This window comes from Vulpes lagopus, chromosome 5 (assembly GCF_018345385.1).
Source record: "Vulpes lagopus strain Blue_001 chromosome 5, ASM1834538v1, whole genome shotgun sequence".
Classification (NCBI taxonomy): domain Eukaryota; kingdom Metazoa; phylum Chordata; class Mammalia; order Carnivora; family Canidae; genus Vulpes; species Vulpes lagopus.
The window spans coordinates 79718780-79832440 of record NC_054828.1 but is presented as its reverse complement, the minus strand read 5'-3'; the positions used below and the strand labels follow the sequence as shown (position 1 = coordinate 79832440).

The 113661-nt window shown below is 47.9% G+C and overlaps 1 protein-coding gene across 3 annotated transcripts; it reads right to left on the bottom strand.

Annotated features, from left to right (window-relative positions):
- Positions 1–3984: 3984 nt before the first annotated feature.
- Positions 3985–95548, bottom strand: IGSF3 (immunoglobulin superfamily member 3). Of its 3 annotated transcripts, none has more exons than XM_041755833.1 (12): positions 95439–95548; positions 94080–94753; positions 44249–44626; positions 41922–42332; positions 36104–36493; positions 34663–34722; positions 31744–32145; positions 28106–28510; positions 17205–17615; positions 12721–13128; positions 8844–9311; positions 3985–7097 (listed from the first exon to the last, which is right to left on the bottom strand). In XM_041755833.1, the coding sequence occupies exons 2-12, from the start codon at positions 94120–94122 to the stop codon at positions 6847–6849; spliced, it is 3627 nt and encodes a 1208-aa protein (XP_041611767.1). In that variant the 5' UTR covers positions 94123–94753; positions 95439–95548; the 3' UTR covers positions 3985–6846. The 3 variants fall into 3 exon arrangements, with proteins under 3 accessions (XP_041611767.1, XP_041611766.1, XP_041611768.1); XM_041755832.1 differs by lacking the exon at positions 95439–95548 and adding an exon at positions 95197–95363; XM_041755834.1 differs by lacking the exons at positions 34663–34722; positions 95439–95548 and adding an exon at positions 95197–95363.
- Between the last annotated feature and the right edge of the window lie 18113 nt (positions 95549–113661).

Here is a 113661-nt window from a genome sequence, read left to right as displayed (position 1 = left end):
GAGAGAGCGCACAGGCAGGGGGAGTAGGAGAGGGAGAGCAGGCTCCACGCCAAGCAGGGAGCCCGACGCGGGGCTCGACCCCAGAACCCCAGGATCACGACCTGCCGAAGGCAGACGCTTACCCGCGCCCCGTGGCTTATCCCCGTTCCTTGCGCTCCTCCGGCACCTTCCCTGGACGTTTGGGACGTGACGGAGGCCCCCGTAGCCGGGGATGCCGCGCTCACCGCCCCCGCGAAGCTGCCCCCAGGTGCCGGGGGAACTCTCCAGGCACCGAGGGGCTGCCGAGGCTTCCTGCAGCGCTCGGAGCCCGGGCCGCAGCCGCCGCCCCGCCCCGCCCCACCTGGCCTCGGCCCCCGCCCCGCCCCGCCCCGCCCCGCCCCCCGGAGTCGGCTGCTCCTGTCAGTCACCGACCTGCGGGAGTAGAGCGAAGGCAAACCCGGCACCGGGGCAACTGCTGCAACGTGCCTGATTACCTGGTGCAGCCGGTCCCGCCGGTGTCACTGCGGTCCAGGCCACATTTTCCTTAGGCTGCCCCCCGACCCCCCCAACACTACCTTCCCCAGAGCTGGGGGTCCTAGCCTTGGGTTTCTCCCTTCTCAATTTCCTCTTTGTTTTCCTCTTCCTCCAACTCAGCTGTGGGCTGAGAAGTCGGGTCTAGTCGCTCCGCACCGTTGGGCCTCCCCCCAAAACCCCCCACCTCGGCTGCAACAGGCACCATCCTAGTGCTTAATCTTCTTTAAAAAAAAAAAAAAAGGATTTTATTTACTTATTAGAGAAAGAGCATGAGCCGCGGAAGGGGCAGAGAGAGAAGTAGACTCCCCGCCGAGCAGGGAGCCAGAATGTGGGGCTACGGACCAGGACTCGGGGATCTTGACCTGGGCCCACCTCAGACGTTTAACCCACCGAACCACCCAGGCGCCCCCTAGCCTAGTGGTGGTTAGAATTCTTGATTGGCTTGTCTGTCAAATTTGTCAAAGAACACCCAGAACCAGCTCCCCACATGCCTTCCTGTCTGTCCCCTTTCAGAGAGAAGCACATGACTTGCTCCTGCCCAGCTGTGGGAGCTAAGGGAACTCTGAAGCTCTTCCAGTGAACAGGATATCCTGCTGTCCTAACAAACACCAACCTGTCAGTTGTGAAACAGAGGGGAAATTGCCATATTGTTGCTGTCATCTCCATCATCCTCAAGCCAGGATCCCCAAACTACTCAAGACATCTGAACTACACTGTGAGGATTCATTAGTTCTTAAGTCAGCCAAAAAAATCTTAAGTTATCTAGGGGCGCCTAGAGCACCCAACTCTTGATCTCACCTCAGGTCTTGATGCAGCACTGTTGAGTTCAAGCCCTGTGTTGGGCTCCATGCTGGGTGTGGAGCCTACCAAAAAAAAAAATAATAATAAATAACCTTAAATCTTAAAGGTATCTCTATCAGTGAAATTCGGGGGACAAACGTCATGTACCATGCACGAAGTTTCCTACCTTGAAACATCCCTACCATCTGTAGATACTGGAACATGAGGCAGGTGCAGTGTATAGCACAAAATGGGAGAAAATCAAGTTTCTGCTCTGCCATGGGCTAGTAGGAACTCAGGCCAACTGAGAAAGTCAGGATAGGGTCAAACTTTTAGACACTAGAGTGCCCCTGAATATTTTTAAACTGAGAAGTGATGTAACAGCAAACATATGCTGAGCACTTACTAAGCCAGGCCTTGTATTAAGTGCATTACCCCCAATTAATTTAATCTTCTTGCTGTCCCTAAATTCACAAATGAGAAAACAGAGACTCAGAGAAGATACATGACTTGCCCAAGGACACGTAGTAAGGAGCAAAACTGGGAGTCCAACTAAAGCTACATCCAAAGCACGACTCTTACCCCGTCATACAAAACAGGATGCAACTTTCAGATAGGCAACCATGCTGTCGTTTGGACCAGCCAGCAGGAGCGGTCAACCATCTCCAGAGCAGGGCTGGGGAAAATTTTGCCCAGTCACATGGGGCTGAGAAGTATGCCTCAGGTCATGGTCTCCAGCCTTCGAGTAAAGAATGATTCATTAGGTCTTCTTTGGTTGGATGCTCTGCTGACCAAGACTAGCAGAACAGTGCCAGCTTTTTCATTAAGAGAAATGCTGTGCATCAAGCATTTTTTAAAAAAATATTTTTTAAAGTAATCTCCACACTCAACATGGGGCTGAAACCCAGAACCCCAGGATTAAGAGTGACACATGCTACCGACTGAGCCAGCCAGCTGTCCCTTCTACAAGCATTTTTAAGAGAGCTTATATGCCTAGCAGACTTCATGAATCAAAAGTGGCTTGAAAAGGTAGACCCAAGTTGGGCAATGGGCCAAAGAGGCTCTATTCATATATTGAGGACTTGCCCCCAAAAGGAGAGTGGATGTGTTTTTCATCCTCTGGCCTGTATTGAGAGCTCCAGTCTTATCTGCTTGTCACTGTAGATAATCATGAACCAGAGCTTTAGAAAGGAGGGCTCATCCAGCCTGCTCATGTGGCATAGGGTTCCTTTCTGGTATTCTGGCTCTAGTTCTTGCCAACCTTGGAACTACACCCCAGGAAACTTAAAAATCCCAGAATGAACTGAGCAAAACACGGATCCTAAACCTGCATACATGGAAACCGCCCCCTGCCTCTTGTGAAAATGTACCTTCACTTCGCTTATATAAACACTAGGGCAGATTTACACCAAAGGCATAGATGAGGAATCTTCTTCCACAACGCTCCATTTCCCTTTTTACAATGTTTCCCTGGCAGAAAGAGAGAATTTGGGAGAAAAATTAGGCAAAAGTCATATGCAAGACTTAACATGGTACCATTCTGGATAGCCAGCCAAAAGATAAACAATCACATTTCGACTCCTGGCCAAGCCAGCAGCTGCAAGAAGTTGATAAGGATGCAGCAGAGCACAGGAAAGCACGAGTTAAAGCCTTTGAAAGGTTTGATTTCTTAAAAAAAAAAAAGAAAGAAAGAAAAAGAAAAAGAAAAGCACCTCCCTCTGCTTTTTACCCGCTGCAATTTTTTGCATATTCTGTGCAATGTAAAGAATTACAGATTGGTTCTCCATAATAACGAATCACTGCCAGGGTTTCAATCATTCTATCCTTCTCTCTTTGCAGAAGCAGAACTCCTCCCAAACATCCCAGCCTTCGAGTGGTACAGAAAACGTGGACTGGTGTGCAGTGCAGGAAGGCACAGCTCCTGCTCCGTCCCGGGTCCTGGGGAATGCTTGCTGCCAATTCCAGGGTCAGGACAACTCTCTGTCCTTGGGGAAGGATGGTGTGGTCTTTGTTGTGGAGGCCCTCTGTGGCCAAGAAGGTTGTTCCCCGTTCCTGCTCTGTGTCTCCATCAGCTCCTGCCCCTTCCTATTACACCTGCCTATCCTTTTTTTTTTTTTTTAAAGATTTTATTTATTCATGAGACACAGTGAGAGAAGCAGAGACACAGGCAGAGGGAAAAGCACGCTCCCTGTGGGGAGCCCGATGCAGGACTAGGATCTCAGGATCCTATGATCCGGTCCTCAGCCAGACGCTCGACCGCTGAGCCACCCAGGCATCCCTGTCCTGTCCTGCTCCGCTAAAAAGGAAAGCTGGTTCACAAGCTCTGCATTTTGAACCTGCCTGTCGGGACTCCATGTGTGTAGGGTGTGCTCAGATCTGGAGGCAGCATGGCCTTGACAAGGCAGTTGTGTACGTTTATTATGACTCATTTTCAGCAGATGGCAGTAAAGTGTCTTGAGAAAGACTTTTTTTTCCTCAACATTTGTACAAAGGCACTCTTTAGGCTGGGGGCAGGGCAGGGTAATAAAGGCTGCAATCCTGGACCCTTGTGAGCCTCACAGGCCAATGCCAGAGGCAGAACTCCAAGCCCCCGCCCCCCGCCCCAGGGGGCACAGTTTCACAGAGGAGAAAGGCCAGTTAAGGAAGGGAAGAGAAAGAAATGCAGTGGGCTCCAGTAACTGTAAACAGCCATATTTTCAACATAATTTACTACAGGTCTCTGAAGTGTATATAAAACATTTTAGTGCAACATTTTACAAATAGTTTTCCTTTTTAAAAAACAAACAAAAACAGATCAACAGCTCTCTACATCATGCATGGGTAGTTTTCTTACCCTGTTTTTTTTTTTTTTCAACAATAAACGCAGAGAAACCATTGTTTGAAAAGAATATGAAAACCTGCTATAGAGACACCCTGATGAGCGAGGGTGTGGTCATATCCATGTCCTGGAATGGGCCTAGCACAGTGTAGTTTTTTCATTAACGCAACATTGTAGCTTGCAGATAGGTCAAGAGAACAGCTGGTGTTCTTCCTCTCCTGGTCCATGGCCTAGAGTTCAGGGAGGCCATGCGCAATGAGATCTCCCAGCAGCTGGAGGGCACCATTACCACTCATCAGACACCAATTTCCATTGAAATGGCCCAGAAGGTCCTGTGATTTTCACACAAAGCTGAAAAGATCACCCTTTGATGGATACGCATCCCTCAGCCCCAGAGAAAATACATAGGGAAGAAAAAAAAACCCAATTATTAAAATACTGGTTTTGGTTTCTTCCTTTCCAATCTCCTGCAACTGCTTCGCCTATCTAATTCCATGCATTTACCTACTTTTCTATAGCTGAGAGCCAATGCAGAGTCAATTCAAGTTGTTACACCTCCAGTTGCAGCCACCCCTCTGGAATCTTTCCTTTCATGCAGAGCAAAGTAAGCCATCTTCCCTTGTTGACTCAGGCTATACATTGGGGGCCAATTTCCCACAGAACGTCCACATGTCATAAATGAAGAAATAGGGCAAAGGACTGCCTTTTTCCCTCACTGCTGAGCCAGTGGACTCTGTACCTCCAGAGCGTTGATGCAGCATACGTAATAAATGGGAATGAGCATATCAGGCAACAGGGGGGATGAAGGTGGTGGTGCCTACAACACAGTCTCACTGGAGACTACTGGTATAGCGGGAGGAAAAGGAGGCAGGTCTACAAAAGCCTGTGGGTCACCTGGCTCTCCCTCAGCTGTGGCACAGCATACCCCCAAATGGATCAGCACCTGCATGGCTTCCCATGGGGTCCGTTCAGTCTCAGGAGAGACAATAAGCTCTCTGGTTAGACTTAGCTCCAGAATCCCTGGTGGCTTTTTTGAAACTGGGAATTCCCTTGGGATTTAAGATGCAAGTTCAAGAGGAAAGGAGGTGGTGGGCTCTCAGCCAGGCAAAATATAGGAGCGCCTGGGTGTAAACACTTCTCCCATGGAGCGAGCACAAGGAAACACCTGTAACCCACACAACCACTGTGCCCCGGGGGAGCCAAGCATGTTGCCCCATAGTGTAAAGCAGTAGGGTGACGCTGGCCTTGTTGGGCTTAATGAGCGGGCATTCGAATGAAAAGCCACCATAACAATGAACAACCAAATCACCTAAAACCATGAACAAGATCTAAGAAGGCAAAGGGCAAAAGCCCACACAGGCATGGGATGATTTTGCACTGAGACTTGGTCATTGGAATGGGTTACAACCGGGCTGTGTCTGGACCTCTCCTGGGCAGATAATTCTCATAGCAGTAAGACACAGGGGGAGGGAAATGGTGAGTTAGAAAGACATTGTTACCTTTGAGGAAAATCTGAAACCAGTTATTCCTCGTCTGGTCTCCAAGGTCAGGCTCTGGGAACCAACCTGTCCCACCACAGACCCTTGCAGGAACTTAGGTGGCAGCCCACCCCATGCCCATACGGTATATGGGGTAGCTGCTTTGGCCTTGGTGGTTCAGCTCAGCACTGTCCCCTTTGCAGGCTCACTGGCCACTTTCCCTTAAAAGTTTGGCAAAGCACCTTAAAATAGAAGCCCACCCACACACAGATCAAGCTCCAACAGAACGGATCAAGCCAACAACTAGCCTTTTTCCCCTTCCTTCACAAATCATTGGCTTTGATCAGTATGAAAGTGAGTAGCTGCTAAAAGCAGCCCTCTGCCCACTTTAGGTGGCAAACGGTGAGCTGTTTGGAGCTTTTGACTTATTCTCCAACAAAGTTGTTGTTGTTGTTGTTGTTTTGGCAAGCTTGGGATGAAGCTATTTTTTTTCCTCCCTGACCAGCTAGTCGGGCACCATCTACTCCTAATGGGGTTATGCAGGATTTCTCCTGTACATACACAATTCTTTGAAGCAAAATTCAACACTTTCATCTTGATTACAAAGTGGTTCCAACAACTCCAGCTGAAGGAAAAGATACAAATTGGGCCCGCACTACGCATCATTTTCAAGTCTCGTTAAGAAAGTAAAAAACAAAATAAAAACAAAACAAAACAAAAAAAGGTTTGGGTGGGTTCTGATCCACAGGCAGTGTTTTCAAGTGTGCAAAAACAGTAAGTCTTGGAAGAGACTCCTTTGCTCCAGAAAGTTCATCCTTCCTTTTGCCATCGGTGGTGTATTAAGAGAAGTTCATCCGTACCATTACGGATCCAAAAAGGGTAAAACCAAAGGGATCTAAAAAGAGTCCATTACAAAGAATGAGAATCCCTGTAACATCTACCAGAGAATACTATATAAATTGGGAGAGTAGATGTGGCATTTGGAGCTACTTGCTACATTACCAGAAACAAAAACAAGAAGCCTAACTCTGCAGGGTAAGGACAACTGCTCCAAGACGGCCAAGCAACCAAGACTGCCACCTAGAGGCAGTCTGTCTCTGTGACCCATCAGGGACTTTGAACCCTTTTCAAGTCTTGACAGTTTTCAGCAGCAGGGAAGGCGCTCCAGAGTTTGGGGGCCGTGTCTGCTGTGCGATCACAGAGCAAAAGGCAGGGAGAGTCTCAGCTCCTACATAGCTGAGGTCCACTGGGGTCCCCTTAGTCTATGGCTCCTGGGTGGATACTGAGCACAGGAGGCTCCAGGCAAGTGGGAGAGTAGTTGAGGTGTGGTTCCTTGATCCATAACAGGGGTACCCCATTCTTCCCATCCGAGTTCTTGCTTGAGTTCCGGCTCTTGAAGCGCACCAGCAGGATGGTGATGACGAGGATGCCGAAGATGGGGAAAGGGTAGAAGAAGACGAAGTAGAAAAGCGCGTCATTGGAGCAGATGATGGACTGCAGGGTAGAACCTGAAACAGAGGCATGACAGTGAGGGCTTTGTTCCCAGAAGACCTCACCCAGCCCACCCTGTCTTTCCCCTGATGCTGCCCAAGGGAGGGAAGAGCACCCTCCCCGATCATAGCCTCATTCTCACAGCAGTGCCGCTTCCAGTTCATAGCTGGAGACTCATGTAAAGGAAGGCCTCCATTTCCCACTGGGAGCTAGTACTGCTGCTTGGAGAGCCATGTAATAAAATGTAGTTTGTTGACTGTGGGCCCAATTGCATCTAGATGGGGAAGCTGACTCCGCTTGGGTCTGTGACTCCTGCCTGGTGACATCTGACATGTCCTTTTGCACTTGCTTCTGCTCCAAATGTCCTTCTTTGGGATGTCACATATACTCTCCCTCCCAGCTTCTGAGAGCAGTTTTACCGGAAGTGATGCTTTCTTGCTTAATGTTATCAGTTGAAATGCCATCACGGGCTATTTACAAATGTCCACAGTGTGTCTGTGGTTGCATAGAATTCAGTGATACTTATTCCTAGATATGCAAGAGAATGAAACCCACCCCCTGCCCACTCCCCATACCCAGTCGAGGTCTGCTCTGGTGTAGACCTTAGCAGGGGCCCATTTTCTCTGGAAAAATAAGGCTGCTGGGTGACCTCTGTGTTCTACAAAGCTTATTAATAAATAAGGATATCCACGGTGGGCAGATAAAATGTGGTCTGAACACCCTTGCTTGTACTTTTGGGTTATTCAGTAGATTGTTGGGGGGGGGGGGTCTGAGTAGGATATAGGCTTTTCTCTACTTTCCTCTCTACTGCATAGCTGTTGCTCACTATTCTTAAGAAAATTCAACATTCACTTATTAGATTTCCAAAATATATAAAATTGCTGATAGTCACTCACTTTTGACTTACAAAGTCTCAATTTCATATGGTTCCATCTACTAAATAGGAGGTAGTCAAAGAAAAGAAAAAGCTGACAAAACTAAAAGACTCAAATCAAAATTACCTGGTAAAATGTTTTGGCTGAAACAGAAAATAAGTTACAATTTCTAGCAGATTTTGTTATTTCTGCATTTAAGCCGATTCTACTATTACAAATGCCATCTTCAGTTTGCTTGATCCCACACTTTGACAGAAGGGCAACTAAAAGAGTGCCTTGTTAGAACAAATTATTCAGGTCAGCGATTATTTCTTCCAGTCTCTGGCCACAGAGTCCCTTGATCTGATGAGAAGTCTGAGCTTGGGACCTCTCTGGAGCAGCAGCTGGTGGGGAGCAGTGCCCTGCAGCATCACTGGTCTTCCCAGACAACCATGCAAAATCCACCTAAACCTCTAAGTCGCCCTCCAAAATGCACATATGAGCTCAGAATATGGGAGGAAACAGAGCAGTGATGTGCTCGGGCTCCTTTTTTTTTGTTTCCTTCTTAGGAGTCTAAAATACGCTAACTGGCTAAAGGGCAACTAGGTGGGATATCCTAGAGAGTGACACAGTAACACCTACCAATATACTTGGGTAATGAGATCTCACTAGCATAGAATCTGGTGGAACCTCAAATTGATTATGAAGATCAGATGGTATGTTATCACTTTAAATCCTATCCTCAAGTGTCAACGTATGAATTGGTACATCAAAGCCGAAATGCCCACGACAGGTGGGGAAAATGCTTCTTAACCCATACTCCATGTCTGATCTTATTCTTCCAGACTATTGGAACCAACAGTTGGAACCAACAGGGACATCCTTCCCCTGTAACTTGGGAAAACTCACTTGTGTCCAGGACTCGGATGCCGATGGGGGCTGACTCCTCTTCCGTCAGCCGGTACCACTCCTTCTGAGGGCTGGGCAGCCACTCCTCCACACGGCAGGAGTAGTTGCCTGTATCCCGGGGGCTCGCCTGCAGCACTGTGAGCCGGTAGAGCAAGGGGGAGAGCCTCTGAAAGCGAAGCCTGCCCTCCCAGGGGCTGCCTTCTGGGCCAAAGACTGCATCCGGGCCCACGCTCAGCAGGGCCATCCGCTCCGTTGGGTCCTCCTCTTCTTCCTCATCCCCTTCCTCCTCCTGCTCTCCCAGGCCCAGGCTGTCCCTTTCTCCTCCAGCTCTAGTCCTCAGAGAGTACCAGGCCACAGCAAAGCGGGAGTCCTGACTTGACCGAGAAACAATGCTACAGTCCAGCTGGAAAGCTGCTTTCTCGGACACTGTGGCATTGGGGACCACTGTGTCCACCTGCAGGGCAGCATCTGGGGGAGACGGGCAAAAAAGAGGAAGAAGAGGTGTTTTTCATTCCTTTGCTCCAAATAACCTGAATGTCCATCTCCCAACACATGATAGTCACATAGTAATATATGACACATACACAGTGAGAGGAGTAAGGGGGTGGGTGCTGTGTGCAGGGAGGTGTGGAAGAGGAGTTGAGAAAGAACACTGTGTACCCTACAAGTCACTGTATGCAGAAAAAAATGTATTTTATTCGGACCCATGTATCTGTTTATATGTGCATCAAATTTCTGCAGAAAGCTGGTGCCATGGTTGCTTATGGGAATCTGGGGAGGAAGGGCCATTTATTTTTACTGTAACCTCTTGCAGTAGCTGACATCTATCTGGAACTTGAGAATGTGACCTTAATTGGAAATAGGGCCTTTGCAGATGTAATGGACTCCTAATGGATTTAGGGTGGGTCCCAACCCAATGCCTGGTGTCCTGATAAGAAGACAATGGGATGCACAGAGAGAAGGACGAGTGGATACAGAGGCAGAGACTGAAGCAATGCAGCCACAAGCCAAGGGGATGCTTGGGGCCATGAGAAGCTGAAGGAGGTAAGGAAGGATTCTTCCCTAGAAGCTTTGGGGGAGCCTGGCACTGCTGACAGCTTGCTTCTAGACTTCTAGCCTCCAGAACCATCAGAGAATAAATTGTTGTTTTAAGCTACCAAGTTTGTGCTAATTTGTGATGGCAGCCCCAGGAAACTAATTCACTCCTCAGCAGCTTTTGAGCTTAAACTGTGTGTATGTGGACTGTTACCTATGCCACAGTGAATCTGAGGAGGTAAGTATTCTCCAAGGACTGAAGCCCAAGAACAGAAAACAATCCTGAAAGGGTCCCTCGCCTTGAGCACAGAACCCCCAGAAAGAGGACACAGACAGCATCCTCCCAGCTGAAATGGGAGACACAAAACAGCCAGTGAGAGGTACCCAAGCAGGTGAGTCACAGTCACAGACATCACCAGGGAGCCATAATCTGTTCCTTTGTTTTGCTGCTGCCTTTCTTTTTTTTTTCTTTTCTTTCTTTTTTTTTTTTTTTTTTTTGGCTCACTGAGGTAGGTACTAGAAAAATAATTCATTCCCTACCTCCTAAATGGCCTGTTTGGTTCTGTTTATGAAATGCTCATGAAAGATGCCAACACAACAGCAACAAAAGTAGTGATACCAAATCAGATTCTGCTTGGACGGAGACCAAACAGGAGCATCTCCCAAGTATTGTCCAGGTTTTCAATGAATTGGCTTAATGTTGTTCACAGGTGCACATAAAGCTGGAGGTCCCCCCACCTTTGTGGGGGCTTTGCCAAGGCCCCTCCACACTCCCCCATGGCCCATCTAGAATCTCAGTGTGCACTGCTGGTACAGGAAGGCTCAGGTTCTGGCTACAAGTGGCAGGAATGGCGCCTGGGCCAGGTTGCCATGGCAGAGAACATGCTGGAGGGCAAGGTGGCAGGCCACAGGATATCCTAGAGATTTATTTATTTTCATAGGCAACTCACACTCCTTGACTCATTGGCTTATCTTTCCAGAAAGCATGGCTGACTGTAACCTCAGAGCCATCAGAGAGAAATACTGCCAATCAAGGGGCAGTCTAGGGCACCTCGGCCCTGCAGAGTCTGTCACACTAGTGTCCTAAAGCTCCCAGCAGCTGGCCAACAAGATGCAATGCACTCAAAATGGCAAGATGATCAGAGACCACAAGACATTTAGTTCCTCAGAGGGGCCTCTTCCCCATCAACTCTCCCTTTGTTTTCTTCTCATCTGAATGCTTACAATCTAAAAACTTGTTTATTTGAGAGAGAGTGAGAGTGAGAGCATGAGCAGAAGGGGCAGAGGGAGAGAGAATCTCCAGCAGACGTGGCACGGAGCGCAGAGCCCGACCTGGGGCTTGATCTAGCAACCCTGAGATCATGACCTGGGCTGAAACCAAAGGTCAGCGCTTAACTGACTGCATCACCTGGGTGCCCCTGATGCTTATAATTTAAGCATTTAAATTTAAATTTCCTGGCCCCTTCCAGTGCCTTGTCTGCAGTAATGACTCAATACGAGGTTTTTTTTAATGAAACTAATGTCCACCGGCCCACGCCCCCCACCCCCCTTCCCTTTAACATATCTAATTTGGTTGCCCATGTCTGTCCTCTTCTAGAATTGACCAAACCATGTCCCTATGCAGACTTTAGCACTATTTCCTGTTTCAAGGATAAGCCATAAAAAGAGGTTTGCCTCTGCCTCTCCCCTGTACGTTACGCTGGAATGCAGCTGGCACTCCATACGTATCTGTCTGCCCCTGAGCCCCGGGGTTGGGATGTGCAAATGGGTGGGTGTTGGGGGAGGAGAGTGTTCAGCTGCCACCTCTCTACAATTTTGCCTCAGGGGGAAGACATGAAGCAGTTTCTAGCCCCAGTAAAAAGAAAAAAAACAAAAGCTCATGGGAAATGAGTAACTCAATGCAGAGGTGATTTCCCATCCAGCTTAGGCAAGACACAGAGCAGTGAGATAATGCCCCTTTCCTGTAACAAAGGGTGTATTCACTCCTGAAGCGTGTTCCATGACGCATGGGGTCACCACAGCTGGGTCCCGCCAACAAAAGAGAGCCACTCTAGTGAGATGTGGAAATGTGACAAATGCTTCCAACAGACCACACATAGGAACACTGGGATGTGCAGAAAGCAAACAAGACAAAGCGTTCCCACCAACACAGGCCACAGGTTCATTTCTGCTCCCTGTCCTCTGGGGGACTGCTGACTTTTTGCTATGACTGGGATGAATGAGGCTGTGATGCTGCAGAGGACCAGGAGCCTGGCATCCCTCTGCTTTCGTCTTGTGTTGAAATGCATGACCATAATTACACTGAGTGATTATGTGCATATACATACATTAGAAACAGCAACAAGGACAAGAGAGGCCACACAGAACAGTCATTGGTACCACTAATGTTATTAGAAAGTGAAAGACTGAATCTCATCTTTTTCTATTTAGGGCATGCTACTTCTATTTAAAGCATGCAAATCGATTCTTTTCCACTGAAAATACATATGCTTAATTTTTTGAAACCACATGGCCACTGTATCAAGACTTTTGCATATCCACCACCCTCTGAATCAGAATGCACTGTTTCAAAAGCAAATATTCTCTGTTCTGAAAGAATTGATTGAAAAATGCTATTCTGGTTAAGAAACAGAATCACTCTAGGCCAAAGCCAGATGTGCAATTTTCCATTTACTAGGGGGGAAAAATGTTGAGGCAATTCTGAGTGCAGATGCAAAATATAAGTGCTCGTATATTTAACTGCAAACACTGTATGAACACAATTTTGTGCAGCGCACAACACATGACACTTGCAGGGGGAAATACCCAAAGCAGTAGGGGCCTTGGGGACATGAACGCTCACCTGGCCGCATGACGGTAACAGCCATCTGCCCAGCTGTGTCCTCTGCCCGCTTGTACCACATGCCGCTGGGGCTGGGCAGCCACTCCTCCACCCGGCAGCTGTAGGTGCCACTGTCCTGCACCGCCACGTTCTGGATGAAGAGCCGGTACACGCCTGACGAAGGACTCTCCAAGTGCAGCCGCCCCTTCAGATTGTTCTTGGCCGCCTGCTCTCCATAGTGGAAGGTGGCCTCGCGGCTCAGGAGGGCCACGGTCTCCCTCTCCGGGTGGTTGGGCTTCCACACAAACCACTCCACCACAAGCTGGGAGGCTGTGCTGGTGCGGTTTAGCACCACGCACTCCAGCTGCACCTGCTGTGTCTCCAGGACCGACAGATTCCCCTGTGCCTGGCTGAGCTTCAGGCGGCTGTCTAGAAAGGCAAGGAAAGACATACGAGCTGCAAGGAGCGACAGGTGACGGGCGTGCACGCACAGTGTGTGCCTTCCCCATACCAAAGGGCAAAGGCACACACTCAGTTAGCAGAAACATTTCCCAGGTGTGGTGCCTGGCACGTTCAGAGCCCCTTGATCACGCATCCAAGTGCATGGACTACAAGCAGCTCACGGTAACAGCCGTCCCCCAATTTATAGCTCATCAGTTCAGGTGCATAGGAGAGGACAAGCATGAGATATAAATGACTCCACATCTAAATGACAGCAGCTGGAACACCTGGGTGGCTCAGCCAGTTGAGCGCCTGCCTTCGGCCCAGGGTGTGATCCTAGAGTCCTGGGATCAAGTCCCACATTGGGCTCCCTGCATGGAGCCTGCTTCTCCCTCTGCCTCTCCCTCTGTCTCTGCCTCTCTCTCTCTCTCTCTCTCATGAATAAATAAATAAATAAATAGGATCTTTAAAAAAATATAAAAATAAAAAAAATAAATGGCAGCAGCCCATGAGCATATGGCTAGGAGGGCCCATGAGCATATGGCTAGGAGGGGCCAGGCATGATGAGACCCGCCCCCGCCCCCCTCTCACAAATCTTGAAAATTGACAGTGTGATGGCTAGAATATGCTGGACCATCCACCACGAAAGACCTGCAGAAGCGACAGTTAAGTGTGTTCCTGAGCTGCCCTTACAAACTGCAGTTCTTACTTTGTCGGGTTCCCTCTCAAGTTGGGAACAGGACTGATCTGATCTCAGTAAAGAAAAGCCTGATACTGATGGAACCGGTGACTTGAAAACTCAGCCAGTCAGATTCTCCTCCCGAGAAAAAGTGTCACTAATGATGGCACACTCTGATGACACATCTGTAATTTCATAAAAGGTCCTGATGAGTGTATCTGGACCACGGGGATCAAAACCCTACAAAACAGTAAAAGTACAGAAGCACATGGGCAAGGATACCTCCGGAGTGACACCTGAGGAGGGGGAGGGCCATGCATGATCACTTTTTTACACCCCAAAACTGTCAGAATATTTTACCATGCAATGCAGTAAATTCTGTAATTAAAAGGTCTAAAAGAAATAAAATAACAGAGAAAAAGGGGTGCCTGGGTGGCTCAGTTAGTAAAGCCACCCCACTCTAACTAGGGTGCTATTTTAGTGAGCTAGGAACACCTCTCTGAGGAAGAATGAGATAAATGAATATCTATGGTCAACATGTTCCAGGCTCAGAGAACCTACTGGTACAGGCCAGTCAGTAAAGCCACCCACTCTTGGTTTTGGCTCAGGTCATGATCTCAGGGTCATGAGATCGAGCCCCACGTCGGGCACCCCTGCTCAGTGCAGAGTCTTGCTTATGATTCTCTCTCCCTCTGCCCCTCCTCTCATTCCCTCTGTCTCTTTCAAATAAATAAAATCTTTTATTTTATTTTAATAAAATCTTTTAAAAATTAACAGAAAAAGTATTTTAAATAACCAGTCACCCAAAACACACATATACATATACACGTGTGTACATGTGTCTGTGTACGAAGATATTAACTCTAGTTGTCTCTGGGTTGAAAGATTATTTTCTTCCTTTTTCATGTGTTTTCCAAAAGCTCTATAAGCATATGCTTTCTCATCAGGAAAAGGAGAGGAGTGGTATGTAGAGAAAAAGAACTAGAAGCAGGAGAAGAAGAAAAACAAAGAAATGAAAAAAATCTCCACTGAGAAGGAGGGCTGTGTTGTTTTAATCAGTGTCCTGTGAGTTTGCTGTTTATAGCGTTAGCATTCCCACAGAGATCTTACTACATGTGTTTTGACAAATACTCGTGCAGCCCTGTGCGTTGGCCCAGTTAGCTCACTGTGAGTTTGTAGTCTCAGATGGGGAAGTTCCCTCGATAAATTTAGGATCCACCGAGAATCTTTTAGTTTCTGTGCAAACAAGCAAAAGCAAAGGATGAATGGTGCCCAAGGGGGGAACTCGAGGTAGGCAGGGGATCCTGTGCTTCTAGCAGAGAAAGTGACCAAAACCGAAAACAGACAGGAAGAAACAGAAACCTAAAAGAACATCTGTGAGCCAAATGACAAGTGCCAGCGTTCAAAAGCCCCGAGGACTGGCCTGAGGTCTCTGGAAAAACCAAGAGGGAACAGACAGACCAGAGCTTCCCTCACAGTGTGCGCCAGCAGAAAGGGGTCACAAAGGTGTCATCGCAAGGCACTAAGAGTCCTGCACTGGGGCAGTCTTAGCAACACAGCACCCCGAGGGAAAAGAGGGGACCAGCCCCACTGCAATCAGCATGGGCCAGGCCACATCCAGGCCTCTGTACCTGGTACCACATGCTGTCTGAACCAGTATTTACTGAGGCCTCCTGGGAGACATGCTGTGCAAACACAAAGGTGAAAAATATATACACACACATTTACTTCTATACATAATATCTGATAATAAATGCATTTCCATAAATACAAATAAGCAGTTTGTAGTTACTTACATATGCAGAGGTAAATAAACAGAATGCCAGGTGGGGATGTATGCTACACAGGGGACAGGGAAGAGGGTACAGGGTAACTAGGGTGCTATTTTAGTTAAAATGAGCTAGGAACACCTCTCTGAGGAAGAATGAGATAAATGAATATCTATGGTCAACATGTTCCAGGCTCAGAGAACAGTAAGTACAAAGGTCCTGGGGTGTTCGAGGAGAGCAGCTATTCATTCCTCATTCAGTCAGTATTTATTCAGGGTACCATATCAGTGGCTGAAAATACAAAGACACAGCCCTGTCCTCAAAGTACTTAAAGTAGAGTGGAAATGAAATGCAAACACAGAATTGTTACACTTGGTGTTTTATAAGGAAAAAGGAGCCTCTGGTGATGTGGGAGAAAGCAGGGAAGGCTTCCTGGAGGTGGTGCTGAGTGAGGTCTTGGGGATGGAGAGAAGATAGGGGAGAAGCAGAAGGAGTGAGGCATTCCAGGCAGAGAGGACAACATAAATGAAGGCATGGAGATGAGACCTGAGGTGGCAACATAGCACCCGGGGCCCATCAGGAAGGACAGGCAGCCTGGTTGTTTATACTGCAGGCTAAGCAGGAATGAGGGATGGAGAGGGAGCTTAAGGCCACATTGTGGGGGGAGTTCATAGAACTAGAGCTCTTTAACAACAAAGGGGAGAGTGACATGGAAAAGATATGACCTGGGGCACCTGGGTGGCTCAGTGGCTGAGCGTCTGCCTTCAGCTCAGGGCATGATCCCGGGGTCCAGGGATCGAGTCCCACATTGGGCTCCCTGCAAGGAGTCTGCTTCTCCCTCTGCCTGTTTCTCTGCCTCTTTCTGCATGTCTCTCATGAATAAATAAAATCTTAAAAAATATGTATATATATGACCCAAACTTCTCCTGGGTTGTTCCAAGAGCAAATGTAGAATCTGGAGGGGAATTACATGGAGGGGGTTTTTCAACAAGTAGGACTGCCCTGTGGTGGATGGAACAGAATGGGGTCCTGTGGAGGTAGGAAGTGCTCCCTCCCCCCGAAACATTCCAGCAGAAGTCAGGGGCCATCCCTGGTCCGTCTGGCAGCAGAATGAGGGCTGCACCCACAGGCTCTGAGTGGGCGGGTGGTGGTGGGGGAGGGTCCACTTTGGAAACAGGAAAGGCTCCTCCCTGGGCTGAAATGGGTGATAAGGAAGAAAGGGGAAGCAGAGGAGGGAGACCAGAAAGCACCTTTCAGACGAGAACCCTGGGTATGGAGCTGGCACCAGCCCGAGATGTGGGGTGCCACCTGCAAACCCAGAAGATCCAGGTGCCGCTGGGGACCCTGCCGCACCACCTCCCGCTCAGCACGGCCACCCCTTGGGCTTCTGCCTGGTGAGAAAGATGCTGCCCCTAACAGCAAAGTCGAGGGTGCTTTCCTGAGGTTGTCCTTGGCACCAGAATGCACCGCAACCAAAGCCAGCCAAAGCCGTGCTAGGATGCCGGCCTGTGCGCCTGCCACCATCCCCAGCTCCGGCCCGGCAGAGCCCGCCACCCCCACGCGGTCTCTCTGCGTTGAGCCCGCTGGCCCAGGACGGCTCCACCCTGTGTCCTTACCTGGCTGCTTCACAGTGACTTCTGTGCGCCCTGAAACCTCCTCGGCCAGCTTGTACCACGCATAGTTGGGGCTCAGCAGCCACTCCTCCACGTGGCAGTAGTAGCTGCCGCTGTCACTGACCTCAGCTCTCTGCACGGTGAGGCTGAACAGGCCCCCGGACACATGCCTCTCGAACTGGAGCCTGGGCCGCAGGCCCTCGTCCTCGGCGTAGGTGCCAAACTCGAAGGCGGAGCTGTGGGTGGTCTTCAGGATGAGCTTGCCATCGGCGTCCGAGGGCTTATGCACGTACCAAAGCACCGCAAAGTGGGAGTTCGGGCTGGTCTGGGACTTGACGGAGCAGTTCAGCTGGATGGGCCTGTTCTCCACCAGGGTGAGGGTCCTCTTGGATTTGCTCACCTGCAGCTTTGTCACTACAGAGGAAAGGGGGCCACTTCAGCAGAATGGCCGCCACCTGCCCCCTTGGGCATATGCCAGTCCCCGACCTCCCCTGCAGCCTCCAGCCTCCAGCTCCAGGAGGACAGGCCTCCTCCGAAGCGGGGATCGATGTGAGGGAGGTGGTGTAGAGCCGGCCTCACCCCAACCTCCCTCCACCTGCCTCACCCCTCAGTCTCCCGCCTGCTCCCCTCATGTCACGTGGCCTCCAGGGGATTTTGCTAGAAAACTCAGATCTTCCCAATCATTTCCCTGCTTAGAAACTTTAATGGTTCCCAACTGCTTATGGCTTATGGAGAAAAAAAAAATTCCTTTCACACTACAAAGCCCCTCCAGGGTCTGGCTCTCACCCAGATGTCCTGGTTTATCTCCAGGACTCACCCCACAAGCCCCCCACCCCGACTCCAGCATCTCTACACCTCCTCCCTGAGCTCTGGTCGCTGTTTAGCTGACTTCTCTGCCTGGCTTCCTCCACCATCTCCCCTCTGGCCCTTCTGTGCACTCGTCCCTCCACCCTCGTCCTTCCTTCCCATCCTACTGGGCCAGAAGTCCCCTCTCAGCACTGGCATCAGCCCTCTCTACCTATCTTCCATATCTTGCAACTGTTTTTCCTTAGTCTCTCCTCCACCCTAGTCTGTGAGCACTCTGAGGGTAGAAGTCAACCTTTGCTCTTGTACTCCACAAACATTTCAAGTGTGGCCCCACCGATGCTAAGTGCTAGGGACACCCTGAATAACAACACCATCTTGCCTAGTGGAGGTTCTCATTGTTGCACCTCCGGAGCCTGGCACAGTGCCTGAGCTGTAGAAAGTGCTTGATCAATGTCTGCTGTGATACATGGGGGAGAGTATGCCAGAGAAATCTGGTAGCCCGTAGTTAGAGGATTGCTGGGGTGATCTTCCTGGGGGCAGAGAGTGGGAGGAGGCTGAGAAGAAAGTGGCGAGCAACAGGACAGAACAGAGCTAACTCCAGGGTCCTTCCCCTGGCCGCCCTGCTCCAAAATCAGAAGGGAGGGCAGACTGCAGAGTGCCACCCTACCTGCTAATTAATGACAACGCTCACCTTTAAGGAGGCAAGAAGCCAAGGTCTAAGGAAATATATCTTATGAAGGTAACCTGGGATCAAGCCCACTTCATCCTTTATTATACTTGGCACTGCTTCTCCCTCCCCACCCATCTCCCCTTACTGAAAAAGTTTAAAGAAAGGAAAAAGACACAGCTCTGAGTTCCTCCTAGGGAGCTAATAGTGAAAGCAGCTTTGCACACTCCAACTCTATGAATGAATAACTCATTAGTGAATCAGGGGACACTCTTCACCAAAGGACTGCCGACTTCACATTCTCACAGGCCTTCTCAAACCATCAAGAACACAATACGAGGGGTGCCTAGGTGGCTGTTGGTAGAGCATCTGACTCTTGGTTTCGGCTCAGGTCATGATCTCTGGGGCATGAGATCAAACCCAGCGTAGAGCCCTGGCCTTGGAGTCTGCTTAAGATTCTCTCTCTTTCTCTCCCTCTGCCCCTTCCTCAGCCCTTCACCCTCTCTAAAAAGAAGAGGAAAAAAAGAAAAAAAAAAGTAACACACCAATATGAGAGCATGAGAGCAATCCTCTGTCCCATGCCCCACCCTTCTTTTCATCTGTTGTGAACAAGCCCAGTCTCCTGCCTTCTCCCTTCTTCAAAAACACAAAGTCCTCCAGGGCACACTGGGAATCCAGGGCAGGGTTTACCAGTAAGCTTCCAAGCTCTGCAAACTAGATGCATATTAGCTTGCCAGTCGACTTTTCAGATCGGATTCCTACAATACTTGAAAACAACCAGCTCCCTTTTCATTCCTTTCCAACCCAATTCACCACATGCAAATGATATCTATATCAGCACAAATGATACCACCTGAATTATCTGGTTCTTGTCCAAAAAACTGGGTTGTTCAGTGTAGAGTAGAAAGAGCTTTAAAATGTATTATTAATTGGGGCCAGATTATTTTTGCAACTGTTACTAAGGAAACCTCAATTGCTATAGTAACTGCATATGTTAAACTGAAATCCTATGACTAAGCCTCAATTCAGTCACATGGTCTGAGTACAAGAATCCAAGGAAGAGAGATGTTTCAAAGCATTTCCATTTTTCTTTCCTTCCCATGTCAAAATATTGTGAAGTATTGAAAAGCTTAAAAGAGAGGCATTTTTGAAATTTGGTGCACGCCTGACAGGTGGGCAAGGGGTCAGCTCCTATTCTACATCTCAAGGGCAGGAAGGGCCTTCCCTTGAAGTGCAGGGGAGCCAGCAGCCCCCCCCCCCCCACCGTGCCTAATTAGGAAGATCTCAAGAGTCCTGTCCTGAAACTGCCCTGGGCGGTGGGCAGCCTGCCTGCACCATCCTCGTCTGCAGAGGAAGGGGGGGCCCAGCCCACTTAAGGACCGTAGAAATTTTCATCTGCCTGATGACAAAACCTCAAAGGAGTGTTGTGTAGGCTAAATGCAATGGTCTATGGAGAGAGTTTAGCACAGAACCCAGGAGAACATAAACGTCCAATATGTATTCACTATTTCCATTTCTTTTGGGGTCTCTGGGTTTGGCCCACGTTCATAGCTCCACATGAGATCCAGAACTGGCAAACCAAGTGGCAAACATGCTACTAAGAGTGTGGCCCCGGGACAAGCAGCAGCATCATGGGTGTCACCTGAGAACTTGCTAGAAATGTAGACTCCCAGACCCACCCCTCACAACCCGCTGACTCAGAATCTGCCTCTAACAGGATCCCTGGGTAACTCAGGTACCCCTTAAAGCCTGAGAATCCCTGGGGCCCTATGAGTGAAGTAAGATTTAGGGAGGGCAATGGCACACAGGTGAAAGGAATGCTGTCAGGGGACAGAGGCTTGGTTAATCCCCAACAGTGAGTCAGCAGGAGGAAGGGGCAGGAAGAAAGGCTGTGGAGAGAGGCCCCCCTCCTGCCAGCACAGGCTTTGGCTCCACCTGTGCTGCCCCCTGCCTCGGGATAGGGTGGGGGGCATCTCAGGCTCCCAGGCCTGTGTCCTGTTTGAGAGGAGGGCTCTTTCCTTCTGCATCTGAAGCGTTCCATTCCTAGGCCTCTCGTGGAGTGGAATCGTGTGTCCTGCATTCTGGGAGAGGCTGCTGTGTTACAACAAGGACAGGGTGGTGGACAGTGAGAGGCATCTAGAGGAATTCAGCAGCAGGGAGGAGCCGTGGCTTCATTGGCCACCTATCCATCCAGGGGACTCTGCTTTGTGGGTGTGCCTCTCACACAGAACTCCTTTCTTCCACCAGTGAAGTTCTTTAACACCCTGCTAGAGCTCTTCCAGGCTGCCTCACATTTTGATTTTTAATTTTGTTAGAAGATTGTATTTATGTATTCATGAGAGACACACAGAGAGGCAGAGGGAGAAGCAGGCTCCATGTGGGGAGCCTGATGTGGTACTCGGTCCCAGGACCCCTGGGATCACACCCTGAGCCAAAGGCAGATGCTCAACCACTGAGCTAACCAGGTGTCCCGAGGTTAATTTTTTGAAGGCCTTTTCTTTCCTACTAAATTATAAGCACCTGATGGGCAGGGACTGAGACCCAACCATTCGCCAAATTAATAAGTGGATGAATTGAAGAAATAGGTGATTGGTCTTTTCTTGGAGGTATGGGAATATATAAAGGAAAGGTATTTAATCCTGACTGTGACAGGAGGCACGGCATGTGACGTCTGAGCTCAGCCCTGAGAACCACGTGGGTAGGTGTTGCCCAGGCACGGGAGTGAGAGAAAGGGCATTCAAGAAAGAAAGGACAGGTGAGCAAGGTGGCACATTCAGAGAAACCAAGTGGTCAGGGTGGCAGTTAGAGTCAGAGGTCAGCCTCCACCACTGGACTGCCCAGAGCGTGGACCAGACCCTGCCTACTCGAGGCTCTCAGGGGGCCTGTCTGTGGCCCTCAGGCATCAGCATCACCCAGACACTTGCTGAGACCACTACATCCCAAAGAGACCTGCAGTTTGACGAGCCCCCAGCTAAGTCTGAGGGGTACTAAGCTTGAGAAGCCACAGGTGCGGTGGTGAGGTGGCTGTGGGCCACGGGAGACAGCACTTTCTGTGCGGGGGCTGAGCAAAGGCCAGAGGAAGCAGGTGAGGAGATTTGGGGCAGTGAGTGAAAGTGAGTGAGAGAGAGAGAGAGAGAGAGAGAGAGAGAGAGAGAGAGACTGTTCTTTCTTAAAGACATGTGACAGTGATCAGAAAAGTGAGGCATGGAGGGGGCCAGTGGTGGGGCAGCAGGCATCTATCAAATTGAGGGAAGCAAGTCTGCCAGGAAGGGAAAGCTACGGGGGAAGAATGAATGAAGGAGGGTGCATGTGAGTACGTGCGTCCCAACCCCTCTCAGAGAAGGAGAAAGCAAAGGTACCTGTCAGCCAAGCAGTTACTACACAGTACAGTTCCTGCATCCTAAGAGCCCCCCTCTTCTCTCTCCCCCTGGTTATGCCGTCTGAGCCCCTAGAATCCCTGCCCAACCTTACACTCAGCCTGCACTGGAGCTTCCCGGCCGCAGGCCCCTGCAGGGAGAGCGTCCTAAGCCCACCAACAGGAGCTTGTTGCTCCCAGCTTAGGGCCCGTGGTGGCTCCCCAGGACAACAATTTTCAACAGGGCAGTGATGCCCCAAAAGACATCAGGGAAATCTGTGGGCAGGTCTTTCCTTGTCACATTGATTGGGTGAAGGGTGAGGGGCAGGGGCAAATGTTTAATGGACTAAAGCCAGCGTTTGATGCCAACCAGTGTCTGGGACAGCTCCATGCAACACACCTCTGCTTCATGTCTTGCATGACTTTCAAATGACATTCATACGGGTGAAAACGCTGTCCCTGAGCCTGGAACCAACTTTCGTTTTACCATCACCACTATATATATATATATATTTTTTTTTTTTTTGCATGGTTTTAATATATGCTAGGTAAATGAAGGGAGGGAGGTTTTCCTTTATATTGTTCAGCATTGCTGCAAGAGTAACTCAGGATTTCGGAAACCCCGTCAGGGCAGCAGCACTGCTGGGGCTGACAGGCCTGACAGTCGGTTGGTCGGTCAGTTTTTCTAGGGACAGAAAAGCAGTGCACCTGCCCAGGGTAGCTGCCCCTGACCATGGATATGTTACAATACATCATTTTATTACAAACCACTTTTTTTTTAAATCATCCTTTATTCCATAATTAGTGCAGTGTAACAATTTTTAAAGATTATGTCAGTAGGAATGTTATACTGTCTAGGAATTTCATTTTAATAGCAATAGAGGGTCTCTTCTAAATTGTTATAAAAGGATTATACGATCCGAGCATGATTAGAACTCCTGATTGCTTAGAATGTTCTTATTTAATACACTTATAGATAACTTTCTATGTGCTGAGCACTATTCTAAGCACTTCATAAATATTAACTATTTGCTCCCCACCAGGTCTAGGAAATAAGTATTCTTATTCCCAATTTTATAGAAATGGGCCAAGGTCACACTGCTAATAAATAGTAGAGCCAAGGATCAAGCCCAGGCTGCTAGTCCTTGCTTTTAAGCATAGGACATAGCGCATATGATGACCCTCCGTGCTTCGGTGTATAACCAGGGGCTCCTTTGGCCCTTGCCAACATACCTGGGGCCAGACCCCTCCTTGACCCGATGCTTCAGTCATATCAAAGCATGTAAGCTGCTTCCTTCCTCCATAATGTTCTTCACACACTCTGTTCCGAGCCTGAGATGTCCCACTGCCTACCCCCAAAACAAGCTGTTTCCTTCCTAATGCCTACCGCCCGTACCCCAGGCCGGCCCTCCCACCACCCTTGTGACTCTTCCCTGTGCTCCCCTCTGCCCAGAAACTGGGACACACCTATTTCTGCAGCTGCGGCACCCAGCATGGAAACAGGCACACAGTAGGTGCTCAAACGTGCTTGCAGGAGGCAGTGGGAGGGAGGAGCGAAGAGAAAGTAGCAAAAGTTTGGAAGTGGAAACAGCTACTTAGGAGTAACCCAGACGTCCCCTGTCTGCAGACAGAGCAGTGACCCTTATGCAGGGAGTGTGAGCAGGTGCACCTGGCGTCACCATGACAACGAGGCCTGAGGAGTTGGAGGCGGGCTGGGGACTCCCCTAGGGCTCTGGCACTCCTGCTCCCTGTCTCTGAGCACCGTGCGCAAGAAGCCTTTTGCACACAGCATGCGAGGAGAACCCTAGGTTCTCCTAGAAGTAGGGGCCAGTTCCACTAGGGATGAGGCAGCCTGTCACTTACCAGACTGTGACAAGGGCAGCCACTGCTCACATGCCCTGGACCCATGCAAGTCAAAGAAAAAGCGCTCAGCTCTCCCCATCTGCCAGGTCAGCAATAAGAAATTGGAGAAAACGGATTTGGCAGCATCCAGAGGGTATTAAATATTCATCCTGACTACCCATCAGTAAAATCCCAGCAGAATACACCCACTGACAAGTCGGCTTTCTACACCGGAGGCTGTCCTCTTGGAAGCTTGTTTATTGCTTTGTCAATTTGAATGTGCAATATTTAATAGCCAGACCAAGAGAGGGTCATAAACATTTGGAAAATGAGTGCTGACATTTCCCTTATTGCTTCTGTATTTAGGGATATGTAATTGGAGGGTGTTTTTGGTGCTAGAGAAAATCAGAAGGAAGCAAAGCCCTGCTTCAAAATTAAAAGAGAAAAGAATTGATTACGAGGGAAGGATCGAATATGTTGAACTGTCTTAAAGTCTTGCCTAAATGCCCCGTGGGGGTCACACTCTATGATCAATGGGAGTCAGGCTGAGCTAAATCAACAAAATGGGAGTGATGGCATTCCTGGAAGATTTCCTTGGGGACCAGCAGATGGAACAGGAAGTAGGTAAAAAAAAAAAAAAAAAAAAGGTCGATAATAGATCCACAATCGATAATGCCATCCAGCCAGAGATTTTAATGAATCAGATACCTGTGATGTGGTCAGGCCATCAGGTGGCCCTGGCAAGGACCGATCTGGGGCATAGATCACACAGAGCCCCTTTGGAGCAGAAGACATGACCAGTGTAAGGCTGATAAATGGACCAGCATGGGAGAGCCAACAGTCCCTGGGTTTCTCTTCGATTCTTTGGAATAAGAATATTTGACAAAATATTCTTCTTTTTTTTAAGGCTTTATTTATTTATTCATGAGAATACACAGAGAGGAGAGAGAGAGAGGCAGAGACACGGGCAGAGGGAGAAGCAGGCTCCATGCAGGGAGCCCGAAGTGGGACTCGATCCTCGATCCTCGGTCTCCAGGATCACACCCTGGGCTGCAGGCAGGGCTAAACCACTGAGCCACCTGGGTTGCCCTTGACAAAGTATTCTTAAAGGAGTGGAGGGAGCAGTTGGTAGGGGATGCTCCTATGGAAAGCACCAGAGCGGGGATAAGCAGCCATGTTTTGAGGCAAGGGATGGAGGGAGAGTAGAAAGAAGAGAAGCCAGCACTGGTTTGGAGTCTAGTATCCCCAAGTTTTAGGAGCCATCTTGTGGCAGAAGCTTGAAGAAACGGGAGTTAGAGGAGGCATAAATTAAACTCCTACACCATCAGGAAACTGGGAACTCTATGACTCCCTCGTGACCCCAACTTGAAAAAAAAAAAAAAACAAATTTAACTATTTGCTTATTAGTGTCAGGAAATCAAGGATGGTAAACCAGAGACAAAAGTACCTGATACAAAAGAGGATTCCTGAGAAGAAAATAATAATAATCGTCTAGAAAATATGTAATATAATAAAATTAAGAGCTTGGATTCTGGAGCCAGACTGCCTTTCTGGATTTGAATCTTGCTTCTGCCACTTATTATGCATCACTGGATCATTTATTTGCCCTCTGTGTCAGCATCCTTGCCTATAAAATGGGTGAGACATGGTATCTCAAGAACCAAGTAAGCTATTGTGTATGCTGTGTATTCGGGATGGTGACGGACACACAAGAAGTGCTCAAGAAACATCAGCTGCTGTCGTTGTTACTGTTCTTACTTACTACTATAACCACCTGTGCTGAGACTCCTCCACGCCAGCGATCTACAAAAAGAAACTCCTACAAATGAGGCTGTTAGCTGAAGGCAGAAAGCACGATCTCTGACTATGTGGGCTTAGAGAAAGTCAAAGCCCCCCTTTTATCCAGCACCACTGCTTTAGAACACAGCACACGTGGGTTCAAATCCTGATCTCCCCTTCGCCACTTACTGTGACGTCAGCAGATCAGAACCTCTGTGGGCCTCAGTTACTTCATTTATAAAGTGGGAGAGGGTAACGGGTGAGGGCGACATGAGATCACACAGGCCAGGTGTCCGACATGGTCAGTGCTCTGGTATTTTCCACTTCTAATTTCCCCCACCAAGAACACATAGTACCAACCAGAGTGTGGGAGGGGAAAAAGTAAAAACGTAGGGGAGGCTCTTTGGGGAAGGCGAAGTGCTAACTGCATAAATATTTATTTTTTTAAAATATTTTATTTATTTATTCATAAGAGACACAGAGAGAGAGGCAAAGACACAGGCAGACGGAGAAGCAGGCTCCTCGTAGGGAGCCTGATGCAGGACTTGATCCCAGGATCCTGGGGTCACACCCTGGGCCAAAGGCAGATGCTCAACTGCTGAGCCACCCAGGCGTCCCAGTAACACCATAAATTAATCAGAATCCAACTAACTTGAACCTTTGCTGAGCTACCTCCTTAGCCTTCCCTTATGTGTTTCAGTTTTAGATTCCAAAGAGGGACAGAAACAAGCAAGTATCAGGAATTGATTCAAAAAGGCAATGTCAGGCAAGGTCCTGGGGTCAGCAGTAAGCCTGCCTTCTACAACTCCAGAACCACGTGATGGACACTGTGGCTGACGACGCTGACCTCGAGGGCCAGAGGAGACCACAAAATGCGCAATTACAATCAGAATGTCCCAGTCAGTGAGGCAGGCAAGTGTGTCCCTCGGCATTTCCACGAAAGGGGTCACACAAAATGGGGTCTCTCCTTAACCCACCATTAACCCAAAAATCCACTTAAGCAGCACAGCATCTTCTCTGAGCTTCTGTTGCCCAGGCTGAGGCTCTAATTGGCCAAGGGACCCCTTTCGATCATTTAGACAATCTGCTTGTTCCAAACTCTGGAACAGAACAGGGCTTTTATGGGGTTAGAAGAGGCCAAGGGTAAACTCAGACAATCCCACTGGGTAACCACCCTGTAAACCACATGCAACGTGATGGAACAGGCCAGGTTGGGCACTAACCACGGCTGTGAGGGGCAGAAAATTCCTCTTTGCAGGGTGTTCAAGCCATCTTTTCAAAGTGGGTGGGTCACAATGTCAGAAAAAACTTCTTTGCAAAGTCACCTCTCATCCAACCCACCCTTCACAGTGTGGGTGCCTGTGATCTCCTGTTCAGGGGCTGGATGGCGGCAGGGCAGCAGGGTCTTCAGCCTGAGCTCCACCTTCCACCAGCTTCCAACTAAGCAGGAGAGGGGGACAGCCACCGAGGAAACCATACAAGCGCATATACTTACCCCTCCCACACATTAGGAAAAGAGCCCAACGAAGGAGTGGTTGTGGAGCGTCGTGCTCCCCACCCACCTTTCCCCACAACTGGAGGATTTCCAAACTAGTGGCCTTACCATCTGCCATGAGTGAGGGACCCTGCCTCCACAGGGGAAGGGAGCTCAAAGCAGTGCAGGAGACTAGAGCCTGGGTTGGGGAGAAAGACACACAACGGTTCAAGACCAGGCTCTACCATTTACCAGCTACACAACTCTGGGTGCGTCACTTAATCTTTCTTGGGCTTGTTGTGAAATTCTCATAAAACCATCGACCCTAAGCACCTGCCACAAGGGAGATACTCAGTAAGTGCCTCTCATGTTCCCTCTTGCATTCAACATTCCTTATCTGCCAACAGGGGAAAATGGTCCCCCCTCCACTCTGTTGTTGCAAGGATTATAGGAGATGACATTAGGTAAAGAGACAGCCTAAATAAGACATGACAACTAAAAGTGGTTTTAATCCCTGATTGGATTCTGGTGTGGAAGGAAAAAAAAATAAACTATAAAGGACATTGTTGGGACAATGGGGGAAATGCTGGTAACACCCTATAATCCTGTTGAATTCCTGGGGCCTGACAGCAGTGTTGTGCTTGGACAGGAGAGTGTCCTAGTCCTAGGTACTGAGGAGGAGGAGGCCCGACCCCTGCAAGCTACCCTCAGATGGTTCAGAAACAATAACAATGACCAAACAGAGGGAGAAATCACATGCAGTAAGATGGTAACCACTGACCAGCACGACCAGGGAATGGGAAATCTTGCAGCTACCTTTGGATTTGAAATTTCTCAAGTTAAAAAGTTGGGAAATGAAGGCAGCACACACACCGCCCCCACAACCGAGGACTTGATGTGCACCTCTCCCTCCCTCCCCGCGTGCCTGGCACCCAGGGCAAGCACGCACACCCCACTCCCTACCACCCCGAGCCCCTGACCTGGCTGCAGCACCCTGATCTCCAGCAGGTTGGAGGTGCGCTCGGCCAGCCGCGTCCAGGTGTTGTTGTAGTTCCTCCGCCACAGCTCGGCTACACACTGGTACTTGCCCGCCTCCGTGTCACTGGCTCGGCTGATGCTCAGGCGTACATTGTTGCTGGACTCCGCCTTCTCGATGGCCGTGCGGGTTCGGAAGCTGGAGGACCTGTCCCCCCACTGGACCCCTCCGTCCCGGGTGAAAGTCACCAGGTCATGGAACTCAACAGTGCCCACTGGCTGGAACCGCCACGTCACGGACACAGGGACCCGGGCTGGGTAATGGGGTTTGATGATGCACTGCAGGTCAAACGAGTCACTGTAGGTCACACCTGGCGTGCGGGAGATGGCTGTGACGGCAAAGCCCATTTCTGGAGAGAGAGCAGAGAGACTGCAGCTAGGGGGGACACACCTGGCTTTCTCTGGGCAGCATGCCGCAGTGATGGGGCTGTTGGCAAAGCCGGCGGAGCAGAGCCAAAGCTCTGGGTTTCTCTTGATGCCCAGGCCAGTATGACTTTAGCTCTCGCATTAAAGCACAAGCCCAGAAGATCACAAGATGCCATATACAGAGGCCAGAGGCAATTCTCTTTGAGTAGCACTAAGTGAATCCTTCCTGATGAAACCTTCACGTCGATCTGCCTCCCATAAGTCCCCTCCCAGGGACTGAGGTCATGTAGGGAGAGCCATTCCCAGAAACCATGGGGATCCCATGCTAAAACAAGAGAAAAGATCCCCCAAGCCAACGTCATTCATTGCTGGCAAGATGGACACCACCCCCCAGCCCTGACACCTCCTCTGTCTGGTCCGCAGTGCATTGGGGCTGGAGAAGGGGGTGGCAGATGGAGGATGTGCCACGCATTCCCTGGGGCGCACAGCGTAGGCTTGCTCACCAGTCCCTTTTCCGTTTTACCTTGTGACATCCAGGAAAGATGGGCAGGGAGGGACCCACATCACATTGCCTGACCTTGAGCAGGTGGGGACCTGGGGCAAGGTGGGTTTCTGCAGTCACAGTAGGCTGTGCAGCTCGCAATACTCCTTACTGACGGGCAGCAGACTAATCCCTGATACCAACTCCTCAGTGGGGGTTATCTGAGTTCCTTCACCTTGAAATACTACTTAATATTAATACATTGGTTATAATCATAAAACTGGGAATAGTCAGTATTTACTGAGCACTGTGCATCAGTAACACCTTCTGGCATACCATCCATTTCTTATAGACGAAGAAAAACAGAGAAGTTAAATAAGTTGCCCACGATCAAGCTGCTAGTAAATAGCAGAGTCGAGGGTCTGTCTTATCAGGTGGCTTTACATAGGGAAAGTGGTTAAAGGCACAGACTCTTGAACCAGATGCCTGACTGTAACCCTTTCTAGCTGGATGACACTTCACCTCTCTCTGCCTTGATTTCCCCGTCTATAAAATGGGTCCTTGTGAGGATTAAGTGAGTTAATATTTGCAACCTGCTTGGAATAGAGTGGTACCTGGGACATGCTATATTTTGTTAAACATGTGGTTGGCTAAAGAAACAAAATACACATAAAGGAAAGTAGTTTAAATTCTGTGGTTAAAAGACTAGGCACAGAATGAATCCTTTGGCTTCATATGGGGAGGTTATGTCAGCAAATAGGTAGGCATGATTTGCTGAAAACTCTAGATCTTCAATTTGGATTTCATAAGCTATCTTTATGTATCCTTAAAAAAAACATGTTAAGACCCAGAGATCCATCCTTAAACATTCAGTGGCTGTGATGATCACTTGTGCCCCTGTGTGCAGAAGATGCTGGCATGAGGGTGGGAGAACACAGGACCTCAGGGATAGGACACACACCAGGGGTTCCTAGCCTCAACACCTGAAGGAGGGAGAGCTTCTCCAAGCAAATGACTCTGTCCAGGCTTGACAGGGCACCCAACTTACACTAACTGAATGGTCATTATAACAGCCCACCTGAAGCTGAATGATGTACCTACACGTTATCATGCCGGGGCACCTGCTAAGAGTAAAACTGCACCAATATGAAAATTCACCTGTGTCAGTCACTATTTAGACCAAAAGACAACCTGAACCCACAGCACCCTCCACTCTCCCCTGCCCCACCCGCTTGGGCCATCCTGATCCTGGCTTTGGCCATAGGAGCCCCAAGGGTAGAGGATAGGGAAGCAGAACCAAGCCCCGGCATCCCAGGTCTAAGGCCCTGGTGAGACCCTGACTGTGGAGCCACAGACATATGGTAAGAATGAAAAACCTCTGGGGATCAGCAGCTACTGTCAGATTACCTCTTGAGAAGCACTCCTGGCTAATGCTAACCACTCCTTGGACGTTCCTAACCTCAAAGGTAGGAAAAATGATGGTGACTGGTTACCCAAACATTTCCTCACAGGAGCCATTCCCACAGGTCCACAATGGTGCTGAGTACAGGCCCAGGGATTGAGCCGATCAGCAATCTCAACCACCGGACTAAGTTTCTACAGATAGAAATCTGAGCAATATGACTGCTGCACGAAGCAGGTCAATTTGAGGATTAAGCTTTCAGAAAAAGAGTGTAATTCTAACTTTGGGTGGGGAGAATAGAGCACTCTGTTGAGGGCAAACCAGCCGGGGCTGCCATCTTTCCTAAGGGTGTATCTGCAAGCACCACCAGATCTGCCTATGAGGACGGTGGGCAACATAATCCCTAGGAGTGGGACACAAAGCCACTGAGGACAACTGATGTCACAGCCGGCAGTTCTGATAAACAGGAAGACTTAACAAGACAAGAAGTAGCACACTGGCCTTTTAAAATTGAATATACTGATTGTATTAAGCAGATCAACGTTGATAGAAGCCTCTTTTAACTGCCCTGTGAGAAGCAAATCTAATTCTCTGGTCTTAGCAAGTCTCAAGGTATCTTTTAATTTCATGCTAATGAGGAAGTGGCTTTCCTAAGGAGATGCCTTACAGAGGAACAGATAAAAAGCATAGGCTTTGTAAAAAATTGAGGGCCTCCTGGCTCCCCTGGTTCAGATTGTGGGTCTGTCATTTAAAAGCTGTAGCCCTGGGCAAATGAGTTAACCGGTCTCACACTCAATCTCCTTGTAAAATCAGTGTTTAGCTCTTGGCTGGGTGAAAATTCAAAGGGATGATTAAGCTTAGGTGCTTAGGGAACATAGTAAATGCTAAATAAATGGCCGAAGAGCATTTTCTACCCTTGTCTGCCCTGTTCTGGCCTCTTAAGGAGGGCTGAGCCCCTGGGCTGCCGGGCAGGAGAGCCTGGGGGCAGGCGAGAGGGGCTCTGCCCTGGGGGGGGCCAGTTCTGGCAGTGGCCTCTGCTCCTGCTGGATGGCTGCGCTCCCCCAGCCAGAATTCTTCGAACTTCACTCCCACCACACAGACCGTAGTGAGCGCCCCCCCCGCCCCCCCCCTGACACCAGCCCCCAGGGGCCCCAAAGCGTCCCACAGGCCCCATCAACCCCCCATGAACTTCTATACAGTCCCTTTACTTAAACCCTTTGGAGGGTACCATCCATTTCCTGCCAGAACTCTGACAGGAGAAGTCGGAGTAAGGTTCTTGAAGTGGGAGTAGTCTCCTGACAGCCCCGCGGAAAGACTGTCGGACGCCTACATACCGAGAGCTGTGATGGAGATGGGGGTGCTGGCCCGGCGCTCCCCGACGACCTGCCACTCGCCGTCCACTGCCCGCACCCATTCGGTCACGTGGCATTCATACTGGCCCTCGTCTTCCTTCCTGCTGTTGAAGATGCCCAGGCTGAAAGAGTTGGGCTGCACCTGCTCCATCTGGATGCCCCCAAAGCTGCTGCGCTCCCAGTAGGCTGCGCCTGGCTGGACGGTGCCATCCCGGTCCAGCCACATGATGTTGCTACGGCGGTTCTGCCGGTCCACGAGCTGCCAGATGACGGAGAAGCGGCCCTGCGGCCTGCCTGCCGTGCGGATGCTGCAGGAGAAGTGCAGGTTCTCACCCTCAAGGATGACGCTGGCATTGCTGGCCACCTCCACGGAGATGCTGCTCTCTGGGGGAGAGGGAGAGAGGGCTACGCTGGGCCTTTCTGACTGCTTCTGCACCCTCCCTCCAGATGCAAAAGGAGGATGGGGGAAGATGTCATGTTCTGTAGGTACAGTTCACCTCGGAGGACTAAAGCCCTCTGGCACTTACTGCTGCAAGCCCTGGCTGGTTCTGGCCATTGCTACCTAGGATTTTAGCTCCAAAACCTAGGAGAGGCCCTGTGCTGGGCACCAGAAAAATGTGTGGGATGAGGGTCTAAGACCTGAGACTTAGGAATACAACACACAAACATTGTGTTGTAAGGAATACAAACACAAACACACAAACATTGTGTTGTAAGGAATACAAACACAATGGCATTACACTTAGGACATAAAACCGTTTATCAGGGAATCTGTTGAGCTGAGGTTCAAGGATTTTTCAGCTCAAGAGTTGCAGTAAATTGAGTGACTTGAGAATTCTACTTCACCTCAGTCCTCCCACTGTTCAGTGCTACAGCAGTCAAATAAAAGCAGAACATACATAATGGGCCATTTGAGCCCTTCGGGGCAATATTAGCAAGCAGAACAAAAATGATGGGAAGTATTTGGAAGATAACACATGCTTGCTTGGGTGTAGGGAATAATGGAGCAGACATCTAGTTTCACAGAGTAGAAGGGAGCAAGCACTCATCCTCTTCATTAAAGCAGAGGAACAGACCAAGGCCGGCTCTCCATCCTGCCATGCACAGTCAGCCCTGCTTCCACTTAAAACATCCTGCCACTGCTTCGACCTTAAAACATCCTGCCAATCAAAGTCTGGGATAAGGATCCACTCCCTTTGCTCTCTTGCAACTCACTCAGCTCTCTGAAGTCACTCAATCGAATTATTTCAACTCTATATGTCTTCTTCTATAAGATAGGGATGGTGCTATTTATATTGTGTAGTTTTTTAAAGATTAAAAAGTCAACAAGACATGTAAGCCACCTAACACTTAGCAGGTTTTCCAAAAAGTGTTCACTGTGATCACGATGAACTTTACTATTCCTGAGAACTTTTGTTTTTATGAACACCATGGCTGCTCGAATCTGTCTTAATTATGCATACATTATTTTGTGTAATTATCTATACTGAATTTAAAAACCCCATAAGAATCAAAGAATACAAAGCATCATAACTAATTCTGCTTCAATTTTCTGGGTACCACCTATAAGAAACATAACAATTTAAAATGAATCAATTAAATCAAATCCCAGATTAGGAGGCAAACCCAAACACTGAACAGGGGACACATATACACCCATAACCATGCATTCAAATCAATCTTTTTCCCCCCATAATTTTCCCACAGGCAGAAACAGACAAAGATGAGCACCGAGCCCCAGCAGGTAGTTCGTGCTATATGGTGAGATGTCTGGTATCCATTCTGGACTGGCTTGTTTCACATGAACAAGAGGTCTGGACAGGGTGGAGAAATGAGAATTTTCCCAGGAGGGGAACCTTCCCCAGAGCCTTACCAAGATGATTTATGGAGATGAGGAGGCTCCTGATTAGCCACCATCTATAGCACTAAGTGGATAAAAGCATGGATTCGGAGGCAGGTGGACCTGGGCTCCAGGCCCAGATATACTGCTTCCTAATTCTACAGACTTGGGGTTCTTACTTAAACTACCCACACTTCATTTCTCATATGCAGAACAGAGATGCCAAAAGTCCCTACTTCTTGGGGTCACGACACTGACTGTATTGGATAGGGTAATTATTTCTCATCATCATCATCATTAATAATTCCTCTTTAGGTTAACGACTCATCCCCAGCATTATCATTCCATGGGGTGAATTGAAAGGACAACCCAGCATCAAGGGACAAACATCCCTTCGCTTGCCTCTGGCAGAAGGATGACTTGCAGGGCGTCACTGCCATTCCCTACTATTACCCCAGTGGACTCTTCCATAAGCCCTGGCTGGTTTACAATGGGGGCTGCTGCTTGGTGCTCTGCTGCTCGAACAAGCCTGGAAGAACTGCATAGTTCGATGTGAACCTCTGGGAAGAAAAACCACACCGGTGGCCCAGGCAAAGGTAGATACAAACCCCATGCTGCGCTGCCTGTTAAGACTAGTTACAAGTGTTCCCAGGCCTGAGAAAAGGCAGCTGAGAATTTAAAACTCTCTGGATTAAGTGAAAACTAGGACAGACTAATGAGAACCTGACTGCATGTTCGCAAATGAAATTTCAAATCAGGAGGTGGATGATATAGCACAGGCCAAGCGCAGAGCAGTGGATCTGGAGTTAGAAGCAAATATTCCTAATGCAATGCACGCTCAACCTCTAATGAAACTGGCTCAGCTACCTCTCTGCACAGTGCTCTGGCTTCTTCATTCCTGGGATGGATATGATTTGGGCCTCTGCAGGGATTTGAGGGGTGGGAGCGGAGAAGGAAGTGATATATGCAGAAGCACTTGGGCTCTTGGGAGGAAAAGCGCCATTAAAATCCAAGGTATTATCACCATTACCGATGTGATCGTTGTACTTTGGTAGACTTACCCAAGTGGCCTTGGGGCAGGATCTGGTGGTGCTGAGGGACTTTAACTACCCAGTTATCTGCTGGAAAAGCAATATAGCAGGCCACAGATCATCAAACAAGTTCTTGTAAGGGGTTGGGGGAAATCTCTTAGTATAAAAGATATAGGAAGTAAACAGTGTGGCTGCCCTTCACTGGGTCCTTAGAGTGAGGAATTAGTCGCAGATTTAAAAGTAGAGAGTCTGTGGTTAAGACAAGCACAAACCAACAGGGAAACAGTCAAGAGAGTGGGCATTCAATTCAACAATTTCAACTCTACAAATACTCAGCAAGCACCTACCCTATGCAAAGCACCATGCTAGGCATTGCAAGGAAGAAGGAAAAAAAAAGAAGTCTAAGAAATGAAATAATTTCAAGATAATTAGGTGTGTGTGAGAGATTTAAAAAAAATAAACAAATACGTAAGAAAGGAATCCTGGTGACGAGGAAAGAAAAAATGGCAAGACCCATATCTACTTTTTCCTTCTCGTTTGAAGAGAATTATATTAAAAATATAAAAGTGTAAATCGAAACGTAAAGAGAATCATTACAAGGCTGAGGGAAAGAAGAGTCTGAGCAGTTGAGAAAAGGTTAAAGGTTAGTTTAAAAACTTCACTGGCTTGTTTAAAATCAGGGCACTGTAAGCTTTAAATTATCTTTTTTTTTTTTCTAAAAACAGAACTATGAGAGAATTGAGATGTTAATGAGAACATCCTGACCCTAGGGGAGAGTAAACACAGTAGGAGCAAATGCAGGTAGTACCCCAAATTCTCAGCCACAACGGTTCCCAACCCAGACAAGGCCAGCTTCCATGGAGGCAGGAGCCCACCTATCGATAGATAGCCTTAGACACCGGCTAAGCTTTAAGTGAAAGGCTACACTCCAGGAGGGCAGGAGAGGTCCCATTCACTGACTTTTGAAAATACAATTTCAATAGGGAAGAGACATTTAGGGAAATGCCTTGTAACTCAAAACCCAGGCAGCAAGTCTTTTTTTATAACATGCTTTATGATTTAAACTCCTCCCACAAAAGACCAGCCCCTCGTAAGTAAGATTTCAAGGTAGGCATCTACCCACTTCTTCTGGGACTCAATTCCCACATGGGAGCAAACAAACAGCCATCCTGGATTCCTGATGCTCCTCCAAGCTGAGCTGGCATGGCTGGCATTTACAGAGGGCTGCTAATGCTCAGCTCTGGGATGTCCCCTCCCACTTGCAAACACATCCCAATATTCTGCCTAACTGGGAGGTTGCTAAGTATGGGCAGGCGAGCTGAAGAAGGGAGAGGGATTAAGAAGGGTTTTCTCTGCCTTGCCCTTGCCCTCTGCCCACACAGCTCACCTGTCCCCTGAATTCTCTTCGGTGACGTCAAGTTACAGACGGAACCAGGGGGAGGCAAAGGAGGCAACACATCTCTCTACTTACTGATGGGGAGGACTATGATGGGGATGTTCTTGGGCCGCTTGCTCTCCTTGTCGATGAATTCCCCGGTGACCGTCTTCTCTCTCTCTGTGACTCGACAGTTGTATTTGCCGCTGTCTTCCTGGCGGAGGTGGTAGATTTTCAGCACAAAGACACTGTCACTGTCTTTGGCCACTTTTAGCTGGCCCCTGGCTTCCCGATGGGCGAATTCACTGTTGAGGACGGGCACCGCATTGGGCCCCATGCTGGCAATGAGCGAGCTGTTGAAGGCCCAAGAGACGGCAAAGTAGCGGTCAGGAATGTTCTGAGCCTCCAGGATGCATCTGAATTCCACCGGCTCCCCCACCGTGTACAGTCGCTTCTCCGTTTCCAGCCGAACAGTGAACTCCTTGTCTAAGAGAACATATGACAAAACGGATGCATTCTGGGTGAACCCGGGCCCCGGTTACCCCAACGCATCAGCAAACTCCCACCACCCAGGCCTTCTGTGTTGTGCTAACTCCGGGAAGGCACCTCCCTGCTGGTCTTGGGGGAAAAATCCAACCCGTGATCTGAGGACCAGAGACACTCCTGAAGGTCACAGAGCAAACTCAGAGGTAGCTAGGCCCACACAGTCTAAGGGGCTTGTCATCCCAGTTGAGACCGGTGGGGCTCTATTTGCAGCCTGCGATGCCCTGGATTAGACCCTCAGAGGTCAATGAGGAATATCACATATGACATCACTTACCCAGGTCTATCTAGCCTTGACCTGTACTCCCAGAACTCCATTTAAGCAACCTAACTACAAACATTTTCTGCAGATGTTGTCAGACCCAGCCCACTAAGATGTGAGAGACCAAGTTATATTGTGGCCTAAGTGCTGACCCCGCTCCTAGTATATACTCAAAAACATACATATGATTGAAATACATTGTGCACACTGGAATTAAGACACAGGGAAGACAATCTTTGAGAAAATTCTGCAGGCAATAGGAAAACAAATGTCCCTCTGCTGGTCACCACCTGTCAGAACAAATCTGGGGAAGGATGGAGAGGGAAAATATAACTTCTACTGAAAGCCCAGGACCTCAATGAACCCAAGCACTTTTTGGAGAGCTGGCCGTCTAACCAGGAATGAGTGGATGGCCAGAGAAGGGCTCATTCCCACTAACAGTGTCCCGCCTGGTGAGACAGTTACCACCTCCATGACACAGGTATCTCTGGCACAAGTGGGGGCTAAGAAGAAGGATGAAGGTTTGGAGAAAACAGAACCACAGGGCCTTGGGGAGGAGGGCTGAAGCTGGGTCCCTCCTCCTCTCAGATCTAGCTGTGCCCCTCTAAGGAGGGGACATCACATTCCAGGTATGCTGGACTTCTTGGATACTGGCTAGCTCTGACCTTGCCTGTCTTCCTTACACTGACCTTTCTAAGCCTCCACCACCATCTTTAAGACCTTTGCCCCATTTTTGTTCCCTGATCCTATGTACCCTCTGAGCAGATAAAAGCTCTCTTTCCCTGAGAAATCACAGGAATCATGAGTACACTGCTCCAACATCCCCCTCTTCCCCAACCCAAGCTTGGCTTTGTATCTCCTGTTCTTTGGGCTCTCCACCTTCTCTCCTCCTACATGGGCTAGCATCCTTCTCCAGGTACTCATCTTCTTTGGCAAATTAGCTCCTCCCTTTGTTGCCTCAAATTCCCAAGAAAGCAAACTACACTCAAGGACATCCAAGGGCTCACCTCCAATGACACGGCTGCTGCCTCAGCTTTCCCTCCCCCAAAGACCAGGCCTACAAGGCATGGCCTAAAAGAAGCAGGTTTTGTTCAGACACCCCCTGCCCAGGTGAACATACCTGTGGGGACCTGTGCCCAAACTATCTGCTGGAGAGTGGCTCTGTGGCAAGCCCAATTACTCAATATCAATGATAAGAAAGGAAAAGCATCCTGTTCACATAAATGGCACTGAAGACATGCCAAAAGGTGCCCTAGACCTCAGAACTGTCCCTTTTCTCAGAGTTAGGCTGGCTATAGCTGTGGCTTTGGACTTGTGGCAGCCAGAAGCTCTACTGCTCTCCTGGGACAATCCCCATGGCTTGGTAAAGCCTTCACATTCCCAGGTTGAAGACACAAGACTGACAGCGTACCACCTCCTCCCTGTGCAGCAATTTGTCCTTGGTGATACCCCTTCAATTAAACCTCTAGAAATTGGTTTATGCTTCTTCCCATGTACTCCCGCACTCTTCAACTCATTGAAGTCTGGCTTCTCGTCCTTCTTCCACACTTCACTGACTTAGCAAATGTCACCAGTGATCCCCCTAACACACCGCCTTCCACCACCACCAGTCACACCAAAGGCTTTTCTCAAGCAGGATTCCATTTGGACCCACTCTCCTCTTTTAGGTTCCATGACACTTCCCTTCCCACTTTTCCTCTTGCTTGACTGCCCCCTCGGTTTCTCAGTGTTTCTCACTGAGATCTGCTCCTCTGACCTCTTACTGCTGCTGTTCTCTTGTGCCTTTTCCAATTACTACCCCATGGGCTTTCCCTGGGCCCTCACCTCTCCCAGGTGGGGCATGGACAGTGCTTTGCCTACTGAGCATATCTGCAGGATTCTGCATGCAGGATGGACTCCTTAACTAAAACTTACAAAAACAGAAGAAAAGACAACCAAGGTTGCCACCAATGGGGAAGCAGAAGCTTTTAAGCAGGACTCTGCATGCTCTCAATACCCGTCTTTCCCCCTCCTTCCTTCCCCTGATTCAAGGATCACCTAGAGTGCCAGCCTCAGGGTTCCCAGTAGGTGGATTCTCATTCCATGATGGTGCTCCCCATTCTTCTGTTCCTAGCACCCACTGCCTGCTTTCCAGGCACTGCTGCTGACCCAGCAGTGGCCTTTTCTTTTCTTTTTTTTTTTTTTAAGATTTTATTTACTTATTCTTGAGAGACACATACAGAGAGGCAGAGACATAGGCAGAGGGAGAAGCAGGCTCCCTGCGGGGAGCCCAACGTGTAACTCAATCCCAGCACCCCAGGATCATGCCTTGAGCCAAAGACAGATACTGAACCAGAGAGCCACCCAGGTGCCTCCCACCCTGGCCTTAGAGCTGTCTCCTACCTGGTCTCTCCACAGCAGGATCAACCTGTTTAATCAACTTCCAGCTGGCATCCGTGGTCTCTCCCTTCTAGCACCCAGATCTCATTGTGTCACTCCTTGCTTTAAATCTCTACTTCCCCCCCTTTAAGTGTCTGCAGCAGTGATTTTCAAACATTCTTTGGAAGGGGCAGAGGAAAGGGCACTTTCTTGATACAGAATCTTTTGCTGCCCAGTACAGAAAACATTTGGTTGAGGCAAGCAGGAGAACACTGTGGCCCTCACACATCTCCCTCCAGCACCCCCTGGTGTGCACATGTGCACATGAACATGCACACATCCCATGTGTAGCCTGGCAGGCACCTCTGAGGGGCTCCTAGGATCCCAAGAAGAACAGCTTGCAAACACTGGGCCCACAGAGTCAAAGCCAAGCTCTGCACTGGAGCATATGGGGCCCTCAGACCACGTTTCCTCCTTCCTCTTGTCACTCATTTCTGGGACTCAACCTCTGCCGGCACTGGACTCCTCTCTGCTTGCCAAACATGTCACACAATGTTGTGCCTTTATGCTTGTCCCTCTGATGTCTCATCAAGCGTCAGAATCAGCCCACCATACCAAATTTGCTGGTTTTTCCTGGACTTGCCTTAACTCTCCCATTCAGGGAAAATTTCATGTTGTGGCCTCTGAGTCACTGTGTCCCAGGGCATCATAGACACAGTAGCATCACAGACCTCAGCACTCAGCCACCAGCCTTCCCCAAGTGCAGGCCCTAAGAGCTATTCATCTTTGAATCTCCAATGCCTATCACCATTCCTTCACTGAAGCAGGGACATACTAGACATTTACTGAAATGAGCTGAGAGAGGGCAAAGATGAGGCTGCAAGCATTGAACCTGAAGAACGCAGGGGCACAGAGTAAAGTCATCAGCCTTTTTTTTTTCTTTTCTTTTTTTTAATCTAGTTTTTCCTTTGCTGGCTTAGTCCAAATACATTTGCTGGGCAAATTCAAAAAGTCTTAATCCCAAATTGGTAAGATTAAAATAAAGAAGATTAACTGATGCAACCTAATTTAAAAGCATTAAGATTCAAATATTTGGTCCAGACTTTGGAAGCTGATCTTAAAGCCATCCAGGAAGGGAAAGGATAAATATGAGACGAAGTGCCTTCCACAGATATATTAGCACTGACAGACCCAGAAGTTACTAGCTGTGCGGGGCCTAACAGAGCACATATAGTGCTCTCTTTCCTGGAGCCGACCCTTCTCATAAAAGCCCATCAGATGTCCAGAGAATCTCTTCTGCCCCTGTTACCTATAGAGTTGTGCTTGACAACATAGGCAGCAGAAGAATCACCTGGGAAGTGTATTGGAAATCCAGCTTCCCAGGTCCCCACCACCACCACCTGCCAAACAGGAGCCTGGCTCAGGAATGTGTCCTGTTGGTTAAGGTGGAAGCACTGCTCTAGAAGGACCCAAGAACTAGTGGAGGAAGCCCAAGATCACTGACTGTATGTAGCAAATGGGACAGTGAGGTCAGGGTCAGGTCCTGAAGAGGAGACCCCAGCTCATCTCCCACAAACCACACCCCTCAACAGAGGAAGGACACAGGAGGGTTCTCGGGCCACTTTCTGCTCCTCGATGATGGCATGACAACCACCCTGCAACCAAAGCCAGGGGACTCAAGGCCCACAGAGAGCCTGCCCAGTGGAGGCAGCCAGCAACACTGGTCAGCTCTGATCTGGAGCATGACTGGATTTGGGGGTGTGGGGCAGTCGAGAGATTGTGGAAGAATAATACAAGGAGTCAGGGAAGATCTCAGCTCACGGTGCTACCACCTTTTTGCCTCAGCTACAAACATATCACTCAGCCTCATCAGGAAACCCCCTTTCCAGGTCTTTTACCTGAGAAAGCCTTTATGGGAGAATCTGATACCCAGGCCAGGCTGGCCTCGACAACCTACCCTGTGACTTCTCCCTGGGCCCTGCCATAAAGCAGTCAGCCCTTGGTATCTGTCCCGCCACCACCGACTTACCTTGCAGAACTTCTGAGGGATAATGAAGCAATATAGGATAAAGCAATTTAGAGGTTACAAAACACCACTGAAGACGTATTAATATAAAAATAATAATAGTTCAAGCCAAAATTTCTCTAGATCACAATTTCATACCTCTGTTGGAAGGCTCAGAATCTCAAATGTCTTCTACAAATTAAACAGGACTGGTCCCTGAAACAGGCAACACCATCAAAAACTGGGTAGCCACTGGGTGCCCAGTCATCAGATCTAGATGGTTCATGTAAAATCTCCCAATTTTGAAAATGGATTTGTACTTCCAGAAAGTATAAAATTCCATGGAGAGGGCAAAGAAACCGTGTCTATAAGCTGGATTCAGTCTGGGCTGCTCCCTCCAAGACTCACTAGGTCAGAACTTTTTTTTTTTTTTTTTTAAGAGTTTATTTATTTATGAGAGAGAGAGAGCCCAAGCAGGGCAGAAGGAGAAGCAGGCTCCCTGCTGAGCAGGGACCCCCGCCCCCCCACCCATGCGGGGCTTGATCCCAGGGCCCCGGGATCATGACCTGAGCCGAAGACAGACACCTAACCCACTAAGCCACCCATGTGCCCAGAAGGACAGATCTTACGTAGCTACGTAGACCCTCTTAGTACCTTCAGAGGTAACCAGAGAAGGAGTCTGCACAGTCTCCCAGAGTCTGACAACCCTCACCACCCGGCACAGAATGGGGACAAGAGGGACTGACCAGTGGGCTGGACGTTGACCACGGTTCCCTCGGAGCGCTTTCGGGTCATGGCATACCACGAGCCGTCCGGGTCCTGGATCCACTCGGCAGCCTCACAGTAGAACTCGCCCTGGTCAGAGGGCTGAAGGTGGAAGACGGTGAGGCGGAAGGTGGCGCTCCCCAGCTTGTCCAGCCGGACCTCCCCCAGACTCTGCCTCTGGGCATATTCACTGCTGGAGTGAAGCACGAAATCTCGGCTCAGGGAAATGACCTCCACGGGCTTCTCGCCCCCTCTCTGCCGGAGCCAGGCCACAGACAAGTGGCTGTGCTGGAATGTCTCAGTGGCCACCTCACAAGTGAGCTCCAGAGGATCCTGTTCCACTTTGTGCAGAGTCTGGGGCATGGCCGTGGTCTGCAGGGTGTCAGGGATCACTGCAACACAGAAATGTGCCGAGTGCACGGTCACAAAGCCATAGAATTGCACCCTCATGGGGTGCTAGCCACCCAAGCCCACTCAGCAGTCACTGTGAGGCCTCCGGTGGCACAGAAACAGGAGTGTTCTGCTTGAATTTGCAATTTTTTGACACTTACACTTAACCTGTTCGGTGTTTTAATAACACTTGGATAACAGGTAGAATTGCATTTTTTGTCTCATAGTAAATAAGCTCCCTGAAAATACTGTGTAAAAAGAATTCTCTTTTAGGTCAAATAAGATTTTTGTTGTTCATTTTGGTTCTGTCCTGAGATACTGTCACTTGGCTTCTGACTCATCTTCGAAAGGAAATAGTTCCTAGAACTTGCAGTTTTACATTTCTATACACCTTGCTCATTTCCTCTGCTCTCACTGCACCCCCTACCTGCTCCCCCCCAAACTTCAGCAATGCAATGCAACCCAGGAAGTCTACGTTTTAAAAAAAAAAAAAAATCTTTGGTAGAGGAAAGCAACGAACAGCACCTTCAATCATCTGGTAAGTTGAAATTTCCTGTAACTCGTGTGTCAGAGTGGTCTGCATGGAAGGAAGCCCCAGCTGAGGCAAGTGAGGTCACTGCCCTGCGGCCCCTTAGTCAGAACCATCGTCCTCTGAAGACTAAAACAGCCCCCTGCCCTCGGGCTGATGGGGACACTCCAACCACAACCAGTGTGCGTTTTCTCACTGCACTCATGTCTAGTGAGGGTCTCCCAGGCCTCCTGATGGGATGCAGACAGAGAGAAGGGAAAAGCAAGTTTGGCATGGGGTGGAGAGGGAGGGGGTCTCAGTGTGGATGGCACCCGGCTGCGATGTCCACCCACGGGGAGGGTCAACAGTATCAAGGCTGTTCTGTTTTTCTGCCCAACTCTCAACCTCCAGTTTTTATGATCTCAATTATGCCTGGAAATTCTGCTTTGGACATCACATCAGCAAGCATGGTGGCCCACGGCTGTCCACAGTGAAATCTGTCCCCTCCCCTCCTGCCAGTCCCTTCCATCATTCATGGAGTACCAGGGCTGAGCGAGACAGCTGGTGCGCAACTCCTCATTCGTGCAGCCAAAAGACCTAGGGACAGGCCCCAAGTGTGAACAAGGACCCACAGGTACATTTGCTTCCTGATTCACAAGCACCCCACGGCTCTCAGAGCCCCTCCACTGCCCAGCGGTTTCACCTCTCGGCTAGCTGATGTCATGTGCTCCTCTTTGTCATTTCTTCAGACAGATTATCAACCACAGGCATCCTTACCTTATATTTTCACATCCCCTTTTGCCAGCTACAGGTCAGTTAACCTTCTCTGAATTTTTAACACCTGCACCAGATTCTTCCTATGTTTTGGCCTCAGCCTTCTGATTATTTACAAACGAACCCACAATCTTTGTTCACTCACACTACCTGTTAACCACTAAAATATCCGGGGAGATTTTTTTTTTTAAGTCAAAGTTGCACTACAAAAGGAGAAGCTCGTGATATGGGCTCAATATTTATTTCCTCCCCTCCTCACAATCCATATGGTAAATCCTAATCACCCACCCCCACCCCTCAATGGTGTTTGGAGGTGGGGCCTCTGGGAGGTGATAAAGTCAGGGAGGTGGAGCCCCCATCAATGGGAGTAGTGCCCTCAGAAAAGGGGCTCAGTGAGCTCTTTCGCTCCCTTTCTGCTACAGGAAGACACAATGAGAAATTATGAGTTGGCAACCCAGGAGAGGACCTTCACCAGAACCAACTCTGCTGGCACATTGATCTCTTTCCAGCCTCCAGAACTGTGAGAAATAAATGCTTGTGGTTTCAGCCACCCAGAGTGGCTGTGGGGCAGCAGCCCAAGAGGACTGACTCGGGTGGGATACTGACCATGAGAAAGAAACATCATCATCTCCTTACCCACTAGGTTCATCTTGGCACTGTAACTCCCAAAGTACCGCTCATCCGTGTTGGGCGTGTGGCACTCATACTCCCCAGCATCCCGGGCCTGGAGATCGGTGATGTGCAACAAGGCTGAGTTCCCCTGGACTCTCTCCACGTAGATCTTGCCTCCACGGACACGCTGGGTGTAGATGGCATAAGGGAAGGATGAGTCCACGGTGCTGACGATTTGGACCTCGCGCTCTGGGGCGGACGGCAGGTAAATGGACCACTGGAAATTCTGCTCAGAAGGCCCCTGGTAGCCGCTCACATTGCACCAGATGGTGATGTGGGAGCCCTCCGTGCGGTACAGGGGTCCTTCCTGGACGGCGACATGCCGCTGTGCCCGCACTACACCTGTGGGAGATATACAGACATGCTCGCTTACTTCTCAGACCAAAACGCAGAGTACGCAGCAAACTTCAAAGAGTTTATTATTTGTGTGACATGACCATATAAATAGCTTGCTGGCCTTTTCGGGGGCGTTCTGTGATTTATAAATATTAATTAAGACACTCTGTGGTAGAGCTCATGGTCCTTAATTTGCATATATGGAAATCTGACTATGCAAAAAGTCAAGGTGCTGTTCCTTATTCAACGGCTGACCCTTGGGAATTTCATCTAGTCCCTCTGTTTGTCATTTGTGTAGCAGTTTTATATTTATTGAGGCTGGGTTTTTTTTTTAAGATTTTATTTATTTATTCATGGTTTTTTTTTTTTTTTAAGATTTTATTTATTTATTCATGAGAGGCACAGAGAGAGAGAGAGGCAGAGACACAGGCAGAGGGAGAAGCAGGCTCCATGCAGGGAGCCTGATGTGGGACTCGATCTGAGGCCTCCAGGATCGTGCCCTAGGCTGCAGGCGGTGCTAAACCGCTCGGCCACTGGGGCTACCCTATTGAGGCTGTTTATAAAGTTTTTAATAAAATGAGCAGGAAAAGTTGAACTCTTGGCACACGTTCAGATGGAAAAAAAGCAACCATCTTGCAATCTGGGCCTGTAGGTCAGAGGGAGTCCTAGGGCTCTTTCTCTGGTGCTGCACCCTTGTTTTCAAATAGCTGCTCCCAGGACAGGAGGTGGAGGGGCATTCCTTATCTCCTCTCCCCTCTGTGAATAGGGACAGAGCTGAGCCCCTGCAGGTGGCTGCAGCTTTAAGCCGAGTGTACACGAATGTGAAAGTATGTGAAGGGCTGAAACACAGCCCTGCTGCCCAGGATGCCTGCACGCTGGCAGTGGGTTGGGTTGAGGGGAGCTGACAGTGTAGACCTGACCCTGGGATGGCGGCTCTGATTCCCCACTATTCCCCCTGCCTTCTGGCTGGAATATGCCTCTACATACCTTCTCCATGTTCTTAACACGGTCTCCCCCATACACTCAGGGGCTGGGAAATATGGTGAGTTCCATTTCTAATTCCATGCCCAGCCTAATGCAGCTATTGCCTGAGCCGCTGAGCAGGTGGGGGGAGGGTACACCCCCCCCTGACCTGCCTTCCCCTCAGCAGCAGGTGGGCACGGCAGTTAAGGCAAAAGGAGTGGGTGAGTTCTAGCCACAGCTCTGCCAGCAGCTGGAACTGGCTGTGTCACCTTGGACAGGCTGCTTCTCCTTCCTGGACTTTGATCTCTTCATCTGTAAAAAGATTTCCAACAAGGCTTGGAAGTAGACTAGCACATGTGCCAGTGCTGGCTTTGTTAATGTACTAGCTGTGACCTTGGATGAGTTACCTAACATCTCCAAGCCTCGTTTCCTCATCTGTAAGATGGGGATAATAATGTGTGCCTCACAGAGGTATCAAATAACATCTGCAAAGCCCCTGACACAATTACTTTTCAGTATAGAGCTGCTGGCTAAAAACCTCTCCCGGCTGGAACATTCTGCAGCTCTTGCATCCACAGTGCTTGGCCAGGGACATTCCGATGGCCTCTTGACAATGACAGCATCTCTCTGGGCTACCCACCTCCACCCACAGCTGCAGCCCACTTCCACCCTATGAAAGCTTCCCCTCTCCCTCTCCAAAAAGGAATCACAGCTGCCCCCACTGTAAACCTATCTGACAGCCATCCAGCTGATGAACAGCTGGGACAGCTCAAGTACTAGTAGGATGTGGCTCTGCCCAGTCCAGGGGTGCAGCTGGGGAGGGGGCAGTGTTTGTGCCTCTAAGTGAGCTGGCCTTATCTACAAGATGACAGACTTTACAAGGAAAGACATGTGGCTTATCAGCTATAATTCACGGAGAACCTTCCCCTCCCAATCCAAATCTTACCTAGAACCCCAACCTGGCCACAGGAATAAAAACTGGGAACTGAAAAACTGAAGGGTGTGAATTTAATTGATCCACCTTGGTTGACAGCATTCATTACCACAGAGAGTCACTGAGAAGACAGCTCATTAGTTATTTTCAGTATGTTAGAATTTGGTGTATAACATTTTGACTATGTGTACGCTTTCTATGACAACTTAAAATATCTATATGGTGACATCTGAATCAAATGTTTGCACTACTCGAGAAATACAGAACCCTGAAAACAATTTAACTACATTCACAACATTTAGGTCTTGTTGTATTTTGTTGTTCGGTGACGCAAAAGCCACCACTGCTCGCAGTCTGCCACAGAGAAGGTTAGAGGCAGGTCAGGATTGAGCCGGCTTCTTCAAGGAGCCACACTGAATTCACCTGGGAGGGCTTTACAAAGTAGCAGGGCCTCTGCCCACCTGATGTAACTGGCCTGGGGTGCAGCCCGGGCATTAGCATTTTGAAAAATTCAAATGCAAGGCAGAGTCAAGGACTGCTGCTTTCAGGGGTCTCTACATACTGGCAACCAGGTGTCCAATTAAAAACCATCTCCTAACTTGAAGCTCTCAGCTTTAAGCTCCTTCTTTCTGCAAAGGCTCTGCAAGAATTTGGGTCAAGAAAACTTCATTCTTCTCTAGTGAATGGGCGTAGCACATCCTGGCAACGCAGGGCTTAGCCAGTGGGCATTCTCCTAACAGACCTAACCAAAGTGCTTGATTGTGGGATCACACACACCACTCCCTGAAAAGTAAACAGTGTTAAGTGGCCTCAATGAGCCAGGGCATCAGGGTCAACACAATTTGTCCAAGCCAGAAGCAGGTCATAAACAGCCCTGCCAAACAAATAAGTAAGTAAACACTGGATTGTACTTGAACCACACACAATCAGCTGCATCTGTTCGTTCAGTATCTCCTTTACTTCCTTCCTGCCCCCACAAAGGGCCTTTGACCCCTGAAAATAATGCTGTTCTTAGAGAATGGACCCTAACATAGAAGTAAAAATTACCTTTTTCTTCACATTTTAATTCCTTCTGTATACCTCACCTCCACATTTCCTATTCCTGGCACTGCCCCTCGTTTTTCCAAGACAGTGTTTTGTCTTCAAAGGGACCCAGGCCCCCTACCTGCCAAGGCATCCCCTGGCCTCACAGCCCCTTCCATCTTCCCTCTCAGCCTATGACAGAAGACTCCTTCCAAGCAAAGATCACTTTTTCATTATTATTATTACTCTTTTTCACTTTAGACATTCCTATACTTTTTGAATTACTTTGCAACAAGCAAATATCGCTTCCACAGTTTAAAAAGAAAAGAACAAATATACACAGTTTCATATATAACTGTATAAAAAGGATTTTCTGCCTTTTGTGAAGGGTAGAAAAAGAGTGGAGGACAGAAATAAGAACAAAGAGAAAGGGCCATAAATACAAAGTAGTAATGCATATGGTAGATACTAATCTGCCAGTAATCACTATACTAGTAATCACTCTGAATGTCAATCAGTGGTCTCAACACACCAATTCAAAGACAGAGATTGTTGGAGTGGATCAAAACACATGACCCAACTATATCATATCTACAAGAAATCCACTCAAAATATACAGACACATATAAGTTAAAAGCAAATGGACAGAGAAAAATATACCATGTAAACACTAATCAAAAGAAAGCAGGCATAGTTATAATAATCTCAGACAGAGCAGATTTCAAAGTAAAAAAAAGTTACTACTGATGATGAAGGACATGACATAATTCTCCATGAAGACATAACAATTCTTAATGTGTATGCACATAACAACAGAGCATGATACTGGATGAGGCAAAAACCGATAGAACTGTAGGGAGAAAGAGATGAATCCAGTATTAGAGCTGATGACTACAATACCCCTCTATCAGAAATGGACTGGTCCATCAAGCAGAAAATCAGTAAAGACATAGTTGAACTCAACACCACCATTAATCAACTGGATATAATGGACATCTATTGACCACTTCATCCAACAGCAGCAGAGTACACATTCTTCTCAAGCCCACATGGAACATTCACCAAAAGAGACCACATTCTGGACCGTAACACGCACCTTAGCAAATTTACAAGACTAGAAATAACAGTGTCTGCTTGCAGACTACACTGGAATTTTTTTTAAATTTTTATTTATTTATGATAGTCACAGAGAGAGAGAGAGAGAGAGAGAGAGAGAGAGAGGGGCAGAGACACAGGCAGAGGGAGAAGCAGGCTCCATGCACCGGGAGCCCGACGTGGGATTCGATCCCGGGTCTCCAGGATCACGCCCTGGGCCAAAGGCAGGCGCCAAACCGCTGCGCCACCCAGGGATCCCTACACTGGAATTAAACCAGAAATCAGTAACAGAAAAATAACTGGAAAATCCCCAAACACGTGGATATTAAACAACACTCTTCTAAAAAACACCTGGGTCACAAAAGAAGCCTCAAGAGATATTTAAAAATATTTTGTATTTAATGAAAATAAAAGTACAATTTACCAAAATGTGTCGCATGCAGGCAAAACAGTGCTTAGAGGGAAATTTGTATCATTGAATACATGTATTAGAAAAGAAGAAAGATCTCAAATCAGTAATCTAAGTTTCCACCTTAAGAAAATAGAATAGAAAAAGGAAATTAGGTCCAAAATAAGCAGAAAAAAAATCACAAGAATCAGAACAGAAATCAATGAAATTGAAAACAGAAAATCACTGGAGAAAAGCAACAAAATCAAAAGTGATTCTTTGAATAGATCAATAAAATCAATAAGCTCTTAGTCAGGATGACTAAGAAAACAGAGAAAGGGCACAAATTACTAATATCAAAAATGAAAGAGAAGATATCACTACAGAGCCCATGAAAATTAAAAGGATAATAAAGGAATCCTATGAACAACTCTGTGCCTACAAATTAGATAACCCAGATGAAATGGATCAATTCCTTGAAAGATACATCTGTGAAAACTCACACAAGAAAGGTGGTTAAGAAAGAAAGAAAGGAAAGAAAGGAAAGAAAGGAAGGAAAGAAAGGAAAGAAAGAAAGAAAGATGGTTTTAACAGACCTATAAAGGAAACTGATTCAATAATTAATAACCTTCCAAAGCAGAGAGCACCAGGCCCAGATGAGTAAATTCTAACGAACATTTAAGGAAAAAAGTATACCAACTCTCTACAATCTCTTTCAGAAAACAGAAGCAGATGTAACACCTAATAACTCATTTTATGAGGGCAGCACTATGCTAATACTCAAACTAGATCAAGGTATTATAAGAAAATCACAGACCAGTATCTTTGATGAACATAGATGCAAAAATCCTCAACAAAGTATTAGCAAATCAAACCCAACAATTTATAGAATTATCAAGACCATGTATGACTTATCCCAGGTATGCAAGGCTGGGATAAATCCATTATCCCATTGGGATAATGGGCCCAATGTCTAAAGTGAATATTTCTAAATATTTGAAAATCAATTAATGTAATCTATGGCATCACTAGGTTAAAAAAAAAAACCACATGATCCTATCAATAGAAGTAGGAAAACCATTTGACAAAATCCAACAACTCTCATTCATTAGGAAGTCACAGTAAACTAGGAACAGAGGGAAATTTTTTCCAACCTATAAAGAATATCTACAAAAAACCTATAGCTAACATCAGACCTAATGGTAAGAAACTCAAAGCTTTCCCACTAAGATCAGATACTATACAAGGATCTTCCCTCTTACTACTTATTTTCAATATCATACTTGGAAGTCCTTGCTAATGCAACAAGGCAAGAAAAGGAAATAAAAGGTATACTTTTATTGGAGGGCAAGTAAGCATATGAAAGATTGGGAAGATATTGGAGGGCAAGTAAGCATATGAAAGATTGGGAAGAAAGACAAAACTCTCTTTGTTCACAGATGACATGACTGTCTATATAAAAAAAAAAAATCTACAGGAATTGACTACCAAACAAATCCTGAAAGAAATAAGCAATTATAGCAAACTTGTTGCAAGATACAAAGTTAACATACAAAAGTCAATTGCCTTCCTATATAACAACAATGAACAAAGGGAATTTAAAACTGTGAAAAGACAATACCATTTACATTAGTACTCCCCAAAACAAAATAGGTAGAAATCTAACAAGATATACAGAAGATATATACAAAGAAAGCTACAAAACTCTGATGAACAAAATCAAAAAAGAATTAAATAAATGGAGAAAAATCTGATGTTCTTGGATAAAAGGACTCAATATTGTCAAGATATCAGTTCTTCCCAATTTTATCTATAGACTGAATGCAATTCCCATCAAAATCACAGGAAGTTATTTGTATATATCAACACATTCTAAAGTTTATACAGAGAGGCAAAGACCCAGAACAGCCAACACCATCTTGAAAGAGGAGAACAAAGTTGAAGGGCTGAAGCTACTCAACTTTAGTACTTACTATATAGTAATGAAAACAGCATGGTAATGGAGAAAGAATGGACAAATAGGTCAATGGAACAAAACAGAGACTCCAGAAATAGACCCCTGTAAATATAGTTAACTAATCTTTGACAAAGAGGCAAAGGCAATCCAGTGGAGCAAAGATAGTCTCTTCAATAAATGGTGCTGACATACCTGTACAATCATTGCAAAAAATCAAATAAACAAAATGACCGAATCGAAATGCAGATTTATTCCCTTCACAAAAACTAATTCAAAACGGATCACAGATCTAAATTAACATACAAAACTATAAAACTCCTACAATATAACATAAGAGGAAGCCCAAGTGAACTTGGGTATAGTGATGCCCTTTCGGATACAACACTAAAGGCATGATCCATCGAAAGAAATAATCGATATGCTAAGCTTCATTAAAATTAATCTTCTGCTCTGTGAAAGATAAGATCAAGAGAATTAGAAGAGATGCTACTGACTGGGAGAAAATATTTGCAAAAGACACGTCTGATAAAGACTGCTAACCCAAAAAATATACAACGAATGTTTAAAACTCAAAAATAAGAAAAAAACCTGATTAAAAAATGAGCCAAAGATCTTAGGAGACACCCCACTAAAGAAGATATTGGAGGGCAAGTAAGCATATGAAAGGCTGCTCCACATCATGTCACAAGGAAAATAGAAATGAAAACAACAAAAAAAGACGAGTGGCCAAAATCTGGAATCCTGACAACACCAAAAGCTGACAACGATGTAGAAGAAGAAGAACTCTCCATTCATTGCTAGTGGGAATGCAAAACAGGTATTACCCAAAGGTGTTGAAAACTTCTGATTATACAAAAACCAGCACACAAATGTTTATATCAGCTTTATTCACAATTGTCAAAAGTTAGAAGCAATCAAGATGGTCTTCAGTAGAAAGAAACAAACTGTGGTACGTCCAGAACACAGAATAATATTCAGCACTAAAAATAAATTAGCTTTTTAACCCTGAAAAGACATGAAATAACTTTAAACACATAGTATTAAGTGAAAGAAGCCAATCAAGAAAGGCTACTAACAAAATGGAAGCATATTATATGCTTCCAACTATGTGACATTCTAGAAAAGGCCAAGTTATGGAGACAAAAGAAATTTCAGTGGTTGCTGGGGATGGGGAGATAAATAGGCAGAGCACAGAGGATTTTTAGGGCAGTAAAGATACTCTATATGATAATGTAATGATGAACACATTTTACTATACATTTATGGAAACCCATAGGGTATAGCACAGGAAGTGTGAACCCTCGGGTAAACTATGGACTTCAGGCAATTATGATGTGTCAATGCAGGTTCATCCTGGGTTAATAAATGTACCAGTCTGATGAGTGATGTGGATAATGCATGAGGTTATTTATGTGTGGAGGCAGGGGCATATGGGAAATTTCTGTATCTTCCTCTGGATTTTGTTGTAAACCTAAAAAAGTTTAGAGAGAAAATACTGGGTAATAGGAAAGCATGTGATTTTTATTTTCTTCTTTGTAGTTTACTCCTCCCCACCCTCATCCTCTGCAAAGATTATGTACTAGTTATATAAATAGGAAAGGAATTTAACCAAAAATAAAAGTGACATATGATTGCCATATAAAATTTTTTCCATATTGACTAGAATGGTAGGATTAAAAAAATATGAATTTGGTCTTTGTCCCTGGTTTCTGGCCCAGAGCTTCTAAAACCCTTGTAATTTCCTGAGTGACAGGAATGTCTTTTGTCATTCATAAAGAGTGTCTTATATCCCTAAGGAGTTATGCTGATTTATGGTGGGCTTTTAGATGGTCTTAAGAGAGGAGCTGGCCATGCTGAGAAGGTTGAAACTGTCAACCCCACCTCACTCTAGGGAGGAGATAGGGGGCAAGAGATTGAGTTCAATCATCAATGGCCAATGATTTAATCAACCATACCTATGTAATAAAGCCCCCATAAAAAAACCCTAAAGGAGAGGGTTAGGAAAACCTCTAGGTCAATTTGCAGGGAGGGTGGCACGCCTGGAGAGGACACAGAGGTTACCCTCCATACCTTGCCCTATGCACTGACTGGAAATGCAGAAATGCTAGAGTATGACTTCCAAGGCAAGGCTATAAAAAGACAAGGGTTTCTGCCTACTTCTCTGGGACCACAAATAACCGTGTCAGGAGGCAGCCCCCTCTGGTCAGGTCTACCCGAGGCCTCCAGCCAACAACCAGGCCCAGCCAAGATGACTGTACGCTGTCGGGAGCCACAGAGTCAGAGCCACCAGAGCTGAGATACTCCTAGATTCCTGATGGACGGAAACTGTTGTGTTGTTTTTCTGTATCATTTTAAGAATTTTATTGACAAATGCGGTAATTACTGCTTTCACCGAGTACACACAGCTTCTCCAATCAAAATCCTTTTTTAAGACTACGTTTTTTAAGAACATTTTTAGGTTTACAATAAAACTGAGAAGAACTGTTGCTTTAAGCTTCGAATTTTGGGATAATTTGTTTTGTACCAATATATGGCCAATATCAACAGCTGTGAGTCCTAAGATTTAATGAAATATTGTGTTCCATACCCATGTATGTGTCTTCTGGAAAATGGGTCCATAAATCTCAAAAGATTCTGAAAGCAATTTAAGGCCCAGAAAAGAGTTAAGAATACTGCTTTAGAATATTACATGATCATTAGGACAGTCTATGTCCTTTTAGATTTACTTGTGAAAGTCTCCAGTCACATAAACACATGGTATCTATCACTTAACTAGTTTTTCAAGATACTACATACCCAGGATGCTCTTTTTTCCTTTGTATTAAGTCCTAGATGAACCTGGCTAGGGGCAGTATGATTCAGGAGTTAGTGAGCAGGAGGGGTCACTGTGCCTGTGGAAACTAGCTTCTCATGCATTTTTTTGGAATATGCCTAGGCTCAGGTAACCCACATCTCTAGGCAAAGGATCCAACTGCTATGCTTGTGATGCATGACTGAGCATGTCAAAGCATCAAAGGACCTAGCTCACTGTTCCACGTCTGTTCTTCCAGTTGTGGTCTCTACAATTATCAAAGCTCACTCAGCACCCAGCTGGTACAAATTCTACACACAACTCCATCACACTGGCATATTTCTTTATCTATAAAATGGGAATAATGCAATGCACCATATCTCAATCTCACAGGTAACCCCAGAGGTCACATAATATTGCAAAAGCCACTAAATGAATATGTCAGGATTCCAGTTAATTTCTGGCCAACGTGAGATAATCTAAAAACAGGAAAAGTCTCTGTAAGTACCAGAGCATAAAAGGAACATCAATGTTTAACTTTTGGCTAAAAATGAAAAATGGCATAGGTAGTAAAATAATGTTCAAAAAATACTATACCAGGGCTCAGTGATTGAAAATCTGCCTTTGGTTCAGGGCGTGATCCCAGGGTCCTGGGATCGAGTTCCACATCAGGGTCCTCGTAGGGAGCCTACTTCTTGGTCTTCCTATGTCTCTGCCTCTCTGTGTCTCTCATGAATAAATAAACAAAATCTTAAAAATAAATAATAAAAAAGTAAAAGAGTTAAAAAAAAAATTAAGCCACCAACGGCCGGAGGAGCTGTAGCAGTAAGTGATATATTAGCTCTCGCTGTGCAACTAATTTCTCCCACGTACCATGACAAGGTATATTTTCTAAACACAGCTTAACAACACCTGTCTCATGTGCTCTTCTTACTGTGACCATGCCATTGGAGGTGGAGTTTAATTCCCCTCCCTTTGAGCCTATGACCCTGTGAACGTCAGGATTCAGTCCTAAACAAGTGACACAGCAATCTGCTCTGCTACCCGGTGTCCTGTGCTGCGGCGGAAGAATTTCCAGTGTCCTAAGGCTGCCATGCTATGAGGAAGCCCAAGGCACAGGGAAGGGTCCTGAGGAGGGTCCAGAGACAGAGAGCCCAACAGAGTTCGCCATCCACAGCCACCACCACCGCCAGCCATGTATGTGAATGAGCCTTCATATGATTGCTCAGCTACAAGTAGCTGCCCAGCCTTCGAATCTTCCCAGCAGAGACCCCAGACCACTGGGGGAACAGACAGAAGCCATCCCTGCTAGGCCCACCTGAATTCCTGACCCACTGATTCTGTGAACGTGATAAAATGGTTGTTTTAAGCAACTGAGTTCGGTTGCATGGCTAGGAGAACTGAAACATACACTATACTTCCAACCAACATTTTTTGAGTACCTATTATATGAAGGGGGCCAGGCCAGAAACTAAGGGAGAGATTCGTAAGACATATTTTTATGCGAAGCTGAAAATCCCAAAGGAAATATACCTCCATGATCATTATTATACGATACAATGTGATGGCAGGGAGGTGCAAAGTGCTAGGTTAATAAGGCCCGTCAGAAGGAGAAAGTAGGTCCCAACAGGCTTCATAGAATTAGGGGTATTTGAACTGGGTCTTGAAGCAAGGGGGAATACATGCCACACAAAAAAACTGTAGTATGTTCTAGGACCCACAAGAAGTCTGCCAAGGGCTCCTGTCGCATGCCTGAAAGGCACCTGAGTGCCAGGCAGGAGAGGGCCCTGGAAGGCACACCAACAAAGTCAGACCTGTCTTCCGGGACAGGGCAAGTTGAGAAAGAAGCTAGCAAAGGACAAGTGAGGACACAGATCAGATTTGTGTCTCTGAGTCCTTGTCCTGGTGGCAAGTGGAGGACAGAGCAGAGGGCAAGACTGGAAGCAGGGAGACTGAATTAATAGTTAAATGAGACAAGAGGAGGGCCTGGCCTGGTTTTTAAGTTCAAGGACAAAAATATCACTCATTCCTTCTTCTTCTTCTTCTTTTTTTTTTTTTAATTCCCCAGTGGTACCTAAAATAGAGCTCGTCTAAAGCTGATGATTAGTTAATGTTAAATTATTGATGTGGCTGCTCAGGAGGTATAACTTACCAGCTGCAGAACCGGCAAAGAAGATGGCAAACACCATGATTCACTTCACCCCAAACTGACTGATCTCCATGACATGTACCCTGCTAAGTCATGGCAAGGCTGCCTCGTTGTCTATGCTGTCTGCTGTCTACGTTAGGAGTTCGAGGGAGCGAGCCCCTGGGCTGGGTCCCTGCTTCCCGGCTGCGGCCTCATTTACGCATTCCCAAATGCTGAAGCTGCCACCTTCAAAAGCTGCTGAACTTCCACTTCAAAAATCCTTTAAGCATTCCGATATTTACTTCAATTAGAATATTTAAAACGCATTTTAATGAAAATATTACAAGCCTTCAAACTCTTCCCGACACCAGCATCATCCTCCTTCCCCCTCAATTCCCCAGAGATGAGCACTGCTATGCTTCAGAGATATGCCACTCTAGACTCTTCTTAAAAATCCATGTACATCGCTTCTCAGCCTTTTGGCTAAAATCAAGTGTAAAAATCCGTGTACATACAGATACACACACACACACATATATATACACACATATGTATGTGTATGTGTATATATATGTATATATATATATAATCCTTGAAAATATACAGCATCACTCCCCCTTTTTTTTTCTCCCCACTTTTATTTAAAGATTTCATTTATTTATTTCAGAGAAAGAGAGAGAGAACACAAGCAGGGGGGAGGGGCAGAGGGAGAAGGAGAACCAAACTCCCCACTGAGCACAGAGCCCAAGGCAGGGCTTGATCCCAGGACCCTGAGATCATGACCTGAGCCAAAGGCAGCTGCTTAACCGACTGAGCCACCCAGGTGCTACGTTTTTACATAAACACTTTGGTTCCTTACACACATGCTCCTTGGCTTTGCTCCTCAATAATTTTGAGATTAAATATAATTCTATTTCCTGCCTTTGACACAGCTATATAGTATCCTCTCCTGGGATGACAGCACATTTTATTTGTTCCCCTATGGATGGAAACTTAGGTGATTTCTAATTATTTTGCTATGACCAACATGTCCTCCTCTTTGCACATGCCTCCCACTGTAACAAGCACTCCAGTGGGTCGTAAGGGGTAACTTGCTTTGAGCTTAAGCACCCCTTGCTTGGTGACCTAAGTCCCTTGGTCTGGAGCAGAACTAACCTGCTTTCCTTAAGATATGCAGACCGTTGGCCTTGAGGACTAAAGGACCAGACTCTCCCAGGAGATAAGGTCTGACTACATGAAAACAGCCATCCTAGACGCCAGCAAGTCCGTTCAGGGTCACGTCCACCTCGGACGGACCAACCGCCAGGGCACCTGCTTCTCCTGCATGAGCACTCCCCTCCCCCTCCCCTTTGAACCCTTCCAGCCTCACCTAGATGGGGAAGATGGTCTCCGAAGGTTCATCCACCATTTTCCCAGGTTGCCAGCTTCCTGCGTAAAGCAAGCTTTCCTTTCTTATCATCACTTGGCTGTCAAGTATTGATTTTCGAGCAGTGAGTAGCTTCACCTGAATTCAGAACCTGTGCTCTGTCCAGGAATGCTACCTCTTTGTCCTTTCCTCACCCGAGTGTGTACAATCTTCCTGCTTCTCTCTCCTTAGCCATTTAACCCACAGGGAAGACTTGAGCCCTTCTAGGATGCCTAGGCTCTTACACCCCACGACATACTTGGCACTAGGATTAGCCCCAAAGACTACATCTCCCACCCTTTCTTCTCCCTCTCCTGTCATTCACCCCCACCATGGCCTTCCATTCCCTTCCCAGAAAAGGTAGGGCTAATGTCCCAGAGTCCCACCCACCCTCTCACACTCCTACTCATCCATCCTAAGGACAGCACAGCATGGAAGGAGTATCTCGAAAGGTAGATGGGGGGAACCCTGCAGCCTGACCTAACCATGCCCATGGCTAAGGTAACAGACTCTTTTCCCAACAACACCAGGACTAAAGGCAGCATATCCAATGGAAAATGGTTATAATTGAATATAAGTACCAGTATTTGCTTTCTATTTTCTGGAGGAGAAAAAAAATTAAAAGATGGAATCAGATTACTTGCCTGTAAATGCTCTCCCTGTAATTATCCTAGATCTACTGACCACTGTTTCCTTCCATCCACTTTCAAAGATAACACAAATGCACTGAGCGTCAGGCTGATTCTTTTTAATAAGAGTGCAGCCTCATGGCACATTCCCCTGCCAAGTCCAGTGGCCTAGGAACCACAAGCTTCACATGAGTTCCAGTAAAAGGACCCTCCCTGGGAACCAGCAAAGGCCTGCTCCCCCCGCCCCACCCCCACAAGCATGCATTTCATAATTGTTGCTGCTGGTGCTCTTGAAGGGGGCATTTCTGGACAGGGATGCCCCAGTTTCAGCAAGTTCTCAGACTGGTTGAGAGGTATCTCCTGGACCTCCAAACAGTCTCTTTACTGGCCATCACCACCATCCCCCACAGGGAGCAAACTAAAGCCCCTCCTTGGTTTCCCTATCACACCCTGTCCTCTGGTTCTTCCTCCCAGAAGCTGGTAGGCTTCCTCTCTAGGTCTCTCTTAATATTCTCATGGCCCCAGGAAGAGGATGCCAAGCCCTGGTCCTTCCTGAAAAATGCCAAGAGGGGTCCTTTGGGCGGCATTACGATGTCAGCTCACTCAGGCAGCAAGGAATGCAGAAGATCTTGAGGAGCTTGTCCAGGGCATCAAGAATAAGACCAATATCTGGATGTGAACAGGTGCCCATGGCTTCAGGAAGCACATGAGAGGTGTGTCGTGTCCCTCCACACAATGTCCCACTCCTTACCTGTTTTGTGTTCCAATGTCAAGGCCATGGAAACAGGTAAAAAAAAATGGGGGGAGGTGCCCAGCTGCCAAGAGACAGGTTTTTTTTTTTTATTATTATTATAAGGGACAGGTTTTGAATGGATGGTCTTCAGAGGGGCCTCAGAGCAGCTTCCTCCTCCTGGTACAGCCCCTCCAGCTCCCCCTCAGCAAGCACTCCTGGTACAAACCATTAATGCTCTTCTCCCAACTCCACCCAAGACCACAGCCTTCTCCCCATGTTCTCCTGGCCTATTGGAGGCCATGCTGTGACTCCCAGTGGGAATCTCTAGAAACTGAGGAACTCAGTTACTATCCATGCATGCCCTGAGCTCAGTGCTTGAGGTCTGTCCGACACTTCAATAAACATGATCGATGGATGAGCCAACGAGCCAACAAGTCCGGCAGGCTCCAAGCGTCCACTTCTCCAAAGTTAGGAAGAGCCCAAAACACTGGCCTTCAGTTCTAGAGGTACCCAGGCAGCTTCCTCTGGGAGCCAGCCTGACTTTGCAGGACAGTAAGGGAAGCAGATGGGCTGGCAAGCAGAGATGACCATTCTCCTGACCATGACCATCCCCATACACATGTGGGCCATCCTCGTGGATGTTAGCCAGCTAATCACAAGAATTTGAACTCAGGGGCCCATTCGACTAGCTCAAGTATGTATGTGTGTGGGGTAGAGAATGTATGATAAGTAACACCATGGAAGTTCAAAGCAACCCAAGAGTATGGGTCATAGACCTTGGAAGGCCTAGAACTGGAAACCCACATGAATTGACTACTTCCTCAAGACAGCTTTACTTCTCTCTTCAAAGATGGGCTTTCTTTTCTTGGTCAAAGTTTCTGTGCTCCAAAAATGCAGCTCACATATACCTACCGTTATCTCTGCACTCACCTGCAATGCCCCACTACGGCTCTCTGTACAAACTCCCTAGATAGTAACCTCAAAGGCTAACTTGTGGATTTGGGGGTCGTTTATGACACACACTTCACCCCACCCAGGTCCAGCCAGACTTGACGAGATGGGCTTCTGTATTCCATTAACCGGCATACAACCACTGCTCCCTTGGTCCCTGCTGCATACAAGGCGGCAGGGACAATGGGGGAGGGGGCCACCCCCACTCCAAGTGTGAGTGGCCAGGCACCCTGGAATATGTCTAACATGCTAACAAAGAACCAACATCTACACTCAACTAAAAATTAAGAGTCAAGTTCATGGACATACCCTCTGGGGATTTCCCCAAGCCCCTGTTACCTTTATCGTAATAATTCAAGGCCATTCCTGCTCTTTCAGCTTTGACTTTCATCGCTGGTAGTTCAGTCTCTTGCACTTTGCCCTCCTCTGTGGGCAACCCTTGGGTTGCATATTTTTCCCATGTAATTCAAGGAACATGCTTTGAGCACGACTGCCACCAGGCACTGAGCAGTGGGTCCCCTGCTTGTTCTTACTGGGAGGCATGTACATATAAAACCCAACTCTGGATGTGGAGATTTACTCTGCAACAGTGCAGAGACGAGAGCTGGGGAGTCGGAACACCACCCCAAGGTGTGGGGAGCCATGCTAGCACAGAGGAGATGGGCTTCCTAAAGGGCAGCAGAACAAGGAGCAACACATGGGAGTGGGGAGGAGGGGTCGCAGAAGCAGGGAGAGGTCCACTTGGTAAGGCTCTATGATGGAAATTACAGCCCTTCTCCATGGGGTGAAATATTATACAACCAACAAAAATCATGGAGAAAACTATGATGAGCACCTAAAAATGCTGAAAGCCCATTATGAAGTTAAAGAAGGAAAAAGCTCTAAAGGGTCTGAAAGTGTTTTTGTCCAGAACCTCTCACCCTGCTATATATGCCTGCAGAAAGTATGGGGCTCATATGCAGGACGATGCTACAAGACAGGAGAGTAACAAGGGACTGGGTTTCCTTGCATGTCGTGTTTCCTAAGCATTCTGCACTTAGCACGGATTACTCCTGGAATGAGGACAAGTAGTCACAAGGCATTCCTCAGACCACCTTCCCCCTCATCCTGTAAAAACAGGAGTCAAAGAGGGGTAAATGCATTTGTGCTGATCAATCCAAGGTTGTGTGAGCGGGGCATGGAGGGTGGCCAAGTGGCCTGTGTGGGGCGGGGGTGGGGGGGGGTGATGTGACACGGGGAAGGGCTGAGAGTGAATAGATGGCAAAATCGGCCAGGGCCAGGCTGGCCAGGTAACCTGGCAGGTGTGACACGTCACATGGTTAATCAGTTGCCCTCTATTTGAGCTTGGTATAGGCTCAAGGGCCTGGATGAACAGGTTTGACTTCATCTTTTTTTTTCCAAGCTATTTAGTCACTTTGCTAAAACTCCTATTTTCCGAGTTATTAAACTTTCAAATTCCATGTTGATCCATTCCGAGCCCTCTTATGCATCTCTTCTTCTGCTTCTTCCAACTGGGCACCCCTGGGCAGCATGAATGGAGACCATGAGCCCTTCTAGGCTACAAAGGAGGCCCCTGAAGGACAGCCGGCTGGAAGTATCCTGAGAAAGCAGAAGTTCAGGTACGCACATTCAGGCCACCTCTGACTTACCAAGGGCCAAAGACAACGCATGTCACACATGACACACAACACATAGCACAGGGTAGTTTGTAATTTCTTGCTGAACACAAGGGTGGCTGCACCATCAAGGGTCCTTGAGAAGCCTTGAGGAACAGATATTTCAGGATTAGGAGTCTGAACATTTGCTATATGGTCCCACAAGGCGGGAAGGGTTCAAAAACCTCTGCCCCCTGGCAGCAAACTGGGCCCAGAGGCTGAAGGCACTCCCCAGACATGCCCTCCCAATTAAAGGCAAGAGGAGAAGCCCTGTGGGAAAGGAGACAAAAGGTATAAGGCAGTAATAAGATGTCATATTCTGAAACTGAGGCCTCTCTTCAGCTATCATCTGAAAAAGACTGTAAGGACTGAGTACCTGCTAATTCCCTGGCATTAGCCAAATCGGCCCCATACTAGCATCTTCCACAAGTGTCCTATCATTTTAACTTCACCACCAACTTGTAAGAGAAGTATCCTGTCCCCATTCTACAGATGACGTGAGCAAATGGAGGCTCAGAGAAATTAAGTGCCGCGGTGGGTGCGGAGCCAGTGCCACACACCTTTTTCATCCATTCCACAGATATGGATAGTGCTTCTCCTATGCCAGGCCTTGTGTGAAACTGATGAGCTACAACACCCAAACCCTCCCAATCTAGGAGGTGGAGACAGATGTGCAAACAAAGGCTGTGAAGTGCCGGCAGTGCTGTGAAGGACATGTGGAGGACACAGGGCAAACAGTCCCTGCAAACCACGGGGAGTCGGTAGGACAGCTTCAGAGAACAGTGCTTCCTTGGGCCAGTTTTAATCAGGATGAGCAGACATTCCTGCTTGATGAGGCTGGAAGAAGAGGCCCAGGCCCTCACCACAGAGCAGCCTGAGTCACAGAGCTACAGGAGGGAGCCGGAGGGCCCATGGTGCAGGGGGACCAAGGATCAGGCCCCAAGAGGCAGCAGAAGGGCAGATGTGGGTGGGGCTCAGTCACCATGCTAAAGAGGCTTTGATGCAAGGGCAGCAAGGAATCCACTGATTCCGAATCATGTCTTGGGAAGGCAGTTCTGGTGGGAATGATGGGAAAGGGTGCTAGCAGAAGATCCTTGCAGTAATCCAGAAGAGCACTGCTGAAAACCCAACCAGAGCAGGTCCCAGGAGGTGGAGGGAAGCAGGCTGGCAACAGAGGTGCTAAGGAGATGTGGTCAAGAGTCCAAAGGAGGGTCCAGGGAGTTGTCCAGAACAACTCCCAGATCTGGGTGACTGGATGGAACAGAGATAGAGGAGGTCGGTTTGGGGGCAAGTTGATGAGGTCATCCTAGGAATGAGAGCCCTTCCCTGGGCCCGTCCAACTCTCTAGACCACCCTGCCACGTGCAACTAGGAATAACCTCCTCCAACAACCCTCTGCAGCCCAGAGGGAGCAGAGAACAGTCACCCAGCTGAAGGATGGCAAACATTCAGACAAAGGTGCCTCATAGGCCACAATAAGTCATCAATCAATTTGAGAAAGTTGCCAAGAGACAGTTACTTCAAGGCTGCTCCCAAATACGTGGCATTCAGGCGTCCTCAAAACCTCATCAGCAGCTGACCCCACAGCTCCCACACGGGCATCGTTACCACAAAGATCCAGACATAGCAGGAGTCACCAGGGCAGAGCCTGTTCCTGGAAGGCAGTCAAGGATTCCAGACTCACACAACTCAATCAATGAAGACTTGATTGAGAAAAGAGAGGAAAGACTACTAACGTTTAAATAGAAAATGGTCCCATTAACGAGAACCCCTATGATATGGCTGTGAAGGTTATCGCTTTGCTAGGGCTGCACATTTAAAGTAGTTACGGGGTAATCAAAACCAGAAAACGCTGACCGTCCCCCGAGGTCTCCAACTGCATCCAGTGCTGATAAGTGGAGTTATCAGCTGCCTTTTGTGTGCGGCCAGATGAGATATGGATCGGTGTGTGGTGGGGGGTGGTGGGGGCTGCCAGCATCCCCCGCACGGCAGACTGCCATCAGGAGGCGACATGCTTGCCAGGATTTAAACAGCATCTCAGAAACCACTTTCAGGATAACTGTGGACCAACTAAGCACGCAGTATCCTGAATGAGAGGCCCTCAGAGGCAGGAAAAAAGCCAACTGGGAAGGAACAAATGGGGACGTGGATGCTGAGGATTTGTTTTTAATCCTGCCCAGCGATCCTTTTTCAGCCATGTATTTCTGTCTCCCCAAACTCACAAGGATTGTAAAGGAAATCCATACTTTAAGAGGGAAAAGAGAAATTGTACTCATTAACTCAGAGCTCCCCTTGTCTGGCGGGATTAACTCACCATACCTGTAGAGCCAAGAGCCAGCCCCAGTGCATGGGGTGCTTTTTAGGGGCAAAGAAGAAGCTGCCACTTAAAACCTCTTTACAGGGACGCCTGGGTGGTGCAGGGGTTAAGCATCCAAGTCTTGGTTTGGGCTTAGGTCACAATCTCAGAGTCATAGTCATGGTCAGGAGATCGAGCCCCCAGCTCTGGGGTGTACTGACCTCTGCCCTCAGCAGGGAGTCTGCTTGAGATTCTCTCTCCCTCCCTCCTGCTCATCCAGGGGCTCTAAAATAAAGAAATAAAATCTTAAAAACAAAAACAAAAACAAAAAACCTTTTTACTAGAACCTCCAGCCAAATCCAGAAAAGCAAAGGGCTGCAGCCCAGAACAGGTGAGCCAACAGATACAAAGGCGCTCTGAAAAAGTTTAAATGGGGATGGTGACATTAGCGTGTTTATAGAGCATTTGATTTACTTGCTAAGGCAAAATTCCAGAAGTATGACACACTGGGACCTGAGGGGAGGGTTTCTTCACTGCAGCCGTCCCTGACAGGCTCATTGTAAAGTAATGAATTTTGTGGACACTCGGAGAGAAAAAAATAGCTTCAAATGCTATGGATCGATGCTGCGCACTGCAGAGACACAGCCTTTGGTGTCTATGAGCTCTGTTTGGGTACTGCGCAGAGTTCAGCTGCAATCTGTCCCTTTGAAGGCCAGCAAAGGAGTCCCCCAGGCCTGGGCACAGCGCCAAGGTCTCACACTCAAACCATATCCTGGAATATCCTGGTTCAAGCATTCCTGTCCTGATCCAGAGCAGGATCAGGTACTTCCAACACCTGCTCTGGGGACTCAGCAGGGTCTCTGCAGGTCAGCATCCATCCCAGGAAGTGAAGCAGAGAAGGCCTGGGATTTTTGTGGGAGGCTTTTTGTTTTGTTTTGTTTTTTGGCACAGTAAGGACTTTACACAATTTCTCAGCTTCCTCTCTAGGGCTCAATTCCCTATGTGCAAAAAAAAAAAAAAAATTGAACCAAAACAAAAAAGGGAAAACACCTATACAATCCTTAAAGTCCCTTTTCAGCTCCAAGTCTCTGTGATTCTATGACACCAAAATGCAAAGCCCTGGGACTCCCCCCACTATATATATTTCCCTCTGCCAGGGAAATGTACACGCAACTGACTGAACTACAACAAAAATATCAGAAATTATGATCTTGGGGATAAAAGAACATTTAGAAGCCACACAAACCAAAATGAAGAACCAACGTGGAATGGAATCTGACTTGAATTAGAAGGAACATCTAAAATGACAGGTTCAGAAAAGCCTGCCCAGAACCCTAGGCTACAGCTGACCCTGAGTTCACAGTCCCTGCCTCCTTTTGAAGGCAGGATGGGTCTTGGGGGGAGAGGGGTACAGGCTGGGGAGGAGCCTCAGTGCCAGGCCAGAGATTAGGGAGCCCCCCAGTTGGCACTGCAGCTGCTGCCAGGGTGGAGAACATGCAAGCACTGCAACGGCTCTGGTCTCTGGGGTGTGGAGCAGACCTCTCACTAGTGACATCCTTTTATGTCTTTTTATTTATTTTTTATTTTTTTAAAAGACTTTATTTATTTATTCATGAGAGAGACACAGAGAGAGAGAGAGAGGCAGAGACACAGCCAGAAGGAGAAGCAGGCTCCATACAGGGAGCCCAATGTGGGACCCGACCCCAGGTCCCCAGGATCAGGCCCTGGGCCAAAGGTGGTGCTAAACCACTGAGCCACCGGGGCTGCCCATCCTTTTGTATCTTTTTAAACTAGACACGTGCATCTATTCCCTTATTCAAAAGTAAATGAGTAAGGATTCATGCCAGGCCAAAGTAAAATCTGGAGACGATAAAAAAGACCCAGATTACTTCAAATTTCTCCTGATGAAGTGTCATTTAGAAATCTAAGGGGAAGGTTGCCGGGAGAGCTCAGGAGAGTGAAGGAAACAACGAATCAACAGGAGCCCCATGCTTCTGGCCAAGGGCACCTCCTTCTGATCCTCCCTCCTGCCCAGCCCCCAAGGCAGCTTCAAGCCCATTTCTCACAGCTGGCTGCGAGGCCACCTTCCATCCCATGTGCTCTGCTCACCTGACTCTGACACAGCTCCCAGGGAGAGATGTGCTCTCGGTCCTCCCCTTGCAGGTGGCTGGGCTTATGACTAGGGTAGGAGTGACAGTGGTGACTTGGAGGCTAGGTCATGAAAGGCACACTCACTTGGGGCCCTGGGAGTCCGGGAAGCAGCCTGACTTGCACTGAACCCACCGAACTCTGAGGAAGCCATGCCAGCCCCTGGGAGCGACCACCAGAAGAGAAAGAGATGCTGGGCCCCACTGCTCCACCTCCTGGAGTCCCAGCCAACAGCTGCCTGCAGCTGCATGAAAGACACAAAAGCCAGAATCACCGGCCAAACCCTTCCTGGAGTCCTGGTCTATAGGATGCCTAAGAGAGAATAAAAGGATTATTATTTTAAGCCACTAAGATTTAGGGTGGTTGGTTCAAAATCTTGAGATAAAAGATAACCTGCCTCTCAACAAGAATCCCCAAGGTCTAGACCCCATTTCAAACTCACTTCAGGTTCCCACTTACTGATTTTAAGGCACAGAGCTTCACCAACCCCTTAAGTCAAGCCGTCAACTCCAGAAATTTATTTAAATAAATTCATTGTGTCTGCCCATGTTTGCCTATTCCTCCCAAACAGTCCCCAGTGATGTCTGCCTCCCTCAGCTCTCTTCCCGGCAGACAGTGGTCCTGGCTCTTCTCTCTTCCCTCGACCGTGGACAGCCAGTGGATGGCCCATGGACCGCCCCCAAATCCTGTTTACTCCCAGCACTGTCGGGGCCTCCCATGCCCCCTCCTGCAGCCACACCTCCATCCACCTGCCACCCTCTGCACCTGGCCCGCCGACCGCCTCCCAGCCCTCATCCCTCCAACTCCCCACACACAGAGCAGGAAGGACTATTTTTTGTCTTACACCCACGGTGTTCCAGAAAAGACTCATGGCAGCTTAAGCACAAAGAATTCTTAGCCTCGAACACTGTGATGGCCACCCTCTTTTTTGGGCACTGAGGCATGTCCCCCCATCATTCCAAGAATCAAATGGCCAATGCCTGGTGATGAGGTCTCTGCCTCCACCTACGACATGAAGGCAAATGCTGAAGACTCTGCCCCACACCCAGCCAACTCCCAGTCCCTCCTGAAGGCCCAACCCATTTGTCATCTCTGCTGGAAGGCCCTCTGTGGCAGCTGGGGCAGCTAGTCCCACACTCCGGTGCCCTGTGCCCCCGCTGCACTGTGCAGATACATTTGCACACTTGTCTGCTCACTGGCCTCCAGGGCAGTGGAAGTCAGAGCCCCACCATAACCCAGCTCTGTGGGTCCCTCTGCGCTCCTGCAGCAGGTTGCCCAGGACATGTGTGGGGTGAATCGCTCACTCTCCTGGAACCCCCTTTGCCAGTGTACCTCCACTCCAAAGAGCACCCTCCCCACAGGTGCCTCACCCCTCCCACCCCAGCTGAAGTCCCCTCACCCTCCTCCACCAAAGGGGGCCCCCGGCCTGCAGACAGCCCCCTCCGTAACTGCCTTCCCAACACCAGCTTGACTGTTCCTTCTATGCTTGAAGGTGCTTTGAGGAGCCTCTGTTCAGCTATCCAAATCTCCACAGCTTGATTTTCATGCACTTCTGAGCTGGCCCTTGTTGCCCTCTCTCAGGCCTCAAGCACATCAGGAGGAAGCCCGCTGATGACTTTTCCCGAGCTCTCAACAATCTGCATACATGTGGTTCTTGTGCCTGGAGGCAACGCTGCTCACTAGCGCGGATGATGGCATTCTTAGCATCCTGGGTCTTAACACTAGGAAAGTACTGGCACTGCTGGATGCCCCGCTTCTAGAATGGTGCCTGGTACCTACGAGGAGCCCAAAAGATTAGCTGAATGAATGAAAGAATGAAAGCTATCTGGCCTGGCCGCTGACCTGGAGAAAGTGTGGTCTTCTGGGCCTCTTCACCACCAAGCCCCGGGGGCTGAGAGGTTGTATGACTCAGCCAAGGTCACCAGCAAGCCAGCGAGGGAAAGTGGAACCCCATCTCTTGCCTCCCAGCACATGGCCCTCCTTCTGCCCAACCCCAGCTTTCTCACCACCCACCCCTTCCATGTTCCAAAGACAGCATCTCCCAAGGAGTTCTGGACAGCGTCCAGGAGTATTTTTCTTCCTGGCTTTAAAACAACTGTGACAAATGGTTCTGCAGATCTGGGCCATGAAGCTGAGCAAATGGGACTGCGACTCACACTATTAACTTAAATCTACTCAATGTTATTTCAAATTAGGGCATTTTAACCAGAAATTATAAAAAGTCTTGTTTGGAGGGGTGGGGTAGGATGTGTTTATAAGTTGCCAGCACATTCATTTACAAATCTACTTGTTCCTGGACGCCCTCAGCAATTTCAGATTTTTTTTACCCACTCCCTATCCTTCCCTCCATAAAAAGTCCTGACTAAGGGATGTAAAGAATGATTCTTGGGGCCCGCTGGCCTACCCACTCCCCTAACCCTGACTCCTCACACCTATGGCTCATCTCCACCAATGGCAGCTCAGGTGGGGAAGCTGTTAGAAAGTTCTTCTTTCCCTGTAACTGAAATTGGGCTCAGGGGTCCTGGACACAGGATGAGCTCAGTCTCTTATGAGCCCGTTCAAGTGGGTAATAACCAAGCACCTTCTAGGCACCAAGCACTGAAACAGGCATGAAAGCTACAGAGGAAAACACAGGAGCCACCTTGACGCTCAAGGAGCTTGCCATCTAGAAGCTGTGAAACATCTCCCTCTCCAGGCTGTACAGCCCGAGACCTCTCATGGCTGCACATATGACATGGATTTGGTTATTCGATTCTCTTCCCTATTTCTTGCAAACAGGCCCCACATGGCCTTGGTCCCTCCAGATGTGTTGCTAGGAACCTCACGCTGTCCCCTACCTGTGGTCTGGCCCACAGAGAGCAAGCACACCACCACCCTGGTGCTGGACACCGAAATTTCTTTCAGTGCAGACAAGATAGCTTTGTTTGGTGGCCACGTCTCATGGCTGGCGCCCGCCAACTACAACCTGCTTCTTCCCACAGCCTCCCACTCTAGCACTTGTGCAGCTGGATTCCCAACCTCACCTTTATCCCTGTTCCAACCTAACAGAAGGAAGACCATCGGCCTGCCTCGTGTTTGTCTTCCTTACCTACCAACAAACATGCTGTGTCTTCTTGTTTTAATGCCCTTTAAATGACGTGACCTTCACCTTCAGCAAAACTCGCTAGAAGGTGGCAGAAAGGCCAGGGGCAGAATCTCAGACACCCTCATGCAGCCAGAGAACCTGAACACGATGCTTGGGCACAAGACCTCCATGCACTTGCCCTGCACTGAAGTGCACCACATCCCCCCACCGCTTGCTGGTACCCACGGCAGGCATTTTCAACAAAGGCTATTCCAACACGTATTAAAAATACAAATAAATTTCAAGAAAATGTGTTCTTTCTGGTGGCTCCACTCTGCAAGTCCCTTCTCATCTAAATGCTTCCTCTTGGTCTTCAAGACAGCCAAACCCCTAGCCCACTCTCCTACCCATCCAATCCCCCCCAGTCCTCCCAAAACTTGCCTCCCCTGCCCAACAAATCCGCCATCCATCATCCACATCAATAGGTTCTTACAGTGTCTTCCACCTTCCCATGTTGGTGAGCGAACAACAGTGAGCACAAAGGAAGAGGAAGGAGCAAAGGTAGCAGAAAGGAAGGACGAGGGAGGAACCAGGGTAAATAACAATGGTAGCACCAGCGACTCTCAGCACTGAGTCTTGCCAGGCCCTGCTCTGAATCCACACAACATGAAGTGTCTCATCCCTGTCTGCAGATGAACGTGGGCAAGTTAAGTCATCTGCCCAGGGCCACATAGGGAATCTGTGCTCTGGACCATTCTACCTGCATCATCACCCAGCGAAGAGGCAGAGGTAGGGAGACAGACATGGAATGAAGCACCAGCCAGCTAAGGAGCTCTCTGCACAGGCCCAGGGGAGGGTGGGGTCAACCTGAGGAGTCAGGGAGGGTGTCTCATGAAGATCCCCTTCATCCGAGTCTTAGGAACTAAATAGGAGTTGGGCAGGCAGCCCAGGGACCAGTATGGGGAGGGACTTATCCACATGTGAGCAAAGGGCACCACAAGGCCAGAGGACAAAGGATGAGTTCACTGAGAGGACTGCTGTGGGCCCTGGCTAAAAGGCTAGTATTAACCCAGGCAAAGATGGATAAGTAGGGACCAGGTCTTCTGGTAAAGACAGGCCCTTCATCCTGCATACATCTAGTCACCCAGGCCTTTTTATATAAATCCTACCCACCTGTCCTACATGGGTGCAAGCCTCAGGTGTGGAGATAGGTGTTAACCAACTACAGATAAGAGGAAGGAAACCACATCTAGGACCAGACTACATACAGGGAAGGAAGGGTCCCCCTTCGCCCCCTCCCTCCATGCTGTTCCCACCTTCTCTAAAAGGAGAAAGAAAGTACAATGTAATTGCTTCTTCTATGGCTTGTTAGGTCAAATCCTTAGGGTTTCATTACTTGGCTTTTTCTAACTGTCAATATAAGTGTCTGGAAAATACGTGGACTCATGGACCTCTAGGAAATCTTAGGGGGGTGTCCATGTCCTACTGTCATCAGATGACAAAACATGCATTTTTCTCAGGACTGGACAAGTGTCTCAGCTTCAGTCTGGATGCTGATGACATCATGTGACAACAGTGGATTCAGTTCAAGCTCAGAAGATGGAAAATAATTACATGTTTCTTAAATTTAATTTTTGAATGAAGAAGCATTTGGAACACACAAAAGAGTATAAAGAATAATAAATAGCCGTGCCTATCCGGGGCTGTCAAATCCTACTATGTTGTCACAATTGCTAAAAATTCTTTTTTCCAAGAAAGAAAGCCTCACAGACGCTGACCAAGTCTGAATTTCCCCGCTCCCCACTCGTCCCATTCTGCACTCAGCATTTACCACTCCTGTGTGTTCTTAGGCTTCTGCTATGTATGTATAACAATATAGAGTTTTTGCACATTTCCAAATTGTTTAAAATAGCATCACTGTATATACACTCTGCATCTTTATTTGACAAAACATTTTTGAGAGTAATCTCTGTTGACATGTGTCACTCCAGAGCATTTTATTTGATTGTTGTATATTACAGTCCCTTGTATGAATGTTCACTATATATATCACAGTTTATCTATTCATTTTCCTGTTGATGAACTTTCAAGTGGTTTCCAACCCTACACTACACTAAATATTCTTGTAATTGTTCATCTAAGGGTATCTCCAGTCATGCTACGCATTGCCCAAATCGCTCTGCAACACTGCAACCCCAATTTATATTCTCAAGGTCAGGGTTTAAGTGTTCCTTCTGTTCCAGATCTCCATCAACTCCCTGGTATTGTCTGGCTATTCCATTTTCACCAATCTGATGTGGACAAACTATTACCTCCTTGTTATTCTGAAGATGAATTTTATTTTATTTTTAAAGATTTTAAAGTGTGGTCTTGATGAATGATCTCAGAATTCTGGGTGCCTTCAAGCAGCCAGAGCAGGGAGGACCTGAGTGCCTCTGCTTGACAGGCAGGGGTCCAGGCCTGTGGTGCAAAAGATAAACTTCAAAAGAACAAAGAGTGGGATTCAGGACAGAGGACAATTTGGCCAAGGTGAAGGCTAGAAATGCCAGTCACGTGGGGAAGAAGCACATTCGCTCAAGTTGGCAAGAAAATGTGGAAAAGGAAAAGTCTCAACCAGAATTAGACCCGGTGGTATAGAGCTGGGGCTGTGGGGCCATCAGGGAACAGATGTCCTCAGGAAGGCAAAACCCTCGGGGCGGAGGTTCCTCTGCACCATCATCAATCACTGCATCCTGGGCCTGGAGAGCTCTGGGTGGCAGATGTCAGCAGGGGGCCACCGGGCCAGAGGCCCAGAGAGCCCACAGCCACAACTGCTTCCTGAAGTCATCTGCCAGTTTCCTGTTCCTCTGCATGTCACTGCCTGAAATCATCCCACCACCTGAACCTGCAGCCTCCACTCCCCCACCCCTCCCCCTAAAGCAGTTCTGCATTAACCACAGGGATTTAGCACCAGTAACAGCAGAGGCTGCCTGCAGGTCTTGGTCTGAGAAGCACAGTGTGAACAGTGAGAGGGGCTGGGGTTGTATCGCCACACTCGCCAAATGCTGTGTGACAGCTCTGGAGCCGGGTCATCTTGTCCTGCCCCCTGACTCACAGGAGAGGGAACTGAGGTCAACCTGTGCAAGGTCACATGGCTAGTGGCTGACAAGGAGTCTTCTAATTCCCAGGTCAGTGCTCTCGTCTCTCCCACAAGGCTGCCCCTCTCCTAAAGGCCCATTCACCTCAGTGTTAGAATCCAGCTACTTTTGTATTCACACCCTTCAGTCACTGAGAAATCCCATTTGGGATGGATACTCTTCGCGTGACCTTCGGGGGCCTTGACTCCCTCCCCTGACAGTCCTTTGTGTCCTTGACTCCTAGCTGCTCATCAGTGGCTCTGTCCTCTTTTGTGCATTTATGACTATCAGTGTGTGGGAGCAATTAAGAAGTTTCCATGCCCTGTGCTCAGAGGCTGGCCCTTCTCAGCTGACACGGCCCCAGAGCCAGCCTGCCCCAGTCACACCCATCCATGCCTGGTGCTCCAGGGGCTCCAGGCACAGCAATCCCAGAGGACAGGAGGAGGAAGTGGCTTCCTGGCGTTAGCTTGGCCTCCCTCAGAACTGGGCCAAGGCCAAGTCTCATGATGCCATGTGTGTACACAAGAAGCTTTCCCGTGGACGGTGCGGCTGACCAGCCAACCCCCTGAGCAACACAGACCATTGTTCCTACGCCTCAGTGAGGAAGCTGAAGTCCAGAAAGGTCTGATGATTCACCCAAGGTCATAAAGTTAGAAGGAACCAGGGAAAGGGTAGGAAACCAAGGTTTCCCTTTCTGAGGGCAGGACTTTCCCCAGCTAATTGCTACTCTCCCCAAACCGGGGGCCGGATTGGGTGAGGTCGCTGCACCCCAGTGTAATGCAGGACACACTTCTGTGTTCTGTACTCCACTCTGTGACACCAATGCCTTAGAGCAGAGGACCTGGGCTTCCTTCATCTAGACCTCTACCAAAGAACACCTGTCAGCAGTCCCCACATAGGAAATGCTACCATAAATAAAGAAAAAAGTGAACCCGTGATGGCTGGGTGGCTCAGTGGTTAAGCGTCTGCCTTTGGTTCAGGTCATGATCCCAGGGTTTTGGGATCAAGCCCTGCATCAGGCTCCCTGCTCAGCGGAGGAGTCTGCTTCTCCTTCTGCCTCTGCCGCTCCCCACTGCTTGTGCTCCTTCTCTCTCTTTCTCCCAAATAAATAAATAAAATCATGAAAGAAAGAAAGAAAGAAAGAAAGAAAGAAAGAAAGAAAGAAAGAAAAAAAGAAAGAAAGAAAGAAAGAAAATACAACTACATGTTCCTTAAACTCCTTCTCTCATTTCCCCAAGAGTCACACCAGGGCCAACCGTAATCCAACAGCACCCCTGTCCATTTGGAGCTATCAAAACATCAGGGACATACCTGGAAAATACCATAGGAAACTGCAGTTACTGGGCACCTATTAAGGAGTGACTCCAAATTACAAACCGAGGTGATGGCAGAGAAGCCAGCAAAAAAGGACATCTGTGCAGGGGGTAGTGATCAGAAATGAGGCTGGCCTGACTCGCCAAGGGCCACCTGAAGAAAACCTCTCTAATTTTCTAGAACCTCAACTGGCTCCAAGCGTAAGGACTTTTCCAGAAATCCTGCATTAAAAGGGCAGTCTCAGCAACTGGTTACCATAACCCAGCCACTACAGCAGCCAGTTACTGAACCAAACACATCTAGGATCAGTTGACTTTAGAAGATCTCGACCTTGAAAATATGGGTGGGTCTCAGCTACTCAGCTGAAGCCTTCAAGAGGAAAAATGAAAGTGTCTCTAGTGAAGAAGAAATCAAGCCTCAGACCACAGGGTAAAATCCCGTTGAGTTTCCAGTACTCGGGCCTGCCCTAGGGACTTCAAACTTGCCAAACCCACAACCACAAGAATAATTCCAAAATTTAAATCTCCTTATGTGTGTTTCTGTGTATATACATTATACACATTTGTATATGTGTGTAAATATACATATACACGTACACATGCATACATATATACGTTCATGCTATAAATATTTATGTTCTCTTTCTCAGGAGAACCACTTATCTGATACTGATTTTTGTACGTAGGATGGTTCTAGAGGAAAAGAATCTTAAATATGTGTTTTCTCAAATGGTTCTGGGGTTTCTGGGATTGGCTTTCTAATCTGAATAAATGTGAGGGCAAACAACTCGTTAAAAAGAAAAAGGAAAGCAAAGAGAAAGCATAAGCTCAAGACACATCAATGTGATTACCAGCCACTAACACAACAGCAGCTAGCTACCCTGTGGGGTGGATGACCAGAACGGCCCCCAGTTAGGAGTCAACTGTGTCAGGTCCCCATCAGACACTGCTGGTGGGAATGTGGGGTGGCACAGCCACTTGAGGAGATAATCTGGCAGTTTGCTATAAAGTTACGCATACACTCACTGAATGACCCAGCAATCCCACTCCTGGTATTTACCAAGACAAATGAAAGCCTATATCCACACAGAGACTTATACATGAAATAGCAGCTTTATTTATAATCGCCCCAAACTGGAAACAACCCAAATGTCCATCAATGGGACATTCTGTCCATCACAAAACATGATACATCTGTACTACGGGATACCACTCAGCAAAAAACATGAACTAGATCCATGCAGCCACATGCATGAATTATGAAAAGCATTATGCGGGGTGAGAGAAGACAAATTCAAAAAGGCTTCATACTGCAGGATTCAGTGAAGCCCACATTCCAGCCAGCCCAACACCATAGTAACAGGTACCAGATCCATGGCTGCTGTGCCTGCAGGTGTGACGAGGAAACTTCGGGGGTGAGAGGAGGGTTCTCTCCTGGACGCTGATGGTGATCTGCACAAATGTTTATGTTGGTCAACACTCAGAGAACAGCATACTTAACATGGGAATTTTGCTATATGTTAGTTACAGCACAATAAAGCGGATTAGAACAATACTGGGTTCCTGTTCCTCAGTAGACAGTGGTCCGTGCAGGCTGTGACCTGGAGAAATCACATGACCTTGCTGTGCCCCAACTGCCCTGTCTGGACATGGGGGGGGTGGGGGTGCGTGCCAGTCCTCAGACCTGATACCGTTCTCTGATGAAGTCAGAGAATGCAAGTGAACGTGCAGAGCCTGGACTGATGTGAGAATTCAGTAAACGTCTGCCTCTGCTTCCCTCCTCAGTGCAAAGGAGTCACCCTACCGATCCATATGCCTTCCTACTAGCCCCAGGCCAGCCACGCAGCAGAGGTCCCAGTGAAGCTGAAACCCTGGGCAGAGCAGGAGGGCAAAGGCTGGGTCCAGCCGGACAAGGAGGGGGGCCTGCAGCCCGAGTGGGGCTCAGACAGTGGGGGGGGAACCTGACATGGCTGCTCGCGGGCTGGAGGAAGGGAAGCCTGAGGATAGCACAGAGGGGGTGGCAAGTGCAGGGCTGCTGTTGACCGTTGTGCTCCAGGCCAGCCTGGATGGGGCCTTCCAGGCCTCTCATTTCCTCTACCTTAATGAGAGGTCATGTAGCAAGGGCCTGCCCACACTGCATCATCTCCAGTCGCTGGCTTAAACACAGAGCTGAGCTGGAGCAGGACAAAGTCTCCTTTATAACACCCTGTGGCTTGTTCCCTCTGCTGTTTGGACCCTGGGGCTGTGGGACACGGAACACCAGCTCTGGCCACGCCCCATCCCTTCCCACAGGCGCCAGGAGAGCGCATTCCTCTGCCTGGCTTCTGGTTAAAATGCCTTTATCATGATCTTCAGGAGGAACTAGAAACTTCTAGGGGGTGGGGGTCAAACAGAGGACGGATCCACAAGACTTCGAGGAACTATAAAAAGCTTGGAAGCAGATGGTGCCAGTTCGTTGGTGTGTCTCACTTTGCTCCAAAAGTTCCTCCCAGCACAATACGCTCAACAGGCCAAGTCGGGGTTAGTTTTTGGTTCATGAAGAGTGAAGGCCAGAATGTCCTCAAGGCGCTGGAGGAGAGCAGGAACAAGGCACAGAGTGGCCACCAAAGAGTGCCTCCAGGAGACCAACATCGCCAGAGGCAGAAGCAAGTGAGTTCTTGGTGGAGAAAGACAAGGGAGACCACTAAGGTTGGTCAACAAAGCTAGGCAGGGGCTCAAACAGTGTGTCCCTCAGGTCACGAGCCACTGCCACCAGCCGGAGAGCCTGGTAGCTGACCTGCACATCCTTGCTCCAGGCGGCACCATCTCCGGTAAGGTGGGTGTCTCCCCAAGCCCTTCCCCAGCACGTCATCCGATGACAAACAACTCACTTCCCCGGGACCCTCTCCTTAGGCTACTGTTCTCTTACACACAAATGCCGGTGCAGGTTCTTTCCAAAATACCCAGCCCAGTGCATGACATCGGCACTGCTCCCTGAAAGTGCTGGAAAAGAAGGCAAAAATGAAGGAAATCCTGAAGAACAGGCAAAAGAGCAGTAGCCCTGACAGACATGGAAGAGTGAGCATATGGAGAAAGCTGGAGGTAACAATGGCTCACGTATTAGACGCACAGGTACGGTAGGTGGCCAAAAAAAAAAAAAAAAAAGAAAAGGGTGAAGCAGACGGGCAGGCCAGACCCAGCAGTCCTGCCCAGTCAACAGGGTGAGGAACCCCTTCCGAGAGGCTGACATTCTCAACGTCCAACGACGTCAAGGCCGGTAAACACTGAGGCCAATGCAGATAATCAATGCTTGGAGATTTCTGGAGCCTGGTGACAGCAGCCCCGCCAAGATTGAGACAAGAATGGCAAGATATCCGGAGGAATGTGACAATAAGGTCCAAAGGTCTCTGGCATTTATAGCTAACCATTCTGTACTATGGCCTAAATCCAATCTCCAAATGGCCACCCATGTGCAAGGCAACCTGCAGCCAGTCAGCACACCAGGGAGGCACCCAGTCCCTGAGCGGGTACCCGGTGCCAGGCACACGCCCCCACTCTCCTCCCTGAGCCCCAGTCGGTGTTCACACTAACCCACATTGAGTGGCTCCTATTGTTTTACAGACGAGGAATTAAATAGGAGCTTAGAAGAGTTAAGTAGCTTGCCCCAAATCCTACTGCTGGCTCAGGGACAAATGCTTAGTGAATGTTGGCTGGGTGGACAGATGGAAGGATGACTGGAAGGACAGATGGACAAAGGAAAGGCCAGGCTGACAGATGGCTTCAGTGTCATCCTCCTCCTGGGACGACACTTGGACCCTCTAGGCCTGTGAGGAAGCAGGGAGAGCGGTGGGTAAAGTAAGAGTGGCTGTGCACGAACAGAATGGCGCCAATAAATATCTATGACACCTCTGTGCTGTCGGAAGTGGAAGAAAATTAAAAAAAAAAAAAAAAAGCCACAGGAGACAGAAATGGCCTCTCCATGCGTTTAAGTTTTCAAATTCAGAGAGAAAAGCCTGAGGGGCCCATGGTGGCCATCCCCCGGCCTCAAGGGCTTTCCTCTCCGTATTTGTGGGCTCACAGTTTTCAGTTAGATGAGAAACAGGACACACCAGCGATCACACCCAGAGCAGGAGAGGCGCCTCACAAAAGCCTTTCCCCCGCATCTAACTCTGCTTTGTTTAAAACAAGATCAGATTCGGCATCTGCACTTCTACTCGCTGCCTGACAAAAACCAGATGCCAGATGCCTGCCTGCACTGCATCCCGGCCCCTGCCCTCAGGAATAATGTGAGTCGGCCCGGCCAAGGGAACCCGGCGCTGTAACAGAGTGGTCTAGTCCCAGGGCCTAGGCCTAGCTCCACACCCGTGAGCCTTTAAGAGAAGGCACATTTTCAATCTCTTGAGAAAAGGAAAGAAAGATTTTTTTAAAACCCCTCATTCTTAGTCTAATCTGGAGGTCTGGAACTTCTTCCCAGAGCTCCAGGTCTAGCTCCACGGATGATAGAGAAAGCTGGTCACCATTCCCCTGCACAAGCCACTTGACCTTCTAGTACCTGCGGAGACAGCAGCCATCTCCCCGCCACAGCTCCTGAGCAGGGAGCCCCTACCCGGCAAAGCTAGAAGGCCTTGTGGGGCAGGTCAAGAAATGAACTCACCCTCCAAGAACACTAAGACCCCAGAGGTAGGAGAGGCTGCCAGCAAGCTCTAGCCCATTCAACGCAGACCTCTGAGCAAACCATGTAACCTGAAGGGGTGCCTGGGTGGCTCAGTGTGTTGAGTCTGTTTGCGGCTCAGGTCACGATCTCAGGGTCCTGAGATTTCAGGGTCCCGAGATGGAGCCCCATGTCAGGCTCCCTGCTCAGCACAGAGTCTGCTTCTCCCTCTCCCTATTTCTGTAAGCTCTCTCTGCCAAATAAATAAATAAAATCTTTTTAAAAATGTAACCTAGGTGGCTCAGTGGTTGAGTGTCTGCCTTTGGCTCAGGGCGTGATCCTGGGGTCTAGGATCAAGTCCCACATTGGGCTCCCTGCGAGAAGCCTGGTTCTCCCTCTGCCTGTGTCTCTGCTTCTATCTCTGTCTCTCTCATGAATAAATAAAATCTTAAAAAAAAAAAAAATGTAACCTGAAGACCACATATCAACCTGCATCCTACATAAACAGAAGTTAGCAATGCCACCCTGTTATAGCTGTAGATCTGGCTTCCATGAGGATCGACCACCCAAAGGTGGAGCAATCGAAGTCTTATGCTAGGAGGAGGCTCTTCTCCCCCTGGGGCCACATCCACTGCCCTGGCCCCCTAGCCCCAAGCATGCTCTGGCCTGCAGGTGGATGGGTGGGGGTCCTGGGAAGAAATGCAGGAATACAAGCTTTTAGCTGCCTTTGCCAGGAAATGATACCTGTTATTTCCTCACTCATCTTATTGGTTAAGATTGGTCACATGACCCCACAACACTGCAAATCTGGGGGAGTATGTGCAGATCTGTGTTGTCCCTGTCCCATCATCTTAAACCCTGGCCTCTCATTCCCAAGGCCTAACCCGTATTTTCAGATGACTTTGAGGTCCCATTACTTAGATCTTCCATCATTACCTCAAACCCCAGTGACAAAGACTAGACAGCATCACCCTAAAAATCAATCCCTTCTTTCAAATTTCCATTTTATGTCATTTCCCAAGCCATCACACTCAAATACTTCCCCTTTTGCCCACATCCAATCAACCCTTCTCTTAGCAGTTATTTTATTCCTCTACAATTTTCCTTTGATAACCTTCTTCCATTTCTTACTGCTTTCAACTCGAATCTCACCACCTATAACTGAATTATTCCACTAGGATTTTCCTGTCTTCCCTTCTGACCAACCAGGTCCATGGCTGCCACCCCATCTCCTAGCTTCTCCCCTGCTCATGACACTTCCCACTGCCTCAGTCAAGGGTCACCTTCTAATAAGCCTGTAGCTCGAAGTGCTCTAGGATCTGCTTGTAGAATTATGACATAATCTCACTGTTCTCTGATAGTGCCATGTCCACTCCTGTCTCTGCAGGCCTGCTCATGCCGTCCATGGCTCAGAATCCCCTTCTGCTCTTCCCACACAAATCCTAATCCAACCTCAGGATCCACTCCAAACACAATCTCTTCAAGCTTCGCCCACCAGTGGACTTACCTCTCCTTTTCTGGCTCACCCCCAGGGCTCAGCACTAGCTCTGAATAGTGTGCCTTTTGATGATAAGCTGAGTTGTATTTTTTTATAAGCATAAATCCTACTTCCTGCTCTTCTGAGGGAGTGTCTACAGGTTGCCTTCAACTATAAGTAGCAGAAAACACCGACTCAACTGGCTGAAACAGTGAAGACTGGAAGTATGGAAGTCAACCTGCTTGGTCTTCAGTGGCTCTGCAATCAAGGACCCTGGTTCCTCCCCTCTGAGGGCTCAACGGGTTTACTTTCCTCATGGTGATACAATGGCTGCCTCATTTCCACAAATCTAGTCAAAGGAGCTGTCCTTCTTTTGTGTTTCTAAGAGAAGACTTTTTTCCCAGATCCCCACAGCGGACTTCTCTTATCTCACTGGCCAAAACCCTGTCACTCACTCATGTCTATGCTATGACCTTCATGACTGGCTTAGATGGGTCAGCTTTTACTCTGGAGCTAGAAGCACAGTCATTTTTCCTTGAGTAGTACAGGGAGAGAGGCATGACCTTTGAACCAAATCAGGGCTCTGCCATCGAGGAAAGAATAGCTGTTGTGTGGGCAACCAACAGTGTCTCCCACAGGCCAGGCACCCATGTCACATATTTATGTTCCTAACTTGCCACCCCCATCCTTTGCTGGCACATAAGGATGCTCAAGAATTAGCTGTGGAATTGAGCTGAACTAGAAATTATCCTGTGGGTGTGAGAAAATAGTGAGCATTATAATAGAGTGGCACAATTGGACATTTGTGCAGAGAAGCTGGAAAGAAGGCCAATAAATCCAAACAGATGCAAAAAAAAAAGTACTTAGCAGAGGAGGTCTGGGACGCTCTGGTCCAAGCCCTTGGCTGGGCCCAACTCCCAGTTCCACAGATAGGGAATAGGCCACAGGCCAGAGGGCTGGGCTTCTCCCAGCAGGGCCCAGCTGGGCTTTCTCCTCAGTTCAACCCTTGCTTCCAATGGGCCAGCGATCTACGAGATCAGCCCACAACCTGTCAGGCACAAAGGAGGCTCACAATGAGGTCTGTCGGTGTCTAGCAAGTAACCAAGCACTTTGCGGGTACACACAAATCTGCTGAATCAGAGAACACTCGAGGTCTGTGCTGTCAAAGCAAGTGCTCCCATCACTCTGGACTAAAGAGTTGTCCCCTTAGGTTTCCCTGATGGGTCTCTTCTTCCTCATTCCTCTTGGGCCACCCTGCTCAGGTCTTTGTCTTTATCTCAGCTTTCCAGCACACTTTCCTGGATTCTCCAGGCTACTGATAGCCCTCCTGCCCCAAGTACACATGTCTCCACCTGAGGCTGGGAAATGTGCCAAGAATTGCATAGAAGATACATGGAACACAAGGCTCTGAAGTCCCACTGATGGACCATATCTACATCACAGGGTCTGTGAGTTTTAGCTCTTTGAAATTTCAGTATTCTTTCTCAAATACTGCAGTAGACATTTCCCTGGCTAAAGCAAACTGTGTTAAATGCAGCGTACTCCAAGAGCTCACTGACTATAATACGTATTCAACATTCAATACATATCGACTGGACAACCATTAAGTTGAACCCTACGACACTGACGATACTCAACTGTTGTTGACCTACAAATGTGGCAAAGTCATACAACTCAACCTAATAGCTCCATGCCACGCAACTGGTTAAGGAGCGCCAACCATGGTCAACAACACAGAAATAATCCCTATCCTTATGGAGCTTACAGTCTGATGCATCAGATCATTAATTAAAAAGTAATATACCATCTAGCTTCACTCCTGTAATTAATTATATGTGTACTTATTTGTATACTGCTTGACTTCTTTGCGAGCCTATAAGCTACACAAGGATGATGATGATTGTTGTCGTTTCCATATAAAACACTGACAAGCACATAGCAGAACATGCTAGGTGTTTGCTAAGCTTAGTAACTCATGTTAAAATAGGTAAGTGCAGGTGCTATGGAAGCATGGGGAGGGGGTATAAGATCAGAAAACTTCAGTAACTTGGAAATCCAGATGTTGCTAATAAGGTTGAATTAGGTCTTTGCAAAATAGGTCTTTATACCATGTATAACCAATCGGCAGCGTACGTACACAGGGCTTCACAGAGACTACTTAAAACACTGTTTTCACGCACAATCCAGTTTTTCAGAAACTCCATTTACATAAACAATTGGTGCACTAATTGCAAATCATTCTGATTTCTCTACTAAAACAGGATCCCCTAAGGATCTTTATTGGGAGCTCTATTAGCCTAGTTTGAGTTACAATATTTACTTAAAAGTAATAACAGTGAAGTCCTTGAGAAATATTTGGTAATTCACACATTTTACTAATTCAAACTAATCCTCCTCACTAGTCTATGTTGGGAGGGGTTCTATCACCACACCAAGAGGAAGCACCAAAAAGTCTGCACCTATAGGAATGTTCACCAAATTCCTTAGCGGGAGGATACTTCTGACGCCAGGGACCCGCAAGGGACCTGAGCTAACCTCAGAGAGGTTACAGAGAGGGGCTGCAAATGGCAAATCGAGAAAGGGCAATTTGAAGAGCGACCGTAATCCAATTAAGTCTAATAAATGACACGCATGTGAAGTCACGTTCCAATTATAAGCAGAGACCACATGAACATTTTAGACCCGCACCCCTGCTCTTTTGATTGATCTTGCTGTAACACATGACCAGTGTCAGCCAACAACACTGACCGGCAGGCCTCTTATCTATCTCGCAGGCTCTCCCTGAGAGCTGGCCCTGGATGTGCTGCGCAGACATCCGTGAGCTTGGATGGTATCTTCAGGTGGGTCTGGCCTCTCATTTTCTGCACCGGCTCCAAGATTTACTAACACACTGGTCACATTCACGGAGCATCTTGAACTCTCTTGACCCGGCAAATGATCAGCAGGTCCCCACACCAAAAGTAAACAAAAACCTGTCGCCAGCAAGGAAGACCCCCAGTCTCGCTGAAGGATGCCAAAGTCCCCATCCTGCCTCCTTTGCAAAACCTCGCAAATCTCTCCGATGCAGGCAGGATGATCAGGGGTTGGAGGAGATTATGCTCTGAATGTCTTAAGAGATTAGTTACTTAAAATCCTCCACATGACTTCAGTCATCCCCGTTACAGATGACAGAGTAAAAGCCTACTTGATTAAAGCTGAATGCCTATACATTTGCAAAAGGGAAAATATGCAGAAGAAAACAAGAGTCAGATTACTGATGGGCACAGCACCAGCTCCAGGACATTGGGGGCTGCTGAATAAATTATGACAAGGAGGCACATGCAGTAATCACAGATTCACCATAAATACAGCAGCCCTCGAGGCTCTCGTATTTACTTACTTTCCCCCAAAGCACAGACTGAATCTGGCCTTGTCTTCAAATGAGGCCTGGCTCTCCCCAAATTCCAAATATGGGAAATTACAGCTCTTCTGTGGCGGGGGTAAAAGTGGGAAGGCAAATGTTTGGATTACGTAATGTTTTAATTTTAAAACAAAGACTACGTATAGCAGAAGTTTCTCTTCTGTGAGGGGTGTTCTCCAGCGCTGCCCCTCTCTCCCCAACCCAGGCCGTGGCAATCTTTAACTCACCTCCAGAACACCTCCCCTTTAAGAGAAGAGGATTACCCATGAGATCCCTAAGGATTCTCTTCAAATACATTCAAGCCAAGAGGCACATGGGTTCTCAATCTACTTTCTACCTTCCAGAAGTCCACTGGCAGGGAGTTTCTCTGAAGCGTTGGATTCATCCGTGTGACAAGAGTCACAGATGCTGTTCCTCCAGCACCCCACCCAGCTGGGGACCCCAGCCCCTTCTGACAGAGGGACAGAGGAAAGGCTGGGCAGGGCACTCAGATGTGATCTTGCCTGTCTCATGAAAGACTAGAAGACAGATGGCAAAACTGTCCAGCATGCTTTCTTTGGCACCACACCATCAGAAGACCTTAAGAAGTTATTCAGCCTATCATCTCTAACCAGCTTCCTAAAGGGTGGTCTAGTTTCGGGATTAATCTAGGATGACTCTACCTACACAGTCACTCTCTGATAAATTGCCAGATGTGTCCATCTGGGAAGCAGAATTCCCAAGAGACCAGCCAACTCCAAACCAACAGGAAACCACCACGGAGCAAAACTGATGAGGAGCACCAGAAAGGCCCCCAAGAAGTGCTGCTTGCCAGGAGAAGGATGGCCTCGTCCAGCATTTCCAACCTGCCTGGAACCTAAGACTTAAGTGACTGGTTGGAGAAAAGGGAAGTAGCACTGGTGGCATTCAGAAGTGCAGATCAGTGAGTGCTCAGGGGTAGCCCAAGGTGAAGGGACGATGGGACTTGGCGAGATGTAGACTTGGAAGAGCCTGGACCCTGCTGAGCTGTCTCAACGATTTCTGGAACCCAGGCCCACCCTGGAGAGGTCCCATGACAGCCTTCCCCTCCCAAGTCTCCCTGAGGGGGAGTCACTGTGTGGGGGAAGTAGGAGGCAGAGTATAAGGCAGGAGACACATATACCTTACGGCCACCACACTTCCCCACACAGAGGGTCCTCCAGAGAAAGCCTGGTGTGGATGCCACCTCCTGTCGAGATGGGAAGTATGTGACTGTTCTAGTTCTCTTTTGTCCTGGCTTCCTAGAAATTTAGAGCGAAGGACGAAATCCCCAGTTCCCAAAGACAGACATTATCCACAGCAGTGAATAAGGATGCTCCACATATACAGGACTTGGGGATATTCGTGCATTTTCAAGAGAAAGAATTTGCACTCAAGGGGCCACCCACCCCAATCTCCCCCAATCAGTGATATTCATGTCTTACTCCTTAAAAGGCCCTTCGTCAGGACTGACAGGGTATGTGTAACTCACAGCTGCTAAAGGAGAGCTGAGAACAAACCAGGAGGAAAAGATGTTAAGTAACAGCAAGACAAGACAGACCTTAGGGAAAGAAAAGACTCCCCCATGTCAGAGTGTTTTTAATTAACCTATTTATTAAGATTAAAAATACAGATCAGGTGCCTTCTTAAAATGTTTCTCATGATTTTACCTTTTAACTCTTCTTTAAAAGATTTAACCCAACAATCAACTGCTAGGAGCTAGCATTCAAGTATTTGCTGAATGAGCCGATGAAAACTCTTTTTAGGAAAGTATCATAAGTGGTTTGTAGCAGAACAGTGGTCTCCGGGATGGGGAGTGGCAGGTCAAACCCTGATGCTGAAGAAGAGCTGACTATGATATGTGAATCCAACAACCATCCATCCCAAATGGGAATTATTTTTTAAAAAATCAGGACTCAAGGTGAATGATCCAAGAAACCTGCATTTGTTCCCAGGGATTTAAAGACAGTCATACTCGTGAACCTGAGAAGTAACCCAACACTTTGAAATGAGCATCTTTTTTTTTTTTTTTTTTTTAACAGATATAGCTGCTTCTGGAGCACTAGAAAAATAAGTGCTCTCTTGTGTTAAGGTCTTACATGTCTGGTAGCCAGCTACCTCAGTGGTTATTCAGTTCACTCTAAATGGAAGAATTATTCGGGAATTGAAAATGCAAGGGAAACTTCTCTCGTTTTTTCTCCTAGTCAGTGAGCAAATAAGAAACTTGACTAAATTAAACCCCAAACCCAAGATTTATGGTTATCCTCTTAGCAAGTTTTAAATAGGCTTCATTTGAATTCAACATCATTTCAAAATTATAACTAAAACAGTCAACAAAATATGTGTGTACTTAATTTGTTAAATTTATGTGTTTGGGGAGAAAATATTCAGAATAAACAAGTCAATTATTTTCATTAAGTACGTTAAAACGTAAGGGTAGTGTTTATTATGACTCTTGCTCTTGATACAGCAAGACAAAATTATTCCGTGATACAGCTATTGAATGAGGCTCACTACTCCCCAATGATTTCACAAATTATAGTTCCAACTAACTATAAAATAACCAAATCAGTTCTGATATGCCCATAAAATTAAGCCTGAAGAAAGAGTGAGGTAAATTACTCTTTTAAAATCAAGTTCTTGAACAATATGTTTTGTATGATTCCATTTATGTCAGAAAAAAAAATCTATATTTGTGGGAATATATGCATAGGAATTAAAAAGATCTAGAAGAATATATATTAAACTATGAAGAATATACATCAGACTCAGTAAGGGGCATAGGGCAGAGAGTGGGAACCGTCACATTTTATTCTCTGTACTGTCTGGATTTTTTATCACACAACTATACTCCCCTGTTACCTCTGTCAACTATTTAAAAATCCAAAACACAAAGCAATTATAAGCTACCTTCTGAAATTGAAACCAATTTCTCATGATCTTCCTCTTACACAACACGTTACCCTAAAGCATTTTGTTGTTTTAAATTATGAGTTGATTCAAATCAAGTCTTCAGTGAAATTTAAGATTGATGTGATTATTACCTCTAAGAGGTTGTGAAACCTCTCTGAAGTCTTTTAAAAAAGAAAAGAAAGAGGAGTAGGTTGTTCCTGGACAGGACAGGTGTGGTTTGACCTGCAGCAATGGCTGGTTACTCAGCATCAGGCTCCTGTTGCTCTTCCTACTGAAAGTCCTTCCTGGCAAAGTCAATCAAGGTCACCGACGCAATCACTGAATGGGCAAATACCAAGGTTATCCAAGTGCCAGGAGGCTCTCAATGGATCACGTGGGGTAGGAAAGCTGGCCACCTTAGACTTTTTTTTTAAGATTTTATTTATTTATCCATGAGAGACACGCAGGGAGAGGCATAGACATGGGCAGAGGGAAAAGCAGGCTCCCTGTGGGGAGCCTGATGCAGGACTTGATCCCAGGACCCTGGAATCCCAACCTGAGCCGAAGGCAGATGCTCAACCACTGAGCCACCCAGGTGCCCCCACCTTAGACATTTCAAAACACCGAACAATGACACCACTTCCACTAAACTGCAGATCCAGGGCTAAGGTACCTAATAGGCAAAGCCCTGTGTGTCTTTTGGTCATGGGCAATGCAGAGTGCCCAATTAACTCTGCTTTAGAGCTCAACTATAACACTACATCAAGTGTGAGCGATCATACTGGTTACTACATAGGAAAAACAGATTAATTAGTAATTAATGCTGAAAGACAGAAGATTTCAAACAGATGGGGCCCCTAAGGGAAGGGAAGTACTAAAAGGGAGCCGTGAGAAGGAGGTCAACAGCTTACCTCAAGACCGGACTCTGTCATCAAGGTGCCCCAAGCTGGGATCCAGCACCCTGAGGGCAGAGATGGTGTTCTCAGAAGTCACCACAAGAAAGGAAGTGTGGACTGTGCTCCAGAGAATAGGAAAGTGGGCATTACAAAAACAGTATTAAATAAGAAGAAGGCCCATTTAAGGCGATCCTGAACATGCTCCCTGTACACCAAAGAATCAGATTTGGGAAAAGAACACACAACTGGTATCAGATTCCTTCCCCACCCCCCATCCCTGTTTTAATAAAAGAAAGGCCTAGGGACCTGAAAATCAAGAAGAAGAGGCCACTGATATCTTTGAGTTCACGGTTTTGTTTTGAGTTCACTGCCCTGACGATGTTTTGACGGTACACGAAAGTTCTTCCCTTAAAAAAAAAAAAAAAAAAAAAAAAAAAAAAAAGATTGTATTTATTTCTTTGAGAAAGAAATGAGAGAGAGAGGGAGAGAGAGAACGAGCAGGGGGAGGGACAGAGGGAAAAGCAGACTCCCCGCTGAGCAGGGAGCCCAATGTGGGACTCAATCCCAGGACCCTGGGGTCATGACCTGAGCCGAAGGCAGATGCTTAACCGACTGAGCCCCCCGAGGCACCCACGAAAGCCCTTCCCTTGTTATACTTCACTTCCACCCTGGACCCCCACCTCCAGGACACCTCCTACCTTCCCTGGCCACTTCAGCAGTCCTCCAGGACACCCACTTACAGGTCTCTGGTACCTTCCTTCTGTCTCAGGCCCAAACACCCAAGACCTCATGCCAACTGAGGCATTGGCAATTCTTACGGACCAGCAGCTCCAGGGCCCCAACCCACTGACACTCGGGCTTCTCCCCTCCTTGAGAAGCCTTCTCAAATCAGCCCCATGCGCCCAGAGTGGTCTCCACCCCCCTCCCCCACCCCCACACACAGTTCTGCCAGGACCTCAACTCTCTTATTACTTCAGAAATGCCGAACATTCTAGCTCTTCCAGAAAGCCTTTCCAGACTGGCCACTCACAAGATACTCCAGCCTCATCCCTCTCCTGGTCAACGTTCCCTCAATGCTCTCGCTGGGCTGAAAACAAGAACAAACTTGCCTGGCCCCTCCTTCCTCAAAAGACGTCTGTCCTCAGGGGGCATGGCCTAGCCATGTCTTCCTGCCCATTTGCAAAGTGACTTGCCATTTGTTTGACTGCTGGCCTTAGATGATCATCGCTTAGAAGACAAGGGACGGACAGGGTGGCCTCCAGCAAAGCCTGGGTCACTTGGATGGTGCAGGTGGCGGAGACAGGGTTTTCAGGTGGATTTAATTAAAGGGTTAATAGGAGATTAAGCAGAGACTTTGCTTCAACTCTTGTTACCATAAAGCCTGTTATAAAGGTTTTTAAAATACATCTGACCACTTTTCCAGTCTGAGTAGAGTTAATATAATTTAATCTTTGATTTAGGATCTTGCAGTGCCCTGAGGCTCATCATTCTCTTCTGCTACTATAATTATAGATGCGGAAGGTGTACAGACTGGACTGCTGGTGGCCTGGAAGCTAATTTCTAGAATAAATCCTTGCCACCACATCTTCTGATTTTTTGCCTTTCGGAAAGTGGAGTTCAAAAATAAAAACAAAATCCCACTTAATTGAGGGTTCCAGTTACGGGAGGTTCACTGCCATGGTCTTTGTTAAGTGCCCACCACTGTGGCCCACAATTAGTCACTTAATAAAGCGTCCTTGATGAGGGAATTTGGCAACGTGTGCTTTTCTACAAATGTAAGCTTGATTTTGATGCAACCACTCACTTCTTTGAAAATCAGGGGGCATTCACACACAGGTGTCCTAAATTTCCTTAAATTAAAAACCAACCCTTTATGAGGAGTTAACTGTGCTCACTTTCAAGCAGCAAAGAAACAGGTGTCCAATCATGCCAAATGAAGAGATCCCGCAGGAACTTAAAAATATTAATCAAGGAGCCATAATGGAGGATGCACAAGGCCAGGGACCATGGGAAGCCAGCAACGGAGCCACTTCATTCAGTTTCCAGGCCACGGCTCAGCGGAAGTCGTCTGCCTGGGCTCTGGGGACCCAGTCTAAGCCCAAATCCCAAACTCATTACAACCTAAGCCAGTTCTGTGCCCTCATCATCCCAGACGAACTGGACCCTAAAGCCACTGACAGTCATTTGTCCAAACCCTAAAGGGCCACTCTACCACCTTTATGATGGCTGTCTCCTCTGCAGGATCAGGATTCTACTGGGAAGAGAATGCTCCCTGCGTGGAATCCCTGCCCACTTCTGAAAGCTAATGAAGTCCTCTCACACAGAGCCTTCCCGACAACCACCACCTACACTGAACTTCACCTTGAACTTCACAGGGGTCCCTGAACAGAATTCAGGAGGTATGTGAGCTTGAATGGGGGGAAAAATTATGCCTTTATTTTCAACTAACCTCTCTGTGAATGTGAACTGTTTGATTATGAATCCAGGCAGCCATCGCGGGCGATGTCTCCAGGACCTGTGACTTTGTCACAACAGAAATCACACATGCTTTCATATCACATCACAGTTTGACACAGATACCTCAACATACCCTTTGCATGCCTCACTATGCCATAATTAAAATAATTGTCAGATCTGCTGTTAGAGCTTATTATTTAATGCGTTACTGAAAAAGCATATTGCTATGATCACAATTTGTTTAATATTTTGATGACTGTATTTCAATATAATTGATTTCCTTTGTTAGTCTATATGTTTTCATTTATGCATTTCAAAATGTTATCCAAAGAAAGGGTCCACAGCCTTCAACAGGCTGCCCAAAGAATCTCGGGCACTAAAAAGGTCAAGATCCCTTGTCTGGTGGCATAAAAGGTCACAAGCTCTAGAGCCAAACTTGGACTCAAATCCTGGCTCTGCCAATCTCTAGCACTTGTCCTTCAAGCAAAATGATTTAAACTGTCTGAGCCTTGAGTTTCCTTATCTTGATCAAGGAAGCCAATAGAGAAACCATGTGTTCATTAAAAAATTACCTATACACCTACTGATTTTGTGCCAGGCATAGAGCTGAGCTCTGGAGCTATAGTAGTCAGAACGACAGAGCCGGTCCTTCATCCAGAACGGCTTGCTCTACGAAGTGTCTAGCAGTGACTGGCACATAAGCATTCTGTAGACACTACAGTACAACTGCTAAAACCACAACACTGCTTGTGTAATTATACGCTGATTTATGTTGCTTCCCATTGTAACAACTGGTGGCTCATCTGGCTCATGCCCTCCCAATAAGGCTTCTTAGAAGCCAGGGGCTGGGCCGCACACTCCCAAGGGGGCAGCTGGCGAGATGGAAGGAACAGAGGATTTGAACCAAATAATCTTGGCCTCAAAACCCTGTGCTGCCACTTACTAGCTCTGTTGCTCTGCCAGCAATCCGTTGCTGTCCCTCCAAAATCTGTTCTCTCCCCAGAACCCTCAATTTTTCGCTGGACACTCAGAATTAAGGATGATATCTGTCAGCCTCCCTTGCAGCCATGTATTGTCATACACTCAAGTTCTAGCAGACAGAGATGGAAAGCAGAAGAGATGTGTGCAACTTCCCAGAAGTGTCCCCAAATTATGAGATCTTGCCTGTCGCCAATCCTTCATCTCCTTCGTGATGGCTGGGGCTAGCACAGCCATCTTGGACTATGCAATGACCTTGGGAATGGGTGCATGCACATGAAACAAGACATTAGGGGCCTGGGTCCTTACCACTGTGGAGCACCATATGGAGCTGGTACAGTAGTCTACCCAAGGCAAGCTCTTTAACCTCCCTGGACCTCAACATCTCCATCTACAGAAAGGTGATGATGTGAGTCATCTATCTAGTGGGTATATTTTGAAGACTTAATGAGACAGGGTTCGCTTCACAGCAAAGGCCAGAGCCAGGAGACGTGGTATCATTACTTCTTCTTCTCTTACTGCAATGCAAAATGCAGGAGACTGGGGCGTCTTAACACAGCCCTGGGTGCCCAGTGGGGGCTTAATAATTTGCACAGTTGAAAGGCATCCTGGCCAGTTTAGACCTCCTAACAAGGATTTCCTTCTCCAGCCCCCTGGTCAGATGGTCCCCAGGAGAGGGAAGTGCACCACCTCTGTGACAACTGGTGGGGATGGTGTTTGTTCATCCATAAATCACGATCTTAAGGACTCTTTCCCTGACTGCCCCAAGCAGCTTCCCTTCTGTCTTCTGCCTTTGATCATGAGTCCTGCCTCTGAACTCACTCTCATCAGAACATCAAAGTTTTCCTTCGGTCTCTTTTGGAAGAATCCTCTGGCCTCTTCCATAACTGGGAGGTAAGTGATCACTGCCTCGGTCCCATCCTATTCAAGCAAGAGGACAAATGAAATTCTCTCACCGGAGAAGATCATCAGCCAGCTACAGATTCTCCTGTGCTGATCCAGAGATGGTCCAACCTCCTGTATCTTTCCTGGCTAACACTTTTAAAGCTCTGTCGTCTTGTCTGCAACATCAGCACGGCCTAGGAGGCATAACTATCTGTGGCTATGTAAAACTGAAATTTGGTTTGTGTGCCTGAAGCTTCTAATCACCTTTCCTGACTGTCCCCTTCCTGTTCTCGTAGACACAAATCCCACTCTGTCTTTCCCACATTGCTGTCATCTTTCCATGTCACTGTCATTCATGCAGGCTGCTGCCAGGCACAGCCACAGCTAGCTCTCCCTCTCCTCATTCCCTCCTTTTCACAGGCATGCCACATTCATGCCACAGTCACACCAGCCCCCCTCCCTTTCGTCTTCTGCCCCTCTTGCTCCACCCATTCTCAGCAGTGGAGGCTTTACTACCCTCGTGGCTCAACCAGGCTGGGGCTTAGGATGGCTTTGGAACTGGAACATGGGTGGCCGTGGCAGCCAATGGCTCCCAAGTTGGGTGGGGCACCCAGAGCTGCAAGAGGAAGAAACATGACAGAGCGGTCAATGTGGCTTCGGTAGGACAAAGACAAGGGCAGGAATCAAGGCCCCAGACAGGCAGAAAAGGAGGGACCTGATCCAAATCCCAGACACTGGCAAAGGCAGGGAGCAGAAAGCACAAGTCTAAGGACATGGAGGGAGTTGCAGGCATGTGCGAGATTTACCCTGGATACACCCTGGTGTACCATCATAGGGTCTTTCAACTCCAACTGCCATTTCTGGAGGCTGGCAGCACTTGTCTCAATGCTACTTTGCAGAGTACTTATTAGCCTTAGCCTACTTTATACAAACAAAATTTGATTCTGGGTGTGTGACCCACATGAGCATAAAACCTTGGGATTCTGTGCTCTTTGAAATCCACATTACACATTAATTTACATTGCACAGCAAGAATGCTGACGCATGAATCAGCCCACACCAGACTGCAAGCAGGAAATAAGACCCCCCACCCTTGGGTTGCGCTCCCTCCCCAAACACCTCCTGCTCTCCAAGGTTAGCAGCCAGTAGCAAGACCCCCCTCCCTGCCATGCTGACAGTCACCGGGTGCTGGGAGAAGATGAGATTTCAGCAGCAGAGTGCAAAAAACCAGGGACACCCACACTTCTAAACCTGCCCACCCTCACCCACGTCCAGTCGTCTGCCAGTGCTCCCCTTCCCACCACCTTGATGCTCATTTCTTCCCCGGCGCCCCCGTTTATACAGGAGGCTGGCTGTGGAGGGAAGAGCAATGCCAGGACCCAAGCTCCATTCCACAGTGACCCAGAGGGCGAACTGCAGGGGGGACCTGCAGGGGGCCTCACATTTCTAGAGCACCCCAAGGAAACAAAAGGCACAAATGTCACATATCCTTGCTTTGCCACTGGTGGCTCCTTCTCTGGCCCTGGGCCCCACCCTTCCAGCCGGTCCTCTTTCCCGCCTTAGGCATCCCACCGTCCCCAACTCCCCAGGGCTTTCCTTGTTTGTCCTCCGTGAATCCACATGAATCACTAATTACTGATTTAAACCCAGACACTAAATGAATGACAAATACAGTATGAACAAATGCCAGTGGGATATTTAGGAGGGGTGCACAGAGAGCTCTCTGCCTGAACAGACAGGCGACACGAGGAGATGGGGACACCGTATCCTCACCCTCACCTGGGCAGAACACTGATTAACCTGCCACGGGACCCATGTCCACGTGTGCACAAGGGCAGGGAGGGCTGGCATAAATGAATTCACACACTGGTTCTTTCACTTGGAATTACTTAGGAGAGCAGAAAGACTGATGATGCCCGGGTCACCCTCCCAGCGAATCTGTTTTCCTTGGTCTTGGGTTGCTGCCTGGAGACAAGGAATTTTAAAAGCTCCCACAGTGATTCCATCATGCACCCAAGTTTGGGAACCGCCAACTGGACACATTTATTATGTGTTCCAGACATTTTTCAAAACAGTCAAGATGTTTAGGACACCTTAGAGCCTTTCACCGTTAAGACAGCCCTTGGAGGGATCAACCCATCTTACTGAGGTTCATACAGTGATCACGTAAGGCTGAGATTCGCATCAGGTTCTCTAACTCCAAAATCTGTTCTTTCCACCCAACTGTAAACTCCTACAAGGGTACAGACAATGCATGAGTGCAATCTCCACGGCCAGCAGGTCATGAGTAAACTCTATAAATGCAAAATATCTAGACTTGAAAATGCAGGCACTACAGGCAGCAGTGATGACCTCTTCCAAATGCAGGGGATGGGACCACAGAGAGGTCAGAGCGTTTGCTCCTGTGTGAGGTCTGAGGAGGTGGACACGGAGGACGCATCAGATCCTGGCTAGGGAGTTTTTCCTTGACCCAACATGTGTCCTCAGACCCCACACGTATGTAGCTCAACAGCACAGAAAGTATGTGCAAAGTGGGGGGACCTCGGCAATGGGGACGGAATCCCTAGGACAGGTGTCAAGGGCTTGCCTCTTGGGGCCACTGTTCTTCACTTTGCTCTAAGCCTTCCAGCCTTCTGTAGGGACACCAAAACCAATCCTAACACACCCCTTCCCAAGCAGTTTCCACTCCTCCAGTCTCTCTTCCTCCCAGAACCACGCTCTGAGTTTCCTTGGTGAAGAGGACACAAGGCTGGTATCCTCAAACATTCTTAGCCTACAGACCACTTAGGTAGAGTGATGCATCCCTTCACCACCCTGTCCCACCTCATGCCTACTTCCTCCTCAAAAAAAAAACAAAAACCTGCACCATCATTACCACAACCAACTTTCCCCACAGTAAGAATAATGCTGCCACTTCGAATTAGGAATTAACGCGGGCCAACACAGAGGCAAAGACACTGAAGTCTAGAAGCCACATGGAGTCCCTAAACCACCGACATGCAGATGGGAGAATCTCACACCACAAGACCTTTCAAGGACAGCAAATGTTCCTTCTCAAAGACAACAAACAGTATCTCACTGTTCCTCCTGGGTCAGAAACGGGCCTCTTGGTACCCCATTCCAACCTGTGATATACACCGGCTACGTCCTGGTGTCCCCCAATGCCAAGTGTTGATGGGAAAGAACCACAAGGAATTACAGGAACCAAGAGCAGGTTAAACTTTCACATCGATCGCCCTGATAAAGCAGAGCCACTTACCCAGCACAGCCAGACAACTCAGCACCGGGAAAAAGCACTTCATGTCGGCAGCAGAGAGGAGACACAACACAGGACGTTCCCTCTTCTCTGGGCGCTTAATCTCTCATTTCTGGCAATCCACTTAATAGCTCCCGAGGATAGTTTTGGAAACAGAACTGAACTCAAAAAATGAGAAGAGGTTAAAGAGAAGAGATCAGCAAGATGGGGGTGGGGGGGATGGGCCGCCGGTGGCTTCTGCTGAACTCCCCCTATGCTAAAGGAAGGGTCCAGAACAATTCTGAAGGCCCTCTAGGCTTCTCCCACATCGCGTGCCTTGTGGTTTCCACTGGAATTGTAGATTGCAGTGAATTAATCCTCCAGGAAAAGGGAAAAAAGAGTCTGAGAAAATCCTTTCATCCACTGATTATACAGCAATGTCCTTGGCTTCCCAGTGAAGGTGTCTGCAAGCTTCCTCATTCAGATTCCCCAAAGGGAACAGGGCAGGTTTTGTCAAAACCTCTGACAGCTAAATCGCCCCGGAATGGCCCCGGCTGTTTGGGTCGCTCCATCAGAAAGTCGCCTCCATCCATGGCGGCAGGTCGCGGAGCGGCACCTGCCCCACACCTGCCACAACACGCGGGCGACGTGGCGTCCAGCAGCCCCGAGCGAAGCGGGTCCCACGGTGCCAGCAATTTCTAAAACAAACACAACAGGGACGGCTCAGAGGGGAGCAGGCGCCGGGCAGCCCGGGGCGCCCGGGTCCCGCTCCGGGGCAGGACGCTCAGGCCGCGCGCGCTGACCTTGGGCAAGCGGCCCCCGGCCCCCGCCTCAGTTTCCCCGCCCAGAGCAGGGCAGCTGCGGGCAGCCCCAAGGCTCCCGCAATACTTTGCCCACGCGCCTCACTCCAGGGAATTCCCTTCGCCTCCCGCCGAGCCGGCCGCCGCGGGCCGCCCCACCCTCCGCGGGGACACGGCGCGAGGGGCTCGGCGCGAGGGGCTCGGTGCGAGGGGCTCGGCGCGAGGCCGCCACTCCCGGGCCCCCCCCCCCCGGCCCGGCCCGGCCCGGCCCGCCCCCGCCCCCGCCCCCGCCCCCGAGCTCCGCGCGCGCCGCGTCCCAGGTGGCCCCGCTATTGTTTTACCTTCCCGGGTGTTTATTTTTCGCTGATTGGAAAGAAAAGAGACGGAGGGAGAAGCGAACCGGGGCTGCGCTTTCCGCCGCCGGGGCGCGCTCGCCGAGCGCTCGACCGGCCGCGGGGAGGGTCTCGGGCCCGACCCCGAGCGGAGCCGGCCCCGCGCCCGCCGCCCTCCTGCCCCCGCCCCCGCCCCCGCCCCCGCTCCCCGCGCCGCCCCGCCCCCCGCGCCCCGCGCCCCGGACGCTGACCTCGCCCCGGCCCTCTCCCTCCGCGCGTCTGTCCGGCGGCCGCGGTCCGGGCGCACGCCTCTGGGGCCGCCGCCTCCTCTCCCCCCGCAGCCGCACCGGCAGCCCCGCGCCCGCCCCTCCCGAGGCCCCGCCCTCCAGCCCGGCCCGCTGCGCCCGGTGCAGCCGCGCGCGGGGCGGGGGCGGGGCCCTGGGCGAGAGGCCCCGCCCCGCCCCGCCCCGCCCCGCCCCTGCCCCGCCCCGGAGCCGCGCGGCCTGGCCCCGGGGCCTGGGGGGGCGGGGCGGGCCGGGCCGACCGTGGGGGGGCGCGGCTCGCTCTCCCCCGCGCACCTGCCGAGGCCAAGAGCCACCCCAGGGCCTGGGCGCCGGGGGCGTGGGGCCGGCAGCCCCGAAAGTTAAGCGGGGGGTTGACACGCAGGCTGCCGGGCCGTGGGCAAGAAGCGCAAGGCCCTTCCCAAGGCCCTTCCCAAAGCCCCGCCAAGGCCCTTCCCAAGGCCCTTCCCAAAGCCCCGCCAAGGCCCTTCCCAAAGCCCCGCCAAGGCCCTTCCCAAAGCCCCGCCAAGGCCGGGTGAGCCTTGAAGAGCGCGGACGCAGCGGGTCCTCTCTCCGGGAAGCAAAAACAAAGCCCTTACACACTTGAATCTGTTGGCGTCGTGGAACCCCATATCGAGCTCCACTCGAGGGCAGAACTTTCTAGAAGTTGTGGCCGAACTGGATTCCGGACACAGCCTGGGTTCTAACCCTGGTTCTTCCGTGACCTTGCTGCCGACCTTGGTCCGGAAACTTAACCTCTCTGTACCTTAGTTTCCTCATCTGTTATATGGGGAAATAGGCCGCCCCTACCAAATGGGGTTATGGCACACTTGTGAAGCCCCGGAAAGGAGCCTGCCCCGTCTTAAGCCCTCAATACACGTAAGATATAATTATTTTATAAGGAACAGCCCTAGTCAAACAAGTGCATTTTCTTTCATTCAATACTTAATGAATACAGGCACATTCTGGGTAGGAAAGATCAAAAGGTAACCAAGGTAGGATAAGACAGTCCTGCCCGCCTGGAGTTTGCAGTCCAGTGGGGAGACCATAAAACGGGTACGGCAAGAAAAGAACAGAGTGTAGAGGAAGCACACACTAGGAGCCCCACCCTGTGTTGTGGGATTGGGACATGAGGAGGAGGGGGTTTGGTCAGATCAGATCAAGTACCAGGAAGGCTTCTTAGAGGAAAGGAAAACTTGGTAGAATCCGAAAGAACAGAAGGAGGCACCAAAGAAAGGAAAGGACAGAGGGATGGGGTAACAGAGTCCAGACCCTGCATCAATATCCTCTAAGACCTAGAGGGAAGAGAGGGTAGTCCAGGTAGAGGACCAGAAATGTCTGTTGGGCACAAGCTAGGCTGTAAAAAAGTGGCAAGAAAGGCTAGAACCTAGAGGACTTTGTATGGTGTGTCAAGGGGTTTGCACTTTAGCCCAGGGTCATGGTGACATCCTGAGGGTTCTGGGCACCCTGAAGGTTTCAGGTGCATCTTTTAGAAAGACCACTCTGGCCTCCTTTTGGAAGATGGATAGGAGGAGAGTTCTACACAAGGTTAGTGAGTGTTGCTGAAAATCCAGACAAGAAATCATGGTGACCAGGAACCCCAGAAGTAGCAACAGTGAGGGAGAGAAATGAGCAGGTCCCCACAATGTCAGCAGGTAGATTCCACAGAAAGCCAGGGTGAAGGTGAGGAATGGGGCAGAAAAACCCAGCTGAGCTTCCCAAACTGAGATCAAGATACATAAGAAAGATAGGATATATTGAGTTTGAAGATGTCCAAAAAGCAATTCGGGGGCGGGGTGCGGAGTTCAGAGCTCAGAAAGGGACTGTGGGTGTTTAAGATGTTTTTCACCCTGTTGGACGGTATGGTAATGAAAGGATTTCGTGAAGGAAGATACTGAAAATTAACTTATTTTAAAAAGTTAGTTACCCCTCCCTGCAGTGTACAAGGCAATGAAGAACATGCTATGGGGGATTAAATAAATAAATAAATAAATAGTCTTATTTGCCCTCACCCCCTCTTCCTTGCCTATAAATTCCTTGCAGGCAGGATCTGCACTTTAATTATCCTTTATTCCAAACATCTCTTGGCATTGTGGTCTGCATATAGTAATTGCACTATGTATACTTCAACTGAATTGAATTGAATTAAATATTTATCAAATATGCCAAATGTTATATGGAAAATCTCTTCTTATATGTTAAATATTACCTCTTTTCCCCAAGACAACCCTGACTCTGGCACCTCTCATTTCTCCTTATCTGCTAGACTGCTTCATTTATTTATTGAGCATATACTATGTGCCAAGAAAAGTCTCTGCTCTCATGGCACTTATATTCTAGTGGAAAACACAAACAATGAAACAAATAAATGTAGAACATGACATGTATTCTTAGGAAAAGTGGAAGAAGGAAATTCTGTGTGTATGTGTGTGGGGTGAGGAAGAGTATTCTGTTCTTTGTGGGTGATCAGGGAAGATGACAACTGATTAGAAGGAGTGAATGAGCCGTGGAGATTTCTGGAAGAGCATTCCAAGCTTAGGGAACAGCAGGTGCAATGTCCCTTAACATGCTCAGAAACTAAAAGGTGTGTTGCTGGGCCTATAGGGACATGAGAGCAAAGGAGGAGTAATGTGATCAGAGAGGTCCAAAGGCCAAATCCAGTAGGACCTTCAGGCTAGCAGGCAATTTGGGTCCTCTGGATTCAGGGGAACGATAGAGTGTCAGGAGATATGGGTGGAAAAGGGACAATGAAATGGAGGCTCTTGTAGTTAGTTGTGCAGATGGGAGATGACCGTGGCTGGGACTAGGGTGATAAAGATACAAGTTGTGAGATATGGGTGGAGTCTAAGCATTTTGAAAATATCAACGTAATGTTCTGGAGAATTGGATATGGAAGGGGAGAGAAAGAGGAGAGTCAAGGGATCTGCAGGAAGAGCTACCTCAGTCTGTGTCACAGCTCTGTGACCCCACCAAATTGCCCAAATTCTTATCCAAGACCACATTTCCTAAGGGTTCAGTCCCCGGGCCTCTGGCCAGGCCACTTCCTCCGTCTTTGAACCCTGTACTCAAGTATCCCTTCTCATTTTTAACTTCTCCACCTACCCCACCTCCTGCCACCTAGGCCCCTTGCATCTTTTTGGATGGCCAACCCTTGACTTCCATCATCATTCCAGATATGCTATGGCTGGTTCCCAGCATAGCATCTTTCTAATTTTCACATTGATGGACCATCTAAGAGATTCAAAGAGCTGTGCTAACTGTAGGGCAGGGAGAGTAGAGTATAAGCATACCTCATTTTATTGTGATTCACTCTATTCACTGTTTTGCAGATACTGCAGTTTTTATGAAAGAAAGGCCTGTGGCAACCTTGCTTAGAGCACATCTACCGGTGCCATTTTACCAATAGCATTTGCTCACTTCATGTTTCTGTGTCACTCACAGTTTGGTAATTCTCACAATACTTCAAACTTTTTCATTATTATTATATTTGTTATGGTGATCTGTGATCAGTGACCAATGACTGGCTAAAAGCTCGGATTATGGTCAGGATTTTTTAGGAATAAAGTATTTTTTAATTAAGGTAAGTACATTATTTTTTTAGACATGCAATTGTATACTTAATAGACTACAATACTGCAATAGACTATAATAATACAATTAGACTATGATAGACCCTGGGAAACCAAAAAATTCACTTGACTTGTTTTTTTTTTGACAAAATATGCTTTATTGCAGTGGTCTGGAACCTAACCCGCAACATCTCTGGGGCGCACACCTGTACAGTGAAAAGAGAGTGTCTGACCTCCAGACATGGATATGTTAAATGAAGTGCTGAACAGTGACAGGATGGTGGCCCTTCTTTCAGGAGACCATCTGCAGATAAAGAGTTTTAAGGGAAACTTAAAACTGTCTGGAGGTCAGACATGGATATGTTAAATGAAGTGCTGAACAGTGACAGGATGGTGGCCCTTCTTTCAGGAGACCATCTGCAGATAAAGAGTTTTAAGGGAAAGAGAAGCACCAAAAGAGAGGAGGGGACAGACATCCCCAGTCAGCAAGCGTGTCTCATGCCCAGGCCAAACATTAGCAGCTTGCTTCAAAACAACATACATTGGAATGTTCCAACATCTCCTGGACTGGCCTGGGATCAGGTGGATATTTTGGACATTTTGGAAGACTCCTTAATCTTCTCCCCTAGGGAGTTAAACTCAAAAGCCTATGAAGCCAGGCTGAAGCAGGGCTTCAGCAAAGAGTTGCAAGCAGGTACGAAGATCCAATGTTGCTTGATTTCCTTACTTTTCAGGAAAAGCAGGAGATCCAGATTTTCGTTGAATTCTTCCTAATTTTATCCATTGGAAGCTAGTGTTTAAAAATAAATTGAACACATTGGGGGAACAACAACATGAAATTTGTAGATACGATATGGCCAAGTGGTTCTATCAGTTTGAGGTCTCCAGACCTACTGTAGTTGTAATAAAAAGGTTGATATAAAACTACAAGCAAGGGGCACCTGGGTGGCTCAGTGGTTGAGCGTCTACCTTCAGCTCAGGGCGTGATCTCGGGGTCCTGGGATCGAGTCCCACTTCGGGCTCCCCACAGGGAGCCTGTTTATCCCTCTGCCTGTGTCTCTGCTTCTCTCTCTGTCTTTTATGAATACACAAAATTTTCTTAAAAAAAATAAAACCACAGCGACATAAAGTTATGTTTTCTAAAAATCAGAGGAAAAGAAAGGGATCAGCTAAGTTCCCTTTGTCAAGTGGAAAAAAGTTGAGGGCAAGACATTCTGCCTAAAGATAGCCTGACACTGTGCTCACAAGTACCAGCGTTAATTGCTCTTAATGCACTCAAAATGCCAAGTGGAAAGAGCAAAGCGTCTCTACCCCACAAAACAAAAGTGCCACGAAACAATTCTGATAGCAAGCTTTCTTCTTGATGATTACCCTCCTACACGGGCGAGGATCCCCAGAGCTGAAAGCTAGGAATAGCTTACACAGGATACCATCTATCTTGGAAAAAAAATAGAGTTGACTCTTACATCTCGAGATCAAGGTGGCAGGGCAGAGGAGTTGAGTGGGTCCCTAAGGCTTTCCCCACAGGTGGGTGCTTAGAACCTGAGGTGTGCCATTTGGCATCAGCGCTGGGTCTGGATGTGCCCCCATGGATCTCTGAAGACTTGTTTGTCCTGGGGTTGGGGGGGAGTAAGATTCTACTGAGCTAACATTCTTCCTCCTCCACAAGGCCCCTGTGCTGTGCTGTGCTGTGCTTGCTTCTTCCCCTCTTCTCTGGCTGATGGAGAACTGTGGCATCTGGAAGAGGATACCAGGCTGAACCACCGACTCTTAACTCTGATCAAGTTACTACACCTCTTGCCTGGGTTCTTCATTTATTAAAATCTTTATTTGAGAGAGAGAGAGAGAGAGAGAGAGAGAGAGCAAGAGAGAGAGCATGGGGTGGGAGGAGCAGAGGGAGAAGCAGGCTCCTCACTGAGTAGGGAGCCCAATGTAAGGCTCGATCCCAGGACCCTGGGATCATGACTGAGCTGAAAGCAGATGCCTAACCTACTGAGTCACCCAGGCACCCCTGGGTTCCTCACCTATAAAAGAAGATGACAGGATCACCTGCTTTCATAGGGAGCTTGTAAGGATTAAATGAGCTGATATATAGGAAAAACTTACCAAGATGCTTGGTGCTAGTTCTCAGTAGTCATTGGTTATCGTTTGGGCTGATTATGAACTTCGCATAGTATAAGAAGCAAGGAATTATAAGCCAGAAATTGCAGCTTTCTGTCTAGGCTCTCTCTGCTGTTAACGGTGTCTTTTGAGCTCTCTGGACCCAAGTTACTTACTCTGTGAAGTGAGGGAGGGCTCATTTTTCCACCCTTGTGAACTTAATCTTGACGCCACTCAAGAGGTTTCCCCATTGTTCTCAAGCCCAAATCTTGAGCATTTTTTGCTCTCCATTTTCTTTTCCAAAATCTCAGCAAATCCTGATGTGGTTTTTTTTTTTTTTGGTTTGGGGTTTTTTTGTTTTTAACCCAATGACAGCCTTAGATTCAATTCTTCCTATTCTCAGCTCTGGCTCTTGCTCTCCTGTGCTCTTCCTTCATAGGCTGCCTCCCGTTGAATGGAACAACCTGGAGCATGTGTGTAGGCAAAGATTTTGAGCTCAGGCTGAATGCCATGATGCTGTCATGTTGGAGTGACTTCTCTGAGTTGGGTTGGCTGACACCCCCCCCCCCGGCCCCGCCAATCTTTTGCTCTATCTCAACGTCCCAGGGTGGCAGGGCTGGCTGCCAGGGCTGGCTGCCACTTCTAACCATGCTGTTGCCCAGGTGGAGGACTCTTAAGAATTTCACTTGGCTCCTCTGGTGAAAAATATGTTAGTTTGATCCCAGAGCTTCCATCCTTGCACAGGGCAAGGTGTGTCACCACAGATCTAAGATTCTAAGAATCCAAATAACCGTAAGCTTAGAGCAGAAGAGAGCCTCCTGGATGTGAGGGCCCTCTTTCTGAGACATCTGTTATTGCACTCATCACCAGAGCTGTCTAGTGTGAGCTGGCTGGCATGTTGCCTCTTTCTATAAAAGAGTGCAAAGACATTGGCAAATCTCACCCAAATATATATGAGCCCAGCTGACAGTTTCCAAAAGTTCACTTGGAAGTTAATTATTTGGAACTCAGAACATATTTCCCCATAACAGTAATATAGTAAATGATGATTCTATCTCCGGGCTGACACACAAGTCTTTTTAACCCTTAATATGCTTAAAATGATACATATTTAAGAGCAAACCAACAGTATGGTTGAAACACTAGGAATGAAATAGTACTGAAAAATAACATTGGGACAGGGATTTTTTTTTTCCTTTAAAAAATTACAAATATTCAGTTAACATAAAAGCACTGTTCTATTCCCCGAGGTGCGGAATAAAGCAGGCAAGCTTCCTATCCTCATGGAGTTTACATTCTGTTTTTATTTTCCTGTTTATTGTTTCTCTTCCTCATGAGAACCTAGGCTCCCTGTGGGCTGGTATCTGATTGGCCTCGTTCTCTAGTGTATGCCCAATGGCTAGAATAATGCCTAACACATAGGACGCGTGCAATAAATATTTGATGCATGAATGAGTCAATAACTTCTAGCTGGGGAGGCAGACAATAAACAAGTAAGCAAATAAATATGCAACCAAATATCAGATGGTGATTAAAGCACCATGAAGGAAAAGAAAGCAGAGAATGCACGGATAGAGGTGGCTATTTCCGATGGAACAGGCGTAAAAGGCTTCTCTGAAGAAATGATATTTGCACACAGATCTGAATGAGGAAATTAATTGTGGAAGAAATGGGGCATGCAGGACTGCTTTTGGTAACATCAGCCCAGGGAATTTGGACCAATGTTCCCACCACCAACTGAAATACCTGGACAGGGGACATCTGTGTGGCTCGGTGGTTGACCATCTGCCTTCAGCTGGGGTTGTGATCCTGGGTCCTGGGATTGAGTCCCGCATCAGGCTCCCCGCAGAGAGCTTGCTTCTCCCCCTGCCTGTGTCTCTCTGCCTCTCTCTGTGTGTCTCTCATGAATAAATAAATACAGTCTTTAAAAAAAAATACCTGGCCAAAACTTAAATAATGCCAAAAGTAGTTATTAAAGTGGTGAGGAATTAATTACGAGGCAGAAGCTAGAAGAGGAGGGCCATCACTCAGAGTCACTGTTGCCCTGAGAACATCTAACAATGTGAAATAAATATCTTTAAAACTGAACTGAGCTTGTGGGGGCCTTACAAGGTGAGGGCACAAATATTAGAGCCTGGGAAGAAGGTGGAGAGCTCTGAACCCAAAGCTGGGATCCTCCAAGAGCTATGTCCTCAGGGTAATAACTGTGAACCAGAATCAGCTCTTACTCAGACATGCAACCTGGCTTCAGGTCATCTGGACACTACCTGAGACCTTGAGTCTAGAACTTGGCTGACTGTGGTTCCATACTGGAGTATGCATTAGGTACCTTCCAGAAGTAAATGAAAATCCTTTCAGGAGGAAAAGCCTATCACTATGGACCTCAAATTATTCCAAAATGAAATCTTCAGTACAAAGAGATAACTAGAAAATAAGACAATGTGAGTGAAAGGCAACAGAAACAATAGAAAACTGGAATAGGTCCACAAAATCTTGAGATACTGGAGTTATCTGACATAGCCAATGGAGCACCTATCTTACTCTGCTCATAGAGATACGAACTTGAATTCACACTTGAACGTCTTGTCAGAAAAATCGAAACTGTAGAAAGATCCAGGAGAAGAGCATTGCAGGCAAGTGCAAAGGCCCTGAGGCGGGAATAAGCTTGACATGTTTGAGAGCTAGAAAGTCAGTGTGGCAGGAACAGAGTGAGCCAGGGAGAGGGAGGTGGAAGGTGAATTCAGAAAGGAAGGCAAAGGCTGCTCTCAAGTCTTGTGGGAATTTGGGTTTTATTTCATGAGTTAAGGGAAACCATTGGGTGGTTCAGAGGATTAAAGTGATATGACTTAATTTACATTTCTTAAAGCTATATCTGGCTGTTGTATAGGAAATAGCCTACAGGAAAGCAAAAATAGATGCAGGCGACCAATTCATAGATTATTGCATAAGCTCAGGTGAGAGATGATGGAAGCTTTGCCTGGGGAGGTGATGGAGGTGGTTCAGATTATACATTGAAGGGAGAGTTGACCACTCTTCCTGTCGGATTAGACCTAGGGTTTAAGACAAGAGCCAGAATAGCTGCCCACCTGAAAACATTCTCTATATGACTCCATCCTCCTCTGACACCCACATGGTCTCTATTTTCTCTCTCAGTAGACAACCCCCATTGACGCTTTCAGCCCAGTCTTTCCTTGCTTCACACCTATAGAGCCAACTGCTTTATGGAATGTTCTACTTGGATGTCACCAGACCCTAGACTGAACACACCCCAAACACAGCTCATTCTTTTCCCCTTGAATCTATTTTTTCCTCCTCAATTTCCTATCTCCATTAATGAGACTGCTTTTCACTCAATCATATAAGCCAGAGCCTTTAGATTAATTTTAGACTTCTCAATTTCCATGGCCAATTGGTAACGGGAGCTGCCAATTCTATCTTCTTCACATCTTTTAAAGCTGTCTGTTCCTTTCTGTTCTCGTGGCCTCTGCCCTAGCTCAGGCTTCAGGCCCTCTCTCGAGACTGTTGTCCTGGTTGCCCAACTGCTCGCCCAGGTGATGATCTCACTCTCTGCCCATCATCCTTCTAAAGTGCACATCTTCCTACAGTGTAGATATGACCCCTTTGGGGCTACCAATTGCTTCTGAAAGATTCAGACTCCTTAGAATGGGTTACAAACATGCCTTCGACTAGCCTTGATCTTGCTTCAACTTTTCTCAGCTCTTGACTCTTCCCACTATAATCTGTCTCATCTTACCTGGTTACCTCTGGGTTTCTGGCTGGGCTCTGTATATGCCGTCGTTCTTCCAGGTATGCTTTGTCTCCTTCCACTACCCATCCACTTGGTGGACACCCAGCCTTCTTGCAGGAGCAACTGAAGCGCCAGCTTCTCTATGTAGCACCCCTCCGTTCCCCCTCCTTGCCTCTCCCTGTTTGTCTCCTCCCAACTTTGATGTAATCATCTATGAAAGCTCTGTGGGTACTATAGTCCTCTAGGGTAGTGCTTTTTCACTGATTTAGGTTATCTGTTTACATATATGTTTACCTAGTGAGTTTCTGGGGGCCAGAGATTACCTGGCCCCCAGACACTGGTATAGCAGTGTCCTCTGCTTCCCACACTGTGCCTTGTGGCCAGCAGGCATTTGACTAAAGCTTTATCGAATGAATGAGGTGAGGCTAAGCGAATACCCTGTACTATACCCTCAAGCCCACAGAGTAGCCCTCCAGGCCCTGAGCTTCAGGAAGCTCTAGCAGCCAGGGGATGGGGTTTTTTTTTTATGAGTTTCCCTTGGGCAATTTAGTCCTAGGTGTAACAGATACTAGGCTGCTTTGGATAGATGGTTTATACAAGCAAGTAGGAGGGCAGGCTTTTTTCGTTTCTACATGTACCCAAGAGCCTTCATTAGTGATCACCCTCTAGTTCCCTCCACAACAGCCCCTGGCAAGGGACATCTGCCTCTACATTACAGGGATCTCCCTGGGATCCCTGAGTCTCCCCCCAGCCCAGACCTCGGAGCCCTGGGGACTTCACCAGCAAGAGCATCTCCCCTGAGGCTTTGGACGAAGCTGATGACTTGTAGGAGTCCACACGTGTGCCTTCAGTTCCCAGCACAGAATATAACACATGGATGTCGACAGGCTTCTTTCACTTATAACTTCTACAACACTCTGTGACCCCCTCATCCTCCCCTTCTTTTCCTCATGTGTAATTTCCTATTCATGGATGAGGATAATTGGGAAGGAGGAAGGCATGAAGGAAGGAGTAGAAAGGAAAGAAAAGAAAAAAGAGGGACACCTGGGTGGCTCAGTGGTTGAGTGTCTGCCTTTGGCCAGGGCATGATCCTAGGGTCCTGAGATGGAGTCCCACATCGGGGTCCCTGCATGGGGCCTGCTTCTCCCTCTGCCTGTGTCTCTGCCTCTCTCTCTGTGTGTCTCAGGAATAAATAAGTAAAATATTAAAAAAAAAAAAAGACAAAAGAAAGTAGAGGGAGAACAAAGAGAAAGGAAGGAAGGAAGAAAGGAAGGAAAGAAAGAAGAAAGGAAGGAAAGAAAAAGAAAAAAGAGACGGAACCTTACATTAGGTAAGCAGGCACGGGGCTGCAAAGTATATCTGAAGTATCTCTACTTAAACAGCAGGGACCTCATGACAGATATTAAATGTTTAATTGACTAGAGAAACCAATCATAGAACAAAGCCCCTTTCTTTGTGAGCTATCATATGATAACCCAAACACAGTAGTTGCTATTTTTCTCCAGACGCAATCAACCACAGCTGTCTGTCTTGGTCCTAGACGCTTTAAAACAACAACAACAACAAAACCCAACCCTTTAAAAAAAGAATGTGTGTGTGTGTGTGTGCGTATGTATCTATCAGCCACAAGACCAAAGTAGTCTCCGTTGCAACCATGGCTGACCTATAGAGTTCAGCCCTGACTCTTCCAGTGGGGCTCCTGGCTGCCAGATGTCAGCCAGTGGCTCCTTTTCATCCTCACCCACCACACAGCCATCGAGGGCTGTGTAGGGCTGGGGGTCCTGGCCATCTCTGAGCCCCACCCCAGAAGGAGTGGGGTCTACTTGCCTGAGGCCAGCTGGGGAGAAGTTGGGGGGAAATGGGCAAAGCCTGAGAGTGCAGACCCAGTGAGGTTCTCTGCAACTGCTGCTTATTCAAAGGCCTGTTTTCAGCCTGGGAATCCAGTTATTAGCATGAGGGGGGGAAAAGAGGACAGACTGACTAGCTGGGTTTGAAAGGAGCCTCTTGAGCTGGGAGACGTGGTGGGGAACAAACCCTAGACCTTGTTCCAGGGAGTGCTTTCTGGATGGTCCTGCAGTCCACTCTAGCCCCAGGAGGTGGCTAGATGGTTCCAGATCCCACCACCTCCAGCACAACCTCCATCACCTGCCCTTCCCTCACTGTCTTCTCTTCCTCCTCCTCCTCCTTCTCCTTCATAACCAGGAATCTGGGTCAGCAGTGGAACTCTAGCAAGGCAGTCAGGAGTCACACCACGGGAGGATGCTGACCAGATGGCCACAGAGCTGCCCGCCATGAAAGAAACTTGAGGAAGGCACTGACACTTTAGCCTGCTGGTCAAGAGTGTGAATCCACACTTCCCCTTTCCCCTGGTTATGTGACCTCAGATCATTCATTTATTTAATCCACCAGCCTCAGTCTCCTCGCCTGCAATATGGTGATAATAGCACCTGCTTCACATGAGGAGATATTGCAGCGCCTTTTGCGTCAGTCTAGTGTAGGGACCATGTGGGGAATAAACTGGGAGATGTCTGTAGTACATAGTAAGTGCTCAATGAATTCAATCACTTCACAAATATAATTAAGCACCTACGAACTGCCAGGCTCTGTTCCAGGTGCTGGGTGAACAAAACAGACAAAAAGGAAATCCTGCTCCTGGGGAGTTAGCATTCTAAGAGGGGGTGACAGACAATAAACAGGTAAATAAGTAAAGGACATAGTAAAGGATGTAGTACATCAGGTGAAGGAAAGGGCCAAGAGAAAAAGAAATCCTCGAGGGGGATAGGGCTGTGCCACCGAAGAAGGGCTTGTGATCTTAAGTAAAGCAATCTGAACTCCTCTGTGATGTTTGACTAACAACCCAGAGGAGATGAAGGAGCCCGGGCCCCCACAGATATTTGGGCATTGGGAACTGCAAGTAAAAGGCCCAGAGCCAGCAATGTACCAGGTACAAAATGAGAACCAGTGAGAACCATCAAGAAGGCAGGTGGGACAGGAGTGGAGCAAGGGAGGGAGAGTAACTGCATTGAAGTCAGAGAGGTAATGGTGTATGTGTGTGCAGGAGGGGAGGGTGGGAGCAGCGAGAGTGACCCTGTGGGAGCTTGTTGGCCATCGTAAAAACTTGGGAGACTTTTAAGGCAAGGAGTGATATAATCTGATTAATGTTCTAACATAATAGCTCAGGCTGAAGTGTTGAAAACAGATTGCGGGTGTCAAGGGTGGCAGTGGGGAAGCCAGGTTGAAGGCCATTGCAACCATCCAGGTGAGAGACTGCTGTCAGAAAAGGGGGTGGTGAGAAGTGGCCAGGTTCAAAATGTGTTTCTTAAGGAACTGCTGGCAGAGTAGGATGATGGATTCAAGGAAAAGTGTAATGAGAAAGGAGTTTGCAGAGTGCCTCTACAGTTTTTGGCCTGAGCAATCACAAGGATGGAATGGTTATTTACTGAGATGGTGAAGACTATAGTTAGAGCAGATAGGGGTCCGGGGGTAGTAGATGCTATGAATTCTGTTCTGGATATTGTGAGAAATTATTACATTCACAGCACCCAACAAGTCATGCCCTGGGGTTTGTGTATGTGGGCATGCTCTCTTAGACCACTGCCTTGGCCACATAAGGACCCCAGGCTGTCCTCTCTAGCTGTCAATGGAGGACAACCAAAGTGTCCTGGTCAATAGCTCCAGCTAATTGGACATCTTAAACCATCCTGTCCTGGTAAAGCCTTCAGAGGACATTAGTCACATGAGTGACCCTAAGTGAGGCCAGTTGATTCATCCAACTGAGCCCAGCCCAAATTACCATGAAGCTTTAAGGTTTGTTCTGCAGTGATAGGTAACTGGTACAATCATGTTATATTTGAGGGTGTCATGTGAAATTCAGAATGCAAGTGGGCAGTTGGAAAATTAGAATGCAAGTGGGCAGTTGGATGTCTGAGTCTAGCATGTAGCTGATATGTCCACGCTGAGAACACATCTTGGGAGTCATCAGCATATAGATGATAGTTAAAGCCATGGCACTGATAAAAGCACCAGGGAGTTGAGTATAAGTAGAGAAGAGAAGTCCAAGGACTTAGCTCCAGGATGCCATAGCATTTATAGAAAGGAAGAGGAATTGCAAATGTGGCAGAGAAGGCCCAGTGAGTGCAACAGGAGAAAAGCCAGCCATGCAAGGCATCCTGAGAACCAAGTAACTGAGTATGTTACTGATTGAAAGAAGAAACCAGTTATGTCAAATACTGCTAACTGAGCCAATAAGATGAGGACTGAGAATTAATCACTGGATTTAGGAAAGGGGCATCCTTGGTTACCTGACAGGAACAGCTTTAGCTGCGGCTATGGGTTACCCTTTTGAGGGAATCTGTTACAAAGGAAAACAGAGAAATGGATCCATGGTGGTAGAAGGATGTGAAGTCAAGAGAGATGTTTTAAGGTTGGGAGCATGCTGTTTATGGATGAGAGTGATCTAGAGAAAGAGGCAAAGCAAGTGGTACAGGAAACAGAAAGATTTGCTGGATTCACCTTGAGTAGATGAGTGGGAATGGGAACTGGGGTATAAGTGGTGGCACTAGCCTTAGCTGGGAGCAAGGATGGGGCACACATAATGTGGCGGGAAAGGCAGACTATGTGCGCGCTAATGTAAGTTGGTATTCAAGTGTAGGTAGAAGAACACAGAATTTTTTGCTTATGTTATTATTATTATTATTTATTCATGAGAGACACAGAGAGAGGCAGAGACACAAGCAGAGGGAGAAGCAGTCTCCCTGCAGGACTCCAGGATCATGCCCTAGGCTGAAGGCTGACGCTCATCTGCTGAGTCACCCAGGCATCCCTTTGCTTATGTTTTCTCAGCAGGGCCATTGGCTGAGCTTGAGGATAGGAAGGGTGTTGGAAAGTTAGGGAAAAGGGGGGATAGAAATGAATAGTAGTTATCATTAATCATTATTATCTCCCTGTAGGAAGTGAGGATTCCCATTCTACCTTTACTACTCAAGAGCTCAGGACTCTTGTTCCTACAGGTCCAGGCTTTCCAATGGCCTGTACAGAACAACTTTACCTGGCACTACTGTGCATGGACAAAGCTACTTATTCCTTCCATCTGGACACAGAACACACGTTTTTACAGATACATGGTGGCCATGTGCTTAGGAGAGTCTGAACTTTTTTCTGGACTAAGGCCATGAATCTCGATTAACCTGAGCCAATCAAGGTGATTCTATTCTCTTTGCCAGAACTTATTTTAGGCATGGGCATGTGTTGCAATTCTGATTGATCATATCTGAGAGAAGGTCTGCTGGCTGTGCCTCGGAAAAGATTTTCCCTTATGATAAAGAAAGAATCATAGAAGGAATGGTTTCTTTTCTTTGCTCCCCAGTGTCATAACCGTGTAGAATCCAGATCTGAGCAGCTAAATTGTGACTTGATCCAAGTGGGGGGGCCTATAGGCTAGAGAAGGCAGGTCTTTAATGAAATCACTGAGCTACTGAATCCAACCCTGGAGCCTCCTCCTCACCTCCAGTTTTCTGTTTATTTATTTATTTGATTATTTTTTACTTATTTATTTGAAAGAGAGAGCATCAGCAGGGGGAGGAGCAGAGGCAGAGGGAGAAGAAGACCCCTCACTGAGCGGGGAGTGCGACATGGGGTTCGATCCCAGGACCCTGAGATCATGACCTGAGCCGAAGGCAGACACAAAACTGACTGAGCTACCCAGGCTCCCCCCTCCAGATTTCTTAGTATATGAGATATTATTATGTATTTTCCTTGTTGACTATGAACGTTTTTGTTGATTCATCTGTGATTTGCAACTGGAAGAATTCTGATGCACAGATTGTCAGCAAAATGCATGCAGAATTCAGCTTGGCCTTATTGAGGACACAAATTCAACTCAATGCAATATAGATAAAAGGAGAACAATGTGCCAGGCATCGTATTATACCCAGATGAATAAGACTCCTTTACCGTGAATGTGTTATAACAAATCTATGTGTGTCTGTATTGTAGACTGGAGATAATAAAATACAGAAATTACTATTCCAGAGAGCAGAACATAAGTGCCTTGAAAAAGATACAAAAGGTCAGAGAAGAGAGTGATAACATCCATTTGGGGAAAATGAAATAGTTTCATCAAGGAATTAGAATATAAGTTGGACCTTGAAAAGGAGGTAGGATTTGGGGGGCTGGCTAGAGATGGAGTGGGGGACTGCCCAGGTGCAGAAAGGAGGAAACCGCAATAACAAAGGTAGAGGCCAAAAGGCGGACTGCTCTGGAAAACCACATGGTAAGTTCAGTCCAGCTGTCTTGCAGAGTGTGCCTAGAGGATGGTGGCATTAATGTTGAAAAGTGACATTGGGTCAGGATTTCAGATGCCAAGAAATTAGGGTTTGTTCAGGTGGGAAATGGCAGCGCAGAGAGTCTCTCAACAGGCCAATACTGCTATCAGAGCTGAGCGTGGGAAATTCAGCTTTAGCTTAGGGACCAAAGACCCAGTAATAACTGTTTTAGTTATTTGCCACACCCTCAATAGGCACAAACACACTCATATAGACCCACCTAAAGCCTCAGCAAGAATAAACAAGAGAGAATTATGTTCTCAGGCCCAAAGCGACGGGAGGGAGGAACCGGCCTTGGCCTCCTACAAACTTCTCCAACCTGCTTCCAGCATCCCGCCTTCTTTTAGGCTCCTTGTAACCACAGAGAGCCCCCCTTCCACTTAAAATCTGCCTCCAGAGCCCAAATTTGCACCAGGACAGTGGTTGTCTATCCTCTGGTTTCTTTTTTTCTTTTTTTTCATACAGCAGGGTTCTTACCGGTCATGGGACCCTTTGCAGAACACCACGAAATATTGATATATTTAAGTCCAAAATACAGCCTCTGATTTAGCACAAAAATTACAGATTTAGTTACTGTATGCCCAACTTGCTTAGAAATGTTAAATTTAATTAAATTTACAGGCACTAACACACAATATAAAACCACAACCATAAGCCCAAACACCTGTCCACAGAAAAAACAAGCTGTCAAACTACGCACCGGCGGCTATGTCTGGGTCCATTAATATTCATTTGCTACTTGCTAATTCTTTCTGTCATCTGCTAGAACTGGCTAGTGGACAAGCAATAACAGGTGCCAAAGATTTAATAAAAATGTAGAGAGAAAAAAAAAACCTAAAAGCTGCAGAAATTCTATCCATTAACTTAATTTTTCTGGGAATTAGTATATTTCTTCATTCATCCAACAAAGATCAATTGAGCAGTTACCGTGTGCCAGGCACTATGCCAAGCAGCGGAGACACAAGGAAGTAAGGCGCAGCCCTGCCTTCCAGAAGATAGCTAGTATGGGGGACAGACGAGAAATGCTAACAAGACAAGGGGAAGGGAGTGTGATGGGCCCTACGAAGAGTAGAGCCCGGGGCCAGAGGGGCCAGAGTAGAGCCCTTCTTCAGGGAGGAAGAGCCATGAGACATCAGTCTGGAAGATAAACCCAAGTTTTCTAAGCCAGGACTTGTCAGAGTGTGGGATTTCACAGCCAGGACAATGTTCACAGAAGTGAGGGTAGAGGCTGGACCAGCAGAGGGTCACTGACTTCTACATTTTGTGACATAATCGCCATTCAAAATATCATCTACCATTACCATGATTTTATAGATGAACATTTTAACACCAAAAGGAAAAGAAAGAAGAAGTACCTAATTTTAGAAAAAGGAACTGTCCTCTTCTTTGTATAAATTTTTGGTGGGCATCTGGGTGGCTCAGTGTTTGAGCATCTGCCTTCGGCTTAGGGCATGATCCCGGGGTCCTGGGATGGAGTCCCACATCATGCTCCCTGGGGGAGCCTGCTTCTCCCTCTGCCTGTGTCTCTGCCTCTCTGTGTGTCTCTCATGAATAAAATAAATAAAATCTTTTTAAAAATTCGATTTCTGGGGAAGGGCTCCTCACATGGAACTCTTATTTTGGTGCAGATTCCAGAAAACAAGAACCGTAGAGGAGAGAAGCTGAGGAAGGTGCCACAAGCTGAGGGAAGGAATAGGGAGAGAGGTCTGAGGCATCTGGGTACCTGGGGTGGGGGGAAGGTTTGGGGCAGAGCCAACCAGAGCCCAGAGCTATACTGTGGCCTTCTACGGCCTCGGCACATTTCCTTAGGGCATGGCAGGGGGTGCGGTGGGGTCAGGGACTCCTCTATAAAAAAAAAAATTACAAATTACATTTTATGATTTTATTAGCATAAAAAATATCACTTTATCCCTAATAGTTTCTTTCTCTTCCCCCTTCTGATGTTAAAAGAACCTAACACACTTTTGTGGGTTCCTAAAATACTAGAGGCCTAAGGTGTCTTGTCTATGATGCCTAATGAGTAAGTCAGGCCTGATTGTCCTAAGATTTGGGCAGCATCCAGAGAGGTGAGGTCTCAGAGGCCCTCCGTGTCACTGCAACCACTCACTGGTCCTGCCTCTGGAGAAGTCTGGCCCTGTTGGGAGAGGAAGGCTTGTACTAGAGGAAGCAAAGTCATCAAGTCATGCATTGGCCAAAGACCAGTAGTAGAGGTGGGTGTCCTTGGTAAGTGAGCACAGCCAGGACTGGAAACCCAGGCTGGCAAAGGGCCACTTGCCAATGGTCAATGGGACAGGCTGGCCTTTCTGGCTTCAGGAATAGTAAGCAGCAGGAAACTGCCCTCTCTAGAAACTCTGCCAGATGGTCTAGCATTCTGGGCTTGGTCTGATCTACATTTTGATGGCCACAGCGGACCAAGCCTTCCCCAACTCTGAGCCCCTCCTCCACCAAGACCC

What these genes read in the sequence shown, in the direction of transcription:
- IGSF3 (XM_041755833.1), bottom strand. Translation starts at nt 94,122, where the DNA reads ATGAAGTGCTTTTTCCCGGTGCTGAGTTGTCTGGCTGTGCTGG. An exon ending in TGCCAAGATGAACCTAGTGG is followed by an intron (nt 42,333 to 44,248) that starts GTAAGGAGATGA and finishes TCTGTGTTGCAG; the next exon opens with TGATCCCTGACACCCTGCAG. An exon ending in CATCCGAGTCCTGGACACAA is followed by an intron (nt 7,098 to 8,843) that starts GTGAGTTTTCCC and finishes CCTCTGTTTCAG; the next exon opens with GTTCTACCCTGCAGTCCATC.